The sequence below is a fragment of the Ovis canadensis genome, chromosome 20 (assembly GCF_042477335.2).
Source record: "Ovis canadensis isolate MfBH-ARS-UI-01 breed Bighorn chromosome 20, ARS-UI_OviCan_v2, whole genome shotgun sequence".
Taxonomy (NCBI): domain Eukaryota; kingdom Metazoa; phylum Chordata; class Mammalia; order Artiodactyla; family Bovidae; genus Ovis; species Ovis canadensis.
The window spans coordinates 23723798-23841519 of record NC_091264.1 but is presented as its reverse complement, the minus strand read 5'-3'; the positions used below and the strand labels follow the sequence as shown (position 1 = coordinate 23841519).

At 54.5% G+C, this 117722-nt stretch overlaps 2 protein-coding genes across 3 annotated transcripts; one reads left to right on the top strand and one right to left on the bottom strand.

Annotated features, from left to right (window-relative positions):
• The first annotated feature begins 24552 nt into the window (after positions 1–24552).
• On the top strand, positions 24553–43697 carry SPDEF (SAM pointed domain containing ETS transcription factor). The gene is made up of 6 exons (XM_069562638.1): positions 24553–24908; positions 36047–36505; positions 38732–38929; positions 40586–40633; positions 40749–40895; positions 43027–43697. The coding sequence occupies exons 2-6, from the start codon at positions 36070–36072 to the stop codon at positions 43203–43205; spliced, it is 1008 nt and encodes a 335-aa protein (XP_069418739.1). The 5' UTR covers positions 24553–24908; positions 36047–36069; the 3' UTR covers positions 43206–43697.
• A 2867-nt stretch (positions 43698–46564) lies between these two features.
• PACSIN1 (protein kinase C and casein kinase substrate in neurons 1) lies at positions 46565–111880 on the bottom strand. Of its 2 annotated transcripts, none has more exons than XM_069564740.1 (10): positions 111705–111880; positions 55824–55948; positions 54780–54936; positions 53427–53662; positions 52866–53021; positions 52593–52768; positions 52125–52245; positions 51898–52025; positions 49915–50102; positions 46565–49297 (listed from the first exon to the last, which is right to left on the bottom strand). In XM_069564740.1, exons 2-10 carry the CDS (start codon positions 55884–55886, stop codon positions 49188–49190), a joined length of 1335 nt encoding a protein of 444 aa, XP_069420841.1. In that variant the 5' UTR covers positions 55887–55948; positions 111705–111880; the 3' UTR covers positions 46565–49187. The 2 variants fall into 2 exon arrangements, with proteins under 2 accessions (XP_069420841.1, XP_069420842.1); XM_069564741.1 differs by lacking the exon at positions 111705–111880 and adding an exon at positions 79129–79269.
• Between the last annotated feature and the right edge of the window lie 5842 nt (positions 111881–117722).

Sequence of the window (117722 nt, the reverse complement as noted above, 5' to 3'; positions counted from 1 at the left end):
GGCCCACCAGCCCTGGCCAACAGCCAAGACACTGAAGATCCCTGAGAGGCTGGACTGTGATTGCTTGAGGCCTCTGAGCAGCCAAGGCACACACCCCCACACACACACCCCCACGCACGCACACGGCAGTGGAGAGAGGGGACTCCGAGGGGACTCCGGCTGAGCTGTGTGTGTTTGGGGCGGCGCGGGGGGGGGGGGGGGGCGGGGGGCAGGATGTCTCCCAAGCCCTGAGCTGAGAGATAGGTGGGAAGGGGGAGTGTGGAGGGCGGGAGTAGCCCTCCGGGGTGCTGGGAGTGCGGCCACTTGGGAGCTGGTGCAGGTGGGCCCCTGGCCAGCAGAGGGCACCACGTGGCCCAGGCCTTGTCTGGAAAAGATGGACGCCGGCCTGGCCTGGCTCCCGCACCAATAGCTTTTCCAAATCGGCACACCTCCAGGGCAAGTATCACCTCAGCTCTCCCCGCCAAGCCTGGCTTTGAACCCAGGCCCTGCTGCTGCTCTGCTCTGTGATTGCTCAAGTGTACGTCAGCCCTGAGAACCTCCGTGTCCTAACGTGTGAACGAGGACAGTTCTTTTTTTCCAGAGGGATCATGAGAATCAAAACCCTTCGTAAAAGTTTAGCATTGCATACCTGGCGCAGGTGAGTGTCCAGTATGTGGGGGCCACTGTTATTTTTGTGACCCTCCAGATGGAGGTCCCGCTCCCAAGGAGAAGGGGACTGGAGCCCTGGGCATTTGGGAGGTGGAGTCCAAGAAATCCACAGCCTGCTCAGGGGTCTCTCCCAGGACCACAGCAAGTCCTTGCCTTGAGGGTATTCCTTGGTCGGGGTGGGAGTTGGGAAGCAGGAAAGGACTGTTCCAGAAGCGGGTCCAGCTCCCTCTAAGAACAAACTCGAGGGGGAGGAGGCGGTCCTCAGGGGCTCTCAGCACGCGTGTTGAGTGAGGAAACGACCGCATGTGTAGGAGACACTGCCTCGTGTGGGACTGGCCTGACTTCTGGAGGTGGCTGCTTAGTCCAGCGCAGACCCCAGACGGAGGGGCTCCTGGAGAGGGGTCAGCGAGTCACAGGTGCGCTCGAGGTTGAGAACGACAGCCCAGAAGCCTGTGGGAACTGGTTCAGCCGCTGCGGTTTACCACTTCCAAGGGCGGAGCACTGAGGCTCACACGTTTGCTTCCAGGTGCCTGCAAGGACCTGTATCGGGGCCAGGGGCGCAGGCCAGGCCACAAGTGGGCACCAAGATGGCATTGGCACCCCACCCTCGTGGCATCTCCTGCTGTCAAACTCACCCAGACCCCCTGGGCATCTCCAGCGCTTGCACGCTTGTCTTCACTTAGCTCGCTCTCTCCCCACATCCTGGCTTCCTGGCAGTTGAGCATGCTTTAACCAGGAACCACGAGGGGATGGGCTTGGGGCTGGGGCAGTGGTTACCAAGATAGGTCAAGATGGCTGTGTGTGTGTGTGTGTGTGTGTGTGTGTGTGTGTGTGTGTTGAGCCTCTGCCAGGCTCCCAGATGTGGGTCCTCCAGGGCTGATGAAGAGGTCAAGATGGCTGTGTGTGTGTGTGTGTGTGTTGAGCCTCTGCCAGGCTCCCAGATGTGGGTCCTCCAGGGCTGATGAAGAGGTCAAGATGGCTGTGTGTGTGTGTGTGTGTGTGTGTTGAGCCTCTGCCAGGCTCCCAGATGTGGGTCCTCCAGGGCTGATGAAGACACATCCCTGAGTGGGAGATGGAACATAGACAGGCAAAGTGGGCCCGGTGGGGTGTGGGGTAGGCTGAGTGTCCTGTGAGAGGAGCCCGCGCAGGAGGGTCTAAGGGAGCCAGCCCTCCCTCCAGTGCCTTGGGTTGGGAATAGTGACCATTCAGTGTATCCCCAAAGGTGAGACCGGAAAGGGCCCAGCGAAAAGGGGCCTTCTCTCCCCAGGGGCCCCTGGCTACCCCGCCCTGGCTACCTCCAGGACACCTGAGCCAGCAGGGGAGCCAAGGTTCCCCGGGGAAGAGAGAGAATCTGAGGTTGGGAAGCAGGAAGTGACTCCAGCTGGCTCTGATCCCCAAGCCAGGCATCCAGGCTTGGGGGGTCCAGTGAGGCCAGCCATGGTGATGGTGGTTGGGCCCCAGGGGAGGCAGCCTTGGCTCTGGGGATTCATTTGCATGGACCAAAGTGGAATTTGCATCTTTGAGAAGTTCCAGCTGAGGGAAGGGAGTGGGCCCCAGGAGCTCTTAGGCCTTCCGTCTCCCACCTCCCTCTGGGTGGGGTGGGCATGGGGGAGCAGCCCCTGTGCCAGCCAGCCGCCACCTCACCCAGGGTGAAGAGCTCAGCTGAGTCCCAGTGCCCTCGGCTCAGCATTCAAGCTCCGTCCTGTGTGGAACACGGGTTCAGAGGAGCAGAGCCGTCTGCGCAGCTGTGCACGCATGCCTGCACTTGCAGCATGCGATCCAACGTACATGTGCAGTCCTGCGCACCACTCACGCGGGAAGGTGTCTTCACACAACGTCTGTGCCCTCCGTGTACTGACACAGGTGCAGGGACACGACCTTAGTTCACACACAGACACACCCTCGGGGTCACGCCCTCTCACACCAGCATGTGCCCACACCAAAGTTCACACCTGTTTCCCACACTCATCCTTAATAATAGTTGATGGTTTTTATGTTTTCGCTCCAAGTCAGGCATGCTTGAAGTTCTATTCCATCCTCACAACAAACTTCCGCAGCACTGTTTTTCCCTTGTCATTGATGTATACCGTACACACAGTAAGAAGAACATGAAACTCGATGGGTTTGACTTGATGAACTCTTTTTTTTTTTCACTTTAACTGTTTGGCTGCACCGGATTTCCGTTGCTGTGCACGGGCCGCCTTGCGGTGGCCTCTCTTGCTGTGGAGCACAGGTCTTCAGGCACTCGGGCTGCAGCAGTTCTGGCACACAGGCACGGTAGCTGCAGTTCTTGGGCTCCAAGGGCTCAGCAGTTGTGATGCACGGGCTTAGTTTCCCCAAAGCACGTAGGATCTTCCCAGACCAGGGATCGTAAACGCATGTCCCCTGCATTGCAAGACGATTCTGTACCACTGGACCACCAGGGGAAGTCCAGTGAACTCTTTCTTAAGCGCACGAGTCGTAACTGTCATCTCACTCAAGATCTAGACCGTGTCCACTCCCCCAGGAGGCTCACAGGTGTGCCTTGTCAACAGCCCACACAAGAGAAGCCAACGTCCTGGCGCAGTGAGTGTCGTTATTATTCCCATTTAAGAGATGAGAAGACTGAGGCTAAGGCTCCTGGCCGCATACTAAGCAGTGGCCAGACTGGAGGCTCTGACTTCAGACCACCACACCATATAGATGGCTGTTCTTACACAGTGCACACCTCCCTGATAGAGGGCTGTGGTCGTAAGAGGGGTGGACGAACCTATTTTGTTTTTTTCACGAGGAAAGCAGTAGAGACAATTTAAGCTTTGCTTTCAATCTGCCCTTAAAAGGGCACAGCTTGGCTCAGGAAGGATCAAGGGATTGGTGAACTCAGCTCAGAGCTGCTGCTCCTGCCCTGGGGCACCGTGTATCCATGGGGCGGGAGATGCATTTGAAGACACTTCTGCCCCAAAAGAAACCACCTGAGCACTTTCTTCGTGCCTTCCATCAAAGGAGCACTCGTGGCAAAGCTTGATATTCATTCATTCATTCTGTGAATAGGTACGTAGTGAGTACTTACCTACCCGGTGCCCAGCCCTGTCCTAGGTACTGAGGATGCATCAGTGAAACCAACAGAATATGCCTGCATCACGGAGCTGACAGTGAAATATATGGCGTTTGGGGTAGGAGAAAGGGAGAAGCAGGACAGGATGGGGTAAGAGAGGGGAATGCAACTTCTTTTTTTTTTTTTTTTTTGGCTATACCATGCAGCACACAGCATCTTAAGTTCGCTGACCAGGGATTGAACCTGTGTCCCCCTGCAGTGGAAGGACAGTCCTAAACCACTGGACCACCAGGGAGATCCTGAAGTGCAGCTTTAAATAGGCGGTCCCCATGGAGAAGGTGAGGTTTAAGGAAGGATACGAAGCAGCTTTGCAGCTATCTGGAAGAGCATTCCAAGCAAGGAGAATGGCCAAAACAAAGGAAAATAATGGCTCCCTTTTAGATGCCAGTTGTGGGTCCTGTGAAGTGCAGACTGGCATCTGAACCCCTCGCCCATCAGGGCCAACTCTTCCTCTCTGGGCTCCGTCTCTTCACCCACAAGAGGCGAGGCCTAGACAACGAGCTGCCCTGTCCGCCTGCACACTCCGTCCTCACGGACCTGCCCTAACCAGCAGAGGGGCATCTCTGCCCACCCAAGTCCAGGGCTGGCCACAGACTCTGGTCCGGGACCAGACACCGTAGATGCAGGGGCCAGGGGTGGCAGTCAGGGGGCCGCTGGCACAGTTCCGGATATTACAGCATTTCCAAACACTGGCTTTGTGTGTTTGGCTGAATGGGGTGGAGCTACTGGGGATTTGTGTGCCTGGGTGTCATGTCCCAAACATACGCCATAGGGTTATTTGCATATTTATTGTTGAAGGCAACAGTGGATGTGTCTGGGGTCCCTCCAGACTCCACCCTCCCTGGACACTCCCGGGCCTGGCTTGTCTCTGGAGGATCTCTCTCCTGGGGACCCCCTGACCACCTCCCAAGGTTGGCTTCATGTCTTGGCCCTGTTCTCCCTTCCTTCAACACCTTTAGCTTCGCAAAGTCCTTAAGGGAACTGCTTACCCAAGACCATCTAGACAAAGCAGGAAATGGCACAGAAGGAGACTCTGACAGGCCCTATTGAGTCATTTAGGAGTTGCGACTAGCTCTGAGTAACAGACCTGAATGGCAGTGGCTTGAACAAGATGGGGATTTATTCCCTCTCCGTAAGAGGAAAGTCTGAGGCTAACGACAGGGCTGGCTTCTAGCCTCAAGGCCATCTTACTGGCAGAGTGTAGCCACCACAGCTCCAGCTATCACATTCCAGTTCCAGGCAGAAAGGAAGAAAGATGGACTCAGTCCCCTTTTAAAGGAACTGTCCTGGAATTCCTACCCAAGAACTTAATTTATATCCTGCTGGCCAGAATTTGGTTAACTTCCTTCTGTCTCCAAGTAATGCTGGTGTGATTTCATCCAAGGTAATTGGGATTCCGTTAGTAAGAAAGGAGAGAATGGATCCTGGGGAGACAGTTAACAATTTCTTCTCTGTAAACGCCCTGAACTTGTCCATCTCTTCCTTGAAAAACCTTGTGCTGGGACTTCCTTGGTGGTCCAGTGGCTAAGACTCCACACTCCCAAGGCAGGGGGCCTGGGTTCAATCTCTGATCAGAGAACTATATCCCACATGCCAACTAACAGCATTCTGCAAGTGAAGATCCTGCATGCTGCAACACTGATCGAAGCTCCCGAGTGCCGCAGATGAGACCCAGCACAGCCAAATACACGCACACATACAAACTGCTCTTGCCTCTTCTGTGAAGTCTTCCATCCTTACCCCGCAGTCATCTGTTCTCTGGTAAGGAGCACACAGTACATTTTCTGAACTTACTGGGTTTGTCACAACAGAACGCTCCTGGGGGTCGCTCAAGTGAAAGGGGGAGGGTGGAGTTAATTCTCAGAACACAGAATACCAGCCCTGGCATCCATCAAGAGGAAGAGGCGAGGCCTCCCCACCCCCTGCTCGACAGGGGTCAGAGCAGTGGATAAGCCAGGCCAGTCCCAGCCTCCAAGGAGCTGACATTCTGAGGGAGAGAGACGGTCATCATACAGACCAAAACCTAACGAAGGTCGGTTCAGGGACTTCCCTGGTGGTCCAGTGGGTAAGACTCCACGCTTCCAATGCAGGGGGCCTGGGTTCAACCCCTGGTTGGGGAACTAGATCCCGCATGCCACACAGCTGAGTCTGCATGCTGCAACTAAGACCCAGCGCACTCAAAATACATCAATTAATTACTTAAAAAAAGATCAGTTCAGACTGCCCTAAGTACTGAGAAGATAAACCAGAGAAAGGGGATAGATAGAGATTAAGCAGGTGGTCGGGAGCGTCAGGCACGCACTTAGTGAGTGTGTTGAAGGAAGCCCTCAGGAAAGTGGCCCCGATTCCAAAGGCTGTAGACCCTTGAGGAGCAGGGGATGAACACGGCTCCAGATGAAGAGCCCCAGGGCAGGTGTCAGGTGCTGGGACTCTCAGCCCAGGGGGCCTGGCCCAAGCCTGGAGATGAGACCAAAAAATCTCACAAGGGAGTGTGTGTGGAGGGGAGGTGTCCTGCGCGGTACCAGAGCTGTTTAGAAAAGCTAGTGGAGAGCTTCCCTGGTGCCCAGTGATTGAGATTCCTCCTGCCAGTGCAGGGGACGTGGGTTCCATCCCTGGTCTGGGAAGTTTCTGCATGCCTGGGAGAAGCTGCTGAATGAAGCCCATGAGCTCTGAGCCTGCGCTCTGCAACAAGAGAGGCCACCACAATGAGAAGCCCTCACGCCACAACTAGAGAAAGCCTGCACACAGCAATGAAGACCCAGGGCAGCCCAAAAATTAAATAAGTAAAATTAAAAAACACACACACACAAAAACGCTGCTGGATCCAGACACCTAGTGAATGCCGAAAGTCCAAGGCCATGGTCCCCGTAGGTTCCCCTGAGTGGCCCTCCCTAGCAGACCGGGTCTTAGATGTGTGGCTGAATGGACTCCAGGAGGCCCCAGACCCTCGCATACCAGGCAGACCTCCTGGCAGCCCAGCAGGCTTGCATGGAGCCAGCCTACCCCCAAACCAGCCATGTAAGAGAAGCGACTTTCAGCACTGCGGGCAGAGATGCTGGGCCCGGAGCGCTCTTCTCCCTAGAAAGAGCGACCTCAGGGTGCTGGGGGAGGAAGGAGACCCAGCTGGCTCCCCAAGTCCCTTCCTGAAGACCCTGCTGCCCCTGACCTTGTCTCTCACATTACATCTCTGAGGCCCTTAGGAAGACGGAATAAACTTCTCACTAAGGAGCTAAGGGCAGACCCCGCTTAGGGGCGATGCCGTTATTGAGTCACAGGACACTGTCTCAGTTCAGTTTAGTCGCTCAGTCGTGTCCAACTCTTGGTGACCCCATGAACTGCAACACGCCTGGCCTCCCTGTCCATCACCAACTCCTGGAGTCTACCCAAACTCATGTCCATCGAGTTGGTGATGCCATCCAACCATCTCATCTTCTGTTGTCCCCTTCTCCTCTTGCCCTCAGTCTTTCCCAGCATCAGGGTCTTTTCCAATGAGTCAGCTCTTCGCATCACGTGACCAGAGTATTGGAGTTTCAGCCTCATCATCAGTCCTTCCAATGAACACCCAGGACCGATCTCCTTTAGAATGGACTGCTTGGATCTCCTTGCAGTCCAAGGGACTCTCAAGAGTCTTCTCCAACACCACAGTTCAAAAGCATCAGTTCTTCGGTGCTCAGCTTTCTTTACAGTCCAGCTCTCACATCCATACATGACCACTGGAAAAACCATAGCCTTGACTCGATGGACCTTTGTTGGCAAAGTAATGTCTCTGCTTTTGAATATGCTATCTAGGTTGGTCATAACTTTCCTTCCAAGGAGTAAGCGTCTTTTAATTTCATGGCTGCAGTCACCATCTGCAGTGATTTTGGAGCCCCCTCAAATAAAGACACTATGTTTATGATGTCTTTTCTCCCACAGGGGCTCCTTGGAGCCTTCATGGACCCCCTGCGAGAATGTTATCTACCCCCTCCACCTCCATCTGATGCAGGAGAAACACTGAGGCTCAGAGAGGAGATGGACTTGCCCAAACTTCGCAGAGGGAAAGGGGCAAGGATGGAGGTGGAAGGGCCTGAGCTACACTCTGCTGGCAAGGGTCTTAGATGCCGCGGTCGGGCTCTACGCTGTGGGGTCAGCCCCTGGAGACCAACGTTCATCCCGGGGACTGCTGTCCTCATGCACAAATACTGTCACCCATTTCTCCCACCAGTTGGCCCAGAAGGTGTCTCCATTTGACGGTACAGCAAAGGGAACGCTGTGGAGGTGGAGAGCCTGGCCCAAGGCTTCAGGGCATCTGGGCCACGTCCTCTGGTTCCAGGCCTGCCCTTGACACCCAGCACTCCTGTGGCGGTGCTGAGAGGCGGGTGGATGGGTGAGACATGGGCTCCGTGTCACTTACACCCGGCCAGGTGTGATTTGGGGCAGCTCAGTGATCCGCTGGGCCTCAGTGTCCCCCGCCCGTGAAATGGGGCTAGTTCCTGATTCACAAGATCTGCAGACAGTGCCCAGCTCATGCCACCTGAGGCCCCCACCCTCCTCGTGGGGCCAGGCAACAGCTGGGGGGCAGCTCCTCAGTGTGCCCTGGTGCCCCCTCCCCGCCCTGGCCTGTGGCCAGCGAGGCCCGCCCAAGCCACATTGTCCAGATGGTACCATAAAGCTATCCCGAACCTGGGCTGCTCAGGAACAAACAGCCCTTCCCGGCCCCTCCCAAGAGGCCACACCCCACGGAGCCTCACCAGGAAGACGCTTCATCCCTGCCCCAGGGGAGGGCAGCTACTCAGGGCCAGCTGCCCACTGTTTTTTTTTTGTTTTTTGTTTTCCTAAGAAAGGGGAGGGAAAGCCAACCTGGAAGGCTGAGGCCAGGGCAGGGAAGTGTAAGGAGGAGGACCCCTGAGACCGCCCCCTCCCCTATCTCCTCTGCATCCTCCTTCCTCCTGTCCTCAGCTCCTTCCCCTTCTCAAGAGAGACCCACTTCCGCTCTGCTGTGTGACCTCGGGCACTTCACTGATGCTCTCTGAACTCTAGTTCCTCCATCGGTGAAGTGGCCCTCTCCCTGGGCGGGTTCTGGAGGCTGACGGGTGCTTCAGAAGGCATCTATTGAAGGACAGCCTTGGCCCCTCGTGTTGCCCGTGGCAGTTCGGAATGGGGGAAGGGTAGGCCTGCCGTGGATGGGCAGAGACTGGAAGCTTGGAGAGCTATAGGTCCCAGGCCAGGCAAGGAAGGCCCATGTCCCCTCCATCTGGCCCCCCAGGAACTCCTCCCTTCGGCTTGATACCCCCAGAGGGTCCTGCTGGACAGAGCTCAGGCCTCAGTTTTCACATCTGTGCAATGGGAGGGGCAGGGTTGGTGTGGGGATAGGGAGGTGGGCTAGGGTGGGGCCCCCGGTATCTCAAATGGATCAGGCACCTATATGGGGAGACCAGTGCCTCAACCCCGACCCACCCTTCCCAACCTCTTGGTCAGTGGGACTCAGGCTTCCTTCTCTGAAACGTTGATCATCTCCCTGCTCAGCCTCCCTCGGGCACAGAGAGTTTGTCCTATACAGTGAAATCCTCAATTACAGATCTCCTGTCCGCTATTGTTTTCCTTTGTTTCCTGGGTGCTGGGAGGGTTGGAGCACAGTGGTTTCCGGGCCAGGCTGCCAGGGTGCAGCCCTCACTCCGCACTTGCTGCTGTGTTACCAGGAGGTAGCGTGGCCTCCCCTCTCTCTCAGTTACCTGATCTGTAAAATGGGCTTCATGGTAGAAGTGCCCATCTCATAGGGTCCATGTCCAGCTTGAACGTCAAACGCGTAAACTGCTGGGGACCTACAGGGTCTATGCCTGGTCTCAGGCTTAATTTTCTCCTCCACCTGCTCGCAGAGGGCTCACTCTGATGCCCGCCACCAGCCCCTGCGTGTGGAACAGCTGAGCCGTGGGAAGTCGGCCCCAGGCGTGCATGGCCACCATGCAGGTGAGTGAAGACCTGGTGGTCGGAGGCCAAGTCAGTGGTGGACTCTGCCGGGCCAGGTGGCCACCTACTCTGGGAGGCGTGGAGATCTGGGCCCCTCATTCTGCCCACTCACCTCCCCTTGGCTGCCCCCTTGCCTTCTCTGGGTCTCAGACTCCTCATCTGTAAACAGGAAATAAGAACTTCCTCTCAGGGGTGTGTGGAGATGAGACGACGTGTGTGAAGAGCCTGCTGGTCACCGTGAGTGTTGCTGAGGACGCTGACGCGGAGTAAACTCAGGGAGGGGCCCGGGGGTGCCCTCCCACAATAGTGGGGGACTGCGGGCAGGTACAAGGAGGGCCCCCAGGTGGCTCTGGTGGTAAAGAACCCACCTGCCAAGGCAGGAGACGTTAGAGACCTGGGTTCGATCCCTGGGTTGGGAAGATCCCCTGGAGGAGGGCATGGCAGACTACTCCAGGATTCTCGCTGGAGAATCCCCACGGACAGAGGAGCCTGGCAGGCTACAGTCCATGGGGTGCCAAAGAACTGGACACGACTGAGGCGACTTAGCACAGCACAGCGCTAGGAGGGCCCACAGGGACCTAGTCAGCTTTCGGAAGACCAGGCTGGGGCCCAGAGAGGGAAAGGAACTTGTGGAGGCCGCACAGCAAGTCAGACAGAGGCGGGACTCCAGCCAGATCTCGAGCCCCCTGCCCCAGGCTTCCCACCCACACCTACCTCAAATGCTCTAAGACGCCTGGTTAGGTAAACCCTTGCTCTAAACAGCTCTGCTACTGCCCAGCTATGAGCAGGTCGCCTCAGTTTGTTTATCTCTAAAATGGGGGTAAGATGAGGACTGCGCACAAGATAGTTGTGGGTGCCCATCAGGTGACCCCCTACAAACACACACACGTGTGTGCACACACACATGCACACACGGTACACACCCTACACACACACCCCTACACGTGCACACACACACACCCTACACACACACCCCCTACACGTGCACACACACACGACCCCTACACACACACAGCACACACCCCCCACACACACACAGGTGACCCCCTACACACATACACACACGGTACACACACACAGTACACACACACACACCCTACATGTGCACACACACGACCCCCTACACACACACACAGGTGACCTCTACATACACAGCACAAACACACACACACAGACACCCTACACACACACACCCCCTACACGTGCACACACACACGACCCCCCCCACACACACACAGGTGACCTCTACATACACACACACAGGTGACCTCTACATACACAGCACAAACACACACAGACACCCTACACACACACACACCCCCTCCACGTGCACACACACACGACCCCCTACACACACACACACAGGTGACCTCTACATACACAGCACACACACAGACACCCTACACACACACACACACCCCACACACACACAGGTGACCTCTACATACACAGCACACACACACACACAGACACCCTACACACGCGCACACACACACACACAGGTGATCCCCTACACACATACACGGTACACACACACACAGTACACACACGGTACACACGCACGCACGCACACATGCGTGTGCGCGCACACACACACACACACACACACACGTCTGCGCTGAGGCCCCGGGAGGTGGGCGGACTCGCCTAAGCTCACAACGCTCTTCTTTACCCCGTCACTCGTCACTCACGCATCTGCTCATGCAGGAGAGCAGAGCTCAGGGGGCCCTGGGAAAGTTCCACACCAACCCCCACTCCTCTCCAAGTCCTCGCCTGAGTCCCAGCCCCGCCCTCCAACCTCCCCCACCCCCCCACCCCCCCACCCGAATCCTTCCTGTCTGCCCGTCTGGGCTGCCGGCCTGGGTTCCCCAAGGGCATGGCGCTCAGCTGGGCACACAGTTAGGGCTGAGTAAGAAGCGGTGAGGGAGCATGGTGGGGGGGCTGGCGGTGCAGGGAGCAAGGGGGTGAGCCTGGACTCAGGGTGAGTGTTCCTGTGTGACACCTGAGATGCTGGGCGAGTCCGCTTCCTGCAGCTGCTGCCAATTGCGTCCAAGGCAGGGCGCGGGGATCCTAGCTTCCCCGACGTGACGCAGAAGCAGCATCCGGTGGCCAAAGGGGGCAAGGGTCACCAGTTGGGGGTAGGGTGGCTTCTGGGGGCCCCGAAGCTGCCGAGCCCAGCAAAGGGTGCACGTGGCAAGATGTCCACTAATGTGGAGGGAGGGTCTGGGCAGAATGACCTCCAGGGGACTGACTGACTCTGGGACCCCTTGAATATCCCAGCCCGTGTACAGGCCAGAGGAACCAGTGATCAGACGCTGGGCTTGACTGGCTTTGCATGCTGGCTGTTTCTTACTAGATGTGTGTCCCTGGGTTAAGTAACCTCTCTGCCTCGGTTTTCTCATCTTCAGATGGAGGTGTGACACCTACCCCATCGGGTGATGATAATTAAATGACACTATGTAGAAAAGGCATCGTTCCCATTGCCTGCGCCACCGAAGATCTTCCGCAAGTGCAATAAGTGACATTGCTGTGTTTGTTAGTCACAGGCACAGAGACTACGACAGGGATTGAAGCCACACAGCAGGCGGAGCTGAGGAGGGACGAAGACTCCCGCTTGGTAACTTTAGCAAGAGGTGACAAAGTGCGGGGCTGTGCCTGAGTCAGGCTGACGGCCTGCAGCTTAGCCCTGCCACTCACAAGCTCGGCGACCTGAGGCAGCTTCCTAAGTTTCTCTGTGCCTCATGTTCTCCATCTGTAAAATACAGGTTATAATAGCGCACCGGTCCCCGTAGGGTTGCTGGAAGGAGTTAATTTGTGTCCAGTGCTTGGAAGGGTGCCTGTACGGAGCACCGAGAAAATAGTTCAGGTAGTGCTGTGGGACCCTGAGTAAGTCCCTTCCCTCTCTGGGCCTCTGCTTCACCCCCTGTAAAACGAACCATTAGGCTAGTTCAGCCGGAGGTTCCTTCCTTCCGGCTTTGACGTCCGTCATTCTGGGGAGTGGAGGCACGGTCCCCAGAACCCTGCTCCCACTGTTTCTGCCCTCACACCCGTGAAGGCAGGGCCCCTCTTCAGCCCCGTCTACCCTTCTCCTCTCCCCTCTTCCGGAGAGACGAAGACGCCAGAGGAGGGGGCAGTGTTGGCGGTGCAGGAGCAGCGAGGCGGCCCAGGCTGGGGCAGTGGGAGGGGATAGACCCCTCCGACCAGCCCTCTTTCCAGTTCCCACTGCCCTCCGTGCCCCGGGGGTGGGCAGGCCCCTGCTCCCCTCTGACCCGGGGGGCGCCCACCGAGGCAGGGCTGGCTTGCCCTCTCCATCAGGAGGGAGGAACCCCCAGGGGAGTGCCCTCCTTGGCTCAGCAGAGTCAGGCAGGCTTTGCCCAAGAATGAAGACAGTGGAGACCAGGAACCGAGCCCTGACAGCTAGGGGGCCTCAGGCTGGGGGACCCCCGATTCTCTGGGCCTGTCTTGGGGTCTGAGCACAGACTTGGCCATGTCTCGGGCCCTCCTGGACCTGGTGACACAGAGGTCACAACCCAGGGAGGTAAGAGCTCAAAGTTCTCGACTGGAAACCCCGGACCAGGAAGCAAATGCTACTCTCCGTCAGCCCTCCCCTGACCCTCCTCCCCGCACCTGCGGCCATTGTTTCCAAGGAAATCAGGCCTCAACCAGGAGGAGGGAGCCTCCCTTCCACCCTCCCCACACCCTCTGCCCTCCCCAGGGACGTTCCCAGGCCTCCCTCAGCCCCGCGCCATTTCCTTCCCACTCCCTGGCTGGTGCCCCCAGCTGCCCCTCGGTCCATCTTTCCATCCATCCATCAATCCCTTTATTCCATGCATAGCTTTTTGCTAGACACTGCACTCGAGGCCAAGGAGGCCTAGAAAATCTGACACAGCTTCTGTCTCTATGAACTCCCTGCTCAGGGCGGGAGACGAGAAGCAGGACTTCTCCCAGGGCCGATCCCAGAGCCCCCGACACTGGCAGGATCGGGGAAGCTTCTCAGGGGAGCTGATGCCCGTGCTGGATTCAGTGAGTCAGCATGAGGGCACGTGGAGAAGTCTGGAAGCAAGTCTGTCAGCCCCCGAGCGCAGGGCCTGTTGCACTCGCTGTTGGTCACTAGTGTCTGGAACAGCGTGACGTGCAACCAGTGCTCCGTGTGTGTGTTGTGTGCTTAGTCGTGTCTGACTCTGTGTGACCCCATAGACTGCAGCCCACCAGGCCCCTCCGTCCACGGGATTCTCCAGGCAAGAGCACTGGAGTGGGCTGCCACTTCCTGCTCTGGTGCTCAGCAGGTGTTGGAACAAGTCACAGTGTTTGGGGACAGCGTCCCACGGCTCTTGAAGCTGAGGCAGCCACTGTGCCTGTGAGCTGAAGCATCGTGGGCGCTAGGGGACAGGACCACGTGGAGCCTCCGGGGCCCCAGAGACCCCCACACACTTGCTCTGAGGGCAGTAGGGGGCCACGGGGGCCATAAGCGGCCCAGAGACACCCGCCTCACCCTCCGTTCCCTTCCCCAATCTAATCCTCTGATCAGCCCTGTTGCAGCTGCCCTTTCTCTCAGCCAAGTCCATATCATCTGGTGATCTGTGGAAATAAGCACATGTTAAGCACCTACTGCATACCAGATGTCTTGTTGGGAGCTGGAGATGAACAGTCCTGCCCACACATTACCCACAGTCCAGGGCTGAGACTCTTTATAAGTATAGTTGATTTATGACATTGTGTTAGTTTCTGGTATATAGCAGCGTGATTCAGTTTACATATATGTGTTCTTTTTCATATTCCTTCCATTATGGCTTATTACAGGATAGCGGCCACAGTCCCCTGTGCTATGCAGTAGGGCCTTGCTGTATCTGTTTTATACGTAGTAGTTTAGATCTTCTAATCCAAAACTCCTACTTTGTCCCTCCCACACCCTCTTTGGTCTTTTGTTACCGGAAATTACCACAGAACTCACAGTTCATGCCTGTGAGGCTGTTTCTGTTCCATAAATAAGGTCATTTGCTACCTATTGTAGATTCTGCATACAAGTGGTATTATAGATTTATCTTCCTCTTTCTGATTTCCTTCACTCGGTATGATCATCTCTAGGTCCAGCCATGTCGTTGCAGATGGCATTATTTCATTCTTTCTATGGTGAGTAAATGGAAAATAAAATGGCAACACACGCCAGTACTCTTGCCTGGTGGATTCCATAGATGGAGAAGCCTGGCAGGCTACAGTCCATGGGGTTGCAAAGAGTCAGACGTGACTGAGCTCATAGGACAGGACATGGTGAGCAATATTCCACTGCGTATATACATCTTCTTCATCCATTCATCTGTCGATGCATGTTTGGGTTGCTTCCGTGTCTTGGCTATTGTAATTAGTGCTGCAGTGAACATAAGGGTGCAGGTGTCTTTTTGAATTAGTTTTCTTGGCATATATACCCAGGAGTGGGATTGTTGGGTCATATGGCAACTCTGTTCCTAGGAGGATGGGGCCTCTTAATTTGGGGTTCATGGGGAGGCTGCAGGGGGTCTGTGAGCCCCTGGAATTGTGTGTGTATTCTCAAGTAGATTCTCAAGAGTGACCAGCTCCCCTCACAGGTCAAGACCCACGTGTGTATGGAAGAATGTTGCTTCCCCAGCATTGTGTCTGAACTCTGCTGAGAGAGGTTAGGCCTCAGGACCTTAACCTGACCCTGACTCTGCCCAGGACCCCAGACCCTCCCAACCCTACGTCAAGTTGCTGGCCATTCCTGGCAGCAGGCGAGGGCCCCGAGCACTTCCTGCCTGGTGGTGCGGCTGCCCGGCAGGGGTGTGCCACCCACAGTCCCAGCCCCTGGAGCAGCTTCAGCTGTATCAGCTTAGGATGGTTCTGGGAACTCTGCAGCTGCCACTGTATCTGGGAAGTCACCATGGGGGAGGGGCAGGACTCAGGGTCAAGGCCTGGGCAGCAGGATCTGAGGGTCAGATCCACACTCAGGGGCTCCCTGAGTGCAGCAGCTGGCAAAGGGGCATCTTTCAATGCCAAGTCCTGCCTCAGGCTCCTCCCACCCCTCCCCCTGTGCTCTCAGAAATGTTGTGTGTTTTTCCCTCCATATCCCTTTGCCCCTTTTAGCATCTTCATTCATTCATTCACTTGTTCATTTCCTTCATTTATTCTTGGGCTCCCAGAAGGAGGATCAGAGAATGGCTGGGGAGCACCAGGCTCTTGCATCACCAAGCTGGGCTAGAGGGGGCTCGCAGGGGGTGGGGGGCGGGGAGAAGAGGCCCGCAGAGAGCATGGGGCTTCCCCAGACATCAGAGGTGGGGCTCTGCAGGGAGCTGGGGGCTGAGCCCATGGCTGTAACCCCCTGAGCTGAACTACAGAACGTGGCAGGGGTGGGGTGGGGGTCATGGGGAGACTAGTCATCAGGGGCTCTGGAGCCCAGAACAGGAAGTCAACTGGAAAAATGTATCCAACGAATCTCCAGCATCAGTGGACAGGATGTACTGAATCCTCAGTTGTGCCTCCATTTCCTCAGCTGTAAAATGGGGACATGTTGGGATCAAACGTCTGGGAGGGGGACTTCCCTGGTGGTCCAGAGGTTAAGAATCCGCCTGTCAATGCAGGGGACATGGGTTCAGTCCCTAGTCTAGGAAGATCCCCTGTGACATGGGGCAACTGAGCTGCTGCACCACAGCTACTGCGCTCACACTCCCAGAGCCCAAGAGCCACAGCCACGGAAGCCCATGTGCCCCGGAGTCCACGCTCCACAGCAAGAGAAGCCGCCACAGTGAGGAGCCTGAGCGTCCCAACTGGACACCAGCCCCCACTCACCACAGCTAGAGAAAGCCTGTGCGCAGCAGTGAAGACGCACAGCAGCCAAAAATAAAATATCAATATATAAAATTGAAAAAAATTTCAGTACAGGGGGATTAATGTGAGAAATACGTGAATAATTCAGTAGCATGGCTGGTAAAAACCTTGACCCTGGGTTAGCAGTTGGGTCCTTGTGTTCATTACATGATTAATAACCGAGAGGGTCTAGGGTGAGCGTGGGTCATAAACTCAGGATTATGGTCAATCCAATTAACAAGGGTCCTAAAGACAGCCTCTCAAGTGCTTGACACCTGCTCAATGCTCCCTAACCCTGGCCACCATCTAGGTGAGAGAGACCGAGGTCCCCACTGGGAGACCCTTCCACTGTCGACAGGTCCGGGCTGAGTGCCAGGCACTCGCACATTCTCTCGTTTGCTCCTTACAACATCCCTTTGAAGAAATTCTCGCTCCCCTTTCAGTGAGAAGAGAAACCGAGAGGCTGGGTGGGAAACTGACCTGCCCAAGGTCTCACAGCCAGCAGCAGCAGAGCTGGGACTTAAACTTGGTTTCCAGACTCTGCTCCTCCCAGATGCTTCTGCAGCACCATAAAAATGGCGCCCGAGGGTCTCTGGACCCTGCCCCCACCACCCCAGGGCCCTGAGCCCCCTCAGTTCCGCTTTCTCATCCGTTTCCTTAGAGCCTGTCGGGCCTCAGCCAGGCCCCGGGGTCCGCCCCTCCTGGACTGGCTGGGCGCTGTGCGGGTGGTCTGCGTGCCGCCCCTCCTTCCCTCCAGGCCACTCACCCTTCACCCCAGGAGCACGAGTGTGTGTCCTGAGGGAGCGCGGAGGCTAGTGGGGCTCCTCCTGGAAGGACTCACCCTCCAGGTCGGGCCATTGTGGACCTGGACATTCAGGGTCAGTGGAGAGCAGGGCTGGCGAGGGAGCCAGAGGCCCCCGGGCACTGGGCCGTCCCCACCACGTCGGCATGCACATACACCCGCGCCGGGCCGAGCCCTGACCCTCAGCTCAAACTCCACCCGGCGGGCCCCTGGTCTACAAAAGGCAGAGTCAGAGGGCTCCAGACTCAGCCCCAAACTGTCTGGCAGGGGCCTACTGTCCTGCCCAGGGCCCCGGCACGGCCCCAGGCCAGGGAGCACGGGAATGCGGAGAAAGGTCCCGGCTGGGCTCAAACTGCTGCTGGCCCTGCTGCCACGGTGCTCTGTGACCTTCGGCATTTCATCGCCCTCTCTGAGCCTCAGTAAAAAGGGATCTCGGAGGACTGGCTGACCTCGCTCCTCTTCCTGGCTCTGCCCTCCTGTGGGATTCTAACCCCAGGGAGAGAGTTGGAAGCCTTCCGGTCTTGACTCAAACATCACCTTCTCAGACTCTCCCCGACCCCTCACCCCCTTTCACACACACACTTATAATTGCCCAACACCCCCCATCCTACACCCTTGCTTCGTTTCTGCCCCACTGCAGGGGTCATCACCTGCGGACACACTCTCTTACCTACTTATTTGTGTTTATTTACTGTCTCCCCAGCTCCAGGGTCAGCTCCGTGGGGGAGTGAGGTTGGTGTGTTCCTTCCGCTGGCAGCAGGTGCTCAGCAAACAAACATTTGCCGAGGGTGTGACGGGGGTCGGCGTGCAACAGCTGCCCCCGTCTGGGGAGGGGGTGAGAGAGTGGGTGCTGCAGGCGTGGGGTGCGGGGTCAGGGCAGGACGGGAGGGGCACCTTTCGGCCTGGGCGGTGGCGGGGGTCTGAGTCCTTGGTGGGGGGCGGCCCTTCCCAGGACATGCCCCCATCCCCTTCTCTGGGCAGAGCGAGCGGAGGAAGGAAGGCAGCCTCCCGGATCCCCCCTCTGCCCCGCTCGGAAAGCGCGGCCCTGATAAGGTGGGTAAATTTCAAAGGGGCTGATAGCAGGCCCGGGGCGCTGCCAGCGGCCTCCCCGACTTCCCACCCAGCCCCCAGGACGGCCTGCGAGCAAAACAGGTTCGATTGTGCTCTTATCTGGGTCTGCGGTTTGGTCTGACCACGGCCCCGCACTAATGGGGGAAAGGCAGCGACTCGCGGGCAAGGGAGTGACGCGGGCCGCCGCCCCCACCCCCCACGACGGCGGGCCGGCCGGGGCGCCCCCGCGGAGCGGGCCGGGAGGGGCGACCGATGCCCGGAGGGGCGGGGGGGTCGGCCGCCGTCGGGGGGCTGGGCCTGGCTTGGTCTCCTGGCTGCCGGCCTCCGCGCCCTCGGCCTGCCTCAGTTTCCTCCCTGCCGTTTAACGCGGGCCGCGGAGGGGAGACGTGATGCCTCTCAGGGCCGTGGGGACACTGCCGTTGAGTTAAGCGTGCAGAGAGCCAGGGTTAGTGCTGGGCAGGAAGGCCTGGGAAGCAAGGAGCCAAGACTCCCATTCCCCGCAGCGGTCTAGTCCCCCCTGCCCCGGGCCTCATCCCCCTCCTCTCCCTGTCCTCTGCTCCAGCCGCACCAGCCTCCAGCTTTGCCTCCGCCTGGAACACCTACAGGGCTCACATCTTCACCTCCTTCACGTTTTTGCTCAGATCTCACCTCTCCAAGGAGGCCTGCCCTGACCACCCTGTTTCACGTTGCCCCCCTGAGGCCCACCCAGCACCCAGGAGAGCTGTTTTCCATGGCCCTCATCAGTCCCTGCTGCTCTGTAATTCAGTCCCTAGCTGCTGTCCAATTCACGCCTTTGTTACTTTTCCTGTTGACCGTCTGTCTTTCTCCTCTAGAGTGTAAACCAACCAGAGTTCGCTGCCGTATCCCGGGGAGCCCTGCCTGGCCCACAGTAGGCCTGCAGCCCACATGTGTGCAGTGAATAGTTTCGGATGGCCCGGGGCCAGGCTGTGTCTTGGGTCATCACGCTGCTCTACCATCGCCGGGGCCTGGTGGGGGAAAAGCGGATGTTTCACGTGTATATACGTGTCTGTGTGTCGCCTGTGTATGTAGCCTCTCTGACCCCCAGGGAGGCCTGCAAGTTTCCCCAGGCTTGGAGCCCATCTTTGGCAGGAGCCCTGTGTGACTCGGTTTCCAGGGAAGCTCTTGAGAGCTATGCGGGGTCCTGGGGTGGAGTGAGGCTTCCTCAGCTGCGTCCCAGGTGTGAATCGGTGATGGGGTGGATGGATGAGGCTGTAGACAAGAGTGTCAGGGGGTGGGCCCCACAGACCTTAGACACAGGGGAGACTGGTCCATCTGCTCAGCCTCCGTTCACGGGAGAAGGTCTGGGGAGGAGGAGGGATGGCATTGATGAGGAAAAGCCTTTGGCGTCTCCTGTCGGTTTTTCCCAGAGTGGAGAGGGTCACGCATACAGTAGGTGTTCATGAAACCAGTGATCATAGATGGCTAGCCTTGGAAGAGATGCTGGAGGTCACCTGGGCCCTCCGAGGCCACCAGGCCTTGCACTCCTCCAGGACAGACTGTGCCCGGCCACCCTGCCCCTCGCACACGTACAGGGCCTGGCACAGAGTAGGTGCTCAGTGAATGCCTGCTGGCCTGCCCAGAGCACCATGTCACCGCGCGGGGGCCTTGCATGCTCCAGGCGGTGGGAATCCTTGGATGCGTGGGCCTGAGGACACGGCGCCCCCGCAGCTGACCCCAGTCTATTTCTAGGCCTCTGGCCCCCCATCCAGCTTCAGTATGTGTCCTGGGAAGAGAATGCCGACAGACGCGGCCCAAATTCTGCCTCTGCCGCTTGCCAGCCTTGACTTTGGAGCTTGTGAGAAGGTCAGGGAAGCCCCCAGGTGCTTCTCGGTGAGATGAAATAGCACATAAGCACGCTTGGGGTCTGGACTCAGATGCCACCCTAGTATGTGTCCTTAAACCTGTTCCCTAGCCTCTCTGGTCTCGGGGGCTTCCTCTGGACAGCACAGGCTGCCTGGTCTCCGGGTCCCATAAACCAGGCTTCCTGCCCACCCTGCCCTCACTGGGTGACCCCATTTGGGTGACCAACCCTAGACTCTTCAGTAAGGGAGCCCCTCCCCCAGCCATTTCCCTTCTCATAGCGGGAGCCTGGGTCAGGGCAGGGCCTGGTGTCAGCCAGGCGGGGGAGGGCAAGGACCCACTGGCAACCCTGTCTTTCTGTGGCTGACACGGGTCCTCGCTTTCTCCTCACTGTCACTCCCAGGCTACAGCTCCTAGGAGAGCGGGACCCAAGGGCATGGGAGCAGCAGTCTATTGACCAACAGACCAACAGACAGAGACAGACCGACCACCCTTTCCAAAGTACATCCACTTCCTTTGTCAACTTTTCATCACTCATCACAAGGCCCCGCCAGCAGGATCAGCTGGGCAGGTGTTATTTCCATTTCACAGTGGAGGTGATGGAGGTCCAGAGTGGGCCAGGGGCTGGCAGCACCAAGCCAAGCCCATGCTCTTAATTCTCTGATGGGCTTGGATGCAGGCAGGAAATCTCTGAAGCCAGCTCCTCCAGAAATCACGGACTGTGTTGAGTCTGAGGCTGCTCGAGCTGGGTGAAGTCCCTGCCCTCAAGGAGCCAGAGTCTTGGGAAGGAAAGAAACACTGGAAAACAGAGCAAAGAACTGGGACATGCGGGGTCTGTAGGGGCTGGACTGGACACGAGAAAACTCTCTGGAGTAGAGAGCTTTTGAGTTTGGGCTCAAAAGATGAGGATTCTTTCAATAGAAGTAGAAGAAACTCAACTCCATTTGAACAACAGGGAAAGGACTTTCCTGGTTCATCCGGGTGTTCAGGGGGTGATGGCTCCACCAGGCGCCTTCTCTCGCTGTCAGAGCTCACAGCCCGAGGGGGTGACAGCTCCCAGTGTACACGCTCAAGCCTGAGAAACCCCAGTGGCTGGAGAGAATGTTATCTCAGTAGGTCAGAGAAAAGTTCCAGGATGGAGTGGGTGTGTGTTGGACCCCAGGTCGGCAGCGGGTGGATGTGGGAAAGGCATTGCCCGTAATGGATGGGGGGGCGGGGAACAGGAGGGGGCAGATTTCACCCCCAGAGGGGCTGGCCTGAGGGGGGCTGAAGAGGAGACCAGCCTTGGGGAGCTGTGGGCAGGAGACGGAAACTCTAGTAGACCCGGTGAGCTATGCCAAGGACCTGGGACTTGACCCCAAGGGACTAAGATGGCTAGTAAGAGGGACTATCAGGCATAAGGTGATCGAGGAAACTTCAGATGTGAACTTATATCTGATTCCCTTCTATAACCTCAGGCAAGGCATTTTAACCTCTGGGCCTCAGTTTCTTCACCTGGAAAATGGGCACAGTAAGTTACCTGAAAGGGCTGCTATGGGGAATAAGATGACATGGCTTTGTGGTTGGTCATCAGCAAGGCCCTGGGACAGGGCGTTGAGGTTTGCAGAACATTTTCACAACCTTATCTCACCCCTCACCACAACTCTAGGCTTCCCTGTTGGCTCAGACGGTAAAGAAGCTGCTGCAGTGCAGAAGACCTCCGTTGGATTCCTGCGTTGGGAAGATTCCCTGGAGAAGGAACATTTTAGTTTTCTTGTCCACTCTGGTTTTCTTGCCTGGCGGGCTACAGTCCAAAGGGTCGCAAAGAGCTGGACACGACTGAGTGACTAACACGGACTAACTAATGCCCCAGCTCTGAGAGTTCCTCAGAGACGGGGAAGGGGAGTTCGGTCGGTTCCAGCCAAAGTCGCAAAGGTGGAAGGTGACAGAACTAGGGTGTGTATTTGGGTCAAACCCTGAGCTGGTGTCAGAACTCCGTGCTGGATGGATCAAGGTGCGGGTGGGGTGCGTGTTAGCCAGAGGCCCTTATTTGGCCCTCCCCTGCCTGGAGCCCACAGGGAGGTTTGCCCCAGATGAGCACCCAGCCTGCCTTGAACCCACCACTGACAGCCCCCCAAGCAGCCTCTTAGCACTGCAGTCCATGTGAGCCCCAGCTAATGGATTGAGGGGCCTCTCCTTGCTACCTCTTAGGTCTGTCCAGCCTCCAAAGGCAGCTTTGTTTCCTTATTCCAGGCCTGGGTGGGTATAATCACTGTCCATTCTCAGCACAGCTTAGCCTGGTCCATCCACTCAGGCCCACCATTCCTGGGGACACCTGTGAAGTGCTCCTTTGGGCCCAAGGCAAAGCTGTATCAGCATTCAAGGAGCAGCCTTCCCAAGGTCAAGGTTTCCTGTGGTATGACCAGTTCCCTTCTCTGTGCCACCCAGCAGTGAAATGCCCTCTCTGGCTGCAAGAGTATTCTGTCTTCATCTATCTACCCATCTTCTGTTCTGTCTCATATAGAATCAGGCTTGGCTTTGAGTAATAAAGTCACCACTTAACAAAAACCGAAGGTCTGTTTCTCTCATAAAAGTCCTGAGGCATGCAATCCTCAGTATGGAGGTTTTACGCAGTCCTCAAAGACCTAAGCTCCTTCCAGCTCACTGCTCCACCGTTTTGTTTTCATGGTCCAAAATGGCAGCCAAGATTCCAGCCATCACAGCTGCATCCCAGGCAGCAACCCAGAGGAAGGATAAAGAAGAAGGAGGTAAATCATACATGCTAGTCTTTTTCTTGATAGTTTACTTTTAAGAAAGATTCATAGCAAATGACGCATGGCACTGCTACTTGGTCACAGTCACGTCTAGCTGCAAGGGAGCCTGAGATAGTCTTAATTCCAGATAGCCAAGTTCCCAGGTAAAGTAAGGGTTTGTGTATTGAGGAAAAGAGAATGGACATTGGGGGTAACTATCTATGACATCCCATCCATTCAATGAGCATTTATTGGATGCTCCCTGTACTTACCCATGTTACAGTACTTATAATGTGATCAATGCTGTAGCGTCTTGTGAGCGATAAACCGTGCCTGGCACTTGGTAAGTGCTCAGTGACCATTACTATTAGTGCTGATATACGCACAAGCTTCTGGGAGAATGGAGAGAAGGTCCCTCCTGGGAATGTTGGTGGTCTTTCTTTTTCTCTTGGTTCTGGAAGGCTGGGATGTTTGATGGTAGTCATTTTAGGAACTCGTGTTACCTCGCCAATTTCCATTCCATCCTAACTCCTTCTCAGGGAAATGACTCTGATAATTCCTCCTTACCAAGGCACCTGTGATAGCTAACAGCTAAGCACAAGCTCTCCAGGGTGAAAAGTGCAACCATCTGGAAGAGAATTCTGGCAACAGTTACAGTGAGGGGGCTAGTTCTGAAGACCTTGGAATCTTCCCGAAGCCCTAGAAAAACCATACTGTAGGTTGTCACACAATTGTGTGGCTGCAGTCACACAATTACTTCTGAGATGGGAAAATAACAATCAGTACTCTCTAAAACGCCTCCATCTGACACCGTGGGGGGTTGCAGATGCCAGGTGCCCTTCCAAGGTGATTTAGAGCAAGAGTCCCTGGAGGGCAGGGCAGCCCTCAACCCACCTGGCAGGATGAGGAAGAAGCTGAGAGCTCGGCTACGTGGCCTTGCTTGGTCTCTCGGAGGTGGAGGAGCGCGGGTGGGTGCTGGGGCTGGAGCTTCTGTGCCTCCCCCCACGGGGACTGTGGAGAACAAGCTGCTGCTGGCTGAGCGCCACTCCGGGCCTGGGAAAGCGAGCTACCGGTCCTTCCTGAGCACCAGGGTATGACAGGCCTGCGCCAGGCCCTGTGGAGCACACAGAACTTAGGGTGGGTGGGCCTATGAGCCTTGGGTCTCTTGCCCCAAAGCTCTCTCCATCCCTGACCTGGGGAGCCAGACAGCGCCTCCTCCAGGAAGCCCTTGCTGACTTCCTTTGCCAGATGCCCATCGTCACTGTTCTCCCACATTCCTCCACTGGGCTTTTTCCAATGCTGCCTGCTCATCTGTTCCCTGCCCTCAGCTGACCCTACTCGATATAGCCCCTGTACCTTGCACATAAGATGAACTCGGTTACGATATACCAACTAATGAATGAGTGGTGAACGCAGAGTTCCTGGGCTGCCAGGGGGTGGTTCCCCCAGCGAGGAGGGGGAGGCCTGCAAGGGTTAACCAGGAGCCCGTCTGTGGTCTGAGGTAAGCAGGGAGCGTATTTGTTCAGGTAAATACGGAAGGATTACTTATAATGGGAAATCAGGCTCCGGCCAACTCTTCATCTCATGCCGCCTAACTTCCTCCCAGCGCATTCCTGTACTCCGCCCGCGTCCACACTGCCCTGCAGACCCGGTGCCCTGAGCCCACTGCGGCCTCCCTCGTAAGCCCCCCAGCTGGGTCTTGCCACGGTGCCAGCAAGTGGCCCTGAGCTGGGGGCAAGGGGCCTCCCTACAGGGCACGCAGCCCTGAGACCTCAGAGAGCTGCCCGTCGAGGGTGGCCAGGCCCCCGGCGGCCCACCAGAGTGCCACCTCTGCCCTCGGTCCTGCCGGCCCCTGGTACTGCCAGTGCCCCAGATGCCTGGCTGAGACCCAGCAGTGGTCCCAGCTGCCCGCGCCTCCCCCTGTGCCCCAAAGTTGGCACCGCCGCGGACGACTCCTTGGGCACCAGGCACCTAACGGGTAAGTCTGGTGGGGGGCAGTGCCTGGCCATGGGGGCTTTCCCCTGCCAGCTCTGAGGAGGTGGGCGGTGGAGGGAGCTTTCAACGCAGGGCTCCCGAGTGTTGATGACTCTGATCTGGGTCCTTCACCCTCAGAAGCCCCTGATCCCTGTGCATGCTGCTGCCCGGTCTGCCCCCGACCCTGGGCTGACCCTAGAGCCCGGTTGAGCCCCTGGCCTGGGGAGGGCGGCCTGGGATGCCCCGCCTCTGTGATGACCCCATCTGGGCTCCACACTGAGCCCACCCTGCCCAGCCTGAGGGGAGGCAGCTCTGCAGGTGCGGAGCCTCGGCCCTGAGACCAGGCTGGTTCTGCTTGGCTAGTGAAACACAAGCAGCCTTTCTGTGGCTGCCAGTGCGGCCGCTGTGCCAGGGGCAGGGTCTCTCAGAGCCTGGTCACGAGTGGGCAGGGCCCTGCTGGAACCTGGAGGCTCCAGGTCAGGGCTAGGGTCTGGGGTTGGAGCAGGGGCTATGGTCCCAGAGCCCACAGGCTTGGGGGAGTGGGGTGGGCGTTGTGAGCACGGGAACCAGGGGATCTAAGTGTTCGTCTTGGGTCCCTGGGGAGGCACAGGGCCTCTGGGCACGTGGGGAGAACAGTGCAGGTAGGGCAGGGGGGACCTGGAGGCGCCCCTTTCTAGGACTTGCCAGGTGCCTCCTGAGGGGAGGGAAGGACCTGGGTGGTGGGCATGACAATGTGGAGGGCTGAAGGGTCTTGGAGGCTGGAGCCTTCCCTGGAGCTGGACACAGTGTGTGCATGGGTGCATGCGAGGTGGGGGCAGTGCCCTGAGCTAGCCCAGGGCCCCTCTCCCCTGCAGCTGGGCCCACCCAGCAGCCCGTGGCCAGGCCTCAAGCGGGCTATCCCCTGCCTGACAGCCATGGCCTTTCTGCTCCTCTTTAGCCAGGGCTGGGACTTGGCCTCACTTCCTGCCCCTATCTCCCTGATAAGCAGCTTCACGGCCACCCCCTAGTAAAGCAACCATCTCCCCAGCTGCTCGCCTGAGTAACAGAGCAAACAGGCGCTGGGGCTGCCCCAGGCCCCAGGTGGCAGGCAGGAGATTACCCATCAGACGGGGCGCCCAGGCCAGGGCTCAGCTCAGCCAGCCAATCCGCTCACCCATGATCACTGGGGAGAGGGCTAGAGCCAGGGACTCCCCCCGCCCAGCTGCTCAGAGCTCCCCCCAAATTCAGAGGAGGTTGGGGTGTGGAGGAGGTGGTCTCTCTTGGGGTCAGGGACCACCTGCCACTTTGAGAGCTGAATAGTCACCATGAGGGGCCCAGAGCTGAAAGCTCAGCGCCTGCCAGACTCGGTTATTGTGTTACTGATTATAAAACACCTTGGCAGATGCTGTGTCACTTGGTTGCCATAAGCCTCTGGATTACAGAAAACTTCTCTTGTCAACCAAGCCTGAGGAAATAGGGCAGAATTCAGTAGGTGCCCAATCAATGCTCAGAAAGTGTGACCCTGGCAGTGAGTAGAAGAACCAGGAGAGCCCACCTCCTGCCGCGGAGGTGGTTGCAGCCATAACGGGAATAACCCTGCAACAAACTAGAGCACAGCTGTGTGCTGACCGATTTGGTGCAGCTTGAATGTAACTGGGGTCAAGGCCCTCTGGCGGAGGGCAAGAAGGGGCAGGTCAGAACCCGCAAGGTGTGACCTCAGGCAAGTCACTCTGACTCCCTGTGCTTGCAGCAGGTTAGACAAGGTGGTCTCCTCTGTGAAAGGAAGCTTCAGGGAAGGAGCAACCTGGAGTGGGGTTTTGAAGGCTGTGTAGGAGTTGGTGGAGGCAGGCTGGCTGGCGGGATTTGCTGCTTTGCGAAACTTGAGTGCTTTCCCAGTCTGGTCTCCTAGGTTGAGGTCAGGGGAATTGGGGGCCTCTGGCTCGGGCTCCACCTAGAGGCCAGGGAGGAGTGAGTGAAGCCAGCAGCTGCCCTGGACCAGGCTAGAGAGCAGGCTGACCTTGGGGCAAGGTCCAGGCCTCTCCCATCACCATTTTCAACTCTCCCCCAGACTCCACCCTTTGGCCCTGCCCCTCCAGCATCACCACCTGCTTCTTCCTTTGTTCCCCTCACTATTCACCCTATTACCTTTCCCTCACTCTTCTCCAACCCCATCCCCTCACCTGCCACCTTCCTGCATGCTCAGCCCATTGTAATTCACCAGGAATTTCCATCCACTGTCCCCCTCAATCTCCACAACCCCTTTAAGACCTGCTCTTAACAGCCCATTCAACAGACATTCAACTGAGTTTCTTGCCCCACTGCTGGAGCTAGGGTTAGGGCTCAAAACAGTGTGGGACCCTCCCCTGCCCCCACCCCACCTCCACCCTGTTCCATGCCCCACCCTGCACCCCCAGCCAAGAGAGTGGCCTGTCAGGTGGAACAACTCTTCCCAAAGCAAACTTTGCACAAGCTGAGTTGCCCTGGGCCCTTCCTGACATTTAATGCCAGGCTCCTTCCCCGGCCTCGTTTGCATGTTCCCAGTCCAGGAGGTGCCCCTGCCAGATTCTCCTCTCCCACCTCTCAGGGCCTCCAGGCTCCTCCAGGTCACCCCTCCTAGGCCAGGGCCTGAAGGGGGACTCTGCTGGAGTCAGATGGGCCAGAGCCCTCCCTGGGCTGTAGGAAGGGCCGATGAGGTCCATCCGGGACCGCCAGAATCCAAGGGGCCCTTCCTTTCCGCTCCAGCTCTGGGGTTGAGGAGAGGGGTCTGGGGGTGGCCGCCTGGGTCGGGTCCCAGCACCTGGACCTGGTAACAGGGTGGGGCCCAGGACTCTGCTCTCGGGGCAGCGAGTTGGCCTGAGGGCTGCTGGGACCAGTTCTTCCTGCCTCTGATGTCCAACCCAAGTCAGCCTGGTGGGCACGATGGAGGTCATGGGGTCACAGACTCCAGACAGTGTCTGGGGCAGAAGAGCTCTGGGAGCTGACTTACCTCCCAGGAGAACAGAGGAGGAGAATGAGGCCATGGAGACCAGGGGCTGCCCAGGGCCTCCGATACGGTGGAAACAGCAGATTATGAATCCCCATCTCCAGATGCTGAGGCCTCGAGTTCTTTCCAGGCCTCCCACCCCTTTGGAGAAAACTCGAATACAGGGGTGAGCTTGGGGCTGAGGGGGGGTCCCTGTACCTGCAGGCTTCAGGCATCCATGCCACCCAGAACCCCCAATGCGACTTTTGTGGGGCTAGCCCCGCAGGTAGCCTGGGCGAGGCAACAGGGGTGACCCTAGAAGTTGAAGGTGCCAAGACTTCAGCAGGAAAGAGGGCGGAGCTCAGCCTTGACTCCTAGTTCCTTCCCAGTCACCATGGACACATGCCCCCAGGCACTCACCGACCCTGCCTGTCAGGTGGGAACGATCCTGGCTGCCCCAGGAGACCGCGGGGGAGCCCAAGCAGTTTATTTATTTGGCCTTCACCTTGTCCCTGGAAGGGCTAGAAGAGGTGTCAGTGAGGCAGGATTGGGGGGGGGCAGGGAACAGGAAGTGGATGCCTGTGATCCCCCCCCCCGCCCCCCGTGCGGGAGCGAATGGGAGGTGGTGCTGGTACGTACTCACGCCTCGGGCTCCTGGCTGCCTATGGTAACAGTGGGCAACACAGAAAGTGAAGTCGCTCTGTGCGACCCCATGGACTGCAACCCACCAGGCTCCTCTCTTTCCCTGGGATTCTCCAGGCAAGAACACTGCAGTGGGTGGCCATCTCCTTCCCCAGGGGAACTTCCCGACCCAGGGATCGAACCCAGGTCTCCTGCATTGCAAGCAGACACTTTTACCATCTGAGCCGACCACAGCTCTTTGATGTCCCCAGACTCTTTTTGTTTCCCCCCCATCTTCCTGCTGCTTGGCCCTGACCCTACTCCCAAGTCTCCCTAGGCCTATGGGCTGGCTCCCCAGGTCGGCCTTTTGCTCCTGCTAGTTGTTTCCAGCTCATTTCTTTCTTTCTTTTATGTTGGCCGCGTTGTGCGGCATGTGGTATCTTAGTTCCCTGACCAGGGATTGAACCTGTGCCCTCAGTAGTGAAAGCCTGGAACCCTAGCCACCGGAGAAGTCCCTGGATCTAGCTAGTTTGAAGAGCAGTCTCGGAGGGCAGGGGAGCTGCATTTTCCTGGGAGTGTAGCAGCTGTCCCAGGAGCAGTGAGGGGGCTGGACGGGGGCAGTGGGCAGGGCGGGAAGGGCCTGTCCAGGGGAGCAGGAAGGCTGCAGCCAGAGGCAGGGAGGCTTCAGACTGTAGCAGGCGGGCCCTGGGCGCTGGCCTGGGCAGGCCCGGCTTCTCTCCAAGGTGCTGACCAACAGCCTGGGGGTTGAGGGGACAGGCCCACGTGGCCCCTGCCCACTCTGCAGGGCTCCCAGGGGCCACACTCCTGAAGCCCCCTGATTCAGACCCATTCATGTGGACCCAGAGGCTGGGATGGAGGGAGGGAAGGGCCGACAGCGGTGGGGAAACCAGAGGCGGTCTGCACCCAGGTGCTGGATCGAGGAGCCTCTGGGAGGAGTGGCAGGCCTGTCACACCTTGTCCCAGCCCCTCCCCTCTCCTCCGAGGGCCTGCAGTCCTGGGCCCTGGGCAGACTAAGGCTGTGTCTCAGGATTGAGGTGGGGGCTCGAGGCATATTTCCACCCCCACCCCTCCAAGCCCACTGGGGGTAAGAGCTGAGCAGGATGTGAGAGACAGGCTCCACCCTCATGACCGCCCAGGCCTCAGTAAAGACCTCCTGGTGACTCCCTGGGGCCGTCTGAGCATCTTTCTAATGTCCGGGTGGCTCCGAGGGGCAGGAAACAGCTGCTGTAAATCTCTGACTTTGGGTCCCCCTGCCCCCTCTTCCCTCTCTGTCTTCCTGGGGGACCACGAGGTGTGGAGAGAAGGGGCCGAGGTGGTAATCCCTCTGGCTGTAGCCACGTGAGTCTGCCCTGTCTCTGGGCCTTGGCCTCCACCAGCTGTTACCAAACTTCTTTGTCTGGAATCAGAGGCAGTGCCTCTTGGGCAGGAGGGAACCAGGACATGCTGAGCCTTAATCCAGAAAAGATCAGCTCGAGGTTTTGGGAGCTGGAGGCATCACTCAGGAGACGGGCAGCCCCTTGAGCCTGGGCGGTTGGGAGGGACCAGGACCTGGCAGAGCCGGATTCGTCGCAGGACCCTAGGGCTCAGTGATCCAGGCTGTGCTGTGTGACTACGGATACCTCCCGGCCACTCTCTGAGCCTTATTTTCCCAGTGTCCCCACGTGGAGACCATCACCCACAAATGTCCTCATGGCTGAACTGCACAGATGGGGAGAGCTGAGAAGTCAGAGGAAGGGGCGGCTGGGGAGGACTTCGGGCTGAACTGTGATGAGAAGGAAGGGGCATTGTGGGCAGGGGGCAGCAAAAACAAGAGAAAATAGAGAAAACAAGGCGTGTCAGGCCCCCGGCTCAGGGTCCGAGGGAGAAACACCGCTCCCATCAGCCTGGATGTGTGCTTTGCCCCCGACCCTGCCCCTAACCAGTGAATAAATCTGTTTCCCGCTCTGGGCTCTGAGCTCCAATGCTCAGAGGCGGGCACCAGCCCCTGGGATCAGGCAGGGCAGGTGGTGGGGAACCATGGGAGGGTCTAGAGCCCAGGGCTGCCCGATGAAAGGGTGTTGGAGGGAAACAAGCTTGACTGTGCAGTGGAGTGAGCGAATAGGAGGCGCAAATGAACTCTGGAGGACCAAGCTGGCCAATCAGGAGGTGGGCAGGGCCCTGGGGAGATGGGACCAGCCAGAGCAGGAGCCTCCGAGGGCACGCGGTACAAGAGCAGAGACCGCCCATGACCAGCTGGGGCCATCAGGCAAGCTGCGTGGCCTCTGAGCCCTACTGTCCACACCCACACCCAGGGCGCCTGAGTCCCTGTAGGTAGTGAAAGGGTAACGTGTGCACACGCTCTGGTCACAGGAGGCACTTGATGTGCGTTCTCTGCCCTCCCAGGTCCAGCCCTAGAGCCTGGAGAAGATGCCAGCGTTGCAGGCTGGGCACACCAGCCCCCGGCTCATTGGCCAGAAAACCCAGGTCCCCTGGGCTGGCCTCAGCCTTCCACGCTGCGTCCCACCTGCAGGCCATGGGCTCTTTCCTCCCGCCACATGGTTAATCATTAACTTCTTTTTCACCAGGGAGGTGTTGGAGCTGGGACCAAGCCTTGGTTGAGAGCAGGTTCCTTGGCATTTAGGGGCAAGGTGACGGGGGGCTGGAATGTGGGGTGTGGAGGAGAAGGCGGGAGGTCTCTGCTGGTGAAGGCTCCCTGTGCCAAGAGCTGGGAGACCTGCCTCTGAGTCGTTCAGTTCTCTGCAGCAGCTTCCCCGCCACAGCGCAGGGATGAGCGCTCAGGCCCTCTCGGGAAGGGGGCGAAGGCGGGGGCTTCCGAAGTCACTTGACCAATGTGTCAGGGACGTGTCGTCATGTCCTCGCCTGGCCGATGCTGCCCCCAGCCCTAGCCATTCATCCTCACTGACCCCTCGCGCCACTGTGCCCCCGTCCTACCTGTGACCGAGGCCAAGCAAACAGGAGGGCCAAGAGGGAGGCGATTTCTCCTGCCTGTTGGAAAAGATTCCGTCTCCCTGGCACACAGCCCAAGGTGTTGGCAGGGACTGCCCTAACGTGGCAGGTAGGGGAGTTCTGGGGACGTGGATGGGGCGGGAGGCAGGCAGGGGTGATGAGGGAAGGGTGGGGCTGAGGAGGCTCTCCAGCGGCGGGGCTCCCCAGGGGGTAGGGTGTGGGCACAAGCCGGGGTAGGGACCCAGGGCAGAGCGGGCTGTTGGCGCTGCCTGGGTAAATAATATGGGCCCACAGCACACACGTGTGTTTGCACAGAAGGACTTGAAATGATTCCAGGCCTGCCCTCTGTCCCCCGCAATCCTGGCCCCCCCATCCTTGCCCACCCCACCCCACCCCGACCTTTCCTTCCTTGTCACTTTTTAAAGGAACTTGAAAGGGAGACTTGAAATGAAAGGGAACACCTTTCTTTCTTGCTGGCTTTCTCTGTGCCACTAGGAAGAGCAGAGCTGCCAAGTCAGGTTGGGCAGGTTGGGTACTGCACAAGGGTAAGGGACAAGGGGGAGCTGAAGTTCCACTTGGGCTCCACTCACCGAGCCGCACTACCCAGAGAGGAAAGGGCGTTATTTTCCGAGGTGCAAGCTGTTGCACTAGCTGCAGCCCTAGGTATAGAAGCCAGAACCTTCCAAACGGGGCTCTCTCTCTACCCCACCTGCACACTGCGGCTGAGCAGGTCTACAGGGCTTCTAGTAAAGCCTCCCCCTCATAATGGCCAGGTGCTTTCAAAGCAGCAGTTCTCAAACTTGAACCCCCATCACAATCAAAGGGCCTGTTGAAACACCTTGCTGGGAATTCCCTGGCAATCCAGTGGTGAGGACTCTCAGCTTCCACTGTAGGGGGTACAGGTTCAATCCCTGGTCAAGGAACTGAGTTTCCACAAGCGTGAGTGTGTGAAAATCTCTCAGTCGTGTCCGACTCTTTGCAACCCCATAGACGATACAGTCCATGGAATTCTCCAGGCCAGAATATTGGAGTGGGTAGCCTTTCCCTTCTCCAGGGGATCTTCCCAACCCAGGCATTGAACCCAGGTCTCCTGCATTGCAGGCGGATTCTTTACCAGCCGAGCCACAAGGGAAGCCCAAGCTCACACAAGCGTGAGGTGTGGCCGGAAAAGAAAAGAAAAGAAACGCCTTGCTGGGCCTTCCTCCCTACCCCTGAGCTTCTGATTCAGTAGCTCTGCTGTGGGCCTAAAAACCCGAGTTCCTCATAGGTTCCTAGATGGTGCTAATGCTGCTGATCCAGGCACATTTTGAGAACACTGTTTGCAGTATCAGTTCAGCTAGTTCAGTCGCTCAGTCGTGTCCAACTCTTTGTGACCCCATGACCACAGCACGCCAGGCCTCCCTGTCCATCACCAACTCCCAGAGTTCACTCAGACTCATGTCCATCGAGTCAGTGATGCCATCCAGCCATCTCATCCTCGGTCGTCCCCTTCTCCTCCTGCCCCCAATCCCTCCCAGCATCACAGTCTTTTCCAATGAGTCAGCTCTTTGCATGAGGAGGCCAAAGTACTGGAGTTTCAGCTTCAGCATCATTCTTTCCAAAGAAATCCCAAGGCTGATCTCCTTCAGAATGGACTGGTTGGATCTCCTTGCAGTCCAAGGGATTCTCAAGAGTCTTCTCCAACACCACAGTTCAAAAGCATCAGTTCTTCAGCGCTCAGCCTTCTTCATAGTCCAACTCTCACATCCATACATGACCACAGGAAAAACCATAGCCTTGACTAGACGGACCTTAGCCGGCAAAGTAATGTCCCTGCTTTTGAATATGCTATCTAGGTTGGTCATAACTTTTCTTCCAAGGAGTAAGCGTCTTTTAATTTCATGGCTACAATCACCATCTGCAGTGATTTTAGAGCCCCAAAAAATAAGGTCTGACACTGTTTCCACTGTTTCCCCATCTATTTGCCATGAAGTGATGGGACCGGATGCCATGATCTTCGTTTTCTAAATGTTGAGCTTTAAGCCAACTTTTTCACTCTCCACTTTCACTTGCATCAAGAGGCTTTTTAGTTCCTCTTCACTTTCTGCCATAAGGGTGGTGTCATCTGCATATCTGAGGTTATTGATATATCTCCTGGCAATCTTGATTCCAGCTTGTGTTTCTTCCAGTCCAATGTTTCTCATGATGTACTCTGCATAGAAGTTAAATAAGCAGGGTGACAATATACAGCCTTGACGTACTCCTTTTCCTATTTGGAACCAGTCTGTTGTTCCATGTCCAGTTCTAACTGTTGCTTCCTGACCTGCATACAGATTTCTCAAGAGGCAGGTCAGGTGGTCTGGTATTTCCATCTCTGTCAGAATTTTCCACAGTTTATTGTGATCCACACAGTCAAAGGCTTTGGCATAGTCAATAAAGCAGAAATAGACGTTTTTCTGGAACTCTCTTGCTTTTTCCATGATCCAGCGGATGTTGGCAATTTGATCTCTGGTTCCTCTGCCTTTTCTAAAACCAGCTTGAACATCTGGAAGTTCATGGTTCATGTACTGCTGAAGCCTGGCTTGGAGAATTTTGAGCATTACTTTACTGGCATGTGAGATGAGTGCAATTGTGCGGTAGTTTGAGCATTCTTTGGCATTGCCTTTCTTAGGGACTGGAATGAAAACTGACCTTTTCCAGTCCTGTGGCCACTGCTGTTTTTTCAAATTTGCTGGCATATGGAATGCAACACTTTCACAGCATTATCTTTCAGGATTTGAAATAGCTCAACTGGAATTCCATCACCTCCACTAGCTTTGTTCGCAGTGATGCTTTCTAAGGCCCACTTGACTTCACATTCCAGGATGTCTGGCTCTAGATGAGTGATCACACCATTGTGAATATAAATACCCCCAAGAAAGGACACTCATGAACTTGCCCCTATCAGGTTTATCTGTGTTACGGGGAGCGTGTACTTGTTGGTCATCTCCCACATCTGTCCTGACATGTTCTTGACTCTCAAGCCACGGAAGTGTCCCAGGGACCCCCAGTTCTTTGGTGTGCGTACACCTTGCAAGTCCCCTGCTTTACCCAAATCCCCAGTCTGGAGCTCCAGTGCTGGGCTCCAGTGTGGGGCTAGAGGAAAGGGTCTGTGGGCAGGGCAGCAGAGCCTGGGGACCGATGGGAGGGAGGCCTCTAGTTTGCGTTGAGGCCGAGCGGTGCCCCCTGGGTGGCCTTGGTGGGGCCAGGGAGAGTGGGCGTGACTTGCTGAGGGCCTCATTTGTCCCCGTGGGCCTCGGCCTTCTCTCCAGCCCCTGTAGTTGTGGGGAAAGTGGGCTGCTGTAAACATGCACGTAGGCACCTCCCACCTGGGAGCTGCGAGTTCCTCCAAGGCGTGAGGGGAGAGGAGAGGGCCCCGGGAGCTGGGAGAGGCCGTGGCAGCACTTTTCAGGGCAGGACGAGGGGGGCGGGTACCAGGAGCCTGGCCCTGAGTCGGAGTGGTGCCACGCACACCCATACCTGTGCTGCTGGGGGGGGCCACCTCAGCAGCGTTGGGCTGGGAGTTTATCCATACTCCCCACATGACCCTGTGGGGCTTTCCTGGTGGCCCAGGGGTAAAGGGTCCACCTGCACTGCAGGAGACCCGGGTTCAATCTCTGGGTTAAAATATTCCAGTATTCCTGCCTAGGGAATCCCATGGACAGAGGAGCCTGGCAGGCTACAGTCCATGGCGTCACAGAGTCAGACACGACTGAACGACAGAACTCGCAAAACTGGCCCTGTGCGAGGGGCAGGGGGCAGCCTACCCAGTCTGGAAGGGGCTTCTCCCTGCCACACCCTCACTTGCTCCTTGCTGTCTTCACCTGGCCCGTGGAAGATTTTTTTTTTTTTTTCCCTACCTGCACTGTAAGCACTTGTAAGCCCGTGGAAGATTATGGTGACCTTTTCCCTTCCCTACCCTCTTCAAGGGCAGAACAAAAGGAAACAAGCTTTGCTCCAGCAGAAAAGATTAGGACTCTGCCTGCAGAGCAGGAGATCCAGGTTTGATTCCTGGGTAGGGAAGATCCCCTGGAGAAGGAAATGCCAACCCACTCCAGTATTCTTGCCTGGAGAATCCCATGCACGGAGGAGGCTGGGGGGCTATAGTCCATGGGGTCGCAGGAGGCGGACACGACTTAGCAATCAAACCACCACCAGCACCACAGAAGCAGCTTCCTCAACCGAACAGCAGACTGGGATCTGGGTGGGGGGCCAGTCGCCTTGTCCAGGCCTCAGTTTGCTCATCTGCCAAATGGAACTAATTGTGCCTTCCTTTGTGAGGACCGAATGAGATCAAGCACCTCAGGAGATTGTTTTAAACAGGTTACTTGTGTAAAAATACGCTGCTCCCAGCACCGCGGCTTCCCTGGGGAGTGAGGGAGCCGTCTGTTTGCAGCTCTGCACAGCCCCCCTCCCAGCCACAAGGCCCGTCTGCCCAGCCCTGTCTCAGCTGCCCAGTGACCCGGAAGCCCCGGCTCTCTCCCAGGCCCGGCCGCTGCCCACTGGGCTCCTCATCTCCGTAACCAGCTTAGCAGCCCCCATGGGGACAGGGAAGCAACCGGGGCCTGACTCTCCCTCCTCTTCTGCTTCTGTAGACACAGCCGCCAGCCTCAGGAGCATGGGCAGCGCCAGCCCGGGCCTGAGCCCCGGGCTGCCCGGCCGCCTCCTGCTGCCCCCGGACAGCGCGCTGCGAACAGGCCTGGAGAAGGCGGCCGCGGCGGGGACGGGGCCCGAGCGGCGGGACTGGAGCCCCAGCCCGCCTGCCACCCCTGAGCAGGGCCTGCCCACCTTCTACCTCTCCTACTTTGACATGCTGTACCCTGAGGACAGCAGCTGGGCGGCCAAGGGCCCTGGGGCCAGCACGCGGGCGGAGCCATCCGACGAGCCCGAGCAGTGCCCGGTCATCGACAGCCAAGCCCCGGGGGGCAGCCTGGACCTGGCCCCGGGCGGGCTAACCCTGGAGGAGCACTCGCTGGAGCAGGTGCAGTCCATGGTGGTGGGCGAGGTGCTCAAGGACATCGAGACAGCCTGCAAGCTGCTAAACATCACGGCAGGTGAGCCCCTCCTCTGCCAGCGGAGGCCACCGGGAGGGGTGTGGGCACTGCCTGGCGCACTATGGTCACCCCCAGAGATGCTGGTGCTTCTCCACTTGCAGCCAGACCCTAACGCAGCAGCGGCGAGCCTGGGAGCCCAGGTTCTCAGCCTCTCTGCGCCCCGGCCACGCCAGCCTGGCGTCCCCACGTGGCAGGCTCCGGGTGAATGAATAGGAGCTCTGCACCATCTGGCCCACCTCCTCTCACACGTCAGTCCGCGGTCCCCCGGCCTGTTCTGCTTCAGACTCTCCTGCCTCTGCCATACGCTCACACCTCCCGACCTTTGCACTCGCTAGTTCCTCAACCCGGAGTGCTCTTCCCTCAAATATCTACTTGGCTCACCCCTCACCTCCTTCAGGCCTTGACTCAAATGGCACCATCTCGATGAGGCCTTTCCTGACCCTTCTACTGAAACTGCTGCCCAGACCCCCACGTCTTATTCCTCCAAGCTGCTCTCTTTCTCTGGAGGTTCCTACTGTTGGACATGCTGCATGTTTATCTGTCTCCCTCACTGGAATGTACATGCCCCGAGGACAGGGATTTTCACTTATTTTGTTCACTGCGATGTCACTAGCTCCTGCTACCCCTGTGGCTCAGCGGCAAAGAATCTGCCTGCCAACTCAGGAGATGCCAGTTCGATCCCTGAGTCGGGAAGATCCCCCAGAGGAGGGCAAGGCAACCCACTCCAGTATTCTTGCTTGGAGAATCCCATCAGAGGAGCCTGGGAGGTTACAGTCCATGGGGTTACAAAGCGTTAGACACTACTGAAGCAACTGACCACGCACACACACACACCCCCAGTTCCTTGGACTTAACAGATGCTCAACACACAATCACTTAGTAAGCCCTTATCCCTTATATGGGGGATTCAGCGTGGACACAGCAGAAAGGCTCCTCTGTTCACAAAGCTGACGTTACAGTGACGAAACGGATCATAGATAAATAGATCAATGTGTCTCTGGTCCAGTGGGGATGCAGGCTTGAGGAGGCGAGGTGTGTGTGTGTCTGCTGGGGCTGGGAGGGTGTGGTTGTGGAGCTGATGCTGCCGGTTGAGGGGCTGCTGGGTCCCCATCCCCGTCCCGCCGTTGCCTCTCCAGCTTTGGGTGTGTCTGAAGCATCTCCTTGGCCTTCGGGCCCTGGCGTCTGAACCTCCCACATAGGAAAGGTCCTCAGGCCTGACTCCTCCTCCCCAAAGTCATCTGGGCCCAGCCCCTGCCCCACAATAGTCTCAGCTGGGGCTGCCCTTGAGGCAGCCTGTGCTCAGGGATACTACCCCCAGTGGCCCAGCGCTGCAGCCAGCCCCCACCCCGGAGGTTTTCCCACGGTGCCTCCGCTCCCACCCTGGACTGGGGAGGGCCCTGCCCTATGAACAATAGGGACAGAAACAAATGGCTTTGACCCTGGGGAGGAAAATGAGTCTATTAGGTGGGGGCAGGTCGGTCTGCAGGTCACCCGCTTAGAGCGTGGCGTTCACTTGGAGGCCCCATTGTGTCCAGGCAGCAGCTGCCCACCACCCCCCAGCGTCCTGCTGGGCTCACCCCAGGGCGGCTCCCCAGGGAGACGGCTGGAGCCCAGCCAGGGACGCCCCTCCGGGCCTCGGTCCCACGAGCACCCTGCGTCCTGCCCTTCACCCACTCGGTGCACGTTCGCTGAGCAGCGCCCTGACAGCCAGCCCTTTGTCAGGTGCTGGACGAGGGGAGGGAGCCCCCTCGGTGTCTTAGCTTCCTCCTCGGTGAAACACGATGGGAGGCGGTGGGTGGGGCCGATCCCTGGTTGGGTTTTTCTCTTGTCCTTTGAGGGTTTTGGGAAGGCAAGAGGAATCTGGGAAAGAAAGAAGCTGGGGTGTCTCTGGTATAGTATCAATTTCCCCTCCAGGGCTGGGGCTCCCCAAAGGGTCCTTTGGAGGGGCTGGAGGGGTCTGGGAGGAGCTGAGGCCCAGGTGAGATGGAGGTGCAGAAGCTCCAGGCTCCCCTGCCCTGAGCCATGTTTGCTTTTGGGGCCCTGGATCCTTCCCCTCATCCCCTCTCTTCTTGGGTAATCTCCACAGAACCCCTCAAGCCTCTGTCTGGCCTGGAGGCCATTCCAGGAGAGCATAGTTTCCCACGGGGGGCTCCATCAGGGCAGAGGGGCCCCTGGGGGCAATGCCTTCAAGCAGACTCCAGGGCTGAAAGAGTGTCTTTTGCTCAGACCCTGTGGACTGGAGCCCTGGCAATGTGCAGAAGTGGCTGCTGTGGACGGAACACCAGTACCGGCTGCCTCCCGTGGGCAAGGCCTTCCAAGAGCTGGGGGGCAAGGAGCTGTGTGCCATGTCCGAGGAGCAGTTCCGCCAGCGCTCGCCCCTTGGCGGGGACGTGCTGCACGCCCATCTGGACATCTGGAAATCAGGTGGGTGGAGCACTCCCCACCCCACCCCCAGGCTCCAAGCCGGGGACATCAGGGCTGAAGTTAGGCCAGGATGCCTGACCGTGGGTTACAGGGGAAGCAGCCCCTTGTTCCAACCTGGGTTCTGTTCTGAATCCCGGCCCCAGTGACCACTGCCTCCCTGGACCCTGGGTGAGTCCTCCAGCCCCGACCCTCTGCCTACCCTGATCAAGGCCGCAGAACCCAGGACAGAACATGCAGCAGGTTAAAAATATAACTCAGACTGTGAGGATATAGGACACTGGATACTCGGAAGTCCTCCTTCCTTGTCCTTGTAAAAATTGTGTGTTTGTTTTGCGTTGTAGTTCATTAAAGCAGAAATAAGGCAATAAATGTACAGAATTTTTTTAAAAAGCAAACTGTTGTGAACCACAGTATACCTTGGGGGTACCCCTCCCTCGGCCCTCCCCTGGCCCCCCAATCCCCCTCCCTTGAGGCAACCACTGTGCCTCAAGGCACAGCAAGAGTAAGTGTGACTTCTACCCTTTCCTAACACAAATATATGAGTATCACGCTGCTCTGTACTGGACAGTGTATATTGGACCTTGGTCCCCTTCTTTGTTTGTACAGCAGACCTATTTTTGATCTTTTTTTTTTTTTTTTTTTTGCGTGACTGCATGGCTTTTGGGATCTCAGTTCCCTAACCAGGGATTGAACCCAGGCCCTTGGCAGCAAAAGCACAGAGCTCTAACCACTGGACAGCCAGGGAATTCCCTTTTTTAAAATTTATCTGTGTTTATTAATTTTTGCTGTTGCCCTGGGCTGTCATTGCTGCCAGTGGGCTTTCTCCAGTCACGGCAAGTGGGGCTACTCTTCGTTGCAGGGCACTGACTTCTCACTGCTGTGGCTTTTCTTGTTGCAGAGCACGGGCTTGAGGGCACGCAGGCTCAGTAGCTGTGATACACGAGCTGAGCTGCCCTGCGGCATGTGGGATCTTCCCAAACCAGGGATCAAACCTGTGTCCCCTGCTCCCTGAGTCATGGCCCTGCCCCTTGGGGCCCAGGATGAATGAAGGGACAGGTCCCACTCTCATTGACCGATCAGAGACCAGTGTCCAGCCCCCAGCCCAGGCCACTTGCCAGGGGCTGACAAGAGCAGTGGGCAGTGCCAGGCTGAGAGCCGGGTGGTGGCGTGGGCAGAAGGCAGCTGTCTCCGCCTCCCACTGCCTTTTCTGGGGAGGGAGGCAGGTGGGAAGCCGGTGGGGGTGGAAGGGTGCAGGGAGTTGGCAGCCAGAGGGCAGGGAGTGTTTTTGTTATGCTGGGTTCTGAGTGGGAGACCGTGCAGACCTCATCACCACGCTCCTGTGCAAGACCTGTGAGGGGTGTCCCAGGCCCGTTTCACAGGTGACTGGCAGGGCTTGACTTGCGCTCTCCTCTCTGAACCAGGGGCAGCACGCAGAAGGCCCCTCTCAGCTGCCAAATCCTAAACTTTCTTCCAGGAAGCAGCTCTGTAAGCAGCTGTCTCCCAGATTGGCAGGTGGGAGAGAGCCACAGGGAGGGGCGGGGGGGGGGGGAGTGCGGGGGGGGGGCTTCTGTGACCCCACAGTTCTACCCAAACGCCCTCCTCCTCCCTTGGGGGGACGTCTCTCTGGGGTCCCAACTTCCCCTCCTTGCCCCGCAGCTGCCTGGATGAAAGAGAGGACATCCCCGGGGGCGATTCACTTCTGCGGTGAGTCGGGCAGGGCAGGGAGGCGCGCGGCCAGGGCTCCGGGTCTGGGGGGTGACAGGGTGGCGGCCACTGAGGACTGGGGCTCCCCGCTCACCATCACCTCTTGACGGCCCAGCCTCGACCAGCGAGGAGAGCTGGACGGACAGCGAGGTGGACTCGTCCTGCTCCGGGCAGCCCATCCACCTCTGGCAGTTTCTCAAGGAGCTTCTACTGAAGCCGCACAGCTACGGCCGCTTCATCCGGTGGCTCAACAAGGAGAAGGGTGAGTGGTGGTGGGGTCAGGACGAGGAGGCTGTGGGATGCGGGGGGAGCTGTGGTCCTGCCAGGTGCTGGGCAGGGGGCTGCAGCTGCCCGCCCCCACCTTTGCCTTGAATATCACACACGCACTCTCACTGGACCCTGAACCACCCCAGGGTCTGTGCAGTCTGTGTCCGCACCTGTCCCCTGCCAGGCTCTGCCTGCTGAGGGTCCCCAGCGGCCACATGCCCGGGACATAGCAGGGCCGTACAACTCCACTGAGCATGGGACATAGTCTCTGCCCTCAAAACATCAGCACTGCACTGAGGAAGCTGGTGGTGCCCCGTGATAAATACAGAGCAAACCACACAGGCAGGGTTAGATTTTCAAGTAGCCACAGTTTAAAATGCTTAAAAACAGGTACAGTTAATTTTAATAATACGTCTATCTAATCCAATATTATATGTTCTTCTAATCTCAACATATAATTGGTATACAATTATTAATGAGATGTTTTATTAAGTCTTTCAAATCTGGTGTGTATTTCACGCTTACACTGCATCTCAATTCAGACTGGCTACTTTTCAAGGACTCACAGCCACAGGTGGCTCGTGGTAACTACACTGGCCAGCACAGGGCTGGATGGTGTGCGGGTGTGTGTTTTGGAAAAGGCCCAGAGCCGAGAAACCTGGGTTCTAGGTCCCATTCTGCCGTTAGTAGCTATGGGTACCCAGACTCCAATCTTCGTATTTTTGAAACAGATTAAATTCAGTCATCCAACAAACCTTCGTTGAGCACTTCCTCTGGTTCCACACTTGCTTAGCCAACATTTATGGAGGATTATAGTGTCCTGGGGAGAAGGCAATGGCACCCCACTCCAGTACTCTTGCCTGGAGAACCCCATGGACGGAGGAACCTGGTAGGCTGCAGTCCATGGGGTCGCTAAGAGTCAGACACGACTGAGCAACTTCACTTTCACTTTTCACTTTCATGCATTGGAGAAGGAAATGGCAACCTACTCCAGTGTCCTTGCCTGGAGAATCCCAGGGACGGGGGAGCCTGGTGGCCTGCTGTCTATGGGGTCGCACAGAGTCGGACACGACTGAAGTGACCTAGCAGCAGCAGCAGCATAGTGTCCTGGAGCTGTGGGGAGGATTCAGTGACACCCCATCCTCTAGGGACCTACAGTCTTGTAGGAAAACCAGCAGTGAAATGAGCTGGTATGCACAACGTATCTGACTGCGATGGGACCAGCTGTACCTGGGTTGAGGACCTCAGAGAGGAGCAACTCCAGGGCTGAATGCAGAGCTCAGGATGGGAAAGGGCTTAGGAGGGGTGGGAAGTTCCTACACGAGGTGTGGTGATCTCGTATATGTATTTGAGACAGAGTGAGCTGGTCCCTCAGGGAGACCATCCCACGATAGAGGACAGGGAGATCAGGGAACGCAGGGTGATCTGGGAAGCCTGCCTGGAGAGGGTGTGCGGACCTGGATTTTGCCAGGTGCTTTACACGGAGCCCTGGGGATATTAGTGAGTAATAGCCCCTTCCTCCTGGCTCTGCTCCAAGGACTTTCTGTGACCACTCACCAAGACGGTGGTCACCACAAACCCCTCTAACTGACCGGAAAAAGGGGGTCTCAGCTTCTAAAGCTGGAAAACGGCTGAGCCAGGATTCCAACCCAGGTGGGCTTGGTTCCCAATCCACTCTTTCAACCGTTTCTTACCAGTTCATCCTGCCAGAAATGGCTGCATAGGCCAAGGTGGCCGAGAATCCCACAGAGGTCTTGCAGGCTGGGAAACTGCACAGGTGACCTTGCGAAATGAACCGTGTCCGCAGCCTGGAGCCCCACAGGGCTTCAGTGCGGGCTGTTTAGAAGCCGGCGCTGGCAAGGCCCCGAGTCACCCACCGCAGGCTCACCCTGCACCCAGGCGCTCTGTGAGTCCACAGTAGGATCCCTCACTTCCCGGGACCCGTGCTACACCTCCCCACACGTTGATTTAACCCTCAGCCCAGCTGTGGGAGACGGTCTGTGGTCCCACAGCCTGGCCCAGCCCTGGGGCGACCCCGGCTCCCTGACTCTGCTAGGCTGATCTGCTGGTCTTGGTCTCTCTCCCTCCTGCTCCGCTGGCTCTCCCTGGGCCCCCCGCTGCCCCAGGCATCTTCAAAATCGAGGACTCCGCGCAGGTGGCCCGGCTGTGGGGCATCCGCAAGAACCGCCCCGCCATGAACTACGACAAGCTGAGCCGCTCCATCCGCCAGTATTACAAGAAGGGCATCATCCGCAAGCCCGACATCTCCCAGCGCCTGGTCTACCAGTTCGTGCACCCCATCTGAGCGCCGGGTCCCGGGCCTGAAACGTGCCCTCGCCAGACCTCCCTCCTGCCTGCCCTGCTTTGGCCAGACCCAGAGCTGGGAAAGAGGGCAGTCTGTGGCATCCAGAGTTCAAGGTCAGGGAGGGGATGGCCCACTGTTCCCAGAGATGTCAGTGAGCTCTCTGGGAAGAGAGCCCCAGGGTCGGGCGGTGCTTCCTGCTTGGGCCTGACTGCTCCGCGGCCAGTCCACTGGAGGATGGAGGGAGGCAAGGCTGTCCTCGGTGCTCATGGCCCCCCAGGGAAGGGCCCTGCACTCTGTTGCAGCCTCTGACCTGAGACGTTCCAGAGCAGGGCCGACAGAATGGCAGTGACTTGGCCAAGGCCACTTGCCCTCCAGTGCCCTCTGTTGCCTGTCCAGCACTTCGCCTGGTGTGGTGCCAGGAGACATCTGGACCGCCGAGTTGGGAAGCCAGGGGTGCCCTGGGGATGGATAATAAAGATCCTAGGGAACTGATGTGCTCCCAGTGTCTGCAGTGAGTGTGAAGCACAGCCCAGAGGCCATCCACACTCAAGTCGTTATGATCACAGGAACCTCAGGTGGTCAAAGGAGGCTTCCCGGGGGAGGGGGCATTGAGCTGAGCCTCAGTGCTTAGGAAACAGGAAAGGGACAGCTGATGGGTAGAAGCAGTGGGAGAAAGACAGTGAGTCCTCAAGGCCCACGAGGAGCTGGAGGGGCCCTCGTCTCCCCTGGCCTGGTGTGGGCTGGAAGGAGGGGCTGGAAAGGGGAGCTGGAAGGGGGGTGGACTGGAGCTGAGGAGGGTCTCCCACGGGACTGGAGAGGTGGTGGCATCCTTCTGTCCTTGTGCTCTGTCGAGGGGTCAAGACATCCCCCCAGAAGGGCCGAGGGCTGCCCTTCCTGCGAGGGGACCCACAGCCTGGCCGCTGCTGGGCTAACCCGGGGGCTCTGGGATGGGTAGCCAAGCCGTGGGAGAGGCGGGCCTTCAGCCCTCCTCGTGGGAGGCCGGCCCTGCAGTGAACAGGGGAAGAGAGGCTGGCTTGTGGGCAGTTCCTCTCTCGAGCCCTCAGTGGTACTAAAGCTGTGAGCCCTGTGAGTGGGGTGTCAGGGGCCAGAGCTCATGATGGGAGGGGGCAGGTCTGAGTGTGTGTGAGCTGAGGGAGATGGGACCCTCTCTCTTGGGCAAAGGCACGCAACTTCCTCACACCCCGCCTCACGTTTATTCATCCAGCTCAGGTGTTCTGAGGGCCGACTAGGTGCTCCGACTGCTTTTTGCCATTTGTTGTCGTCATTCAGCTGCTCAGCTGTGTCTGACTCTTTGCCACCCCACGGACTGCAGCATGCCAGGCTTCCCTGACCTCCACCATCTCCCAGAATTGGTTCAAAATTGAGTCGGTGATGCTATCCAGCCATCTCATCCTCTGTCGTCCCCTTCTCCTCCTGCCTTCAATCTTTCCCAGTGTCAGGGTCTTTTCCAATGAGTCAGCTCCTTGCATCAGGTGGCCAAAGTACTGGAGCTTCGACTTCAGCATCAGTCCTTTCAGTGAATGTTCAGGGCTGATTTCCTTTAGGATGGACTGGTTGGATCTCCTTGCAGTCCAAGGGACTCTCAACAGAAACTGTGAGATTACCCCCACCTGCAACTTTGCAGCTGAGGAAACTGAGGCTCAGAGCAGTTAAGCACTCGCTCCCAGTCACATGGCTGATCAGCAGCAGAACCCGGACAGAGCCCACAAGGACAGGGCTCTCCCTGCCCCACCTTGCCTCCTGCCCCTGCCCTTACCGCCTTAATGCTTGGCTTCCCGGGAGTCGGGAGTCTGGACGGGGGCCAACCAGGGGCGCCTCGACCACAGAGGGTTAAGCGCTGCCCTGTGCTGCGCCTTGCACCCTCAGCGACTTTATTGTCTCCAGAAGAACGTTTCCTTCTGGCAGTGAGCAAACAGCACCTTGGCATGTCAGCTGGGACTGCACCTGAGGAGGCGGGGGTGGGCGGCCTGCCCCAGGCCGGTGCCTCGCTGGGCCCCTGCTGTCTGCCCACCCCTGGGGAGGGGGCGGGCTGGGACCCCAGCCAGAACCCAGCTCGGCTTTGCTCAACTGGTTTTGTCTCCAGCCTTCCCCCGCCCCTCGCCCCCACCGGAGTCCCTGGAGCCACCTGCTCTCAAGTCCCTAGCGGGGCCTGGAGCGCCTCCTATCGCAGGCTGGGGCCGGAGGGAAGGGGGGAGGGGATCAGGGCGAGGAGTGGGGAGCTGGAGCTGCTCCAGAATGTCACCCGCGCCGCGGGGGGCCGGGGGCCGCTCCCTGCTGGGTGGATCTGCCACGAGGCACAGATGCATCCGGTGACACCCCGTGTGCTGGCAGCAAACTCCAGAAGCCTCTTCCTCCTGCACACGCACTGCCCGTCAGAGCCCCATCTAGCCTGGGACCTCCCCCTGACCTTCTTCAGGGCAGCCCGCCTCCAGGGCTCTGCACGGAACAGCCTGTCCAAATACTTCGAGGTTAACTCGAGCCTTTATCCGAAGAGTCCTCTGATCGACTCAAACCAGGGGCGTGTCCCTGGAGGTGGATCTGGGGATGAAGAATATGGGAGAAGCAGATAGTGTCCCCAGGTCAAATGAGCATGCCCTGAGGCTGGGGGAAAGCAGTGGGGGGGGGGTGACGGGACTCTAGAACGATGACACCTTGAAGGCTGGTTTTGTGTCGGGACCCTGCCAGGCTGTTGGGGCCAGAAGGGCCTCAGAGAGACATCTAACCAGACAGGGGTAAGGGCCAGGCTGGTGACTGGGACACCGTGAACCGATGGCCAGACTGGGACTAGACCTGGGACTCCTGCCTGCCCCAGAGGGGGTCTGGCTGGAGTGGGGAAGGCTGGAGCAGAGACCGGGCCTGGAGCTGAAGCTGGGATGGAGTTAGGGGCCCAGAGCCCCAATCCGGCCCCCGGAGGGGTCCCACACAGAAATGCTGTCCGAGGTCAGGCAAAGGTGCAGCGTGACTGATATTACAGGGAGCCTGGGACTGTGGATGGCCACGAGCCACAGGCGTCCACAGTCACTTTTAGAATTTCACTTTAAAAACTGAACCTACTTGGGAGTCAAATTCACCCTTGAACCCTAAGTCTGGGACCCCAGATGCCCCAGCTCTCTTGGCCAGTGCTCATCACCAGGTGCCTGGGACTCTAAAGGCCACAGTCTTGGCGCCTCAGAGAGCATCTGGGGTGAGCTTCCCTGCATAGACAGGCCCCGGGGGCCCCCCACCTTGGTGGTCCCCCAGAATAGCACCCTGGGGCACCACCTCCCCAACGGACTCCAGCTGTAGAGAACTCACAAGAGCCTGAGAGACACACAAGACTCAAGAGGACACACGTCCAGCCAGGTTGACACAGTTCTGGACTTTATCCACAGTTGTACAATCACAACTTATATATATATATCTGTATTTATACACCTTTAAATTACACAATCATGTACAAAACAGGTGCGTTGCTGAGACCACAGCACTTCTCGGAGGTTCACAAGTGTTGGACTAATGGAGTCAGGAAGCCTGGGGTGGCGGGCGGCGGGGCAGCCCCGGCTCCTCGCAGAGCCGGACCACAGAAATGGGGCTTCACTGGGGACAGAACACAGTACTCGCCACAGAGCCCTGAGCCCCGTGGGGCAGCCGGCGCGGCATCAAGGGGGTGGGCGGGGTGGGGTGGGGCTACAAGAGGCGGTGGGTGTGGGCACCCACGCTCGGTGTGGAGTGCCCGACGCCAGCACTGGCAGGTGGGGCTCAGGGGGACTTCGGGTGGGAGACCCTCCTTCCCTGGGGTCCTGAGGAGCCTGGGGATGAGAGAGAGGGGTCCCCAGTGGGCCCGTGGAGGTGGCTGCTCAGAAGGAAAGGGGTTTCAAGTCCCTGCCCTGGAGCTGGCAGCTGGAGTGTGGAGGGGGATGGGCCTGGGGTCCAGCCAGGGCCACGGCCCCACCCGGGTGCCAGGAGGCCGTGGGCATGGAGAGGGGAGCCCAGGCCCCAGGGTGCAAACGGGCAGGCCTCCTGCTTTTCGAGGACAGAGGCCCCCTGCCCCAATTCCTGCCTAGGGGAGAAGCTGAAGAGGCTTCACCTGGGGAGTTTGGAGGCCTGAGGGCTTCTGAAATCTTGCTTCAGGCTCTCAGGGGCCTGGGTCCCACCTCAGGCTGCAGCAGGGGCGCAGAGAGCAGACAGGGGCAAGAACAGGGGTGCTGGAAGTGGGGGGTCCTCACACCTCCAGAGTCCCCTGCCCCCGAGGGAGGCCTGCCCCAGCGCCTCTGCCAGGGTCCTCTGTGCCCACAGGACTAGGCACAGGGCCTGGAGGCTGGGGTCTGGGACCTCCTGAGTGGGCTCTGGGCAAACGCAGCAGGGAGCAAAAGAAGACCGAGGGTGGCAGAGGGGCTGGGGGTCGTGTTGTTGTTACCTGGAGGCCAGGGCGGCCAAGCGCCACCCCGGCAGAGTGCATGGGGTGTCTGCAGGCCAGAGGCTCGGCGGGAGGCTCGGCAGGAGCATCAGCCCTGAGCAGCGGCCTCCCCTGCCGCTGCAGGAAGTCTCAGGGCCTCAGAGACACCGCTTCCCATCCTTCCCCCGCCTGCGGCTTCCCACTCTATGGGCCAGGCTGGTTGGGCCCTGGTACGAACACCTGGTAGGCCAGCACGGCCTCCATCCAACCACCTCAGCAGACACTGCTGCTCTCGGGAGGCCCTCGTCCCCTTCCCGCCCACGGAAGTCCTTTCCCTGAGACCCAGGCGTGCAGAGATGGGGGCCGCCAGGAGGAGGGGCTGCAAGGGGCCAGGGCTGGAGTTGGAGGGGGGCAAGAAGAAAGACCCGGTGACGGTGCTGCCCCCGGCGGCCAGGGCCCCTGCAGACCCAGGCCCTCCCTGCCGGCAGCAGGCTTTCCCCTGCCTGGTCCTCCGCGGAGTCTCCTTGGGCAGACCAGAGCAGGGGCGCGGAGGAGGGAGGCGAGGCCGGTTTAGCCAGGTGGATCTACAGTTTTCGGTGGACTTGGAGGGAGGGGAGGGAGGGAGAGAGAGGGCGGGCGGGCAAGATGCCCTCCTCCACAGGAAACGGGAGGAGGCTGCTACTGTTGCTGGCTTTGCCCTGGGCTTTGGGGCCCCCTCCCCACTGCCTGAGAGCAGGATGGGGCCTCTGCTAGTGACTAGGGGGCGGGGGTCTGGCTCTGGGGAAGAGACTGGGCCCAACCTGCCGACAGCTGGAAAAAAGGGCCCCAGTGGAGTCCCAGCCCCTCCCCGACCCCGTCCCTATTCACCCCTCCTCCTATACCAGTGACGCTGTCCGCAACTCCAGCTAACGCCTCTTGTCTTGAAGAGGCTAGGGACCCCAGGAACCTCTGTCAGAGAAGATGGGGGTGACTATCCCTCCTCCAGCCCCACCAGTCCTCAGGGACGAGGCTAGGAGAAGGGCACTCCCCCAGGCAGACTGGAAGACTAAAGGGGTTGGCCCCCTTCTCAGGGGTCTTCAGAGGAGGCCTCTGAGAGTAGGTGGTGGGAGGGGAGCAGGGTGGGGCAGGAGGCAGAGGGCAAGAAAACCAGGCCTGGAGACCGGGGCCAGGCGCTGGCAGCCTGAGGTGGGGAGGTAGGGATAGGGGTGGTGGGGGGGAAGGCTGGGGGCACCGAGGATGGAAGGGTCCAAGAGACACCCCTCTGGGCGCAGGAGACTCTTTGGTGGGATGTGAAGAGCAGATGTGATGATGTCGCTGTCGGGCTAAGTCCTAAACCCTCACCTGCCCTGGGGCCATCACCCCAAGTCCCACCACCCTGGCCTCCAGGCAGCCCTGCAAATGCTCCGTCTCTTTATATTTTTTGTTTTGTTCTGTTTTGACTTTTAAAAAAATAAAAGCTTGATCGGAAAATATGTCTGGAACTCTATGGCAGGGGTGGGGGTGGGGGGCAGGGGTGGGGAGCGGGAGGCGCCACGGAGGGGGGCGGCGGGTGAGGAGCCAGGGCTGGGGGGAGGGGGGCGGGGCCGCTAGACGGCCTCCACATAGTTGGCGGGGTAGAGGCCCAGCTGCCCGCTGTCCAGCCGCCCGCGGCACCAACCCTGCTCGTCCTCCTCACCCAGCTTGGTGAGCTCGTCTCCTAGGGAGGGAGAGGACACGGAGGAGCTGATTGACCTGAGCCGGAGTGGGACCTCCACACCCACCTTCCCCGGAAGCCCTCTGATTAGGCTGGGCCCACCCCAACACCCCCCTTCCCGCATTATTGCCCAAGTGCCGATCCGGGGACCAGCCCCACCAACACCTCGACATCCAGGTGCGGCCCAGTCACCAGCTAATCTGGGTCTCAGCTCCACCCAGGAGGCCTAGGCCGGCAGCGCCTCCAGCTTCATTTCCCTGCTCCAATCCCTCCCCCAGCCGCCCCTGCCTTCAGGCTCCCCCACAGTCCGCCTTCCGGCCCTCCCCCACCCTATTCTCAGGTCCAGATCTCACCCCTGGCACCCCGCTGCCATCCTTAGAGCCCGCCCGGCCCTCCAGTCCAGGTCTTGCCCCCGGGACACAGGTCACCCCCAGGTCTTGCCCCCGGGGCCACAGGTCACCCCAGGTCTTGCCCTCCGGGGGCACGGGTCACCTCAGATCTTGCCCTGGGGGCACGGGTCTCCGCAGGTCTTGCCCCCGGCACGGGCCCGCCCCTGGTCTCGGCCCCGCCCACCGGGCCCGCCCCTGGTCTCGGCCCCGCCCACCGGGCCCGCCCCTCACCGGCCTTGAAGCTGAGCTCGTCCTGCTCTTGGCCGTCGTAGTCGTAGAGCGCCCGCACACGCACTCCCTTGGCGTCCTCGTCGAAGGGGTTGGAGCCTCCGTTGGCCTCACTGCCCCCAAACGGGTTCCCGCTCTCATCGTCCGACCACTCGGTGGCGTAAGTCTGGCCCCTGTCGTAGCTGCTAACACTGAGGCGCAGGGAGAGGGCCCAGCCTGAGCGGCCCCTCACCTGGTCCCTAGGGCTGCCCCCTCCCAGCCAGGGCGCTGACCCCAAATCCCACGGAAGCCGGAGCAGGCCTTGTAAGAGGGAGCCCTCACTGAGGGCTCTTTAAACACGGGAAGCAGGACTGACTATTAGCATCACTCAGTCCTGGAGTGAGGGGGTGCTGAAGGAGACCCCAGAGAACACCTGACCCCGCATCTGAGAGGGGCAGTACAACCCAGTGACCAAGAGTGAGCATTCCAGTAGAGGAGCAGCGTGTTAATTAATGTGCAACACGATAAATCAACACTGCTGTGTGTTATCTGTGAACATTAGGACAGTAAATCCTGAGCTCTCACCACCAGGAAAACAACTCTCCTAATTCCTTAACCTTGAATTTATAGATGATGATGGATGTTTTACTCAATTTAAGGTGGTAATCATTCCTGTCTATATGTCATGATGTCTGTAAGTCACATCATTATTTTGTACACCTTAAACTTAGTGGTGTATGTCAATCATATCGCATTAAAACTGGAAGAAAAAGATGAGCCAAGCTCATTTTTAGGCACTAAGTCATGCCCAACTCTTTTGTGGCACCATGAACTATAGCCCTCCAGCTTCCTCTGTCCAGGGGATTTCCCAGGCAAGAATACTGGAGTGGGTTGCCATATCCTTCTCCAAAGGCTCTTCCCGACCCAGGGATTGAACCTGAGGCTCCTGCACTGGCAGGTGGATTCTTTACCGTTGAGCTACCAGGGAAGCCATATATATACGTATTTAGTGAGTGAGGACTCTGGAGCCAGACCTCTTGGGCAACATATCTTGGCTCTGAGGCTTACTAAACCAGCTGTGTGACCTTGGGCAAGTCACTTACCCTCCCTAGGTATCGGTTTCTCTATCTGTAAAATGGGAATATTGACATACTCCACAGCGTGCTGGGAGACTTCAATGAGATAATTTATGGAAAACGCTTAGCACAGCGCCTCGCATCTCACAGGAGCTCTCACAGACTGGCTATCTCTATCTCTGAGAGGAGCACGAGTTTGTCCTAGTTTAAACCATTTCTTATCTCCTAAGGTAGGTGAATTCCGGGAGGTGGTGATGGATAGGGAGGCCTGGCGTGCTGCAATTCATGGGGTTGCAAAGAGTCGGACATGACTGAGCGACTGAACTGAACTGAACTGAACTCCTTGGAAGAAAAGTTATGACCAACCTAGATAGCATATTCAAAAGCAGAGACATTACTTTGACAACAAAGGTCCATCTAGTCAAGGCTGTGGTTTTTCTTGTGGTCATGTATGGATGTGAGAGTTGGACTGTGAAGAAAGCTGAGCACCAAAGAATCGATGCTTTTGAACTGTGGTGTTGGAGAAGACTCTTGAGAGTCCCTTGGACTGCAAGGAGATCCATCCAGTCCATTCTGAAGGAGATCAGCCCTGGGTGCTCTTTGGAAGGAATGATGCTAAAGCTGAAACTCCAGTACTTTGGCCACCTCATGAGACGAGTTGGCTCATTGGAAAAGACTCTGATGCTAGGAGGGATTGGGGACAGGAGGAGAAGGGGACGACAGAGGATGAGATGGCTGGATGGATCACTGACTTGATGGACGTGAGTTTGAGTGAACTCCAGGAGTTGGTGATGGACAGGGAGGCCTGGCGTACTGCGATTCATGGGGTCACAAAGAGTTGGACACGACTGAGCGACTGAACTGAACTGAAGGTAAAACTCAGTGGCCCCAGTGTGGGGGCCCCCCAGGCAGCTCTGGAGGAGGCACTCACCTGCCACGGTCCCCAGCCTGAGACGTGGACTCCACCACGCCAGCAGCATTGGCCAGCGCTGCCCCCTCTGCCTTCTTGGGCTGTTTCTCCTTCTTGGCAGCAGTGTGAGGGAGGTCTGGGTTCCACTCCTGGGGGGGCACCAAGGAAGGGGAGCAGTCAGGCTGGGGGGCTGCCCCCTGAGGCTTCTCCCAGCAGTTTCCCTCTACCCCATCCCCACACATCCTCACCTCAAACTGGGGCCAGTTCATGGGCATGCCAGGGCCGCTGGTGCTGCGGAACCATCTGAGGTCGTCCTGGGCATCGGCCCCCCGGATGGCCTGCTCCAGCTCCCGGTACACTTGGATGTAGCTGTGCGTGGGGGAGACGGGCGGCTCAGGGCAAGATGCACCTCAGCTTCGGTGAGGGCCCGTGCAGAAGAGCAGGGTGCTGGCAGCCAGGAATCAGGTGGTTTTCGAAGCATGATCTCTGAGTGGGCAGCTCCAGGCATGCCCTGTGGGCACCCTTCTCCATCCCCATCTTAGCCGCTTACCCATCTATCCAAGCACCTTTCCTGAGGGCCTGGCATGCATCAGCGCTCACCCAGGCAGCCACCGGCCCCTGCAGCCCTGCCCTCCCTTCCTGCCACTAGAATGAGGGCCCAGGAAACCCTGCTGCCCGCCACCCCCCCCCGCCCCTGCGCCGCCACCCCCAGCTACCTGCTGCTCTCGGCCAGGTTGAGGTGACGTTTGATGTCCAGCAGCACCTCCTTGAGGAAGACCAGCCGCTTTTCCTCGAACTGCTGGCACTGCTCAAACACCTGCTCCATGCCCTCCATGTACTGGGGCGTGGTCTTGCCCACGTCGTCCAGCACCTTCTCATACTTCTCCTGCGTCTGTGGGCGCCAGGGCAAAGGGGAAGTGAGACCCAGGCCTGCAGCTCTCAGCTGCCACCCACTCCAAGGGGCCCCGAGACCCTGGCCCGGCCACCACCTTCTGCACGTCCTGCTTGCACTTGTCCACTTTGTCCTGCAGCTTCTTCTGCTGCTCGGGTGTGACCGACTGCTCCGTCTTGCTGTTCATCTCCCGGGTCACGGCCAGCTTCTCCTCTTTGCAGGCCAGATGGTAGGCCTTCTTGGCTGCCTCTAGCTGTGAGGAGGGAGGTGAGGGGGCAGGGCGCCTACTCGTATGTAGGAGCCAACGAGATCACTGTCCTCCCATCCCTCCTGTCTGTTCTGCCGGGAGCTGCGAACACACACTCTCAAAAGGCAGAAGCGGTGCAGGCCCCGGCTCCAGGCATTCGGGGGCAGAGCCCACCCACCTGCGCATGTGGCCCTGCACTGCCAGCCCCCACGGACACCCTCCCGTTAGACCCTGCAGGGCTGGCCCCATCTGGGGATGCTTCCTCCTGGCAGGCAGTGCTGCTCCCTGGGGGCACAATCCCAGGGGGCAGCGCACAGCGTCTGCGGACGCCCTCTCGTGGCTCAGTCTCCCCCCCTGAGCCCTGCCGCCCGACCTCGCCCCTTCCGTGGCAGCCGCCCGCCCAGCAGGCACCTCCTTCATCTTCTTGGCCCAGGGCTTCTGGGCCTTGCGGAAGCCGTCCTCAGCCTCCTTGGTCTCCTTGAAGCCGCCCATGATCTGCTTGTGGTAGGCCTCCTTCTGCCAGTTCTTGACCTTCTCCAGGTCCTCGTTCAGCAGGCTGTTCTTCACCTCCTGGTGCAGCTCGCTCACCTTGTCGGCCTCCGTCATTATGGCACCCCAGGCCCGCTCCAAGCTGCCATACTGTGGGCCTGAGGAAACAGTCCGGGGGTTCCCAGGTCCTCGCCACCCCCTGCCCAGAGGCCCCCTTCACGCCTCCTTTCTCTGAGGCTGTCCCCATACTTCCCATGGCAGCAGAAACGCCCTCCTCTGCTCTCCCTATAGCTTTATCCATCCTCCAGAACAGCCCAAGAACAGCCACTGCCTCCAGGAAGCCTTCTCTGAATACTCTATCCTCACAGAGCTTGGCCAGCAGCCCTCATAATTCTTCTTATATGTAGCATCTGCCTCTGGGCCTGCTGCCTGTCTCCTCCATTAGCTTGTGAGCCCCACGGGGGACAACTTGGACCCCATGAGTTCTCACAGCCCAGCTCTTGGTGCTCCAGGAATGTTGACGGAAATGTAAAAGTGAAGAACCAACTGGTGACGTAACAGGAAGCCACTGGAACCAGACAACCCACAGGATCTGGACCAGGGCAAACAATAGCTATCATAACATTTGCATATGGGTCACATTAAACGCCCTGAATTTGATAGTTGAACTATGATTACATAAACAAATGTCCTTATTCTTCAGCGATTACAGAAACAAATGTTCTTATTCTTCAGCAAGAAGGGGCATGTCTCCAACTTAAATGGCTCAGAAAAGACATGCCTATAAATAAAGAGGGTGTGAGAAAACAAACCCAATAAAATATGAGCTGGTGAGTCTGGGTGAAAGGTAGGTAATTCTCTGTACTATTCTAGAAATTTTTCTCTAAGCTTAAATTATTTCAAAATAAAAAGTTTTGTAAGTTCCCTGGTGACCTCGTGGTTAGGATTCCAGGCTTTCACTGCTCCGTGGACCTGGGGTTCAATTCCTGATCAAGGAACTGAGATCCTGCAAGCCCCGTGGCACAACAACAACAAAAAGTCTTTTTTCCCCTCTAAATTCAATCCAAAACTGCAGAAAGTGGAGTTGATCAGCGACAGAGAGGCCTGGGTAGTTTGGGAGGGGAAGAGTGCATGTGAGGGGCGGGGCTGGCAAAGGCCCAGTGATGGGAGGTTGCAGGAGTATCCAGGGGCAGGGTGCTCCCGGGACTGGGCAGTGGAGGGCCGGTTAGCTCCTGGGTGGGTGCTCGGGCCGGGCACGGAGGGGAGAGGGGGCACCTTTCTCGAGGAGCTGGCGCCAGCGCTTGGCCCAGTCGGTGAGCTGCTGCGCGTAGGCCTTCTCGATCTTGGCGCGCTCCTGTACGCAGCTCATCAGGTCGTTGCACAGCCGGTGCCCGTCATCGATGCGCTTCACCGTCCGCTTGTAGTTCCCCACCTGGTGGCGGAGTAGCAAGCACGACTCCCACGGGGCCCCCAGCGCCCCCCCGGCCCGGCCGCCAGCCCTGGCCACCGCGTCCTGCGTGGGGGTAGGGGGGGCCCCGCTCTAACACCCTGTGGGTCCGAGCCCTCACTCCCCACCATCTGGACTCTCTCCTTCGTCCCACTTTAAATAGAATTTCCTCGCTGTCACCAAGTGGGGAAGAATATTTATAATTTGGACTTGGACTCGGATGAATTATTCATTCTGTTCTTGCCATGTAAAATCTATTATATTTATATAGAGTCATATAAGTGTTGAGTTGAGCTGCAGCTTCTTGACATAATATTATGTTTTGTAGACATCTCATTAAACACTTAATAATTTAGGTTTGGCAGTTTGCGGCGCTTTGGGTTTTGGAAGCCAATGGAAAATGTCTTTCTGGGTCTCAAATACTTTGGGAGGCTCCAGTAATGCTGGCTTGTCTCCGCCTCTTGGCTGTGGGGTCCCCAGAGCTCACAACATGTGGGCACCAGTGCCCCGCCCCCTGCCCACAGCACAGGGAGGGTGGTGGGGAGGGTGGGGGTGTGTGTGGCTGTGAAACCCCAAGAAGCTGTAAAGTGCGCACTTGACTTTGTGAACTACTAGGAGTCTGAGCCAGGGGCCCCAGGGCAGGGTCAGGAGGGCCCTTGCTCCACACTGTGAATTCTACTGGGTCTCTGCAGGGGCAGCAGTGGTCTGTAGGGACCACTTCATGGCAACCACCATCTGCTGAACATGGAGGGCTCCCAAGGGGCCCCAAGGGCTTGAGGGTCAGGGGTTGAGGTTGTGGGTGGCTGGAAGCCTGGGTCTCCACGCAGCCAGGCTGTCGGGTGCCCGGGACCCACGGAGCACCTAAGACTCACCTCCCAGAAGCTGTCAGTGGTCTCTTCCGGAGCTAGCGAGGCCTCGTCATAAGAGCCAGACATGGTGCGGCCGTGGTGCGGTGGACAGATGGGCGGTGGCAGTCAGCACGTGGGCTCCTCACGCGCTAGGAGGGCAGGAGAGAGTCCCCTGGAGACGAGGGAAGCGTCCCCGGTGCCCCACTCCAGGCCCAGGGCCCCAACGGGCTACGGGGACTCCACAGGCATGAGCCTTGAGTTGGCTGGGGGCTTCCTGTGTACAGACCGGCTCCTCGTCCCTAGGGTAACCCCAACATCCACCTGGTGGCAACCCCCGTGCCCACCTCCCAGCTGCTCCCGCATGAGCCCCTCACGTCATATCCTTCCCCTCTCCCCTTCCCCCAAGTCCATCCTCTAGCTCCAGTGTGGGCACCTCCTCTCAGAAGACTGCCTCCCCACCAGAACTGTGCTGTCCCAAGGGTTTTGTGCTCCTGGATTCTTAGTGATAACACCTCGGGCCACATAATTGCATATTCGCTTGACATAAATCTGCGGTTTGCTTCATAGACACACACAGCCCCTCAAAGCCAGAAAGCACATCTATTTTTGTGCACGTCCTACACCCCCTCCCCAGGACTGGACACCTGTTAGGGCCCCCTGGGACTCAAATGAACCCCAGAAGGCTTTTCAATATGCCCCCTTGGCACTGCCCACCTGGCACAGCTGGATCCTTGCACCGGGCCCAACAGACCCACCTCAGCTCCCCGTCCCTGCCCTGCCTCGCCATCCCCAATCGATGCAGAATCCCTGGTCTCAGCCCCTAACATCCCTCTGAACCCCTACCTGGTACCTGGACCCAAGCCTGTCAGGAAGCCTGGTAGCAGGCCACCTCCCTCCTCGTGCCCAGGCTCAGCACCTCCTCAGTCCTCTGAGCTCCAGGGCTCTTGGAAATGCCCTTCTGGCTGCTCTGGTGCCCAGTCTCAAAGCCTCCATTAGCCACTTATGTGTCTCCTAAGAGTCCTGGACATGTGGCTTTGGGCCCACAGTTCAGACCACTGCAGTCTGTGCAAACGCTGGGTGGCTCTGTGTGCCCTGGATCTGCTGGCAGGCATCACGGCTCTCCAATCTAGGCCGTGTGTTGCCCCTGGGCCAGGCCAGGCGCTGCCCGACTCCCACCCCCACCCAGCCCTTACTGCCACCTCTAACAAGCACGGCTCAGCAGTCAGGAGACAGGACACAGAGAGCCAGGGGCCTGGTCTCCAAAGGGGCAGCGAGTCCAGGATGGGCCTGACCCTGAAACAGAGCAGGACCCTCTGATCCTTGACCCCCATGTCCCCAGCCTGCCCTCTGTCTGTGGAAAAACTTCAGTCAACGAATCAGTTTAATCAGAGAAACAAGAAAATGCAGAAAATCTACAAGACTAGACAAGTTCAACAGACTAAATAATAATCATTTAGTCTTTATGCAAAGTCAGAGTCATATAGCTCCTCCTCAAGGGCTATATATAACACTTGGAGCCATGTCCTGTGAGCTGTCTTATAGACGCTTACTGTAGCCATGACCTGCTGCTGCTGCTAAGTCTCTTCAGTCATGTCTGACTCTGTGCGATTCCATAGACGGCAGCCCACCAAGCTCCTCTGTCCCTGGGATTCTCCAGGCAAGAATACTGGAGTGGGTTGCAATTTCCTTCTCCAATGCATGCACGCATGCTAAGTCGATTCAGTTGTGTCTGCCTCTGTGTGACCCTATGGACAGCAGCCTACCAGGCTCCTCTGTCCACAGGATTCTCTAGGCAAGAATACTGGAGTGGGTTGCCATTTCCTTCTCTAAGCTATGACCTAAGCTGCGCAGTTCCAAGAGTTGGACTCAAAGAAATGGGAATAACCTGATCCTGGAACTGAAGATTAGCTGTACTTAAAACAATCAAGATGACACTGGTCAGAACACCACATGACCAACTTCAAGATGACTGTCAGAGCTGACTGTGTTGTTTCTGCAAGTAGCCCCCTCCTTGCACCTGTAAAAGCTTTCCCCCACTGATTGTCAGGGGTGAGGAGTCAGCCTTTGGATAGGAGTCTGCCCTCCCCGCCAGTTTGCCGGCTCAGAAATACGGCAAACTTTCCTTTCTACCAGCCTTGCCTCTTTACTGTCTTTAGAGCAGCAAGCACCCAGAGCCCTACATTTGATAACAGTTTTTGGCCCCCAACATGGGGCCGCTGCACTCTCACAGTATCTGGCTCCCTGGGGTTCTCCCATGACCACACACTGGGGTGGCTGTGAGGAGCCCGCTGCTTGTGGCCAACTGGCCCCAGGAGGTGGGTCTGGGGGGACATTCTTAGCAGCTGCCAAAACCATGTGTTTCGGGGATCGGCCCTATTTCTCCCCTGCTCAGCACTGGCTGCCAACGTACGTTTTTCCTGGGTGGAACAGGCATCTAGACCAGCTGAGAGGCTCCAAGACCTAGAAGTCCACCAGTACGCACCCAGGCAAACTTCTCTTTTCAGCTCAAACTACTATTTGGACATTTTGCCAATTGGTTCTGACATGTGTCTGAAGCTGAGGACAATTTGTGCTGGGAAAGTATTTATTTGGGACTCCATGTCATCCTCTTGGAAGATCTGTGACAGTTCTGTCTTCTGGTGTGTGAGTGTCCATGTGTGTGAACAGAAAAGTTTTAGCAATGAGGTTACTAAAAGGAAAAGATAAAGTTTTTAGTTCATTTTAATTTGTATTTTTAGGAAAAAGATAAATGTTTTGGCCACACCATGTGGCATATAGGATCCCAGTTCCCCAATGAGGAATCAAACCTGTGCCCCCTGGAGTGGAAGCACAGAGTCTCAACCATTGGACCATCAGTAAAGTCTCAGAATTGTTCAAGAGATGGGAATACCAGACCACCTTACCTGCCTCCTATGAAACTTGTATGCAGGTCAAGAAGCAATAGTTAGAACCAGACATGGAACAACAGACTGGTTCCAGTTTGGAAAAGGAGTATGTCAAGGTGGTATATTGTCGCCCTGCTTATTTAACTTGTATGCAGAGTACATCATGAGAACTGCCAGGCCGGACGAAGCACAAGCTGGAATCAAGACTGCCATGAGAAATATTAATAACCTCAGACACACAGATGACACCACCCTTATGGCAGAAAGCGAAGAACTAAAGAGCCTCTTGATGAAAGTGAAAGAGGAGAGTAAAAAAGTTGGCTTAAAACTCAACATTCAGAAAATTTTATGAAGATTATGGCATCTGGTCCCATCACTTCATGGCAAATAGATGGGGAAACAATGGAAACAGTGGCAGACTTTATTTTCTTGGGCTTCAAAATCACTGCAGATGGTGACTGAAGCCATGAGATTAAAAGACGCTTACTCCTTGGAAGGAAAGTTATGACCAACCTAGATAGCATATTCAAAAGCAGAGATATTACCTTGCCAACAAAGGTCCATCTAGTCAAGGCTATGGTTTTTCCAGTGGTCATGTATGGATGTGAGAGTTGGACTGTGAAGAAAGCTGAGCACCGAAGAATTGATGCTTTTGAGCTGTGGTGTTGGAGAAGACTCTTGAGAGTCCCTTGGACTGCAAGGAGATCAAACCCATCAATCCTAAAGGAAATCAGTCCTGAATATTCATTGGAAGGACTGATGCTGAAGCTGAAACTTCAATACTTTGGCCACCTGATGCGAAGAACTGACTCCTTGGAAAAGACCCTGATGCTGGGAAAGACTGAAGGCAGGAGGAGAAGGGGACGACGGAGGGTGAGATGGTTGGATGGCATCAGCCACTCAATGGACGAGTTTGAGCAGGCTCTGGGAGCTGGTGATGGACAGGGAAGCCTGGAGTGCTGCAGCCCATGGGGTCGCAAAGTGTGAGATTGAGTCAGACTGAGAGACTAAACTGAACTGAAAGTCTCAGTTTTTAATTTTTTAAACAATATATGACAATAGTATTCTTTCCTCTGGATAAAATTGGTGAGATGAAACTCTTTTGAAATTCCAAAAGAATTTTGAAATTGTTCTTTTTGCATATGTAGTTAGAGAAAGCTAGCTTGATGAAATACTGTTTTCAGAATTCTGACAAAATTCTAAGAGAACAAAAATACGCCTGGGAGAAAACTTGAAGTTAACTCTCATCATGTCCTTGAAATACAAACAAACCCCACTTTGCCCGAGACTTCAGCCTTGGGTTAATTAGTGGAACTTCAAAAGATGTTGGGTTTATTAAACATGCATCTTGTACCATATTAAAGAGAAATTAGGTTATGAGAAAAATGTAAGTTGTTAGAGGTTATGGAATATGTTCTTAAGTTTGCCAATCAGTAAATGCTGGTATAACAGTTCAATTATTTGTTTGTAGGCTTTGTTAAGGTTTTTAATGGGTTAAAAATGGAAATATGTAATGAAAGCTACTAAAAATGAAGCAGTTCAGTCTGTAAAGCAAGTAGGATATCTGTTGTCAATGAGAAAAACCATAAAGAATGCAGATATTTTTGTTGAAGGAAAAATTATGATAATAGCTTTGTCCTAGAGCTAGTTGTTTCCAGATGGAGAAAATAAGGGATGAATCATATGGATACAAAAAGTGATGAAGGATTTGCAGGAAAAAGTGGAGGGGGAACTTGGAGAAAAGACTTTTGTATGCTGTCAGGAGTGATTTAAGATTAGATTGGATTTAAATGAATCTTTGTTATTAATAGTAAGCTTGTATAAGACTAGACTTTGGTTTTTGTTCTCCCCCAAATTTTCCTAGAATATCGAGCTCCTTTGAACAGACTTCAAGTTTCTTTCTCTAGCTAACTCTGAGTATTCCAAAGGGCTCCTAGACACTCAGAAGAAATAGTGAAGTAATCAGGGTTTGTCATGCTTAGTTGCTCAGTTGCTTCAATTCTTTCCAACCCCATAGACTGTAGCCCACTAGGCTCGTCTGTCCATGGGATTTTTCAGACAAGAACCCAAGAACGTCCATCGGTTGCTATTTCCTCTTCCAGGGGATCTTCCTGACCCAGGGATGGAACCCACGTCTCCTGCATCTTCTGCACTGCATGAATCTTCTTTACCCGCTGAGCTGTCAGGGAAGCTCTAACTAGGATTATTTGGTAAGTTAAATAATATGGACAACACTTAATAACTTTCAGATCATGTTGCTGAACTAGGCAAGAAATTTAAAGAATTCTAATGGAAAGCTGGGATTCCCAGATGGCTCAGTGGTTAAAGAATCCACCTGCCAATGAAGGAGACACAGGTTCAATCCCTGGGTCAGGAAGATTCCCTGGAGTAGGAAATGGCAAATCACCCCAGTATTCTTGCTGGGACAGAGGACAGAGGAGCCTGGCAGGCTACAGTCTGTGGGGTTGCAGAGAGTCGGACACTACTGAGCACGCACAATGGAAAGTTATTGTTTTGCTTCAAACCATATTTTTGACCCCAATGATCAGGATGGAAAAAATTGTCTACTGGAGTTATCACAGAGTACAATTACTTATGATATGTATCACTGCTGGCTTTAAGTTCAAACTACCACACAATTGCACTCATTTCACATGCTAGCACAGTAATGCTCAAAATCCTTCAAGCTAGACTTCAACAGTATGTGAACCAAGAACTTCCATATGTTCAAGCTAGATTTAGAAAAGGCAGAAGAACCAGAAATCAAATTGTCAACATCAACTGTATAATAGGAAAAGCTAGAGAATTCCATAAAAACATCTTCTACTTCATTGACTAGGCTAAAGCCTTTGACTGTGTAGAATCACAACAAACTGTGGAAAATTCTTAGAGATGGGAATACCAGACCACCTTACCTGCTTCCTGGGAAACCTGTATGCAGGTCAAGAAGCAGCAGTTAGAAACGGACATGGAACAATGGACTGGTTCAAAATTGGGAAAGGAGTACATCAGAGCTATATATTGTCACCCTGCTTATTTAACTTCTATGCAGAGTACATGATGAGAAATGCCAGATTGGATGAAGCACAAGCTGGAATCAAGATTGCCGGGAGAAATATCAGTAAACTCAGATATGCAGGTGACACCACCCTTATGGCAAAGTGAAGAAGAACCAAAGAGCCTCTTGATGAAAGTGAAAGAGGAGAGTGAAAAAGTTGGCTTAAAATTCAACATTCAAAAAATGAAGATCATGGCATTTGATCCCATCACTTCATGGCAAACAGATGGGGAAACAATGGAAACAGTGAGAGTCTTTATTTTGGGGGGTTTCAAAATCACTGCAGATGGTGACTGCAGACATTAAATTAAAAGACACTTGTTCCTCAGAAGAAAAGCCCTCACAAACCTAGACAGTGTATTTAAAAGCAGAGATATCACTTTGCCTACGAAGGTCCATCTAATCAAAGCTATGATTTCTTCCAGTAGTCATGTACAGATGTGAGAGTTGGACAATAAAAAAGACTGAAGAATTGATGCCTTCAAACAGTGGTGCAGAAGACTCTTGAGAGTCCCTTGGACTGCAAGGAGATCAAACCAGTCAGTCCTAAAGGAAATCAATCCTGAATATTTATTGGAAGGGCTGATATTGAAGCTGAAGCTTCAGTACTTTGGCCACCTGATGTGAAGAGCCAACTCATTGGAAAAGACCCTGATGCTGGGAAAGACTGAAGGCAGGAGGAGAAGGGGACGACAGAGGATGAGATGGTTGGGTGGCATTATCGACTCAATGGAGTTTGCACAAACTCCGGGAGACGGTGAGGGATGGAGGCCTGGCATATTGCAGTTCATGCGGTCACAGTCAGGGATGACTGAGAGACTGAACAGCGAAAACCAACTAAAAGCGTATGTTCAGTGCTGTGTTACAGCTGAGTGTTAGTGCTAACGTGTAGCCTGTCAAATGTTTCCCCGTCAGCACACCTCTGTTCTTGTTTGTTGGATCCGATTAGTTTTCCCCCATCAGGGATAACTAGGCCAATATATAAACAAAAAGTAGGCCTAGCACCAAGGGACCCGAAAGGACCCAGTGCAGGCAACTGAGCCACGTCTGGCAATGCTGGAAAAATATATTGATTATCAATGCTTTCTATGGAAAGATTGGTAATTAAAGGGGGAAACATACATTGTGTATCTTGTAAACAAACATCGTATATCTGCTTTAACCATTAAGGGGAAAACAACACATTCAGAGAATAACACAAAGATGCATTTTGATTATCACCCTCATTGTAATACGTCTACTGATTTTCAAATGTTTGTCCAGGTATTATGACAAAGTAACCAAAGAGAGAGGTAATGGTTTCACAATACAAAATGTTGATGCTAAGTTTGGAAGCTGAGATTATTTCCAACTCTGTGTCCGTTCCCCAAATTACGGAGGACGATGCCCCACTTTGGGCTTTCCCCTTGGCTCAGATGGTAAAGAATCTGCCTGCAATGCAGGAGATCCTGGGTCAAACAGATCCTCTGGAGAAGGGAATGGCTACCCACTCCAGTATTCTTGCTCGGAGAACCCCACGGATGGAGGAGCCTGGCGGCTACAGTCCACGGGATCGCAGAGCCGGACTTGATGGAGCGACTAATGCTTTCCCTTTCACACCCGCCCCACTTCAGTAGAAAGTCTCCATAGCAGTTGTCAGCCCATTCCCGCAAAGCTTTGGGGAAAACTGGAACAGAAATGGAGCTACAACAGAGTTCCTCTGCCAGGTCTGTGATTAACCTCTTTGTCCAAAACTTTATTCTCTTTCTTCTTCTGTACCTGTCCCTCCTCAAGACTGAGGAGTATCAAGGAGAAGGGGGTGCTGAAAGGCAGCAGAACCCTATGGTTTTTGTCCCGCATGTCCTCAGCCTGCTTTTTGTCTTCCAAAAAACTTTAACCAATGAGTAAGTTTAATCAGAGAAATGAGAAAATGCAGAAACAAAGGAAAACAGTCAACAAGTTCAACAAGACTAAATAATAGTGGTGAAGTCATTAAACATAGCCAAGGACCATTAGCTCCTCCTCAAGGACTATAGATAATATTCTGAGCCATATCCTGTGAGCTGTCTTATAGAAACTTACAGATAAAGCCCCCACCAGGTGGAAGAAGTTAACTACATGATGACCGACTGTAGCCATGTCATAAGCTGCCACAGTTTCAAGAGCTGGCCTCAACGAAAGGGGGACAAACTGACCCTGAAGCTAAAGATGAACTGTACTTAAAACAATCAAGATGCTCTATGTCAAAAAAAAACACAACCCAATCGAAAAAATGGGCAGAAGATTAAAATAGATATTTCTCCAAAGAAGACATACAGACGGCCAAAAAGAACACAAAAAGATGCTCTACATTACTAATTATCTGACAAATGCAACCAAAGCCACAATGAGGGGTCATCTCACGCTGGTCGGAACGGACTCATCAAAAAGTCTACAAACAGTAAATGCTGGAGAGGGTGCGGAGACAAGGGAACCCTCCTACACTGCTGGTGGGAAGTGGTATAACCACTGTAAAGTATAGGATGGAGGGGCCTTTAAAAAGCTAGAAACGGAACTGCCACATGGCCCAGCAATCTCAATCCTGGGTATATATGCAAAGAAAACCGTACTTCAGACACGTACATGCACCCCAATGTTCACCGCAGCGCTACTTAGTCAGGACATGTAAGCAAACTAAAATGTCCATTGACAGGTGAAGGGATAAAGATGACGTGGTGCAAATATACAACGGAATACTACTCAACCATAAAAAGAACGCAGTAATGCCATTCGCAGCAATATGGGTAGACCCAGAGACTGTCTCGCTATGTAAGTCAGACAGAGAAAGAAAAATACATAACTCATATGTGGGATCTAATTTTTAAAGAATTATACAAATGAACTTATTTATAAAACAAAAGCATACTCACAGAGTTCTAAAATAAACTGAAGGTTACCAAAGGGGAAACATGAAAGGGAAGGATAAATTGGGAGCTTGGGATTAACACACACACGCTACTATACATAAAACAGACAACCAGATGCCGGCAGGCCAGTGGTTAAGAACCCACTTGCCAATGCAGGGGACACGGATGGAACCCTGGCCTGGGAAGACGCCACACGCTGTGTAGCAACTACATCTGTGTGCCACAGCTGTGGAGCCGTGTGCCCTAGAGCCTGAACGCCGCCGGGAGGGCAGTGCCCTCTCGCCACGACTAGAGAAAAGCCCGCCTGCAGCAATGAAGACCCCGCACAGCCAACAAGTACAACAGAATCAAATTTTAAAAAATAAAAATATATCGTTTATTAAAAAAAAAATAACAAGGACCTACCATAGGAAACTATACTCAATGTTCTGTAATATGAGTGAAGAATCTGAAAAAGCATAAATATGTGTATAACTGGTCACTGTGTCGCACACCTAAAGTTGGCACAACAGTAAGTCAACTACACGCCAACAGCAAATAAAAAAACAAGATGAGCTGATTAGACCACCGAATGACCAGTTTCAAGATGACCGTCAGAGCTGACTGCACTGTTTCTGCATGTAGGCCCCTCCCTCCCTCTATAAAAGCTCTTGGGAGTCAGCCTTTGGACAAGCGTCTGCCCTCCTACTGAGCTTGCCAGCCTCCAAAATAAAGCAAATTTTCTGCCAACCTTGCCTCTTTAGTGGCTTTAGAGTGGCAAGCAGCCGCACCCCCATTTTCGGTAACAACCCTATTAGCAGCTGTGAACCTCGAGCAGGGCACACCTCGAACACTATGAGCCTTGGCCAGTGAGGACTGGGGGGCAGGCTAGTCTCTACAGGCTTCAGCGCAGGGTGGCCCTCCCCTTTCGGGGCCTCAGCCTCCCCATCTGTCCAGAGCCTGGTGCTCTTTTCCCAGTAACCACCCAGTATTGCCTCCCTACTCCTCACAGGCACTAAATATATCTTGTTCCTTTCACCTTGGCAAAGCCTCATACATACTTCCCTACACTCATGCACAGCAGCGGTGGGTGGGCGGGAAGGCAGCTGAATTCATCAAGGGACAAAGAAATGAGTCTGAATTTTTTTCTTCTTAATTTGGCACTTTTCACTTAGAAGGCAGTACTTGCTTCATAAAGAACATTTAGAATTTAGGTTTGGAGCAGTAAAGGGCAGGCATGTTTAATGAAGGACCCTCAACCGGGGTAGGTAAATGAGTATCCTGGGATCAGAGCCCACCTAGAACCCTTGGAGTCACTGAGCTCTGCTCTTTGGGATCCCAGCACATACAGCTGTCAGCAGCTGGAGGTGGGGTCAGGGATGGGGTCGGGGGTAGGGACATCCCATCGTAGGAGCAGTTGGACCCACCCCTGGTGGTGGGGACTCAATACAACCTGGTTGGAGGGAAATGCACCACCCCTAAGCATTTACCTTCCAGCTAGCTAGGTGAACTGAAGCCGCCCAATTTGTTTACTGCAGCACTGCTTGTAGGAACCAAAGGCTGGAAACATCCCAAATGCCTGGCCACAGGGGATCAGTTAAGTAAATTACGATGCAGGCCTGCAACGGAATGCTCTGGTCTTGAATGGAAAGAACCCTCCAAGCCATGTCACTAAAGCAAAATGAGCCAGGCACCGTGTGCCTGGATGCTTCCATTTTTATGGGGGGAAATCTAGGAGCAGAGCATATTTTTGGAAAGCTGAGTAATGGTGGTTGCCTTCGGGGAACTGGGTGGCTGGGGGATGGGAGCCGGCATTTTCACCAAGGGTCTTCTTGTGCCTTTTAGGTTTTGCCTTGCATAAACTGCATATTCTTTTTAAAAAGCCTCCAGCCTTGCAAGGGAGGTGCAGACACAGAGAAGAGACTTGTGGACACAGGAGGGGAAGGAGAGGGTGAGATGAACGGAGAGGGTAGCATGGAAACATATACACTACAAATGTAAAATAGATAGCCACTGGGAATGTGCTGTATGACTCAGGGAGCTCTGTGACAACCTAGAGGGGCGGGATGGGGTGGGAGGGAGGTTCAGGAGGGAGGGAACATACGTATACACCTATGACTAATTCATGTTGATGTATGGCAGAAACCAACACGATATTGTAAAGCAATTATCCTACAATTTTAAAAAAAGCCTCCAGGCTCCAGGGGTTAGAGCAGAGCTGAGTAAGCTGGGAGCCAGGACGACGTTGTACGTGAAGCGTGGAGGGAGGGGACAGCAGTCAAGACTTGGCAAGTCAGGTTAGGAGGGAATGCACGAGAGCAGAGGCCACTCTCCCCCCTGTCCAGTCCAGGGGGGTGGAGCTGGCTGTGGTCCCACCCTGGGTACAGGCAGGGGCTCCTGGCTCCTGTAGAATGTGCAGTGGAAACAGCTCTAGCCTTGGGGTCCCTGCTCTGCACCAAGTTGCTGTGTGATGTCGGGCAGTTCACATGGCCTTGCTGGGCCTTGCTGGCAAATGGGAGCGATGCAACCAGACTGAAGGATTAGATGAGACAGGGGGGAGGGTCCAGCCCAGTCTAACCCCAGGACAGACCCGCAGGGCTGGCCCAGGAGGCCAGCCAGGCAGTATCAGGACAGGGAAGGAGGAGGAGGCGTGAGAGCCCCCAGCACCACGTGGCCAGACACACGACCCCAGCTCACTCCTGCTTCCTCCAAATCGGCCTCACACTCCCACCCAGGGTGCAGGCAGGCGGCCTCACTCTGGCAAACCCTGGGGCCTTCCTGAACGGCAGCCAGGGGCTGCCGCCACGGAGCGCGGCATCCCTCAGGTCAGGAAGCCAGTGTGGCTGCAATCCGCTGCTGCTGGTGGGTGAGCCCCATCCGCGCTCAGCGCTCCTTAGCCCATCAAACAGACACAGCGCCCATCCGACCTTCCTCACTGAGGCTGTAAAGCTGCGAGGCCCAGAAAGCCCTTTATCCCTAATGACAACAGTTGGCATTTGTGGAGCACAGACTTGGGGCCAAGGCCTGTTCGCACGTCTTGACAGCTCCAACCCCAACTGCAGTCCTGGAAGGCAAGGGCCGTCGTCACCACCACGGTGCAGACAAGCGCCCAGGGGCTGAGACCTGCTTCAAGGAGCCTGCCAGCTCTCACCACTGATTAGTCACCCCTGTTGCTGGAATGGGGGTGGGGGTCCCTTTCAGGGTGGGCCCTCTCTGTCTGCAATGTAGGAGACCCGGGTTTGATCTCTGGGTCGAGAAGATCCCCTGGAGAAGCGAATGGCAAACCACTCCAGGATCCTTGCCTGGAGAATCCCACGGACAGAGGAACCTGAAAGGCTGTGCTCCATGGGGTCACAAAGAGTCGGACACGACTGAGCAGCGTGTCTAACACCAACACTAACCTCTCTGTGGACCAAGGGAAGGTGCCAGGCCTTTTCCGCCCACAAGGATGGTGCAGCCCTTGGCACAGGTGCGGCATCAGGGTGAGGGGCTCTGGCCCCAGCCTGACTGCTGACCAGTGAGATCTCGGCCAGGTTGTGCCATGGGGGTCCCAGTTTTCTAACTCATATGATGAGAAAACAATACTTGAGCCTTCAAAGATCAAATCATAAAAGAGCAGTAAGCTCTTTTTGAAAAGCAGACCCCTGTGAAAATCTGAAGTTTCAATGCTGCCCTTGACCTCACCTTTAGAGAAAATGGAGCCCCAGGGTGAAAGGTGTCCCCCATCAGGCGCCAAGCCCACTGCTAGCTGCCTTTAAAAGACCTTGAGGGCAGAGGCTGTGGTCACGTTCCCTGAACCCCGGACTTGGAGAAGGGACAGAAGAGTTAGACATGAGCCTCGGAGGGTGGAGTGGGGAGGGCAGGCCTGGTGTGGACGGCTCGGTGTGGACTCGCACAGCTTTAGCCACTAATGACCACAGGCCTCGGAGTCATCCAGCTCCGCTTTCTCCTCCCACCCTCTACCCAGCCCAGCAGCAGGGCCTGAACCTTACTCAGCCACCCTGGCCCCAGCGCCTCCACCTCCCTACAGTAGCCTCTTCACTGGTCCTCCTGCCTCTGACCTTGTTTGTCTCTCCCCAACCCTGGTCTGTTCGCCAGGCATCAGACAGAAGGAAACTGGTAAAAGCTAAATCTGATTCTTCCAGCGCACTACTCACGTTCCTCCCAGGGCTCCCCATTTCCGCTGAGGAGTCCAGTTCCTTGCCAGGAGGCCCTGCGTGACCTGCTGGCTCTCCCCTCGCCCCTCTGGCCTCACCTCCTACCGTTCTTTATCTCCAGCTCTACAGACTTCCTTGCTGTTCTAACCCCAGGGACTTTGCACCTGCTAGGAATGGTTCCCCACCTTCACCCCCAGGTTTCCAGTTCTGCTCGAATGTTCTGACCTCCCCCTATTTCAACTCTCAACTCTTTTCCCACGCCGGCTCGCCTCCTCGCTCCCTGTCCTCCTCACTTTTGCAGTCTACATAACACTAGTCCCCACGCGACAGCCTCTCAGCACAGCGGTCATCGTGCTTACTGTCCTCCTCTCCCGCTTAGAACATCAGCTCTGTAAGCCCAGCGATTTCGTCTGACTCTCTGCTATATTTTATCAACATCCAGGGCAGTGCCTGGCACACAGCAAGTGCATAATACTTATTTACTGAATGAATGAAAAAAAAAAGTCAACCTTTTGGAACATTCGTTCAGTAAATAGCAGAAACACTGAATTCTGTACTTCAGTGTCAAACACAGTCATTTGCACACAGTTGATGTCCAATAAATGACGAAGGCGCAACCGAGGGCCAGCATCCTCCCAGAAGAGTGGAGGTCCCAGATTCCTCCCGTCCTCTGTCTCTGGCCCACTTCCTCTCCTCCTGGTCAACCCTCAGGGTCCAGTTCCGCAGTCTCTCCTCCTCCTTGATTCCCTGTGATGATTCTGCCCTTGGGGTGGTGCCCTCCCTCCTTAGGGACCCGAAGTGCAGACAGAATAGGTGTCAATATTCTCAGGCGGTCACCCCCCCATCATACCGACCACAACCATTTTTGAGTACCTACTGTGTGCCAATCTCTTCATACACTCTATTTCTAATCCTCATAACAACCCATTAAATATATAAATGAATCATAACCCCAAAATATATACAATGGAATATTACTCAGCTACAGAAAAGGATGCATTTGAGTCAGTTCTAATGAGGCAGATGAAACTGGAGCCTATTATACAGAGTGAAGTAAGTCAGAAAGAGAAACACCAATACAGTATATTAACACACATATATGGAATTTAGAAAGACGGTAACAACAACCCCATATGCAAGACAGCCAAAGGGACACTTTTAAAGAACACACTTTTAGAGTATGTGGGAGAAGGCAAAGGTGGGACGGTACGAAAGGACAGCACTGAAGCATGGATATTACCGTACGTGAAATAGACGACCAGTGCAAGTTCAATGCATGCAGCAGGGCACTCAAAGCCAGGGCTCTGGGTCAACCCAGAGGGGTGGGGTGGGGAGGGAGGCGGGAGGGGGGTTCAGGGTGGGGGACACCTGTACACCCATGGCTGATTCATGTCGATGTATGGCAAAGCCACCTCAATACTGTAAAGCAATTAGCCTCCAATTAAAATAAATAAATAATTTTAAAAAACCACACATTGAAATAGGTGGTGACTTCTCTGCCTTCTCTGAGACTCAAAGACTCAAACACGTCCAAGGTCACACAGCAGGGAGGAGGCAGGGTCAGACGCAGACCCAGAGGTGAGTCCCTCCTCTGCCCCTCCCTGCCCTGGTGCCCAGTCCAGAGTCATTCCACGAGTGTCACCCTGGCACTCCTGGCCTAAGGGACCAGCTCAGCTCAAACCTGGGCGGGGCCCCGGGAAGCCAGAGCTGCGTGCCCTCACCCAGGGTGGGCCTCAGCTTCCACAAACGTTCCCACAGCTCCCCAACCCTCAGGTCACCCAGACATGGACGAGTTCACTGTGCCTGGCCTGGGGCCACACAAGGACCCTCACCAGCCCCTGCTGGGGCTTCTGAGGCAGCAGGAAGGGTCCAGGTCAGCTGGAACAGGCTGCCTCTGGCCCTCCCTGGGACACCACCCCCAAGCTGACTCCAGGTCCTGTTCACACCTTCCCTGCTGCCTGCGGTGCATGCCGTCCTCCTTCCCACGATCGCCTCTCCCCAAAACTGCCCTGTTTCCCTTCGAGACCCACCTCATCCCACACCCTGGTGCAGCTCCTTGGTACCCCCGGCCATCAACCACGCCTCGCCGTCTCAGGAGGCAGCCTGCTCTCCCCCAGGGCAGCACTAAGAGCAGGCTGGTTACGGGCCCTGCCGCAGGGCTGGACAGGGTGAGCGGGTTCAAATCCTGGCTTTGCCACTTTACGGGCGGTGTGACTTTGGCAAAATGGCTTAAACGCTCTGTGCCTTAGTTTCCTCATTTGCAAAATGGAGGTGATGCTACCCTCAACCTCATGGAGTTGGTGTGAGTTCACCGTTATTATTATTACTGTGGGTATTATTACCCGTACTTTCCAGAGCGTCAGAGCTTTCAAACCAGAAGGCTGTCTGGGTGATCTCCCTGGTGTTAGTCCCTCAGTCGTGTCTGACTCTTTGCGACCCCATGGACTGTAGCCCGCCAGGCTCCTCTGTCCATGGGGATTTTCCAGGCCAGAATACTGGAGTGGGTAGCTGTTCCCTTCTCCAGGGCATCTTTGCCACCCAGGGACGGAACCCGAGTCTCCCACATCGCAGGCGGATTCTCTACCCTCTGAGCCACCAGGGAAGCATCTGCCCGGATGCCCTCACATCTCTGTCTCCCCTCTATGGACTAACATCCCCGTAGACTTCTGCTAGGGACTGAACTGTGTCCCCCTCAAATTTATATAGTGATGCTCTATCCCTGCGAAGTGACTGCATTTGGAAACAGGCTTTCAGGAGGTGATTAAAGTTAAATGAGTTCATGCGCTAAGGTCCTAATCCAACAGGATCGGCATCCAAGTTAAGAGGAGGAAGGGCAGGCTGTGCCATCTGCCCAGGCTCCAGCAGAGCAGCTGGAGAGGGGGGTGGCAGATGAGGACGCAGCGGGAAGGCCGCCATCGACAAGCCCCAACAGGCCCTCGATATCGGACTTCCAGCCTCCAGACTGTGAGAGATCAGTGTCTGCTGTTTAAATCACCCAGTCTGTGGTGGTCTGTTACAGCAGCCCAGCTAAGACCGCTTTCCATGAGACGGCTGGGCTTCATCTAGAACCCCAGGTCTCCAGGTGGGGAAGAGAAGTTCCCAGACCTGGCTTTGTCTGGCCTTCTTCTCTTTGGATCTAGAAATCAGACTACCCAACCTCCATCTCCTGTGAGGTGGGTGCCCCGGACAGTCCCCAGAGGGCCTGCCTACAGGAACTATAAACCCCAAGGTGGGGAAGCAGGAAAGGGATGGAAGCAAATGGGGAGACTGAGCGGGGCAGACCCCCAAGGGACATGGAGCTGAAGGAAATGGGTGGGCTCACCCCAGGGGGAGAGGGTGGAAGGGATCCACCCAGCCGCCTGTGGCTGGCCTCCCCTCCCCGCCTCCCAGCTGCTCCTAGGACCCCAGACTTCAGCTCCTCACCCTCCCCAGCCTTTCCCCTCTTCCTCCAGCCCCACCAGGCCCCAGGCCCCAGGCCCTCCCTCCCACTCTGTGCTCCCCGCTCCCAGGCCAAGTGGGTGGGGCGACATCTCATTAGGCCCGCACATCTCTAGGGAGCCTGGAAGCCAGTTCTGGATGCTGCAGGCTTGGCAGAGAAGGGGACCAGGCTTGACCAAGCAGTGGATAAATATCGCTCATTAGATGATTAAGGAACAACAGTTAAAGAAAAGCAAGCAGGGAAGAGGGAAGTTGGGGCAGCCTCAGGTAACGACCAGCTGACCTGGTGGACACACACCCTGGCTCCCCGCCTTCTTGGGGGCTCATCTGGGGCACGTCCTACACTGCTTCTCTGAGGGGCCTGCTGGATGGGGCCGCCGCTGCCCACAGTGGGAACCTGCTTAATCAGGAACGATTCCTGCCTCACCTCCACACACTCAGTGTTTTCAGGGACCACCTCCCAGTGACCCACTCTAATCACAGCCCTGACTCAGGCTCCACAGACGGGGTGGGAGCTGGTGGGAAGACAGGGGCCCGTCCTCTCTGCTGTGGGTGCGTCTCCTCGAGACCACTCATCCCACAGGCGGACGCTCTGTCCTGACAAGGTGTGTCCGGTCCCGAGCCCTCCGCATCTCCAGTCTGGAGGGGCAGGAACCAGGTCTGCCCGCCCTGGGGGTGATCCTCCTGGGGTGTGCACCGCAGGTATTCCCAAGGGCACGGAACTCTGACCAGGAAGGAGGGGCCCTCCACCCCGAGCAGCAGCGGGGGTGGAGGGCACACAGCTCGCTCTCCGCCCCTTCCTTGCTGAGAAGAGCTCTCCCGGCCACGGCCACCGCTAGGCCAGAGAAAGGCAAGAAGCCCACACTCAGTCCTTGAAGAACATCTTGTCCCACTCGACGCCCTGGGGCAACTGCCCAGTCCAGCTGGGGGGCAGTGGGCATTGCATCCCTTCCCTTGTGAGGCTGAAACCCACCTCCCCGTCACCTTGCAGAGGCACGGGGGCCAGCCACTGAGCCAAAGACTCCTGGCTCTAATCGCAGCCCTGAACTTTTTGGTGCAGCTCTGATGGCTCAGATGGTAAAGCGTCTGCCTACAACATGGGAAACCTGGGTTCGGAAGCCTGGGTCAGGAAGAATCCCTGGAGAAGGAAATGGTAAGCCACTCCAGTACTATTGCCTGGAAAATCCCATGGACAGAGGAGCCTGGTAGGCTGCAGTCCATGGGGTTGCAAAGAGTCAGACACAACCGAGCGACTTCACTCACTCACTTCTGTGCTACAGTGTGAGCAAGCCGGAAACCCCCGGGCCTCAAAGAGCTGATACTCTGAAGGGCTGGCAAGACAAGAAACTGGACGAAAAAGTAAATGATCAAGCGTGTTAGAAGGTAACCAAAGCTCTGGGGACGAACAGGGGACAGGGAGGGATGGTGGGGGCTGAGGAGTGGTTATGTTTTACTCAGGCTGGTCGGAGAAGGCTGTTCTCAGAAGGTGGCATTTGAGCAGAGTCCTGAAGGAGGTAATGGAGGGCGCCACGCAGATATCTGGAGGGAGAGTGTTCAGGCCACGGAAACAGCTGGTGCAAAGGCCCTGGGGTGAAGCACAGCTGCCAGGGTTGAGGAACAAGAGGGCCGTGTGGCTGGAGCAGGGCAAGAGAGCGGGAAGGCTGAAGTCAGGGAGGCTGACTAGAAGGTGATGCAGACACGTGGCAGCTTGTAGGTCAGAGGAGGGCCTGTGACTTCCCCCCATCGAGTGAGACCGGAGCCACTGCAGGGTGTGAGAAGAGGTGGGGTGTGACCTGACTTAGGTTTCAAAAGATCCCTGGCTGCTGGGGGAGGCGAGGGGGCGCGTGTACTACAGGGGGCACCTGCTGGCAGGCAGCTGCAGCCCCCCACCACCCCAGTGATGGAAGATGGGGACTCAGAGCAAGGCAGTAATGCCGGAAGCTGGCGAGAGGTCCTTGGAGTTGGGAGATACTGACTTTGGGGCCAAGAGGATTTGCTGATGGTTTGGATGTGAAAGCGAGGAGTCAAGGTGGTGCTGGGGTTTGGGCCTGAGGGCCTGGCATGGGGGGTGCTGCTTCCTGAGATGGGGAACACAGAGGAAGGACCAATTTAAGGAAGCCTGGAGCTCAGCTTTGGAGCTCTGAGAGCCACGTGGAGATGCTGCTTCCTCTCCCCAGACCTCCTACGCTGGGGGCACGCAGGGAGGGCCAGCCCGGGCCAAACTGTTCTAGTCCCGGGGCCTCTGAAGCTCCTGCAGCTGCGCTTCAGCTCCTTCTGCTGCAGGGAAGGCTGAGGGGGTGGGGCCGGAGTGCCCTGGGCTGTGAGCCCACTGGGTGTGATGGGATGGGACTTCCATTCCTATGCGATGACTGCCCCAGAGTCTGGGGGCAACAGTGTAGGAGAGAGACAGAGCGAGCAAACACAGAGCCTAGGATGCATGGGACAGAGGAAATGGTGGAGAAGGGGACTGTGGCCTAGAGAAGGCCAAACAGGAGCGGGAGTTCTGGGGAAGGGTTGGCTGCTTCCAGCTTCTGCCAAGATTCTGCCCTCCAGGCCTCACTGGTTCCTGTCCTGATGGGGATGGGATGAAAGCTGGTCGGAAGGAGAGTGCCAGGACTCAGAGACAAGGGGGTGCACACGAGTTACTGGGTCGCTGGCTTCTGAGCGAATCTGCACCTCCCCACCCAGTTCCTGCCATCCCCAGGCCCACCCTCTCACCTGGGCCTGTAACCCCAGAGTAGGAGACCTCTGCACCTACATTCAGCAAGTGCAGCCATGGTTTGCAGAAACGAATGAATGAATGAATGGAGCTTCTCAGCACGCTTCCCCTGACCCAAGCACCGCAGCCCTGTCCCAGGTCCTCTCGCCCCGGAGGGTCCAGGGAAGGGGGAGCTCCAGTGTGGTGCCGAGACCCAGCCAAGGAGCCAGCCCAGCTCTCAGGGGCTGCTGGGGACAGAGGGCAGGCGGGAGAACCGGGCAGACCCTTCAGGTCCTAAACCCCTGGGCAGGCTGGAGGTTGACACACCACCCCCTGCCCCCTTGGGCTGAGATCTCCCCCGACGCTGGCCGAGGCCCTTCAGCTGTGGCCCAGGGCTCCCCCTAATCCCCGGGCCAGTGCTCCGTGCCCACTGCTCTGCCGCAGGCCCTCCTGCCTGCTCTGTGCCCACAGTCAGGCAGTGCCACCCAGCTCCTCCCCATGCCCGGCCCCACCCCCTCCCGGGCAGCAGCAGAGGCTCCTCCGCAGTGCCCCAGCTCCCCTAGCAGCGTCTGAGTCCATCCCGGGAGCCACGCTGCAGAGGGACAGAGAGAAGGGAGGGCCTCGGGCACCCCACCCCATCGCGGCCGGCTCCTACTCAGCATGGAGACCCTGGGCCTGCTAAAGGGGCAGGTGGGACAGGGCCTTTTGGGAGATCTGGGGGAACTGGGTCTACAGGGAGAGCAAGGAGGGGAAGGGCCTGAGCTTGGGGGAGAAGAGAGGTCTCCTCCCTGACCCAGGGTCTAGCCCAGGCCCTGAGACCACGGGGGGCTGCTGGTGTTGGGGTAGAAAGTGGGCCTGCTGGTTCCCTATGGCCAGGGCCTAGGGCTGCCCTGAGCTGGGGTGGGGGACATCCTCACCCCCCACCCCCACCTCCAAGCCTCAGCCTGGGAAGCAGCACCACGGGCTCCTGGAAGCTCTGGTACCCTGGGCCCACTCTGCGAGGGAAGGGGCACTTCTCTGGTAAGGACCTGTGGCAGGACGGAGCGCAGAGAGGGGGCAGTAACAGGGACAGTCCTCCTGATCGGGAGGACCCAGCTTCTGCAGAGGGCCTCTGGGGACGCAGGCTGCGCCCCACCAGGTCCACTGGCCCCAGGGCTTGCTGCCGGGTCCCGCCGGTGGGAAGGCAGGAGCGGACGCTGGCCCCAGTCTCCGGACAGCCTGTTCCGGCTGTCCCCACCGAGATGCCTACCTGGGCCCGTCTGGGCACCAAGCCCAGGGCACGGAGGCGCGCGCGGCCCCCGCTGGGCCAGGCCAGAGCCGGAGGGGCCGGCTGCCCTCCTCCTGCTCCGTGGCGGCGGGCGGGGGGAGGGCCTGGCGCCTGGGCCGGGGGCTCTGTCCTCCTGCGTTCCCTCCAGCACTCGCTCGCGAACGCGGCGGCTCCAGGGCTGCAGACGCCGGCTCCCCGCCGCCCGCCGCCGCCTCCTCCCTGTCCCTCCTCCCGACCCGCCTCCTTCTCCTGCCGCCCACCTCCGGCTGCTCGTTTCCATGGCAACTGGGCAAAGCTGGCTCAGACTGCCTCCCTCCCGCGGACACCAGGGGACGCCCGCCTCCTGCGCGGCGCCCGCTCCCCCCCCCCCCGGCGGGCACGCGCACGCTTCACCTTCCCGGGCTTCGGCAGCCACGCCCCACGGCGGGGCGGGGCGACGGGGTCCCCAAGACCCTGCCTCCCAAAACGCCTTCAAGACTCTGGAAGTTGCGTCCTTTCCACATGCTCCCCGCAGGTCCTGAAAATGCTTCAAAAACCATTTCTACTTGCTTAATCATTTATTCTCATTCAATCACTTCTCAATTTCAAACTTTTATTTTGAGATTTTTCTGGGTCAGGCCAAGTGTGAGATGCTCCTCTACGATCTCATCCCAAGAGATTCCATACCCATTTTACAGATTGGAAACTGAGGCCCACAGTAGTAAAACCACCTGTCTGGGTATCCAAGGCTCCTGGGCTCCTTATTGGCAGCCAGGCCTTGTGATTCTAATTCTGGTAATGCTCCCGCAGGCCAGAGCTGTCCCACACACCCCACAGCAAACATGTACTGCACGCGTATGACCCATCCACACCAGTACTTGCCTATGCACATGTGCATGCCAATGACACACATATACAAACACTCATTACCTGTATTTGCACATGTGCACTTCCACAAGTCTGTACACACATATACGTGTACAGATAACACACATACATATACTGTAACACTAATATCAGTGTACACATATCTTTGGCCTGTGTACACACATCTACACGAATCCAGAAAATACAATGCATAAACTCTTCCCCCACAAAATCGCAGCTGTACACACAAGCCCCCAACCCTGGCCTCATGGGAGGGGACTGGTGACACAAGTGAGTGTCCCGACCAGGGGACTGAACAACGAGCCCCTTCCTAGGAGAGGATCTGTCTGCTCCTCTGGACACTAATCTGCCTGCGGTCTCTCAGTCTGCTACTGGGGGGCCTGCAGGGGACTGTGGGAGGGTGGGGAGACAGGTCCACCTCCCCCACTCCCTCTCTCTCATTCTGAAAGTCCTCTGCCTGGTCCAGACTAGATCCCACCTACAGCCCCTCAGCCTAGGCAGCTCACAGATATCCCTCCATCCCCCTAGTTGTTGTCCAGTCCTGGTACCTGGAATTAAGACAGGATTGAACAAAATGACCCCCTTCCCCAAAAAGAATGCCAGACTTCAGAGAGCCCTGCCACCAACCAGGAGGGATAGATAACATCCAGTGGGGGCCAGGGGAGGGGGTCAAGAAGGGAAAGGGGCCCAGGACACACAGTGTTCCCCATAGGAGCGCTACCCTCAGCTCAGGACAGCCTCAGAAAGACCTCAGGCAGGGTCACTGCAGGCCCTGTGCCCCAGGGCAATACTCAGGAATCCCACACAGCCCAGAGAGGGCACACACAATCAGAAAGAAGTGCAGACCCACCAAAAATTAAGCCAAAAAGTGCCTGTTAATACAATGACAGCCTCTTCCATAGTTCATCCCATCTAAAACCCTCTCGGTCATAAGTCTGCTGCCAATTAAAGCAAGACATGCTATTAATATAGATCGTATGAAGCATCCTAATATCAGTGATGTCAAAATTGAGGGGCAAATCATCTTGGAACAGATGAAATGGGGCACTTCATTCATTCACCGGACATTGACTAGGTACCCACTGTTTGCCTGGGGTTCTACACGCTGGGATGCGGGCCACCAGCAAAACAAAGTCTCTGCCCTCAGGGGTGAAAGGCTAGTGGATGTACTGGACCCTTGTTCTCTTGCAGCATCTCTGTGAAGCTCCAGGACTGATGAGGAAAGAGGCTCTGAGTGGTTGAGCAATTTGCCCGAGAGGACAAAATGCCTGGGCTGAAATCTGAACTCCCTGCCTGCCAGGCTTATACCATGGGTTCCATTAGGAAAGATCTGATTGGGAAACATGGTGACAGCCACCCATTTTCTAAGAGGATGCTTCTCATCCTTAGATCAAGGCAAGACAGGGTCATATGTACTCGAATATGTCAGAGTGGGCATGAGTGAGGATCCCCCCAAATGACCTCAGAGGCGACTTCCAGCCTGGCCTCCTTGGGCCAGAAGCCTGATGCTGGGTGTCCCCAGACCTGGAGGTCCTCAACAGTCACTGAGGTCCACACCCAGGCCAAGAGTGTGGGGATGCCTGGTGCCTGAGAGCAGAAGTTCCCAGGAGAGCTAGGGGGCAGGGAGGGATTGAGCTCCCAGGCCCTGTAAGCAGAGCCCCGGGCCCGCCTGCCAGCCCCCAGTCTCAGATCATCTTTCTCCTAAGCAGCCAGCTCCAACCAGGGATATCAAAGGCAGCTGCCCCCCACCCACCTCCATCAGCCTGATCTGGCCCCATCTGCTGTTGGGAGGGTCCCCAAGAGAGGTTCATGAGGAAGGAAGACAACAAGATTGGACAGACTTAGTTTTTCTCAAAGTTGACATTGATAAGAGACCCCCTAAAGCAGCAAAAATACCGGTAACAGGTTACACCTGTCAGCCTACGCCCTTTGAAACTGCCCCATCTTTACCTCCTACCTTCCTTGTCTCCTTCTTCCCACGTGGACCCCCATTCAGGGGAAAATTGTCCTCTGCCAATTTTTTTGTCTTTTGGTGTTTTGTTTTTTTTTTTTTTTTTGGCCTGTGGCATCTCAGTTCCCCAACCAGGGTTCGAACCTGAACTCCCTGCAGTGGAAGAATGGAGTCTTAACCACTGGACTGCTGGGGAAGTCTTCTCGGCCAGTTCTGTGGCAGCTTTCCTTTGCACGTTCCACGAGCTAGAAAAACATCACGGAGTTGCCATCTGCAGCCTCCACTACTGTACTTGTAGGCCCCAGACAGGCCCAGGGACACTCCCCAATCCACACACACACACACCCGTGTACACACACACACAGACACCCTGTGCCCGGCCTCCTGGACCTTGATCATGTTCCAGGCCCACAGGTTGGATCAGCCTACAGATAAGGACCCAGGCCACAGGGCAGCTGCTCTCGTGGCCCCCGGAGAAGCCAATCCCTTTGTCACTGCCTCCTTCTCCAACCCAAAGAGCATCATGGTCCCCAACCCCCCAACCCCCACCCCTGCCCCAGCCCCGCAGTAATCCTCCCTGTTCCCCAGTGCTGCGCAAACACAATCAGGGCTCTTTAACTTCTGCTTTGCACCTCATTTGCATAATGTCCCCATGACTGTCAAAGTACCAGAATCCTCCCCTAGCCTCTGCCCCTGACAGGTGGGGCTGGCCAGCAACGGAGAAATAACTTGGACAAGGCTCTGCTGAGGGTCAGTGGAGGGGACCAAACAAGAGGGGATGGGGACGATCAGAGGGAGAAAATCAACAGTCACTTCAAGTTTCAGACCCTGAAAGCCCCCAGAGAAGGGGCAGTTGAAACTTACTGAGAGTGTGCTAAGGCCAGGCACCATCCACCTTTCACACATCACTACTTGCTTTCCACAACGATCAGGTGTGAAAACCAGTTCAGAGCAGTAACGACCTCACTATTCAAAGCCTGGGTCTCAGAACCCACAGCCTGGGCATCCCCTGGGAGCTGGGAGGACAGCCAGCCTCTCAGGTCCCACCCCAGACCTCCAGATCAGAGTCCGCATTGTCACAAGCTCCCAGGAGATTAGAGTCCTGGGGATTTGGCCTGTGAAACAGCTTGAAGATGATGCTGGTGTCAGAACAGAGGCATCCACCCAGATCCCATGTTAGTGTCTTTAATATGTTTAACAAATGTTTCCTAGCACCTACTATAATGCAACACAGCTCTAGGCAGTGGGACACAGCACAGAACCATGAGATAACCCCATGGATGTCTCATGCCAAAGCAGGAGACACACAATAAATACAGTAAAAGTTCAAGTGGCTCTGGGTACCATCAAGAAAAATAATGTGAGTAGAGGAATAGAGGATGAGTGGGGGCCATTTTAGAATCCTTTTTTTTTTAATACTTGACTTTTAACTTAATTTTTTAATTTTTAATTTTTTGGCCGTGTCATATGGCATCTGGGATCTTGGTTCCCCGACCAGGGCTCAAACCCATGCCCCCTGCAGAGGAAGAGTGGAGTCTTAACCACTGGACCACCAGGGAAGTCCCTAGAATCTCTCTTTGAAGAGGTAACATCTGAACAAAGACCTGTGTAAAAGGGAAAGGGAGGTGTGTGATGGTTTGGGGGAAGAGTATTTCTGGCAGAGGGAACAGCACGGTCACATTGTCCTCAGTGGGAGCGAGCTAGGCACACTGAAGGCACCCAAAACTGAAAGGATGGGGAGGGGTGGGTGGGTAGGGGTAGGAACAGAGAACAGGCAGGGGCTAGGTCCTGTAGGGCCTTGTGGACCACGGTGAGGATCTGGATTTCATTCTAAGCAAGAAAGGAAGCCACTGGTATTTTCGAGCAAGGGTGGGGAAGAGATCCGGTTAATGTTTTCAAAAGATCACTGTGGCTTTGACGTGGAAAACTGACTAGAAGGAGGCAACAGCTGAAATGAAGAGACCCGTTGAGAGGCTTTTGCAATATTTATTCCCAACAGGAATGAGTATGCGTGGTCACTGAAACCTATGACCAAGAGCACTTGCAGCAGCTTTGCTCATAATAGCTCCAAACTGGACGCAACCCAAATGCACATCCACAGAGGGACTGATCGATAAATCATGGGGTCACTGCACGCAGTTGAGATCATCTGCTTTTCCACTGCTGTCTAGGACTCCACAGTGCAAATTCTCCCGTGTGGTTTGCTTGCAGAGTTGACTACTATACAGCAGTGAAAAACATCCAGCCACACACAGCTACATGGAAAACATCTCAAGACATTATGACGAGCAAGAGAAGCCAAACTTCACAGAGCGCACTGAACGGATTCTATTTATATGAAGTTCAAGGACAGGCAAATCCAGATTTCTGGTTCCTGGGCAAGATGGAGTAAATGCACTTGTCCCTCCTCCTTCTGCAAAGTCCAGCTAAAAGTCCCGGACAGAAACAAATATAGGAAGACTCTAAAAGGGGAGAAAAGAAGACAGGCTGACTAGAGAGCTCAGAACCCAAAGAATGACAGGACAGTGAGTTCTCTGGGTTTTCTTTTCACCCAATAGATCACAGGTGTGCGGCTGGAGAAGTCAGCAACCCAGAAAGACCAATGAGTATGGACAATAACAGCCCTAAGAAAAAAGCCTCCTCTCTTCAGCCAAAGAATTAGGAGAGGTGCAGTTTAGCAAGATAAAAATCTTTAAAACAAGAAATGCCCTACTGTAGCCAAATGCCATGGGAAAAAAACTGCACCCCAGCCCTACCCACCCCCACAACCAGGGGTCAAGTGGGGAGCCCTGCCTGGCAGTAACCAGCACCCCAGCCCCTGAGACAGGCTGGGATTCGGGACCCTTTGCTGCTGCGCTTCAGTGCTTGCACCTGGACGCACCTCTCCTTGGGCGACAAAATACAATGAAACTGTATGGGACTTGGGGCAAATTCTGGACCCAAAAGATACAAAGAGACCAAAAAACCCACCTGTGACTTTTGAAGAGCCTGAAGCAAAAACAGTGTTGGGCGCAAAAGCAGTTACTATGCATGCTCCCTGCACACACCACCACCTAAGGGTGGGCCAAACACCTAAGTGAGCCCTCTGGCCAGGCCCCTGGACATAGCCCCACCCTCGCCCCATATAAGGGACAAGCTCACCGCCCTCAGGGAGCAAACAAGCAAGGGAACCTGTTGTTTGTTCTTGCTGCCCCTCTCTGCTGCAGCAGAGGCCCCCATTAAAGCCTTGTCTGAATTTCTTGTCTGGCCGCTAGTCGATTTCTATTGATTGGGGAAGATCAAGAACCCTGGTCACTAACACCCCACCACGAGGGTGTGAGTTGGCTGGGTTCCGCTGGGTGGTTCACTTCCATATGCCTCAGCTGGGGCTGGAATGTCCAGAGCAGCTTCTTCATTCACAGGACTGAGATGCCGGGATGGCCGGCCGCTGGCTGAGTACCTGTCTCTCCCCATCGCCCCCCTCCCCTCCCTGCCCTTATCCCCACATAGTCTCTCCAGCCGAGTACCTCGCCCTACTTATGTGGTAGCTCAGGGTTTCAAGAGCATACAGTCCAAAAGGACAAGTTCCAACGTGTGCGTGTGTCGTGTCCAACTCTTTATGACCCCATGGACTGCAGCCGGCCAGGCTCCCCTGTCTATGGAACTTTCCAGGCAAGAATACTGGAGTGAGTTGCTATTTCCTACTCCAGGGAATATTCCCGATCCAGGGATCGAACCCGAGTCTCTTGCATCTCCTGCACTGGCAGGCGGATTCTTTACCACTGAGCCACCTGGAAAGTCCTCCAAGGTGTGAGCATTTAGCTCTCAAGCCTCGGCTTCCATCATGCTGGCCAACATCTCACTGGCCAAAGCAACTCAATGGCCAAGCCCAGAGTCCATGCAGGGAGGTTGGTGAGGGTTACACCAGCGTGTGAGTAACATGAGCTGAGGTTTCCAGATGGGGGTAGGGAGCACCAGGGTACCAGGATAGGTCTATGATGGGATCCAAGACTTTGCATTTTTTTTATGACCTTCTTTCCGGGTAGCTCCTCACTATGATAGTCAGCCCGGGGAGCACACCTGGAGCATTGCTCCTAGCCTGTAAAGCCTGTTCCATGACACTGTGATCAAAGAGGCTTTTACATCTCCCTAATGTCTGCACAGTGATCAAAGGGAATGCCGCAGTCACAATCGCTGTTCTAGGGGGCGGACAGCCCAGGGCAGACACACACACACACTGGGACACAGGAAGGCTGTTCACATACTGGCCTCTCCCATCAATCTGAAGCTCCAGCTTTTGGTCCTATCTTGGCCCCATTCCAGCCCAGAGACCTGACGTGGGTCTCCCCTCTCTCCACAAAGTGAGGGGGTTGGACTACCTAACCTCTGCACCGCTCAAGGACCTTTTACAAGGAAACCCCCATTTTGAAAGACTTTATCGAACAGACTGCACAGGTTTTTCAATTGGAAAACAAATTTGCTTTTTACTCAATTATCAGGTCGAGTTTCTGACCGGTGTGGCATAATCAACATTTCCACGATGAACTGAGAAAATTCTCACCAAAAGCAAAGAGCTCTGAAGTACTGGATGGGCTGGGTTGCCTCAACTGGGAAATGCTCAACAAGGTGACAGGTTTTTGCAACATTCAAAACAACCGAGCCTCAGAAATTCCCCGACAGTTTAGTAGTTAGGACTCCGTGCTTTCACTGGCAAGGGGCCGGGTTCGATCCTAGGTTGAGGGAACCAAGATCCCACAAGACTCACAGCAAGGCCAAAAAAAACCCCAAAATAACCAAGCCTCAGGACTTCCCTTGTGGTCCAGCGGTTAAGAATCCGCCTTCTAATGAAAGGGACGTGGGTTCCATCCCTGGTCAGGAAAGCAGGTCCCACGTGCCGCAGGTTAACCAGGCCCACACGTGGCGACTAGAGAAAGCTTGCACACCACCACGAAGACCCAGCACAGCCAAGATAATAATAATTTTTTTAAAAAGAAATATGTTTTAAAAAAGTAACCAAGCCTGTCTCTGGAATCTTGGGCTGGGGGGCGGAGTGCCAGCTGAGATTGGCTGGATGGGGAGCCCTCTAAGTAAGAATCCATCCAACTCCAAGCAAGCTGTGTGCTCAGTACCTCTCGGAGCCGCCACGAGCCAGCACACTGCTGAGCACCATGGGAACAGCTCAGGGCATCTAAGGTAACATGGCTCCTGACAGTGGCCACTGGTGCCATTTGACTATTCAAATTTAAGTTAAATGGAATTAAATACATTTGAAAACACTATTTCTAAAACAACAACAAAAAAATAATTCCTCAGCTGTACTAGCCACATCTCACGTGTTCAACAGCCGCATGTGGCTAACAGCTACTGCCTTAGTGTAGAAGCTGATCACATGCACCACTGCAGAAAACTCAGACAGAGCTAGAAGGTCTGGTTCATACAAAATGCGGTGTGCCCGACGTCACACACTTGATTGCTGCTGCTGCTGAGTCACTTCAGTCGTGTCCGACTCTGTGTGACCCCGTAGATGGCAGCCCACCAGGCTCCCCCGTCCCGGGGATTCTCCAGGCAAGAACACTGGAGTGGGTTGCCATTTCCTTCTCCAATGCATGAGAGTGAAAAGTGAAAGTGAAGTCACTCAGTCGCGTCCAACTGTTTGAGACCCCATGGACTGCAGCCCACCAGGCTCCCCCATCCATGGGATTTTCCAGGCAAGAGTACTGGAGTGGGGCGCCACTGCCTTATCCAACACACTTGATTGGGGCCCCCCAAAACGAGTTCTCTACATGTTACAGTCTAGTTGCTCCCCTGCTCCTATGACACAATGGGGCTGCATTTCTCCAACAGGAAAAAAAAAAAAAAACTGGCTCCAAAGTCCTGCAAAAATCACACTCAGGGATGCAGCCAACCTTTAGAATTATGTGCTACGTTTACAGAGAGATGATTAATCTCCTGACAAAACTGCATTGCCAGTAATATTTGGAATAAACCACCAAGTATGATCCCTGTCAACATCCCCCCGCCAGGATCCCCCACCTCCCCCCAAAAAAAGGAAGGGAAGGAGGGGCTGGGTGTTTGCTCACACTGACATATGGAAACCTTTTTGACTCTGCCAGCCCCATACTTGGCATTCTGTAGCGTCTCTCTATTTCTAAAGAACGGGCTTCTCCACAAGGGGGTAGGGTGGGAAAGCTGGAGGGGATGTCCGATTCACTGTGAAAATGATTTCCAGGAGCAGACACTGTTGGCTGTCTAACCAACAGCCATTCCTCCTTGGCTCGTGCTGACCAGAATCCTGATTACATAACAAGTGACTCAGAAGAAATGATGGTCGGCCCAGGGCAGGGGCCCTCAATTTCGATGCCACTGACATTTGGGGCCAGATCGTTCTTTGCTGGGGGGCTGTCCTATACATTGTAGATGCTGGGTAACACCCTTGGCCTCTTCCCACTAGACGTCAGTAGCGTCTACACTCCCCCACCCTCCCCACTCCCCTCACCCCACCCCCAGCCACTATAACAACGAGAAACTTCTGCAGACATTGCTGAATGCCCTCTGGGAACCAAAATCAACCCAGGCTGAGAACCACTGGTCCAAGATATACACTCTAAGCCAGGGGTTCTCAGACTTGAACACTCATCAGAATCACCTGAAAGACTTCTTAAAACACACATTGCTGGGCCTCAGCCCCAAAGTTTCTTTCTGATTCAATATGTCCGTGGAGGGGCTCAAGAATGTGCCTTTCTATTGAGTGCTCAGGTGAGGCTGATGCTCCTGGTCTGGGGACCCCACTTGAAGAACCACTTTTCTGGGACCTCCCTGGTGGTCCAGCAGTCAAGACTTCGCTTTCCAATGCTGGCAGTGTGGGTTCGATCCCTGGTCAGGGAGCTGAAATCCCACATGCCTCATGGCCGAGAAACTAAAACGTAAGACAGAAGTAATACTGTAACAGATTCCATAAAGACTTTAAAAACGGTCCATACAAAAAAAAAAAAAACCCTTTAAAGGAAAAGTAACTCCCCACTCCCCGCCTTCCCTCCAGCCCCTGGCAACCACCATTCTACTTTCTATGTCTATCAATTTGCCTAGTGTGAGCACCTCATATTAAGCGGAATCTCCACTACTCGTCCGTCTGTGCCTAGTTTCTTTCACTCAGCATGATTTCAGTGTTCATCCATGATGCAGAATGTATGAGAATTTCATTCCTTTTGTTTGTTTGTTTGTTTGGCTGTGCTGGGTCTTTGTTGAAGCTCAGACTCTGTAGCTGCGGAGAGCGGGGACTCCTCTTCGCTGCAGCGCGCGGGCCTCTCATTGCGGTGGCTTCCTCGCTGCAGAGCACGGGCTCGAGGCGCGCGGGCTCAGCAGCTGCAGCGCGCCGGCTCAGCAGTTGCAGCGTGCGGGCTTAGCTGCCCCACGGCATGTGGAATCTTCCCCGATCAGGGATCAAACCCACGTCCCCTTGCACTGGCAGGCAGATTCTCATCCACTACCACCAAGAAAGTCCTTCCTTCCTTTTTAAGGCTGAATACTTTCTTGTCACGTGGATGTACCACACTTTGTCCATTCATTCACCAATGGGCACTTGGGTTGTTTTCACCTTTTGGCTATGGTTAATAATGCTGCTATGAACACTGGTGTTTCGGTATCTGTTTCAGTCCCTGCTTTCAACTGAGTAGAGACCTAGAAGTGGAAATTTTTTTTATCATATTCTGTGTTTAATTTTTGATGAACCATCAAATTGTTTTCCACAGCAGCTGTACCATTTTACATTCCCATCAACAATGCAGAAGGGTTCCAATTTCTCCACATCCTCACCAACACTTGTTATTTTCTGCTTTTTTTTGATAATGGCCATCCTAATGGGTATGAAGTGGTATCTCATTGTAGTTTTGATTTGCATTTCCCTAATGATTAATTGGGGAATTATTGAACATCTTTTCATGTGCTTATTAGCCATCTGTATATCTCCTTTAGAGAAATGTCTATTCAAGCCCTTTGCTTATTTTTTAAAATTGGTTGTTTGGTTCTTTGTTGTTGAGTTGTAGGATTTCTTCATACATTCTGAACATTACTCCCTGGTCAGATACATCATTTGCAAATATTTTCTCTCATGCTGTCAATTGTCTTTTCACTCTCTTGATAGAGTTTTATATTTTGAGAAAGTCCAATTTATGTATTATTGTCCTGGTAGCTTAGCTGGTAAAGAATCTGCCTGCAATGCAGGAGACCCGGCTTTGATCCCTGGATTGGAAAGAACCTCTGGAGAAGGAAATGGCAACCCACTCCAGTATTCTTGCCTGGAGAATCCCATGGACAGTCCATGGGGTTGCAAAGAGTTGGACTGAGCGACCAACACTTTCACTTTATGTGTTTATTTTTTCTTTGGTTGCCTGTGTTTTTGGTATCATATCCAAGCAACCACTGCCAAATCTCATGTCATGAAGACTTCCCCCTACATTTTCTTTGAAGACTTTTTTCACTTTAGTTCTTACATTTACGCCTTTGATCCATTTTTGTACATGGTGTAAGGCAAGGGTCCAACTTTATTCTCTTGCACGTGCATGTCCAATTTTCTTACCTAGGACACTTTGAAAACAAGTCCAGCCTCACCCTAGACTCTCTGTGGTGGGGCCCAGGCACCAGCAATCCCAAGGTCCTCAGGTGGTGCCCAAGGGCATCCCAGGCTGAGAGCCACCGTCCTACTGCATTTCTTGGTCCTTCTTAGTCCCAGGTCATCCTGTGTTGGTCTGTCTGCCCGCTTTCTAGCACAAGGCATCGCCCATGAGGTATTCAACGGGGTTTATGCTGGGCCTGGTGTGGGAGATCATAGCCTTGGAACTTCCCAGACACGGGTTCCATGCCCAGGGCTGTGAAAGGTACATCTGAGGAGATGAAGCAGAATCAGCCGCAGGCTCAGCCCCAGGAAGCGTGGGTGGCCTTAGGAGAGATTACAGAGTCTGATGGTAACCGACTGCGGGAGGGTGCGGGACAGGCTGTCCATGCTACGAAATAGAGAAGTCTGGCTGCTGCGGGGAGGGCTCCTGGGGACAGAGCTGGGAGGGCCAAGGAGGAAAGGGTGTTTGGGGAGGAAAAGCTTGAGCAGAGGTGCAGAGGTGAGTGCGTATGGAGCGGATGGGGGAGCCTCGCTGGAGAAGCCTCCCAAGGAGCATAGAAGCAGCAACCTTAGGGGGTTCCCTGGGGGTCCAGTGGTTAGGACTCGACACTTTCACTGCCAAGAGCGCAGGTTCAGCCCCTGGTAGGGGAACTAAGAGTCTGCAAGCTACGTGGTGTGGCCCCCCAAATTAAAAAAATAACAAATAAAAATTTTTTAAAAGGAGTAAGCTCAGCAGCTGGGAAAGACTGAAGGCAGAAGGAGAAGGGGATGACAGAGGATGAGACGGTTGGATGGCATCACTGACTCGATGGACATGAGTTTGAGCAAGCTCCAGGAGTTGGTGATGGACAGGGAAGCCTAGCGTGCTGCAGTCCATGGGGTCCCCAAGAATCCGACATGCCTGAACTACTGAGCAACAACTAAAAAGCTTAGCAGAGGCTGATGGCTATTAAAAAGACGTCTGCTTTTCCATTACGTTTACCCATCATAAACTGGGGATGAGGGCAGCACCAACCTCACAGGGCAGCTGAGGGGGGAAGAAAGGCCCCTGTAACCATACCTGACACAGAGGAAGCACTCAGTTATGTCAGAATCCATTGCCACAGCTGCCTTCAATCTCAAAAATAAAACTAAGAGACATCTACCATTATCTCCATTTTTTAAAAAAGAGGAAAACTGGGGTCAGAGAGGTGAAGTGAGCAGCCCAATGTCACACAGCAGGAATGAGCCACGATTCAAACTCTATTCTGACTCTAATGCCCATGCACAAATCTTCCATAAACCTGGGGGGCCAAAGGCTAGATTCCGGGGATCCAGATCTAAGAGGGCCTCCCAAGGCCACTGTGTCTGGCCCAACTCCTTTGTTCTGCAGAGAAAGACACCCAGAGAAGGGGGGTAAGAGCACAAAGCCCCACAGCATGTCAGGGCAGAGGGATCTGGCTGAAGCTTCTAGATAAACGATTGGGCAGAATGGGTTGCTGAGGCCACCAGCAGTCACTGCTCAGCAGGTCAGTGAGTACTGCATGCCCTGTTCCCAGCCAGCTCAGCAGGAGAGTGCTGGGGAGCTGGAGCACCACCCGGGGTGGAGGGAGGCTGCCACCTCCTGCCTCTCCCCTCGAGCTGCCAGAGATCACCCGGAGTGGCTCTCAGCCCCCATGCCCCTCAGTGAGGGCCCAGAGTCCAGAAACCCCCTGACAGGCTCCTACCACAGCCTCGTACCCACCACAAGGAGGAAACGGGGCAATTATAGATGACCTTTGCAGGGAGCAGAGTGTAAACTGGAATCCATTTGCCTGAGCAGTCTTCACCATTACCGCAGCAACTATTCACAACAAGCCACTGTGACCGAGGCTTCCGTGCAGGTGCTCTGGCCCCTGCCATCCCCCTCCCAGGCTGTCCTCTGTCCCATGGCATAATCCCCTGCATCCGCACAACCTGCTGCCTCTCCACTCTCCAGTCACAACTGCAGAGTGGGCGAGCAGTCAGTCATCAACCCAGGTTTGGGAAATGTTAGAGGGTACAGTAAAGAATTCCTGAATATTTCCTGTTCATTCCCTCATTGCCAACTTTTCCAATAGCTCACAGCTCCTTTCCCACCCCCACATCTAAATGACCACTGGAAGAGTTAAGGGATGAGATGTGAGTCATTCACACTTTAGTATAAATAAGTTTACTCAACCAGCTTTCTGCCTGATGCCTAGCTGAGATCCTGCCCATTTTTGGGGTTGGGTGGGAATTAGGAGTGTTGATAGAAGAGGAAAGAGAAGAGAGCAGGAAGAGGGAGGGGGAAGAGGTGCTTCTGAGAGAGGTATTAAGAGTAAGGGACTTTGAACTAGCCAAATGGCTTGGATGGTACATCTCATAATAAGAACTGGAGAGAGGCTTGAACTTGTAGTAACTAACACTCATGCCAGAGTCCAGACAGTAATGAACCAGTGTCTGCCCGAGCTCCATGGGACATATCAAGCATAGCAGAGAGACCTGCCTATGCAGCGCTCGGCTGGATATCAGTCTGAATCCTCACTACTCAAAGTGTGGTCCGTGGGCCAGCAGCACTGGCACCCACTGAGAGCTGATGAGAAACGCAGATTTGGGCCCATACGGCCTCCTAACTCAGAATCTTCGAGCAAGGTCCCCAGAAGACTGCTGAGCCCATCAAGGTTGGAACAGTTAGGCCCAGAGAGTCCCTGGAATTCCTGCTTCTAAGAGTACTTTGATGGGCAACAGGCTGGGGGCCGGGATGCTGAGGTGCTGGTCCTGAGCTGCTTTCTAAAGGAAGGGAGGAGCCACAGGCCAAAGAAACTAAGAAGTAAACTGGGGCCCCGGACTTGGAATCCACCACTGGGCTCGTGGCCACTTCGCACTAACTTGCTGCATGACTTTAAACAAGTGACTGGCCCTGATTTCCCCTTCTGACCCAGGGAGCTGACACGATGTTCTCTTGCTGTCTTTGGGAGCAGTAGTGAAGCCCAGAGGAGTTCAGATGAGAAGCATTTTGGAAACCATGAAAACACCGGACAGGTGCCTCCCTGTGGCTGCTGCCAGCTGTCCTCCTGAGATTCACAGAAGGTGGCCTCATGGGCAGCAAAATGCACCTGTTTCCTTCCACAGCCCTTTGGAGCTGGTCTCTCAGGCTGAAAGGAAATGGCTAAACCAAGTCACACGAGGATGTTACTATCTGATGACCTTTTAATGTATCCACCAGGATCTGGTTTTGGCGAAGACTCTTGGAAATGGATATCAGGTATAGTCAAATGGGGTGGTCCCAGGGCTCTCCAAGTCTCACACCTACCACACACCACGGAGCAGCGGCTTCCCACCCTGACTGCACAAAAGAATCACTGATGTTTCTGGTAAAGCCATGAATTTATATTACCATAAAATAGTTCCATAAAACAACACTATGTTCATTTGAAAAAAATTAAACAACAACAAAAGACTATATACCCAGGCAAGGAACAAGATTTTAAAAATAAAAGTCTGAGAAAGAAAAAAAAAAAAAAGAATCACTGATGCCTGGACCACCAGAATGGCTAAAATAAAATAACAGACAATATCAAGTGTTGGTGAGGCTGCAGAGCAACCAGAACTCTGGAACACTGCTGGTGGGATTATAAAACAGCGCAGCCACTTTGGAAACCTATTTGGCAATATCTACTAAAGTTCACCAACCCTGCCACTCTCGAGTGGCCACCCAACAGTAAGGAGTGCTCACGGCCACCAAACTGCATGTACATAAGGGACTTCCCTGGAGGTCCAGTGAGTAAGACTCAGTACTTCCACTGCAAGAGAGGGAGTGCCAGTTCGTTAGATCCAAAGAAAATAAAAGGCGGGGAGGCATGTACCTGAATGCACAAGGCAGTGGGATTCACACTGGCCCCCAAACAACCCAAATGTCCACCGGTTCATGAAAAACTAAATCCACTGTGTGCTGGGCTGTACGCTACACCACCCAGAAGCCCTGCCTCAGGACAAGCGTGTGCCCGAGCTGTGAGGAATGTTTACTGCTGATGAGTCTGAATCCTTCCCTAAGGACTGTCCTCCACCTCACAGCCCCCTCGCAGGGGAAGCTCACATTCAATAACTGGCTCTTACAGGCCTGGATCCCTGGATCTTTAATGCAGGACAGCCTTGACATGCCGTCTCAGCCTTAGCACTCCTCAGGGGATCAAGTGAAGCCGATGTTAAAAGTGCACCATCAGGGACTTCCCTGGCGGTCCAGTGGTTAAGATTCCACACTTTCAATGCAGGGGGCATGGGTTCAAACCCTGACTGGGGGAACTAAGACCCCAAGTGGCGAGACCAAAAAATAAATAAAGGAAAAACCTAGGAGCACTTAAAACAGAAAAAGTGCACCGTCGATTCAGCCTCTCCTTCTCTCTGCCCTGCTCTGCTTCCTTCACCTCATGTAAGGAAAACAAGACCCTCAGACCTTCCTGCACAAAAACCATTTCAGAGCCTGACTCCCCAGGAACCCAGCCTGAATCAGCATCAGGAGCGGCTCTGGGAAGCAGCCCCTGAGCCTGCGGATGGAGCTGGGTCACCCACTGCCGGCCGGCAGTGAGGACCACAGCTGGGGTAGCAAGGCCACCGGCTAGCACAGCAGTGGAGGTGCGAACCCTTTTCCAGGTTGGACGGGAGGGGAGCACACTGCGGGGCTGGGCAGTCTCTCCAGAGTTGAGACTGGGGCGGGTGGGCTGGTGATTAATGATAAAGCCCATGGAATGGGCTGGCTGTTGCTGGGGCTCTCATGTACTGGAGAAAGACAATTCTAAAAGGCTGAGAGTGATTAATCACTAATTTAAGGCCAAGTGTGGAACCCAAGGGCCTCCTTAGCTGCATATAAATTCTCCTCTCCTGCAGCTGGAGGGGAGGGGAAAGCTAAGGAGCAGGCGAGGAGCTTAATTATAAGCAGAGCAGAATGTCAGGGAAGGCGGAAGTCTCAGCCCAGGATGAGTCTTCAGCACCAAGGTCAGGTCCTGCTCAGGAAAGAGCAGGACCCAGAAGTGTCCTCTCGGAGTCCAGAATGCGCCCTGCTAGAGGATGACGCCGGGATCCTGCCTTAGAACTAGCTCGTTCCTCGCCTGACCACCAGAGCAATGGCTAAGGTAAGTCACACCTCAGCTGGCTGCCCGAGGGAGCCCAGTGCTGGCAGAACCAGAACAGGGCAGACGCCATGGGGTGGGGGTGGCGCTGGGTCAAGGCGGCGGGGCACAGAGTCCGATAAGAGAGAGTTAATTCCACACACACACACACTGACAAGGACCCTGAAAGATGGTACTAGCATGGTGCTTGGCGAAAGCGGTCACAGGGGACTCCCTGGTCCAGTGGTTAGTGGACCACCACTAAGGACTCGGTGCTTTCACTGCCAAGGGCCCCAGGTTCAATCCCTGGTCAGGGAACTAAGATTCCAGAAGCTGCATGGCTCAGCCAAAAGAAAGTGGTATCCTGGCACAAGAGGCAGAAATGCCCAGGCTGCAGACAGTGGAAGAAAAGTCAAAGGCTCAGAGAGGTGAGCACGTCAGGTGAATACAGCGTGTCAGGCTGGAGAACACACCAGGTGTCCATCTTCCGCAGGACAGTGTCAGGGAATCGCCATCTGCCAAAGCCGTAGGAAAGTGCTGGCCGCAGGGTGGTGAGCCTGACAAGCTCAGGGGTGTGTCCTCTGAGAACCTGAGACCAGGGGCCACCAGGACAGAACTGGGTGCCCTGATGCAATGATGGTGAGAGGGTCCCCAAATAAGAGGCCAGGTGACAGCACTGACTGGTCAGAACAAGGTGGGCGGTGTTATCACAGCTCTTGGGCAGGTCAGAGGGCAGCTGGGAGGGCCTGACCCGCAGAGCTTTGGATATGGGAGATGGTTACCAGACCAGGTGTCTCATGGGGCAGCCAGGACCCAGCCCACGCTCTGTAACCAAAAGAAACCAAGGCGTGATGACCCCTGGGCTGCACCCCCAATAAAACGTCATGATCTCTTGCCCAGTTTCCAGACTTGAGCAAGGTTTCAGGTCCAGCTGATGAAAGGAGAGGCCAGGTGCCTGGGAACAAGTGCCCTGCGGCCCCAGAACAAGTATATACGGTAATGCTCCCACCAGACCCTCCCCAGAGGGGCTGACACAGCCATTTATCAGGGAAAGAGAACTGGGCAAAGAGAAATCCACACATACCCAGGCATCTCAAGGACTATGAGACACAGGGGCCCCGACAGTCATCACAGCCCCCCCGTTAGAATAGGACCATATGGGAACCACGAGATAAATGGATTCCTGGCCCAGGTCCGGCTCCCAGGGTGTCCCATGGGTCCACCCCAGGTCCCTCTGTATGACGTGGGGGCAGTCACCTCCCTGTCTGGCTGGTGTGTGCCCTGCAGGTGAAAGGCTGCCCTAGGCAGGGAAGCCAGGGGAGTGGAATGTACACACATCCTGAGATCCAGGCCACCCTGTGAACACCCAGAGTGTCCTCGGAATCCACCAGACCCCGCTGAAAAGCCCAGTCCACCCAGCCCCACCCCCACCTGCTCCCCATCCCCCGGGCTCTGCCTCCCTCCTGCTGGCACCAGCTCCCCAACTGCATCACCCCAACAACAGCTCTCTCCCTCCCCCACGTGACCCAGTTTTCCCTCCATATGTGACCCTTCCCATATGGAGAGAGGGCAGTGTTTCTGTCCCACGCTGCATGCATGCTGCCCTCAGCTCCTGCCTGCTCGGCTTGCTCCCTGGCGTGTGAGGACACCCACTTCCTCCTGAAGCCCTCCAATCTGGCTCTGGCCTCCCCCAGTCCCCACCCTCCTCCTCCCTGTGCTCAGCAGTCACTCCTTGGTCTCTCCAACCTCTGTGCCTGCACCCTCAGCCCAGGCCTGGGGTCCCCCCGCTTCCCCACCTACGCCCACTCTCGAGGGGCGTTCATTCGGCCTGTGGCTTTAAACCTCACACCAGTTTCCAGCCTCAGCTCTGCCACTGAATTCCAGCCTGTAAACCCAACCACCTTAATGGCTCCCCCGTTTGGATGTTAAACAGGTAGGCAGACATGTTCCAGCAGAACTCTTGATTGCTCAGCTCTCTTCTCCGTCTCAGAAAAGGACACCTCTGTTCACCCACATGCTCCAACCAAAGTCCTACATTCCTCTCCTTCCCTCACCCCCACATCCTACGATTCTCCCCTCACCAGACCCAGAATCCAGCCAGCCTGCTCCCCTGGGGGGGCAGTGGGCCCACACCACAATCTCTTTCCCCTGGAAGACGTGTCATTTCCTAAAAGGTCTCCCTGCTTCCATCCTTGCCCCTTCGTCCATCTGCCTCACAGTCATCTTAAAATAGAATTTTGACGTGTCCCACCCCTGCTGAAATCCCCTAGTGACTCACGTTTTACTGAGAACAAGCTGCCCGGGACCTCCAGACCTCCAGGCCAACATGGTGGGTGCCACCCTGTCTGTCTTCACCTCCAGCCCCTCGCTCCCCTCCTGCATTTGCCCTTGCTGCGTCCCTGACACAAATCAGGCCCTCGGCTGCCTCAGGGGCTTTGCGTCTGCTGCTGGACAGCTCTTCCCATGCCGCCCACGGGCTTGCTTCCTGCCTTGTTTAGGTCTCAGATCAAGGTCCCTGACCCTCACCTCATCTGAAACCGCCGTCACTCCCTAGTCCCTACCCCTGTTCCATCTTTCCATTGTAACACTTATCACTCCCTAATGTTACTTTTTAAAATTAATAGACTCTTTTTTGGAGCAGTTTCAGGTTCAGGAAGAACTGAGCAGAAAATAGAATTCCCACACAGCACCCTTCCGCTCTGACACACACACATACACTCCCCTACGCTCAGCATCCCTCATCAGCGTGGTTCATTTGGTGCAATCAATGAATCAACACTGACACATTATCATCAACTAAAACCCATCATTTACACCAGGGTTCACTCTTGTTGCACAGTCTATGGATTTGGGCAAATGTATAATGGCACGTAACTACCACTTTAACCTCATATAGAATAGTTTCACTGCCCTAAAAATCCCTGTGCTCCATTTATTCATCCTTTTCTCTCTCCAAACCCCTGGCAACCATGACCTTCTTACTGTCTCTGCAGTTCTGCCTTCTCCAGAATGTCATATAGTTGCAATCACATCGTAAGCAGCATGTTCAGAATGGCTTCTTTCATTTAGTAATATGTCTTTTAAGGCTCCTCCTTGTCTTTCATGGTTTGATAGCTCATTCTTTTCATCATGGAATAACATTCCATTGTCTGGGTATATCACAGTTTATTCATTCACCTGTTGCAGGTCATCCTGGTTGCTTCTGGGATTGGGCAATTAAATTCCTTAATGCTCACAATACACAGCAGCAAGCTAAAGGCATGGATGGGTCCTGCAATAAAGAAAACTCTTTCCCTTGGTTGAATTTGCTTTTTCCCAAATTGAGGCTTTCAAATTGTGGTGTTGGAGAAGACTCTTGAGAGTCCCTTGGACCACAAGGAGATCAAACCAGTCGATCCTAAAGGAAATCAATCCTGAATATGCATTGGAAGGACTGATGCTGAAGCTGAAGCTCCAATACTATGGGCACCTGATGCGAAAAGCTGACACATTGGAAAAGAGCCTGATGCTGGGAAAGACAGAAGGCAGGAGGAAAAGGCGACGACAGAGGATGAGATGGTTGGATGGCATCACCGACTCAATGGACATGAGTTTGAGCAAACTCCGAGAGATAGAATGTGAAGGACAGGGAAGCCTGGCGTGCTGTCCACGGGGTCTAAAGAGCTGGACACGACTGAGCGGCTGAACAACAACAATCACGTGTCCAGGTGCAGCTTCCCGCCTGCTGGAGCTCACCCCAGGAGGACCCCTCTGGGCTAGGGCAGCCAGGAAGGGTTTTCCTTGAAGGAGAGGAACTGAGAGCAACAAAACAGTGGGAGGCACCCAGGTAAAGCAAACAGTTGAGTTTGGGGGCTCGGAGGATGTGGACTGAGCTGGAATGAAGACCCCAAGAGAAGCTATGGAAACTAAACTGGGGCCCTGACTCTGGTGCCCCACAGCCACACAGCAGCTGGGTGTCCCTGGGCAGGCCACCTCGCTCCTCTGTGTCTCAGTACCACTGTGAGACGAGGCCCTATTCCCTAGAGCTGCTGAGGCTGTAAGCGGGTCGTTAGGTTGGTTTCTAGAACTCAAGCAGCCTAATGCTTCCAACACTCAGACTGAGTCTCTAAAGACCATTCCCCAGTAAATGGGTCCATAGGGAAAAGACAACCCATAGAAACGGGGAAAAAATATTTGCAAATCATCTATATGATAAGGGTCCAGTATCTGAATACATAAAGAACTCTAAAAACTCAACAATAAAAAGAAAATTTACCCAATTTAAAAATGGGCAAGGGTATGAAAAGACATTTCTCCAAAGAAGATACGAAAGTCCAATAAGCACAGGAAAAGACGCTCAGTATTATCAGTCATCAGAGAACGTAAATCAGGCCCACATTAAGGTGTTACTTCCCATGCACTAGGGTGGCTATGATGGAAAAAAAAAAGGACAATAACAAGTGTTGGTGAAAATGAAGAGTAACTGGAACTTTCATACGTTGCATGGAGGGAATGTCTATGTCTAGAAACAGTCTGGCAACTCCTCAAAAAATTAAATATACAGTTACCACATGATCCAATAATTCCATTCCTGAGTATATATCCAAGAAAAATGAAAACATCTCTATATAAAAGCTTGTATATAAATGCTCATAGAAGCATTATTAGTAATAACCAAACAATGAAAACAACTTAAATGTCCATCAGTGACTGAATGTGTAAACAAAAATGTAATCCACTCAATGGAATATCATGCAGTCACAAAAAGGAATAGAGTACTGTTCAGCTCAGTTCAGTCACTCAGTCGGGTCGGACTCTTTGCGATCCCATGGACTGCAGCATGCCAGGCCTTCCTGTCCATCACCAACTCCCAGAGTTTACTCAAACTCATGTCTGTTGAGTCAGTGATGCCATCCAACCATCTCATCCTTTGTCGTCCCCTTCTCCCGCCTTCAATCTTTCCCAGCATCAGAGTCTTTTCAAATGAGTCAGTTCTTTGCATCAGGTGGCCAAAGTATTGGAGTTTCAGCTTCAGCTTCAGTCCTTCCAATGAATATTCAGGACTGATTTCCTTTAGGATAGACTGGTTGGATCTCCTTGCAGTCCAAGGGACTCTCAAGAGTCTTTTCCAACACCACAGTTCAAAAGCATCAAATTCTTCAGCTCTCAGCTTTCTGTATAGTCCAACTCTCACATCCATACATGACTACATATACTGTTATATGCTACATATAACATGGATGAACCTTATAAATATTGTGCTAAGTTAAAGGAGCCAGACACAAAAGATATAATTCACTTATATGAAATATCCAGAATAGACAAATTGATAAGAGACAGAGAACAGATGGGTGGCTGCCAGTAGCTTGAGGAAGCGGGAATTGAGCAGTGCCTGCTAATGGGTTTCTTTTTGGAGAGATGAAGATATTCTGGAGTTAGATAGTGGTGGTGATTGTGATAGTGGTGATTAGAAGCAGTGATTCACAACTTTGTGAATGTGCTAAAAGCTGCTGAATTATACATTTTAAGAAGGTGAAAATTATGGTGTATGAATTATATCTCAAATTTGTAAATGTATACGTATGTATTGGGTTGGCCAAAGAGTTTGTTCAGGTTCTTCTGTAAGATGTTATGGAAAAACTTGAACGAGCTTTTTGGCCAGCCCAATATAATTGTATGTATATCTCCATGTATAATGTGTTTTCTGGGTCCTCAGAAATGCAATCAGTCATTTCTCCAGATCTCTGAGCCCCTCCCACGCCTCCTTGGACCCCCTGCCTGCCCCACCCACAGGTTGCATTGCTCAGCTGAGCTGGGCAGTGATGGGTGGAGTGCTGTGGTCCACAGGGAGACCTGCGTTCCCAGCAGTGGCTGGGGGGCAGGAGAGCCCTGAGAGCTGAGGCTGTCCCACCTCTGCTGCAAGTGAAAGCCAGCTTTCCATCACATTTTTCTCCCCCACCAGACGGTGAGTTTTCTAATTTGATCATTTTGTTTTCCAGACTTCTATAAAGAAATTTTCCTCTTCACCTTTTTGTTATTCTGAAATCTGGCGTATACAGTAGGATAAAGGCTTGATTCCTTCCCTTGATCGTTCTTCTAGAGAAATGAGTTGGTGCTCTAGCAACCTCTAAAGGTGACCAATGAGTACTTTTTCTAGTTTTAAAATATTTAAGTATATAAAATAGGTTATACATTTTAACAAGTCAATATAAAATCAACAATTCAGTTCAGTCACTCAGTCGCGTCTGACTCTTTGTGACCCCATGGACTGCAGCACAACAGGCCTCCGTGTCCATGGCCAATTCCCAGAGCTTACTCAAACTCATGTCCATTGAGACGGTGATGCCATCCAACCATCTCATCCTCTGTGGTCCCCTTCTCCTCCCGCCCTCAATCTTTTCCAGCATCAGGGTCTTTTCAAATGAGTCAGTTCTTTGCATCAGGTGGCCAAAGTATTGGAGTTTCAGCTTCAGCTTCAGTCCTTCCAATGAATATTCAGGACTGATTTCCTTTAGGATGGACTGGTTAGATCTCCTTGCTGTCCAAGAGTCTTCTCCAACACCACAGTTCCAAAGCATCAAATTCTTTGGTGCTCAGCTTTCTTTATAGTTCAACTCTCACATCCATACATGACCATTGGAAAAATGATAGCTTTGACTAGATGGGCCTTTTTGTTGGCAAAGTAATGTCTCTGCTTTTTAATATGCTGTCTACGTTGGTCATAACTTTATAGAAGAAAAGCTATAAAGCCAACAGCCACTATTAATATAAAGTCACCACAATCTAGGTCAAAAACAGAGAACTGCCAGGGCTCCAAAAGACCCCCATGGACACTTCCCTACCACAAGCCCTTCTTGTGGGTTTGTGGGAGAGCCTGGGGGGACCAACCATTCTAAATAGCTAGGGTTATTAGCTGCTTTGTTTTGGGTTTGACCACAAAGTATGCATCCAAAACCAAATAGTTCTGTCTCTTCTTGAATTTTAATTAATGGAAAGATGTATTATTTTATTCCTGTCTTTTTTGTTTTGTTTTCAAAATCAACATTTTCTTTTCATTATACAACTAGATTATTCTTTGCAGCAGTAGTCCCTTAGTTTTTTGTTTTTTTAATCTTTGCACAGTGTTCTGATATGTGAATGTATCGCGATTTACTTATCCAGTTTACTGTTTGTAGACATCAATGTTGTTTTCTTGTGAAAAACGATGCTTGGAATATTCTCATCCGTGTCTTTGGGTAAAAATATGCATGCGTTCTGCAAGGTGGATTCCCAGGAGCGGAGCTGCTGGATTGCCGGGAATGTTTGCTAGCATTGCTAGATAGTGCAGCTCACAAGCAGTGTGTGCAGGAGCCCAGGCTCCCTGTTTTTGCAGACAGTTGGTTATTAGCAGACTTTTCTGTTGTTCGGAGTTTGTATTTTTTTTAACGTTTTGATCATCATCATGGATTTTTGTAAATTTGATGAGTCCCAGTCCTTCAGTCATTCTCGGTGATGCTCAGATTGTCCTCTCTTTGGTCAGTGGGAACCTCCCGAAGTTGACTCTGGGATCATTCATATGGTTTTGGAAGTGTCCTTGCTTCCTGGAATGGCGTTTTACGGCTCCTCAGAGCTGCAATCAGTCATTTCTCCAAAGAGCGAGAGGAGCAGGGGGCAGGCAACTCCGATCTCTGGAGCTGATGCAGGCTGCGGTGCTCACCTCCCCCCTATCTACTGTTCCAAGGCAGAGGGGTCCCTCCCTACCCTTACCCTCCTTGGGTGGAAATGTTGTAACTTGATTTCTCCCTGCTGAGCTTCTCTTGGCCCTGTGTGGGGAAGCGTGAGTAGGGAAGGAAGCCTGCTCTGATCTGCCCCCCGCCCCCTACTCTGTCCAGGGGCGCCTGAGCCAGCTTTGCAGCTTACTAGGGCCAGCTGGTGTGAGAGCAGAGGGGCCCCCAATGCCCAGGCCCAGCTGGAGCTGCCAGAAGGTCCCACCCAGCCAGCTGGGGCCAGTGACAAAAGTAGTGAGAAGGGGTGTGGAGGCAGGGATCCTGGGCCCCGGAGGGTGGGAAGGCCTCCCATCAGAAGCGCCCCACCTGGGGCAGGGCCAAGTGGGGCAGGCAAGACGGCAGCCGGTCATCCAACACCCGGTGAGCAGGCGGCGGCGGCAGCCTGGCGTCCATAGCCTGGTGTCCGATGGAGCTGCTGATAGAGGTGACACCAGATATCCTGCTGTGGGGGAGGCTGGGGGGAAGGGGCAGGGGAGGCAGGAGCGAAGAGAGCCGTGCTCAGGGGCGGTTTGCATCCCAGCTCCTGGAAGGACCTGGGCTTGGAGCCGTAGGGCCCTCTGCAGCTTCAGCTTGCCCATACAAAAATGGGGTGCTGGGAAGGTGAAGCGAGCTCATCAACACAACGAGCCTGGCACGGTGCCCAGCACACAGGAAGGGCTCCACAAACATCACGCGTTCTCATGACTGAAGTCGGCGTTACTGAGGGCTCAGCAGGGGTCAGCAGGGTGGGGGGCTCAGCTAAATGCAGGAAGAAGCACAGAGTGAAAGCTCCAGGGGGCAAGGACGGGGTGGGTTTCATTCACCACTGAATGGTCGGTGCCCCTTTCAATCTGGGCACACAGCACTCAATACATATTTGTTGAATGAATACGTGAGAGTAAAACAGTGACCCGGTAGCCACTAAGACACTTTATCCACTAACGAGGGCATCCCAAGTAAGAATCCAAAAGCGAATCCCAGGTCTACCCCGATGGCTGTGCAACCCCAGGCAAGTCATCCCCATCCCAACCTCAGCTTCCTTACTTATCAAAAGAGCAATAACGGTAACTAATAACTAATAAGTGCCTTCCTCATCAGCTCATGGCAGGGCTCAAAGCAGAAACTGGATGTGAAGTGAGGGTGGAGCTGTCAGAGCCCTTTATCGATGGGGTACCCACCCCTGCGCCACTGCAGGTGGCTTACAGATGCCCCCTTCTCCAGAGAGTTGTTATTTTTTATTGTAGTTGATTTTCAATATTAGTTTCAGGTGTACAGCATAGGGTTTCAGTATTCACACAATTTACACTCCATTAAAAGATATATCCAGATAATGGCTGTAATTCTCTGTGCTATATGCTTGTGCTTATCTATTTTATACACAGCAATCTTTATCTCTTAACCCCGTGCCCCTCTCTTGCCCCTCCCCGTCCCACACAAACTCGCGCGCGCACACACACACACACACACTCACGCTCATTTGGTAATCACTAGTTTCCCCTCTACATCTGTGAGTCTGTTTCTGTTTTCCTTATACATCTGTCTGTTTTCCACATGTAAGTGATTCTATGCAGTATTTGTCTTTCTGACTTTATTTCCCAAACCATAATGTTCTCTAGGTTCATCCACGTGGCTGCAAATGGCAGAGTTTCATTCTCTTCTGTGGCTGAGTAATACTCCAGTGTGTCTGTGTGTGTGTTTGTGCATGTGCGTGTGTTGACACACCACATCTTCCTTAGCCATCTGCTATGGGCACCTGGGTGGCTTCCATATTTTGGCTGTGGTAAGTAATGCTGCTAGGAAAACTGGGGTGCGTGTGGCTTTTCGAATTGGTGTTTGGACCGCAGCTTTAGGTGAACAGCCTCAGCTAGGGGTGTTTTGGAGGTCACGCTCTCCCCTAGGCCTGAGAAGAGGCTCCAAAGGCCTAGCCCCTTGCCTCAAAGGAGGACAGCCCTGCACTTACTGCTCCCATTCCAGGGCTTCCTACGGGACCGGAGCGGGACTCAGCTGAAAGCACCTTTCCCCGGCTCCTTCCCGACCCCATCAGACGCCCCCTCTCTCTCTCCCTCCTGTGCGCACGCAGTCCACAGTCCAAGAATCTCCTTCTTAGGTACAGCTTCCAGGGACTCTGACCTAAGACAGGAAGCATTTTATAAACTCTGAAGTGCCCCACACAAGTCCAGGGTTGTTTAGCTTTCCAGAAAATGCTGGAAGGAGATGAGCTGACAGGCAGGGAATATGTGGCGGAGGAGGTCTGCTCCTTGGGCAGAGTCGTGCTGCCCTGCTCGCAGGGAACTCACAGGCAGATAGGGGAGACAGCCCAGAAACAATAAGCCGAATACGAGGGATGCCTGAGTGTGATGAAGGAAAACAGAGCAAGGTCGGAGGTGGAGAAGGACAGGGGATGTCTTAGGCGCTCTGGGAAGGCCTCTCTGAGGAGGTGACGTGGGCAGAGATGTGGACCTCTGCGGCCAGGCACAAGAGCAGAGCAAGGGCCCTGAGGCAGGAGGATATCTGATATGCCCGGGAAATGGCCAGGAGCCCAGCGAAGAGGGGAAGGCATGAGATGAGGTCGGCAAGACCTGACAGCCAAATCACACAGGGCCCTGCAGGCCGCCAGAGGACTCTTTACAGGACTTGAGATTTTATTCCAAGTAAGAGGGAGCCAGTAGAGTTTTGAGCAGAGGAGGAAGATGATCTCATTTAGGTTTTAAAAGGATCTCTCTGGCTGCTGGGGCAAGGGGGATGCAGGGAGACCAGGGAGAGGCTGCTGCAGTAATCTGGGAGAGCGATGGAGGGGCTCAGAGGCAGGGGAGCAGTGTAGGTGGTGAGAAGCTGTGGGACTCTGGGGATCTTGACGACAGAGCCCGGTGACTGCAAGAGGAGGGCTCAGAAGATGAACTCAACTACCAAGTTACACAGGGGACTGAGGAACATGTTAAGCTACACCACAGGGATGCAACCCACAAAATCCACACTGCGGGAAATCCTACAAGACAAATAACCCAGCTTCTCCAACGAGTAAATTGCCAAGGACAAAGAAAAAGATGGAGGGGGGAAGTATGGATTAAAAGAGACCAAGGCTTATCCGCCTGTCACAATGAGTGTGGGTCTTACTTGGATCTTGAGTCAAACTAGATGTGAAAAATGAAAAAAAAAAAAGAGACGTCTGACAACCAGGAATGTGAATGCTGAGTGGACATTTGACGATATAAAGAAAATGATTTCTTCTTAAGTGTGATGATGGTATTAGGATTATGTTAGGAAAAATCCTTATCTTTTAGAGACACAGCTTGATAGACTTGTGATGAAATCATGCCTGGGATTTGCTTTGAATTATTATGGAGGGGAGGGGCACAGAACTGAAACATGAGTTTGGCCATGAGTTGACAGCATTTGAAGCTGAATGTTAGGGACGATGATGGTTCATTATACTATTCTACTTTTGGAAATGCTTATATTTTTCCATGATAAAAAGTTTAAAAAGAAGAGGGATGAAAATCAAGTCCAAGGGGAGGTGCTCAACAGCATAAGGCCCCTCCATACGTGTCAGGCCTGAACCTCAGCAGGGGCGTCCCAAAGCCCAGCCCTTGCCCCATCCCACTTCGGCGGCCTTTCTGCTCTAGAGGTCAGTCAAGGCTGGATCCAGGCAGGTGAGGGATAGAATGTGTGGCCCAGAGAAAGCCCAGGTGGTACAGAGTGGGGCTGGGGCAGCTGGGCCTCTGCCAGACCCTGCAAGGAGCGGGGAGAGCCCTGGGCCACCTGTCCCAGCCAGTCCCATGAGGCCGATCACCTGCGCAATCCAGCCCCTGGCTCTCCTTCCAGCCTCATCTCCTGCTTCTTCCTCTGGGCTCCTGAACTGATTTCCTCCCCCGCCCCTGTGCCCAGCTCTCAGAATCTACCATCATTCCCTTCCAGGTCTGCTTCTACAGAAGACCATCCACAGTCAATCATCCCCAGCCTTTGGGAGCACAGCTGCAAAGGACTCTCTTCACTGGGAGGAGGGGTCACTCTGCATCCAGACTGCACAGGTGTGAATCCTCCCTCTGCCACTCGCCTGCGAGCGTGACCTCAGGCAAGTCACTTGACCTCCGCTCCCACCTTTGTAAAATGGGATGACCTCATAACGTTACTGAGAAGACTAAATGAGTTAATAAATGTGGGCAACCAGAACAGCGCCTGGCCTATGTCAGAGGCCCTCAGACCCCCTCAGGACCCCTGGCACTGCTCTTCAGGGCCTGCCTCACTTCTCCATGCTCTCCTGACACCACAGTTACCTCCTCTCCCATCCCAGCAGGTTTCTTTTTTTTTAACTTTCCATTTTTTATTTATTTCTGTCACACTGCATAGCATGCCGGATCTTAGCTCCCTCACCAGGGATCAACCCTGTGCCCCTGCAGTGAGTGCAAGCACATATTCTCGGCCACTGGACAACCGGTGAAGGGCCCAGCAGGTTTTGTCCACCCCAGGATTGGAGGGAGGAAGGAGAGGAGACACAAGCCCATGAGGAGACCAGTTAGAAACCAGTCACAGGTGAAAGCAACCTAGCTATCCATTGACAGATGAGTGGGTAAAGAAGTTGTGATATATATATGCCATGGAGTATTACTCAGCTATAAAAAGGAATAGCTGCCCTGGTGGCTCAGAAGGTAAAGCGTCTGCCTGCAATGCGGGAGACCCGGGTTCGATTCCTGGGTTGGGAAGATCCCCTGGAGAAGGAAGTGGCAATCCACTCCAGCACTCTTGCCTGGAAAATCCCATGGATGGAGGAGCCTGATAGGCTACAGTCCATGGGGTGGCAAAGAGTCGAACACGACTGAGCAACTTCAATTTCTGGAATGCATCTGAGTCAATTCTAATGAGGTGGATGGAGCTACAGCCTATCACGCAGGAGGTCAGAAAGAGAAGAACAAATGCCGTACATCTGCACGCGCAGATGGAATCCAGAAAGACGATACTGAGGAACCTATTTGCAGGGCAGCAAGGGAGGCAGAGACAGATCACACTCGTGAACACAGTGGGGGAGGGAGGGGGTGGGACAAATGGAGAGAGGGGCATGGAAACACGCACATCACCGCACGGAAAACAGAGAGCCAGTGAGAAGACGCTGTGCGGCTCAGGGAACGCAAATGGTGCTCCACAACAACCCAGAGGGGTGCGAAGAGGTGGGCCGGGGAAGCGAGGTTCAAGAGGGAGAGGATATAGGTATACCTATGGCTGACTCATGTTGATGTACGGCAGAGACCAACACGATGTTGTAAAGCAATCATCTTTCCATTAAAAATAAATAAATAAGTGAGTAAAAACAAAACCAGTTACAAATAAAAACTCTTCAGACCAAAAGTAAGCAGCATCTGACTCCAACGGCATCAAATTTGCATTGGAGGGGAGTGTAATTTAAATGCTCATTTTTTTTGAGACTGCTAAGAAGAATCCCAGGTATTATGGTGCAGTTTATGTTTTGTAAATTATGTCTTATAGAAGTGATGACAACTGTGGTATAAATGCAAAGAGCACAGGGTGCTAAAAAGCAACCACTGGCCTTCTCGCCTGGCACTTGACCCCCCAGTACTTGCCCAAGAGATAAACCATCGGATGTGCAGCTTTGGGGTCACTGTTATGCAAATATGCACACAAGATACATACGTACATTTTATTTTTGGCCGAGTCGCATGGCTTTTGGGATCATCTAAAGGTGCCTCCCCCCCCGCCACCCGGCAGTGGAAGCACAGAGTCCTAACCACTGGACCACCAGCAAAGTCCCCCTATGCATTTTTTGAATGGCTCATACTGCACGCGTGTTCTACAAAGCCATTTGCTTTGACTCGCCAATACGGTCTGACCATCTTTCCACCCTCATACTGAGCTCTGTCCAGTTCTTTCCTCTGGGTCTTCAGCACCTAAAACAGCGCCCGGCACACAGAAGACATTCAGTCCACATTCACTGACCAAACGACAGAAAAAATAGCTACCAAAACTCACAGCATCTCCTCAGGTCCTAATTATGTCACCAACCCTCCTGATGGACTTAGCTTTGCCAGTGGTGGACCATTCCACCCAGCTCTGCATGCCAAGAGGGCGCCTATAGGAGAAGCCCTGGGGCATGGAACTGCCCCATTAAAACCTCTCCCGTGTATTCTATTGTACGAACAATTGATTGAATCACAGCATATTTCAACAACAGTTTCTGAAACAGCAAGCTCTCAGCAAGTACTTGCTATTATTATTTATAAACATACAAATATTTCCATATTTCCTAATTTATATCTTCTCTTTCCTAGAACTGTTTATTTGCATTTCTCTTGTTTTTCCTTTTTCTAAATTTGCTGCAGTGGGCCTTGGTTGTGTTACGTGAGATCTTTCAGTGTGGTGCTCGGACTCTCTCGTGGAACACGGCCTCGGTAGTTACGGAACGTGTGCTTAGTTGCCCTGCTGCACGTAGGGTCTTAGTTCCCTGCCCAGGGATAGAACTCAAGTTCCCTGCACTGCAAGATGGATTCCTCACCACTGGGCCACCAGGAAAGTCTCTCTCTTCTTATTTTAACGTAAAAAATTCTAGAACTATGTGTATTTGAAAGAATAAACGCTGGCTTTAAAAAAACTTGCAGCTATTGCCAAAAGAGGTCGAGCCAACCTCAGCTGATGGGAGAGTTCCAGTTTCCCACAGCCTCTGCCACCTAAGAGCTTTCTTATGATGAAGACTTTTATTTCTCAAATGGATTATTCTTCTTTAGTGACTCCACTTTCGATCATCAGACCTCCTGAATAAATAATAGGATGGATCATTTTATTTCTAACAGCACTAGGGAACCAAAATTCACAAATGGACAATTACTTTCTAGACAGCGAACAGAAACAAATGCAAAAATTTTTTCAATGGACATCTTAATTTTTTCAAACTGTCAACTTCAAACAAGTGTCCCTCAATACAAAACAAGAGAAAACTAGAAGCGCTAAGCTCCCTCCCCGCCTCTCTGCCCTTCTCTCCCGCCACACTTCAGCCCAGTCTAGGGCACCCAGATTTAACAAATGAAAATACAGGACACTAAGTTAAATCTGACGTTCAGATAAACAACATACAAAATTTTTAGCACCAGTATGTCCCATGCAATATTTGGGACATACACACACCAAAAAGCAAACAAACCAAAGCTAACCAAGTGTGTTGTTTCATCTGAAAGTCAGATTTAACTGGGCATCCTAGAGTTTATTTGGCAAGTAGACCACAGCTCCTGCCCAGTGTCTAAAGATCGAGTGATTTTTAAATAGGAGCCAAGACCCTCTTTGCCCTCTCAGTCTTTAGTCAACCTGCTACCCCAAGCTCGAGGTCTGCACAGGCATCCAACCCACCCTTACAGAAATGCTCCCCACCCAGAGACGCCCCACCAACTTCCCTGGGATTAGAGTCCCTGTCCCCCAGAGCCATCTGGGGTTAGGTTCCTGCTGGTGTTTTCCCTTCAGCCCGTCTCACACCTTCCCATCCATCCTTTCTGTCAGGGGTGCTGGCAGTCCCTTCGGGATGGTGGCTGCTTTGGAGCCACCTGCCTAAGGGCACGTCCTGAGCCATACCCAGTGTCAGAGGGATGCAGAGGTCCTCAGGCCCTGCCATTCCACAGCAACTCTGAAGGGCCCCTGCAGCTCCAGAGCGCCCAAGCCGTGGAGGGGCTCTCTGCTGGGCCTGCATCAGAGCTCCACTTTTAAGTCTATTTTTTACTCATTCATTGTGGCTGTGCCACACAGCATGCGTGATCCACCTTAATTTCTGGACCAGGGATCGAACCCGTGCCCCCTGCAGTGGAAGCGGGGAGTCCCAACCACTGGACCACCAGGGAATTCCCAGAGTTCTGCTTCTTTCTCCACTCACCCTGCTTCCTTGCCCTGCAGTCCACAGGCCGGGAATCACTCCCCTGCCCACCCCACCAGACCTGTCCCCACCTCCCCGCCCCGGTCCACAGGCCCCTGACCAGAAACCAGCCACTAAGTGTCCACAGTGGGTCGGTCTGGAGCTGGCTAATATATCTTTTTTTAATTTGGGCTTTCCAGTACATTCTAGACTTTTCCACACAGGTACATATTACTTTAGTAATACAATAATAAAAATAATAATAAAAGCTTTTTTTTCTTTAAGAAAAATGTAAAACCAACCCAGCAGCCCTCCTCCTCTCTGACCTGCCCACTCCTCCCCCATCCCTCCCACCTGCTTCCCCAGGGAGGTCTCCCCGCGAATCAGCGAACTCCCACCCCAGATGCCTCCTCAGTCCTGCCAGACCCACAGGCGGTTTCACTTCTCCACTGAAGCCTTTCTGCCACCAGCTCATCCTTGCTGGGGGCTATATGCAAATTCTGGAGGGGTCCACAGTGCTGGTTGGGAGCAGGAGGCTAAGTCCTGAGATTGGAGAGAAAGTGTAAGAGGGGAACCAGCATTTGCTAACTCCGTGGGGTCCTCTGCACCAGGCTCTGGGGGCCATGGGAACAGGATGCAGACCCTGCCTCCGAGGGCTCCACAGCTGGAGGGGCAAGGGAAAGCCAGAGAGGACACTGTGTGAGGTCAAGTGGGCCAGGTGTGGGGAGGAGGAATTCATGGAAGCTTCTGGAAGAAGGAAAAGTCTCAGCAGATCCCTGAGGTGAGAAGGACTGGGTAGGGAGGCAGGAGGGGGCCCGGCTCTAGCAAGGGGATCAGTCTGTGCACAGGCCTGCAGGTGAGAGGAGGGTGGTTTATTTGAGGAACTGAAAGCAGTTCAGAGCAGCTGGAGGGCAGAGGATGGAGAGGAAGCCCAGGCCCGGAGAGGGCAGCGGGGCCACAGGAGGGAGATTGCGCTCTGTTCTCAAAGAAACAGGGAGCTGTCGACGGACGCAGAGCAGGGGAGGGACAGACTCAGGTGGGCGTCCTATAAACATCTCTGCCTGCCACACAGCAGGAGCTCAAAGAGTTTTCATCCTGAGCCTCTGAAACCATTACAGTCCCACCTAATCAAGCACACACTATCTGCCACGTGGGAGTACCTAAAACCTGTGTCTCCATGGAGACGAGCCCCCAGCCCCGAGGTCCACAGCCCTCCTGCTCTTGCGTTAGGGAATACATTAGGGAATAACGGACTCTGGAGCCTCGATTCAAATCCAAGCTCCTCCGGTTTCAAACCATGTAACCTTGGACAGATGACCTCTCAGTGCCTCAGTCTCCTCATGTGTAAAATGGGGATAACAGCATCCAATTGGGTTGAAGTGAAGGTTGAGTGACTCAGTACAGAAAAAGTGGCTGCCTCCTGGCTCCTGGCAGATGCTGTACACTGCTGGTTTCTACTGTTTTTTCTGCATCCCTGGGCCAACTACTTGCAGGCACTAACCAAACTATCCCCCATATCCTCTCCCAGCCCTGAACATCGCACCCTTCCTTTCTCCATCACTGGGGGTGGGACAGAGCCAGACGGGATTGAGGACAACCCACTGACCTGGGCCTGGGGCCTCGTCCCAGCTCCCTCGAGTACCGTGGACAGAACACTGGACTTGGAGCCAGGAACTGTGTCCTGGGCTGGGCTCTGCTGCTGACCCTCAGACTCCCGCTCTGTGAGATGATGGCAAGGACATCTCGCTGTCTTATCAGCATGGCTGTCAAAGGAGCAATGAGGGCTGCAGACGCCCTGAGAATGACCATGTCACAGGCACGGCTTTGCGGCTGGACCAGAGCTCGTGCTGGCAGCCTCCTCCTCTGGCCTACACTGGCTCCTCCACACAATCGTCAGATCTGTTCAGAGCTCGCTGTGAGGACCCCAGAGGCTGAGCATGGCCTGCCTCGAGCCTTCCCAGATGCCCTGATGCTGTCCGGGACCCTTCTAAGGGCTGGGACAGAGACAGAGAGCCTGGTATGGGCTCAGTACCCTGGGAGGCAAGTGCCAACCCAGAGGCTTGAGGCAAGTCAGACCTTCACCAGGGCCTTCCAGCAAGCCTGGACCAGCCAGGGACTCAAGCCTGGTGCCCAAAAAGACCCTCTAGAGCCATTAGGACCCCAGTATCTATCTCCAAATGCCGTAGCTGCTCATCACCTCTAGGCCAAGGAAGGGCCTGAATGGGAGAGTGTTTTCAGTAGCTCTTTGGCCCTGGGGGATGGGAGGAGAGCCCAAGATGGGGTTCACCCCCTCCTTCAGGGTGCCAGCTATTTCTCAGGGTTCACGTGGATTCATTCACTCATTCCACAAACATGTACTTGGTGCCAGACCCAGGTCAGGTGCAGGGGCGATGACAGGTGAATCACACAGACTTCTGTCTTGAAGCACTTCCGGTCTATGGGCCACGGGAGAGGCACAAGGCAGGCTAGGCTGGAGAATGCGGGGCAGGCGGCACGGGTCTCACCTGGGATAGCAGGAAGCTACCTGGAGGAGGGCGCGTGAGTGGCTTATGGACCTGTGATGGGAAGGCCGGGTGGGTGAGGGATGGAACCTCCAAGACCATTGACAGTTCTGTTTGCACCCTCGCCAGGCCAGAGCCAAGACAACGTGAGTTATTTATGGTTGTGCCCAGAGAAAAGCGGGCACATGTGTCACTGCACGTGGGGTGCAGAGCTGGGCGGTAGAGAGTGGGGGGCGGCTCGGGCTTGGAGCTGGGTCGTGGCCAAGCTCTGTGGTTTGCCACTGTGTCCCTCACACCCTGATGACCTTTTAAGCTTTTCAAGGCCTCCCATAAGGCAAAACTAAGGAGGAGAGAGAATTCCAACCGGCAGCAAGTGGCCTGGGGGGTGGGGAAGGGAGCAGGGCCAGACAGACCTTGGCCTCTGCGGTCTGTGCAGGCCATTTATCCTCACCTTCTCCTCCTCTCCCACCTCCCATCTCAGCAGTGGGGAAAGGGGGCAGACAAGACAGAAAAAAATATCTTTCACTGTAAACCAGACAGGACCGAGGGCGGGCATCAGCTGCTGTATTTCTCCCCAGCCAACTCTGGTCCACAAACAGCCTACGCACCAAGCTGGCATCAGCCTACCCACCCTGTTGGGACCGGAACAAGCCAGGCCAGAGCCTCGGATGGGACCTGGGGCCTGGGTCCCACCTTCCCACGGCACCTATTTTCTGCGTTTCCCCCCCACCCCCCCGCCCCTCGGGTGAAGGCCTCCGCCAGGTCCGTCTCCCAGGGGGCCCAGCTCAGGGACATCCTGACACTGCCCCGGGTGATGCTCAAGAATCCCGGCGCTTGCAAAGCACCCGCGGTCGCAAGCTCACCTCTCTGCAGGTAGCTGTCCGATCCTCCCCCCTGTCCGCCTCTGCGCCCGCCCCCAGCACGCACCCCTAGACTGGAGCGCTCCCTCCCTACCCCGTACCCAAGGGCCAGACCTCTTACCTGGGGGCAAGGGCGCCCGGCACCATCGGCGGCGCCGCGGGGCCAAGCGGGGCGTCTGGGGGGCCCGGCCTCAAGCCCGGTCGACTTCCCGGGGGGCAAGAGAGCCTGCGCCGCCGCGTCCCTCCGGACCTTGCCCGGGGCTGCGCGAAGGAGGAAGGTCAGAGCCGAGGAGGAGGGGAGGCGGCGGGCGGAGGCGCGCAGATGGGCGCAGATTAGCGAGGCATTTTTAGCGAGCCAATGGCGGCGCGGCGCCGGGCGGAGCGGTGGCTGCGCAGGTGGAGGCGCCGCGCTGCTGAGGCGGCAGCTGCCGGCTTAGGAGGTGCGGGGGGGCGGGCAGCACCCCCAGCGCCCGGGCCGGCGCCCTGCTCCTCCTCCCAGGGTTGCTCCGCGGCGCCCGGCCGAGGGGCTCTGGCTGCGGCGGGCGGGCGCCGAGAGCGTCTCCCGCGCGCCCTGGTCCTCGGCCCCCTGCGGGAGCCCCGGGGACCCCGGGACGTCGCTCCCCTCCCCCTCTCCGCCCGTTCCTCACTTTTTTAGGACGTTCCTCCTGCCGCGTTTGTTTCTGGCCTCGCGGAATCCTGCGTCTTCTGGGACAGGCGGGGGCGTGTGTGGTGGATAGGTCTGGAGTCTGTGTGTGTGTGTGTGTGTGTGTGTGTGTGTGTGTGTGGCAGGGGGGTGCTCTGGAGTGAGGACACCTCCTCCCCCAGCACCGCACCCATAACCCCCGCACCCCGCACCAGCTTCTTCCAGAAATGCCCAAACTGGCCCCACGGGGAAGTCACCCAGGCCACCTCCTAAGGGGCTCTCTGAGCGACTCGTTGGGACCCCCGATGCACTCTTCCTGTCTTAAACCCTGCACGCTTCCGGAAACCTAAACGCTACGAAGGGCGCTGGGGCAGCTCTCTTCACTGCAGATTTGTAAGCGGCTGTCTTGGATTTATAAGGAGGGTTTATTCAACACCTATCTACTGAGAACCTGCTTCCTGCAGGGCACTGATGAGTGGCTGGACTGCAGCAGAGTACGAAACAGACCAAATTGGGGTTAGGGGGATAAATTGGGAGACTGCGATGGACATATGCACACTGCTGTGAATAAAACAGAGAGCTAATAAGCATCCAGTGTAGAGCACAGGACTGGGATGGACACATCACACCACTATATATAAAACAGAGAGCTAATAAGCATCCAGTGTGGAGCACAGGGAAGTCTACTCAATACTCTCTAATGCCCTGTATGGGAATAGAGTATGTATATGTAATGGGAATATGTATTTGTATGGCTGATTCACTTTGCTGTACAGCAGAAACTAACACACCATTGTAAATCAACTATACTCCAATAAAAGTTAATTTAAAATAATTTATTTCTAAAAAAAACGCTAACCATTAAAAAAAAAAACACAAATAGACAAAATCTCTGCCCTCAGGTGCTCATGTTGTGAGGGGCAACAGATGTTAAACGTGATAAATAGTATATAGAGTATGCTTTAGGGACTTCCTTGGTCATCCAGTGGTTAAGAATCTGACTTCCAGTGCAGGGGATGGGGGTTCAGTCCCTGGTTGAGGAACTAAGATCCGCTTGCCACAGGGCAACTCAGTCTGCATGCCGCAGCTAGAGAAGCCGGTGCCACAGCTAAGACTCAATGCAGCCAAATAAAGAAATATTTAAGGTAAAATTAAATAAAGTCCTTTAAAAATAAAGTGATATGCACAAAATAGAAAAATAAAGCTGGAGAAAGGGAAAGAAAGTGAGGAGGGTCAGGGCGAGAATAGGTCCCAGCCATTCGTGGGGAGTGGGTGTGACTGAATTTGATGGTAAGCCCCTCAGGTAAGCATGCAGACTCTAGTGTGCTGCAGACCTCACCACTCCCTAACGTCGGCACCTGAACACGTCACACATTTGTATTTCCTGCCCTCCCTCACCTTCCCGCCTCACCAGAGGCACTGAAATCCATGACCCCAGTGACCCAGGGGAATGCCCAAGTGCAGGGCCTATTCATTCAAAAAGAATTCTCCCACCACTTATCACACATTAGGTGTTAGAGCCTAAAGGAACTCAACACCTGGTTGGAAGTCCAGTTGACAGTACTTACCCCAAGGATGAACAGGACTGCCAGGTGAGTGAACAATGTTCCAGAGAAGGTCAGATGGCTCTGGGTTAAAGGAATCTAGGACGCTTCCTGGAGGAGGCACCATTCCAAGGAGGTGCTGAATGACGACTGAAATCCTGAACAACAGCTGGAACAACCAGATGGGGCAGGAGCCAAGGAAGGATTACTAGGAGAGGCTCACAAAACCAGAGGACTTCTGGCAGGTGTTTGGAGCTGGGGTCCTGAAATATTCCTGGACACCCTCCATGCCAGGGATATGCTGATGTCTGGAGCTGACAAAGTACCCCTCCCATCTAAACCCTAGTAGTTCCTGGTCCCCAGCTGCCCTCACCTCAACCTAGAATTTTTTCTTGCTCCAGGAGGAGGCATGATGAGCATATAGGGGAAAGACATATACTTTCCTCAATCGCTTGTTTGCTGGGTGAAGATGAACATGTCAGTTAACCTGTGTTTCAGCCTCCTCGTCTTAATAGTTGTGTGACAAGTTACTTAACTGGTCTGTGGCTTGGTTCCCTCATTTGAAAAATGCAACAATGACAGCTCCTGTGTCAAGGGTTGTGTATTACACAAGACAATCCAGGTGAACTGCTTAGCATGTAAGAACTTAGTTAATTTCATTTTCTTTATTATAATTACACGTCTCACTGGTTGAATTGGAATTCAGTATTAGAATTGGATATTGATATCCAGTTGGAATTGGAATTTGATAAAGAATGTGAAGCACCTTGCATAAGCGCCTAGAACCAAACAGTTGTGTAATAATTGGTGTCTATTATATTGTCTCTAACTGCTGCTGCTGCTGCTGCTGCTGCTAAGTCACTTCAGTCGTGTCTGACTCTGTGTGACCCCATAGACGGCAGCCCACCAGGCTCCCCCATCCCTGGGATTCTCCAGGCAAGAACACTGGGGTGGGTTGCCATTTCCTTCTCCAATGCATGAAAGTGAAAAGTGAAAGCGAAGTCGCTCAGTCATGTCCGACTCTTAGTGACCCCATGGACTGCAGCCCACCAGGCTCCTCTGTCCATGGGATTTTCCAGGCGAGAGCACTGGAGTGGGGTGCCATCGCCTTCTCTGGTCTCTAACTGCATGCACCCTCAAATCTCTCCCTTTTGGTCTCCTCCAGTGCTATGAAATTCCTGTTAGACAGAACTTTCATAGTGTGAAAGGCTAATTCCCCAAGAGGGTCTTAGAGTGCAACCAGGATGGAAAGTCTAGAACAGCTGCTCCTCCCCTGCTGTACATGTGTCATCAGGGGGTCTGGTGTGGAGGGAGCCCGGACGGGGTAAGTTTTGAAAGGCAGTGAAGTTAGGGGCATGGCACACTCAATGTCCCTTGGCAGCTGGGCATTTGGTGGAGGATGGCAAGAGTGGGAGGGGCACTGGCATTCAGGAGAGGTGTGCTCAGAGAGGCTGGAGGGTCGCAGAAGCTGAGCCAGCTTGGAGCAGTCATGGGACGGGTCATGGAGGGGGAGACCTGATCAGGCAGATTATGGGGGGGTGGGGAGCTACTGGGGAGAGGGGATGACAGAGCAGATGAGCTGGACTTACTCCATTTGAAGTTAAAGTATGCATTAAATGAAGACCTTAGCAGCCCCAAGCCCTGAAAAAAATGAGCATGGAAAACACACACACAGATACACACACACATGCACGAACACACACATACTACATCTGTTGCTCATGTGTAATCCAAAATAAAGTGTTATTTTGGAAACTGACACAGAACTTCCATGCTTCCTAAAATTAAATTAGCTTCTTTCTAGATTTTCTGATCACAAAACTTAGGTTCATCAAAGTTAACTAACTCCCTCCCCATCTTCCTCTTTTATTGTTTTGTGCCCCATCCAGAGACTAAGACTTTCTCCCATTTTCATAGTTCTTTTCAGTTTCCTTTTTCTCTTTTTGTTTTGGTCCTGTGGTAAGGCTTGCAGGATCTTAGTTTCCTGACAAGGATCCTCAGCAATAAGAGCCCAGAGTCATAACCACTGGACCAACAGGGAATTCCCTCTTTTCACTTTTCAAGGTGCTTTTCTCTGATCTTCCCCAAAACTCGCTATTTTAAGTCTCATTAAGTTCTGGACCATCTGGGATTCCATGGGACCTTCATTTCCCACCCAGAGCCCCAAACCATCCCTCAGAGGCTTCCTCTGCTAGACTCTTCATTTGGAGCAAGGAGGCAGGCATAGTCCACCGCAGAGGTGTTTTGCAAGCAAAACAAAAAGGATATGTAGACAGGAAGGCTGACCAGCGCTGAACATGACTGTGGAAATCAATGAATGAGCAAACTGGTGGTTAATTACATATGTTTAGCCTGGAAGAGATGGAGGCAAGTGAGAAGGATTTGAATTCCCTTTTGTTCTATCCATTATGGAAGGCTTCCAAGAGGAGGGGATGTTTTGAGGAGTTCCTCTCTTCTCACCACATCTCTGGTTAGAAAGGAAGGGCAGAAAGTGTGTCCCAGTTTTGGCAGAGCAGGACTCTGAAGCCCAGAGAGGAAACATGACTTGTTCAAGGTCACACAGCACATCAGTGACAGAGCTGGGCTAAAAACAGATCTGACTTCTGGTCAGGTGCTGTGGTCACCAGATTCCTCTACCTCCCCCGCAGATCTGCATGGAGGTGGGGCCCCATGGATCAGAAAAAGTGATTGGCCCAGTAGCCCCAGGGTGTTTTATTTTCTGAGCTGCCTCCCAACAAGAGACAGAGGTGAGCAGAACACCCCCAAGGGACAAAAATCCTCCCCTCCTCATCTTCCCACAGCTGGCTTCACACTTGCAAACTGATTTCCATCACCTGCCTGGTGGACAGAGGCTGTTGTCAGCTGTGTCTCAAATCCAGAGACCAGGGTGTCAGGAGTCTTGGAACTGTGGCTTTCTCTGTCCGTGACTCATGCTAGGAGAGTTAAAAATGCCCCGAAGACATATGATCTTGACAAGGAGGTGCCCAGTGTTAGACTAGGTGAGTATGTGTCTCACCCTTAGTATGTGTCTGTGTTCACATGCATAGACAATGGCAAACTCAGAGTACATTTCTTGGACCAGGCACTTCTAAGCACCTTACGCACATTACATATAAACTGCCAAGGGTAGGTACAATTACTAACCCCATTTACCAACAAGGAAACTAAAGCCCAGAGAGGCTAGATAATTTGCCCAAGGTCACACAGCTGGTAAGTAGTGGAGCTGAGATTCAAACCCAGGCAAAGTGGTTTCAAAAGGCAGGCTCATAATCACTCAGCTAGGAAAGAAGCAAACTGTAACTGAGTGTCTTACTGTGCACATGAGTATTTTACATGATCTTAGTACTATTATCTCATTATATCAATGAGGAAACTGATGCTAAGTGGGCCCTTTGGTGAGGCTGCTGCTGCTGCTGCTGCTAATCGCTTCAGTCGTGTCCGACTCTGTGTGACCCCACAGACGGCAGCCCACCAGGCTCCCCCGTCCCTGGGATTCTCCAGGCAAGAACACTGGAGTGGGTTGCCATTTCCTTCTCTAATGCATGAAAGTGAAAGCAAAGTCGCTCAGTTGTGTCTGACTCTTAGTGACCCCATGGACTGCAGCCCACCAGGCTCCTCTGTCCATGAGATTTCCCAAGCAAGAGTACTGGAGTGGGGTGCCATTGCCTTCTCCTTTGGTGAGGTGAGGTGAGGTGAGGTGAGGTGATGTGAAGTCGCTCAGTCGTGTCCGACTCTTTGCGACCCCGTAGACTTCTCCGTCCATGGGATTCTCCAGGCAAGAATACTGGAGTGGATTGCCATTTCCTTCTCCAGGGGATCTTCCCAACCCAGGGATCGAACCCAGGTCTCCCGCATTGGAGGCAGAGGCTGCAGCTTTAAGTATAAATAGGACTTTTGAGATGATCCTTAAGGAATCTGCTCTGGAAGGGCCCTCAGGATCTGCACACCATTG

What these genes read in the sequence shown, in the direction of transcription:
- SPDEF (XM_069562638.1), top strand. Translation starts at nt 36,070, where the DNA reads ATGGGCAGCGCCAGCCCGGGCCTGAGCCCCGGGCTGCCCGGCCGCCTC. An exon ending in GCTGCTAAACATCACGGCAG is followed by an intron (nt 36,506 to 38,731) that starts GTGAGCCCCTCC and finishes TCTTTTGCTCAG; the next exon opens with ACCCTGTGGACTGGAGCCCT. An exon ending in GGGGGCGATTCACTTCTGCG is followed by an intron (nt 40,634 to 40,748) that starts GTGAGTCGGGCA and finishes TTGACGGCCCAG; the next exon opens with CCTCGACCAGCGAGGAGAGC.
- PACSIN1 (XM_069564740.1), bottom strand. Translation starts at nt 55,886, where the DNA reads ATGTCTGGCTCTTATGACGAGGCCTCGCTAGCTCCGGAAGAGACCACT. An exon ending in TGAACTGGCCCCAGTTTGAG is followed by an intron (nt 52,026 to 52,124) that starts GTGAGGATGTGT and finishes GTGCCCCCCCAG; the next exon opens with GAGTGGAACCCAGACCTCCC. An exon ending in CAGGCTGGGGACCGTGGCAG is followed by an intron (nt 50,103 to 51,897) that starts GTGAGTGCCTCC and finishes CCTGCGCCTCAG; the next exon opens with TGTTAGCAGCTACGACAGGG.